This window comes from Salvia splendens, chromosome 5 (assembly GCF_004379255.2).
Source record: "Salvia splendens isolate huo1 chromosome 5, SspV2, whole genome shotgun sequence".
In the NCBI taxonomy this organism is placed as follows: domain Eukaryota; kingdom Viridiplantae; phylum Streptophyta; class Magnoliopsida; order Lamiales; family Lamiaceae; genus Salvia; species Salvia splendens.
In genome coordinates, this window is record NC_056036.1 from 32950540 (window position 1) to 33072923 (window position 122384).

The 122384-nt window shown below is 39.1% G+C and overlaps 11 protein-coding genes, 1 long non-coding RNA gene and 1 pseudogene across 30 annotated transcripts; 6 read left to right on the plus strand and 7 right to left on the minus strand.

Moving 5' to 3' along the window:
* Positions 1-5118: 5118 nt before the first annotated feature.
* On the minus strand, positions 5119-13557 carry LOC121802807 (uridine kinase-like protein 5). The gene is made up of 13 exons (XM_042202511.1): positions 13286-13557; positions 13101-13192; positions 12928-12997; positions 10074-10189; positions 6832-6928; positions 6578-6657; positions 6311-6505; positions 6152-6235; positions 5940-6061; positions 5787-5880; positions 5647-5704; positions 5493-5575; positions 5119-5410 (listed from the first exon to the last, which is right to left on the minus strand). The coding sequence occupies exons 1-13, from the start codon at positions 13455-13457 to the stop codon at positions 5249-5251; spliced, it is 1425 nt and encodes a 474-aa protein (XP_042058445.1). The 5' UTR covers positions 13458-13557; the 3' UTR covers positions 5119-5248.
* A 6518-nt stretch (positions 13558-20075) lies between these two features.
* Positions 20076-23476, minus strand: LOC121805703 (probable methyltransferase PMT9). The gene is made up of 7 exons (XM_042205658.1): positions 22833-23476; positions 22574-22738; positions 22241-22423; positions 21556-22150; positions 21239-21351; positions 20929-21149; positions 20076-20647 (listed from the first exon to the last, which is right to left on the minus strand). The coding sequence occupies exons 1-7, from the start codon at positions 23076-23078 to the stop codon at positions 20335-20337; spliced, it is 1836 nt and encodes a 611-aa protein (XP_042061592.1). The 5' UTR covers positions 23079-23476; the 3' UTR covers positions 20076-20334.
* Positions 23477-24075: 599 nt separating this feature from the next.
* Positions 24076-24732, minus strand: LOC121804145. The gene has a single exon (XM_042203685.1). It carries the CDS (start codon positions 24730-24732, stop codon positions 24076-24078), a length of 657 nt encoding a protein of 218 aa, XP_042059619.1.
* A 3748-nt stretch (positions 24733-28480) lies between these two features.
* On the plus strand, positions 28481-29449 carry LOC121804146. The gene is made up of 2 exons (XM_042203686.1): positions 28481-28981; positions 29108-29449. The coding sequence occupies exons 1-2, from the start codon at positions 28481-28483 to the stop codon at positions 29447-29449; spliced, it is 843 nt and encodes a 280-aa protein (XP_042059620.1).
* Positions 29450-39079: 9630 nt separating this feature from the next.
* Positions 39080-44788, plus strand: LOC121803227 (annotated as a pseudogene).
* A 6195-nt stretch (positions 44789-50983) lies between these two features.
* Positions 50984-53208, plus strand: LOC121805460 (pre-rRNA-processing protein ESF2-like). 2 transcript variants are annotated; one of them, XM_042205312.1, is made up of 8 exons: positions 50984-51153; positions 51300-51590; positions 51760-51823; positions 51973-52040; positions 52316-52405; positions 52489-52619; positions 52763-52876; positions 52956-53208. In XM_042205312.1, exons 2-8 carry the CDS (start codon positions 51338-51340, stop codon positions 52974-52976), a joined length of 741 nt encoding a protein of 246 aa, XP_042061246.1. In that variant the 5' UTR covers positions 50984-51153; positions 51300-51337; the 3' UTR covers positions 52977-53208. The 2 variants fall into 2 exon arrangements, with proteins under 2 accessions (XP_042061246.1, XP_042061245.1); XM_042205311.1 differs by having other exon boundaries at positions 51303-51590.
* Positions 53209-53367: 159 nt separating this feature from the next.
* LOC121805461 (ras-related protein RABB1b) lies at positions 53368-55302 on the minus strand. Its single transcript, XM_042205313.1, has 6 exons — positions 55168-55302; positions 54940-55079; positions 54623-54705; positions 54056-54260; positions 53897-53965; positions 53368-53593 (listed from the first exon to the last, which is right to left on the minus strand). Exons 1-6 carry the CDS (start codon positions 55211-55213, stop codon positions 53501-53503), a joined length of 636 nt encoding a protein of 211 aa, XP_042061247.1. The 5' UTR covers positions 55214-55302; the 3' UTR covers positions 53368-53500.
* Positions 55303-55308: 6 nt separating this feature from the next.
* On the plus strand, positions 55309-59581 carry LOC121805459 (28 kDa ribonucleoprotein, chloroplastic-like). 2 transcript variants are annotated; one of them, XM_042205309.1, is made up of 4 exons: positions 55309-55432; positions 57832-58117; positions 58619-58720; positions 59088-59581. In XM_042205309.1, the coding sequence occupies exons 1-4, from the start codon at positions 55404-55406 to the stop codon at positions 59430-59432; spliced, it is 762 nt and encodes a 253-aa protein (XP_042061243.1). In that variant the 5' UTR covers positions 55309-55403; the 3' UTR covers positions 59433-59581. The 2 variants fall into 2 exon arrangements, with proteins under 2 accessions (XP_042061243.1, XP_042061242.1); XM_042205308.1 differs by lacking the exon at positions 55309-55432 and having other exon boundaries at positions 57722-58117.
* An 865-nt stretch (positions 59582-60446) lies between these two features.
* On the minus strand, positions 60447-68184 carry LOC121805462. Of its 17 annotated transcripts, XM_042205317.1 has the most exons (11): positions 67941-68184; positions 67433-67529; positions 67156-67215; positions 66942-67056; positions 66351-66467; positions 65621-65976; positions 64992-65135; positions 61211-61324; positions 61049-61107; positions 60796-60946; positions 60447-60708 (listed from the first exon to the last, which is right to left on the minus strand). In XM_042205317.1, the coding sequence occupies exons 4-11, from the start codon at positions 66967-66969 to the stop codon at positions 60634-60636; spliced, it is 1044 nt and encodes a 347-aa protein (XP_042061251.1). In that variant the 5' UTR covers positions 66970-67056; positions 67156-67215; positions 67433-67529; positions 67941-68184; the 3' UTR covers positions 60447-60633. The 17 variants fall into 17 exon arrangements, with proteins under 17 accessions (XP_042061251.1, XP_042061249.1, XP_042061252.1 ...); XM_042205315.1 differs by lacking the exon at positions 67156-67215 and having other exon boundaries at positions 67433-67503; XM_042205318.1 differs by lacking the exon at positions 67156-67215 and having other exon boundaries at positions 61049-61101.
* A 6851-nt stretch (positions 68185-75035) lies between these two features.
* Positions 75036-77928, minus strand: LOC121802366 (glycerol-3-phosphate dehydrogenase [NAD(+)]-like). Its single transcript, XM_042202032.1, has 10 exons — positions 77629-77928; positions 76875-76951; positions 76710-76782; positions 76401-76618; positions 76190-76297; positions 76001-76064; positions 75876-75913; positions 75617-75737; positions 75428-75531; positions 75036-75353 (listed from the first exon to the last, which is right to left on the minus strand). Exons 1-10 carry the CDS (start codon positions 77795-77797, stop codon positions 75180-75182), a joined length of 1146 nt encoding a protein of 381 aa, XP_042057966.1. The 5' UTR covers positions 77798-77928; the 3' UTR covers positions 75036-75179.
* A 3729-nt stretch (positions 77929-81657) lies between these two features.
* On the plus strand, positions 81658-83245 carry LOC121804148. The gene is made up of 2 exons (XM_042203687.1): positions 81658-82629; positions 82757-83245. Exons 1-2 carry the CDS (start codon positions 81658-81660, stop codon positions 83243-83245), a joined length of 1461 nt encoding a protein of 486 aa, XP_042059621.1.
* Positions 83246-101106: 17861 nt separating this feature from the next.
* LOC121804149 (transcriptional regulatory protein AlgP-like) lies at positions 101107-101532 on the plus strand. Its single transcript, XM_042203688.1, has one exon. The coding sequence runs from the start codon at positions 101107-101109 to the stop codon at positions 101530-101532; it is 426 nt and encodes a 141-aa protein (XP_042059622.1).
* A 6578-nt stretch (positions 101533-108110) lies between these two features.
* On the minus strand, positions 108111-111318 carry LOC121803554. Its single transcript, XR_006051067.1, has 2 exons — positions 109909-111318; positions 108111-108995 (listed from the first exon to the last, which is right to left on the minus strand). It is a non-coding gene; the product is annotated as an uncharacterized LOC121803554 (long non-coding RNA).
* Positions 111319-122384: the final 11066 nt, after the last annotated feature.

The following is a 122384-nucleotide window of genomic DNA, read 5'->3' on the forward strand; positions in this document are numbered from 1 at the left end:
CTTGCCAATCAAACTGACCGTGTTTCCACCCAGATGAGTTGCTCCAGTAGGTAGACCTTGAGCCTCTGCTCATAAACTGCAAACAAAAGAGAAAGAAAACAGCGGGGAACATTATTCCAAATATAGCAAGTACGGTAAAAAGCTGCAGATAACAGATCAGCTCCAGCTAGCTTCGCATGCAAAGTTCCTAACAGATTCAGAAACGCAAATGCAGAAAACAGAGCATACTTCCAGATTCGAACAGAATATAGAAATTTGGATGCCGGAAACTTGCTACGAATCGGAAATAAACCAGATCTACGTGAACTAGGCGGAATGAAATGAAAACACGTAAGCTAGGCATGAAATTTAAACACTCCTGCTCAGAATCACGTCGGACGCTTAATCCACTCCGGATCCAAGCAATCCAAACTCAACAATCAACCAAATCAACTCCATAACTCCGATTCTAACAGATCTGCTCCGATCACCGCCAAATTCAATTAATCAAGAACAATCTGCAAACAAATCACAAACTCCAGCAAAACCCAACCTCCGATTCATCCAAAAACAGAACCATTCCTCAGATCCAAACGAAAAATATCAGCAAATAATCAGAAACCAACTGCAAAAAAAATAAACAACTCCGACAATCCAACTCGAAATCAAGCGCACTCAGCCAGCAAACCAGAAATGAACACAATAGACATAAGCGAAAGTAAAATCTGGAATAAAACAGGAAATATTGGTTAACAAAAGAAAACCGAGCTTCGAACAGCGAAGCTCGGCGGAATCAGTGTAAATAGCAACGGAAATGTAAATTGTTTCTTCGCCCTTGAACTAGGACGGTGTTACAACCCTCGAACCACTCTCGGAAAGCTAAAACGTGAACCCCAGCCAAGTGCCAACTGGAATCTCTCGCGAATTTGGAGTCAAGTGTGTGGTAAGGTGAACCGAGCACGGGGCTGTTAGTGAGGCCTCCACCGAGAAGGTCCCTCCAGCCTGCATGCTTCTCCCTTTTATAGATGCGGACATAGCCTTCTAGAGTTTTCGTAGAAATCCCTATTCTACCCTTCAACTCCGAGGCTTCCTCCGTCTAGCAATTTTCTTCCAATTGTTCACCCTTTCGCCAGTTTCCTAGGACCATGCAAGCGTCCTCTTCTTTTCCTGGATCTGGCGAAAAACTTCACATACCTGACTTAATTCAATGCGTTAGACCCAGTAATTTCATGAAATGAACCCCTAGACCGATGCATGAAATTAGCCTTATCATCAAGTAACAAACATTTTTAGCTTGATCAAGTAACAGACATTTCTAGCTTGATCAAGTAACAAACAACTTGATGCAGTTGATTTATCAATCCATTCCACAATATCAATACAATTAATGAGGTCGTTGGTTTAATAATATTGTGGTTAAGACCATCTTCAATGGTACTTTAAAATCTAAAAAGAATAGAAAAATAACACTAATAACATTTTAAAATGCATCCCATTTTGTATTTTTAAGTTATAAATACTTTCTCTGGTCCTCATTAAATGTCTTATATTTTCTTATTTGGATGGATCCAATAAATATTTTATTACACTTTTACTAATTTTTTTAGCAAGTGGAGTATCTATTTTGGATTTATATTTTGATAAACTGCATTCAAATTCATAAGTTTTACTATATTTATCTAATAAGGAAGGTAGATGAAAAGAAATAGAGAGACTTGAGTACTGTATTTAATTAGATTTGCTTAATTAATTGGCCTAAGTTAATTTAATTAAATGAGTTTAATTAATTACTTCTTTAATGTAATTAAAAAATAATTAAATAAATTTGACTAATGAAATAAATTACTTAATTTAATTAATTAACTAAATGATCTCATTTACTTATATACTACTATGAAATTTAACGAAGTTATAATTAAATTAACATTAGTAATAAAGATACTATATAAATAAAATATTAGAAACCATAAATGGTATATAAAAAAACAGTCCAAATATACAAATAGAAGACAAATAGTTATATTACAACAACTAAATATTATGTTTATGTAATCGTGGTATTGTAGTTATATTTATTTTATTTAAGTATACGTAATTTAATTGAATCAATATATATTGTGACATTTATATTAAAATAGTCTGAGTTTGGTTATAGTGTAGCTAAATATAAGTTGAAAGTGGTACATGTTAGGTTAGTAATATGTAGGAGTACATGTTAGGTTAGTAACACTACATTTAATGCATTTAATGCACGAGTGATGAAAATCTCAAGTTTGAATCCATGAATTTTAAAAATTACTAACTTCGTCTCTTAATAGGAGTCCCAATTAATGTGGACACAAGTTTTAGAGCATCCGCAATAGTGGCGCTGCTCGCCACCGCCGTCTGCGCCGCTGGCACGGACGCCACCCGCCGCCGCTGCGATCGCGCCGCTGGCACGGCGCGCCCTTATTCGTCAACGGCATAGCCGTTGGGTTTAAATATTTTTTTTTAAAAATCGGTTTTTAATTAAAAAAACCGATAAAAAAAATTCACTTCCCAAAAAAATTATATCTGTTTATAACCGTTTTTTCCCACTTTTTAATTTTTTTTAATTTTTTTACCCCAAAAATACACACTTTCATCTATAAATACTCCCAATTTCACTCCCAAAAATTCACATCAAACTACACAATTCTCATCATCATTCTCTCATCTCCATTCTCATCTTCAATCTCTCATATCCATTTTCATTTTCATTCTCTCATACCCTACAACATCACTATGTCCGGCCAAGGCGATAACCCTACGGGCTCCCACGGTTGGAACCCCGAATGGTTCGGTTCACAACCGTTTCCTAGTCCGGAAACGGAATATTCGGCCCCTCCTCAAACCCAAGATTCGGCCGTTCCAGGTGGCTACCGTCCATACCCAATCGACGACCAAGGTGTCTCCGAAGGACGATACGGGTAGACACCGGAGCCTAGGCCGACCGCCCCCTCCCAACCTTCGCAAGCTCCTACTCGCGGCAGCGGTGTCCGCACACCGTACACGCCGGCGGAGATGGATAAATTGTTCAAGGCGTACTTCGAAATCTCCGAAGATGCGGCGGTTGGCACGAACCAATCGGGCGATCACTTTTGGTGGCGCGTATCTCGCCGGTACAATGCAAACCGGCCGCCGGGAACGAGTAGTTCAACTATGACCCCCACGCAACTTCAAACGCACGAGGGCATGATAGTGGGTCTCCAAAAATAATTGGGGTTGTTGCCGCCGGATGAGTAGTCTTCCTCGGGTAATATTAGCCAATAATTATGTAATTTTTAATTTTTAGTATTTTAATTATGTAATTTTTAATTTTTAGGATTTTAATTATGTCTTTTTTATTTTATTTGTATTTTGTAATATTTATTGTGATTTTTTAATGAATTTTAGTATTATGGAAATGTTTATGTTTAATTGAATATTAAATTAATTGTGCTCGTCCTTGCGGAAGAGCACAGTTGTGGGTGTTGTGCTCTTGCCAGAGAGCAGGCATGAATAGTACCGCCCGGGCCCACAACCGTGCCGCTGGCAAGAGCACGGTTGTGGATGCTCTTAAGAAATATAAAGAATAGTGAGTTAGAAAAGTTAGTGGAATATGAAGTCCACTTTTTTATATTGATTTTATAATAAAATGTGAGTGGACGCAACGCATTCCTAATCGACTGCTATATAAGACCGTGGATTTTTTTTGTGGAGGATGCAACTTGGGAGTTGGACAAATTTCAACATCTTATTCCAGGTGAGGTGGTAAATATTATAGCAACTATTATGCCACCAGGGGAGACGCACGGGGAGGACGAAGCTTGCTGGGCTCCATCATCATCGGGTAAGTTCTCTATTAAATCGGCTTATAATGAGATTGCCGAGGAGAGTCAGACGTCAAGTTTCATGTCGTGGAGGCGAATATGGAGTTGGTATGGACCACAACGTATAAAAATGTTTTTTTGGTTACTCTTAAATAATGACATCTTGATAAATGAAGAAAGGGTTAGGAGACGAATCCCATCATCTGATTCATGCAGTATGCGTGAGGATGGTTCTTAGAGCGGTTTACATATGCTACGTGACTGTCGGACTGCTAAGCATACATGGTCAAGCCTCTTGAGGCATGGCGAAGCTGAGGAATTTTTTAATCGCTCTTGGACTTTGACGGCATGGGTTCTCCAGAACATCAGCTCTAAACTTTGGTTGGCAGTGGCATTAAATGGTGCACGATTTTTGGAGTAGGTTGTTGGTTCATTTGGAAGAGAAGGTGCCAATTTATTTTTTAAAGGGGAAATGGTAAGTCCGGAAGGAATTATGGCCCAAATTATCAACATGACCAAGATAATTGGGGAGCTCAGCTTGACAGATGGTATACACATAGGAGCTGCACGTGCGCCTTTGCTGATTGGATGGCATCCTCCATGAGTGGGTACGATCAAGTTAAATACGGATGCTTCCATTGAAGGGGGCCTGAGAAGAGCCTTTGGTGGAGGGCTTTTTCGAGATGCTCCAGTGGATTGGAGACTTGAGTTTGTTGTTAATATTGGGAGCTGCTCCATCTTGATGGTGGAAATTTAGTGCATTTTCTATGGATTAGAGCTGGCCAAGGCTCGAGGATTTCAAAAGCTAGAGGTAGAGAGTGAAAGCATTGTTGCGGTGTCGATGATTATGGGCAGGTTCGAGATTTCAACTAATTGTCGCTCCTTAGTACAAAAGGTGCGTGACATTCTTCAAGATTTTGACTCGGTCGTGGTTCGGCATGTGCATAGAGAAGATAACTTCGCAGCAGATTTGTTGTTCCATTTTGCTTATAGCTTTTCTAGAGGAGTTCATGTTTTAGAAGCTCCACCTTTGGGGTTACGGAGTTGGTTGATCCATAATACCATATGTGTTTCTTACAATCGTTAATTGTGTTAGTTTTAGGCTTTGTCTGCATTTCTTTATAAAAAAAATGTGAGTGAAATGAGTTAGTGGAACGTGTGACCTACTTATCATTTATGATAAAAATGAAATATGACTCTTATTGTAGTACGGAATAAAATGATAAAATGTGACTTTTATTATGGGACGGAGGTAGTGGTTAGTTTATGAGAGAAAAAAAATGACAGGAAGGGAACATAATTTTACAAGTAGCGGCAAAATAAGAAGTGATGTACTCCTAATTTATTTGGCAATAGAAAAATAAATATCGTATTTAAATAGAATAAAAAAATGTAGTAGTGTATATGAATAATGAAAATAGGATGGATTTATAGATATGTCATGTAGGAGGGCGTTTATTGGCGGTTCCAAAATAACGATCACCGAACTCACCCATGCCTGGTATCACTCGCATCTCTTTATTCAGCCCTCTATCTATCTCTGACGTCACTATCTTCACCTTTGGATATTTCTTGCAAATTGCATGTATTCCTTCTGGAGACTGCACCACCATTTATTCATTTTCTATATATAATCAATTCAATAGAATATAGATAGATACATAGATAACAAAACTAACTCACTGCAATTAAATTAAGGAATATTATGTTGGACTCTGGAACACCCTTGCTCACCAACACAGATATTGCTTTCACTGCTGAATTCCCTGTTTTACAAACACATAACAATATGATTATTTATTTATATATTTATCTGTATTTTTTATTTCAACATTACCTGAGGCCAGAACGGGATCCAGCAATAGGACATGCCGAGTCGAGATGTCTTTTGGTAGCTTTTCATATATCAACTCCTGCAATTTTTATTTTTCAATTTTCTATTCTTTATTCATCCAATATCTTATGTTACCTCCTTACCTGTGTACCGGCGTTGCTATCTCCATGGATTAAGATTTTGCCGATTTTGATGCCTTTACAACACGCCCGCAACGCGTTCTCCATGCTCTCCCCGCTGATGCAATGGATGAATCAAACACAAAATCTAACACAAAATCAAACCTAGTAATGTACCTTCTGATAACTGAGACGCCACACAGTCTTTCGCAGAAGACAACCCCGGTGTACACTGATCCTGTAGGAGTAGTGATCTGTTTTTCACTGAATGGAAGGTGGCCGAGCCCATGTTCCACAACCTTCAACATTAAACAATACGGAGTATATTATTTTTTTTATCAATTTCTAACTAATAGTACTACACTCTTTATAGTAGAACGGAATATTACTAAACGAATGAGGCGATCTGCGTAGAAGACGAAGTCATGCTTAGTAGTTTTTGCATCCCTGACAAGCGTGTGCATCCCTCGTATCTACGCCATAACATGCTTTGTTTATAGGGAGTAATAATCATGTTTACGAGTGAACTCCGGGAATTGGGAACCAACCTGGAAAGTGGAGTATATAACAAAAACATTGGAATAGAATTTGCAGAGATCATGTTGGCCAAGCTTTGTACGAATGTGTTGCACTATCAAGTCGATTGCAACTTCATTGTCTGCCCCACGGGGAATTATAACGTCCGCGTATTTCATCGAAGGGAGTATGAACTCATCAAAGCTTGGCTTTACAAACTTAGCATACTGGCAACAAACAAGTTAAGTTAGCTCTCTTTCTTAACTGGACTTGAATAGAGATGATGTGACAATACTAACTTGGTCGAGGACATTCTCCACGTTTCTGCCCCTCTCGACAGTGTCGCGCCGTAGCCTCCTTCCCAGACGAACATCAGAATCTGCACTGATGAAGGTTTATTCATCAGATAACTGGAAGATCAATATCATTGTCTTGGAGAGAAATAAATAAAATCTAACCTACAAATTTGCCCTTTCATATAAAACTCTCACATCACATGATTTAAACTGTGCCTGTAACTTTAAAGAGTACAAAAAAGGAGAAAGCAAAGAACCTGTATCAACAAAGATCTTCATGTTCATAAGATCACGTACACGAGAATCATGAAGAACAAGAATCCCTTCCAAGATAATGACATCGGCAGGGTTCACCTACGCGATAGTAAAACTCCAATCATGCTGATGCACCACAGGTTTCTCATTCATATATCACTTGGATATACACAAAAAAGGCACGGACACATGACAGCGAATAATATATTCAGAAAATATATTTGATATATAAGCCGGAAATCGTCACTTCTCTGTTGAAGTGCAAGCAAGATGATGTTAAATTGCACAACTTTACCTTCTTAGTTGCTGCAGCAGACTTTTTTTTTGCCTTCGCACCTTTGATTATATACATATATAGACTCCCTCCGTCCACCAATAAGTATTTTATTTAGTTATTTTCGTCTGTCCACCAACAAATGTCAAATTTGTTATTTTACTAATTTTGGTAATGGACCACATATTCCACTAACTTTGTCTCACTCCCATTTTTTTATAAAATTAATATATAAAGGTAGAACTCGCTTCCACTATCTTTTTTCATTTACTTTAAATTACATTTCTTAAAACCTGTCAAATTAAGCCTATTATTCATGGATAAATGGAGTAATTTTATTTACTTTGTTTTTCTAACATGTAACTATAGTTTTTTTTTGTTTTATATAGATAATCAAATTTCTAAATAGTGTTACTTCAATTTATCAAAAAATCAAATTTATTTACATCATAATTTGCAATATTATACTTCATCTGTCATACGGAAATAGGCTGAATATCATTTTTCATCCGTCCCATGGAATAACCCATGTCCATTTGTGGAAACCTTTTCTCCATCCTTTTTACTTTATCATTCATGGGTTCTGCCATCCATTACGCTATTTCAACTATTTTTTCATCTCTTACTTTACTAATTACATACTCCCTCCATCCCACTCAAGATGTCCGCCTTTCCTTTTTAGTTTGTCACACACAAGATGTTTACGTTCTTTATTTGTAAATAAATTCTTCTCTCCTCTCTTCACATTAAAATATTCAACTACTCTTTCTCTATACTTACTTCACCTAACATTTCTTCCTAAAATCCACTGTCTTTCAAGAATGTGGACATCTTGAGTAAGACGGAGGGTTTATTAAAATCGGCATCATCCACAAATGACCTATTTCTATGGGACGAAAAGAGTGGTATTTACAAAAATTCTACATTTATATAACTCCAAAAACTATTCAAAATTTCTACTTACACACTAATATTCCCTTCGTCCGAAGATACATGAGTTGTATTTCATATTGGATTGTCCCAAATTAGTTGACTCATTCCCTTTTTGACCAAAAAATATCAAATTGCTCATATTTTATTCTCACTCATACTTTACTCTTTTTTTTCTCTTACTTTATTCATTCTCCTATTTCATTTTATCTTCTTTTAACCCACTAAACATAACTTTTTTAATCTCTGTGTCCAAAATAAACTCCCCAACTAAGGTGGAACGGATGAAGTATAAGTATATATGATTATTCATTTACATGTATATTTTATTCAGTCAATTATGTCAATTATACTTCATGTGTGTGAGTTGGCCAAACGGTAGAAAGGTTAATTCTGGAGGCCAAAAGTCTCAGGTTCAAGAACCAATTCTCATCCCTTAAAAGCTGACTTAATAAGAAGAAAAGTTCATGTTATACTTATATTTGTTAGCCTTAAGTTCCAAATTAACACGTTAGTGTGTCCCGATTGGGCTGGGATCCCCTGCTGTGGAGGGGGGCACAGTAAGAGGTGTTGTCCTTCACAATCATTATTTTATTAAAGTTTTATTTTATTTTATTAAATGAATAAAATGTTATTAGTAGTATGTTTTTTTCTCTATAATGAGGTGAGTCTTATTTTTCATTAACGCTACTACAAATACTTTTTCTATATATCTATATTACTTTACTAATTTTGCAGTTCACAACCAAGACTTTTTCAATGGATGAAGGTAGTACTCCCTCCGTTCCATGTTAATAGAGTCATTTTTCTATATTGGGAAGTTCTAAATTAATTGAGTCGTTTATACTTTTGGCAAAAAGTAATTCTCCCTTTTACTTTACTTTCTTTTACTTTTTGCACTATCAATTTAACACATTATTCTTAAACTTCGTGCCGAAAAGAAATGTCTCTATTAACAAGGAACGGATGGAGTATTTTTTTAGGTGATTTCAAGGAAATAAGATTTCAATATTAATTATGTTTGAGATATTTTATGGAAAGAGAATTGGAAGGCTTTAGGTTTTTTCGGATTAAAAACTTTTAGCCGCCCCAAGCTCACCCCATGAATATGGCTCGCCCTGGCCACCTCGAGGCGATTCAATTGGCGTCCTGTAACACTATTGTGTCGGAACATCAATCTGCTTCCAAAAGATTGAATCCATGATCCAACCAACACAGGGGTTTCACCAACAAATCCGCTCCATCAAGGCACATGAGCCACAACCATATACTTGCACACTGGATTGGACACCAAAAAAAAGAGGTGGCAGTCGTGATGCGAAGGAAACTGGGAGGAGCAAGATAGTGGGTTGTTGTATGGAGAGCAATTGAGAAAAATCAAGGTAGGTGTGGTTTGCTTAGAACTACGTGTGTCATCGCATTCGCAATTAGGGGTGAGGAAGGGGTGCACGAATGAATCAAGGACGTTACTACAATGACAGGAGTGTGATATGAGACATCAATTCCATATCTTTTATTTAGTTATCTTTTGATTCATACTATCTTTCCATATATTGTTTTCTTGTTAGATAAGTTAAGGTAGTAGTATTATACTATTATAATTAAATAGGATAGATTGTTAGTAGTATCATATTATTCAATCAACAAATACAATATTATTTTGAGCCCTAAACTTGAGTCTCACGTTCTCACATCTGCCGCCTACGGGACGACCCGCGCACAGCAGCCCAGATTATCCCTCTTGTAATTTCCGTTCTGCCGATACTTTAGGGATATATGATCCTTAACAGAGTGTCAATCGACGGTGGCACAGTAACAACTGTTGTTTCCATAGCTTCTAAAATGGATGCCTACTCCTTGCGACCTAGGAGGCTTCCTAAAGCATCAAATTGTTGCATGAATGGGTTGAAATGTGATTTCTGAATGGCTTTGCTTCAATTGCTGCTAGGTGGTTGGCTTGGATATAGGGATGCAACTATATGTCTATATGGTTTCATTTCAATTTCATTGATTCTAGCAATGTGAATCAAAAGAAAGTACCTGTCGCCCTGGTTCAACGCTTTTGTGAGTCTTGAAATCATAATTTGGAATGCTTGCTACACTTCCACGTTTCAACTTTTCCATACACGAAAGCAGAACCTCTGTATCAAACGCATCTGAGCACCAAAAATATTAGTGATTAGCACAAACAGATGGTTGAAAAGTAAAATGTGAAAAATAAAACTGAAGAACTCTTGAAGGCTACATTTTTATTGATTTGAATTGTTGTTATTGATACATACTAGTACATAGGTATTTATAGGACTCTAGATATAAATATACCTAGGAACTATACATATTGGAACTCCACGTTATAAATGTTATTCTCTTCCCAACAAGTTGGGACTCCACACATTCTCTTCCCAACATACTTGGGACACTTCAAGTTATCTTTCCAACACTCTCCCTCAAGTTAAGTATCGAGTTTTTCGACACTTAACTTGCACGATCTTCACTTGATAAATAGTTTATACTCGTATTCAGGAGTCCTTCACTTTTCATTGACAATTTATGCTCGAATCATAGAGCTTCTTCAATTTATCATTGAAAGTTTATACTCATATCAAGGAGTTATTTTTTTTCATTAAATGTTTAGACTCGTTTCAAGGAGCTTCTTCATTTTTCTTCATTGAAAGTTTAGACTCGTTTCAAGGAGCTTCTTCAAATTTCTGTTGACAATTTTAACTCGTGTCATAGAGCTCTTTAATTTTTGGTTGGCAGTTTTAACTCCTGTTAAGGAGCCAATCTAGACAGTTTTTACTCATGTCCAGGAGCCATCTTAGATAGTTTTTACTCGTATCCAGGAGCCATCTTAGACAGTTTTAGCTCGTATCTAGGAGCTAAATCATTTTTTTTTTCTGACTGACAGTTTTTACTCGTGTCGAGGAGCTTTCTTTCTGACTGACAGTTTTTTTTTACTCGTGTCGAGGAGCTTTTTTTCTGACTTACAGTTTTTACTCGTGTCGAGGAGCTCATTCAGACAGTTTTAACTCTTGTCGAGGAGCTCATTCTGACATTTTTGACTCGTGTCGAGGAGCTAATTCTGACAGTTTTGGCTCAAGTCGAGGAGCTAATTCTTCTCGTTCTTCATTGATCTTGTTCTTCTTCAGACTTTTGCAAAAGACATTTAGTCTTATTGCAATTCTTCCGAATGGTGAGAATTCTCCCGTCACTCCTTCAATCCGGTTTTGACTCTTCAACAGCTGACGCTTCGCGGCCATTGTGCGTCCCCCATCTATGTGTGGCGACACTATTGTCTCCCATTGTGCGTTCCTTTAAGAAGGCCTCATCTTCTCTTATTGGCTTTGGCTTTTCCCGCGGTTGTTCCTTTTAACATGAGTTCGCAGCCTCTCACGGCTGCAACCTCTTCGGTAGTAGATTCTCCTTTCTCGGTTGCTTCTTCTTCTCCGGACCATTTCTGCCTGAAGCTATCTTCTCTTCTCTGGCATAGTCGCTACTCCAATCACCTCGAATAATTATCCGGTTGGGGCTAACCTCTCCCCCTCGGCCGGATAATTCTTCGGCTGCTTTGTCTTCCCGGGTTGTCTTGCTACCAATCTTTCCTGGCTCCACCGACATGTGGGTTGCGCCGTTGCAGCTTACTCGCCCTCTCATTATCGGTCATCTTTGGCCTTCACGACCATTATAGATTTGGAGAGGAGTTGTTCGGTCGCATTCTTCCTCTCCCCCTCGGCCGGAAAAACCGTGAATTCAGACTTTATCTCCGAATCTAGGGCTCACTGCCACCTCCAAATCAGCAAGTAATCGCTGAACTCCATGGAGCTTTTGCTCCGTTCCTCCATCGTCGGCTTCTTGCGCCGATCAACGCTTCTCTAGCAGCCTTTGTGGCCTTGCTACTGGCTCCACCTCCTTCACCACAATGCCTCCTTTCTCTCCTCCTCTGTTGTGGTTCTTGGCTGCCATTCTCGGACTTTTCCTTGGTGGTCTATGCATCTTATTTGAAGATTTGAAGGGGAACTGTCTGGCCGGATACCTTCTTCTCCCCCTCGGCCGGACAAACTGTGGAATCATTCTCTGTTTTCTTCTCAGGTTTCAAGCTTTAGTCAATTGAGTGGATTATCAAACACAAGGTCTGCTGATTTTTCATCACCCTCACATCGTTGGGCTTCAGTTTCTGCAACATTGGTATCTCATTCCTTCACTTCATCCTTCTCAACATGATTCTTTGTATCTTCAACAGCTTGTGGAATCTCCTTTTTAGTCTCTTCATTATCATGCTCTCCATCTTTCATAGAGACATCTAGGTTTTCACTCAGCTCTGTGTGGTTATCATTTTGCTTGGTTGAATCTTCAGCAGGGAGGCTCTTCAATGCAAAGCAATGACAAACTTACCATTCCATCTTCATTCGCGCCATTGCTGCTAGATAGAGAGAGAGAGCAGGAGCTTGTTGGTGAGTTAATTGAGAGAGAGGGAGCAGCGGTTTTTCTAGGGTTTTGGCAATTTGGGGTTAATTCATGGCTGTTTTTGAAAGGGTTTAGGCTAGTTTTGGGAAAGGGACGATGATGAGGGCTTGGTTAGGGGTTTTTTTTTTGCTATTGAGGCAGCGATCAATCCTTGTGATGTGGAAAATAAAACTGAAGAATTCTTGAAGACTACATTTTTATTGATTTGAATTGTTGTTATTGATACATACTAGTACATAGGTATTTATAGGACTCTAGATATAAATATACCTATGAACTATACTTGAACTCCACATTATAAATGTTATTCTCTTCCCAACAAGTTGGGACTCCACACATTCTCTTCCCAACATACTTGGGACACTTCAAGTTATCTTTCCAACACAGATCACACACTACAGAAATGATAATTTCTAAATTTTGTATTTACCTGGATGATCGAAGTTATACTCACCCACTTTCTTCAACTGCTCATTATTCAAGGATCGATAAAACGCATCCTAACACATATAATAATAATTAAAACTCAACATCATCCATTTAATAAACAATCCCTAATTCGTGTCGAAACAATCGCAAAAACATCAAACAAATTCGATTTACTTGATTGACGAGAACAACACGCTGATCACGGAGATGCGTGATAATCATATCGCACACAGTCGTTTTGCCCGACGCAGTTCCACCGGCGACGCCTTCAATCGAACCAGAAATATTCAGTTTCTCGCACATCAAAATCAAAACAATAAATCAAATCTGATTAACGACTGCAGCTGAGCAGAACGCACCGATTATGAACGGAACTTTGAGCGGACTCCGATCCGACTCGCTGCTCCGATCAGACTCGAGACCTGACTCGCTGCTCCGATCAGACTCGAGACCTGACTTGCTGCTCGATCGACGAGTGGATCGATTATCGCCCATATTTTTCAACACTTTAGCGAATCCAGATTTCATCATGTTGAATTGGATCGGAGGAAAATCTCGCAAAAAATTGCTATGTCGACGAATTCGTATAATTTGCTCGTTATTGATTCATAATCGCGATTCAACACCTTCGGCTTCGTCGTGGAAACTGAAGAGTGAGGAATTGAGGGTAATTGAATCAGATTTTAAGCTTTTTAATTCTATAGGCTTTGGGTGTGCAGAGAAAGATTCGCGGGAAAATCGCATTATTTCGCACGTGTCTTATCATTTGATTCATGGGCTAACAAATAGCCCAACTATGTCTTTGATTTTCACCTTTTAGGTTTAATATAGTATATTTAGTTATTTCATCTAGTATTTTCGTATTTATTTATGATATTTCATCTGTGTGACGAAATCAATATAATCTAGGTAATTTGATTTGATTATTTTGATAGGATTACTTAAGAGTATAATTTATAGCTTTAACTTTCAACATTTTTAATATATGACCTTAATTTTGCATTGTTACGTAAGCTATAAAAATTGGTTAATAATTTTGCAGCTAAGCTGTTTTAAATGGCGCAACTGGGTTATTTTTACGTTAGGGCATCCACAATGGGGCGCCCTAAGGCACGCCACGTCATCAGTTTTATCCTCCTACCTCCACCTGCAATGGGGCGCCCTAAGGCGCGCCCCATATGTTTTATTACTATTGTTTTGTTAATTAATTTAAATGTTTTTAAATATATAATGCAAACTAATTCAAATATATAATGCAAACTAATTTAAACCAGATGGGGTGGCGTCGGCGGCGTCGGCGGCGTCGGCCTCGGCGGTGGCGCGGGGGGAGGGTGCGACGGGTCGGTTTGGAGACGGCTCCATGTCATCCAAACCGTACGATTCCGTACTGAATTCGGGATCGTACTGCGTGTTGGCGTCGAACGGCCGATATTCGTCGGGTTCTGTACCCGGCCAACGCGCCTCACCAAACATCGGACTATTGGGACTTGAATCTATTTCGTAGTAAATGTGAGTTTCGAGAGTGGAATCGTGAAATAAAATGTTACAAATGAAGGTGGGGTAGGGGTATTTATACAAAAAAAAAACGCGTGTAATCGTCCGCGCCCATCGTCCGCCGAGCCCACAATGGAATATGTTAATTGGGAATGATGCATGTTTAAATGTGTAATTGGTAAAGCAAAATAAAAGAAGAAAAAATAATTGAAATAATATAGCAAATGGTGTGGCTCATAAATGATTAAGTTAAAAATAATGAGAAAATATTTTTATAAATGAAAAAAAAATTAAATAACACACATTTCAAACCTACATCAAAGGTTACAACTTAAAATCCAACGATCGTATAATTACCGCAAAACACATTATTCATTTTGAATTTATATCTCTCGCATGAATTTCATAAATTTTGAGTTTCAACGTTATTTTAGTTGTCTTCAATCACAACATCCTATCATTTTACGATCGAAACTCATAGCAAATACACTCGAGGCGTATTTGTTTAGCGTATTCTGTTACGGAAATTAAATTTCTTAATGATTGTTTTATCTTAACAAGGAAATTAATAAAAATTTGATTCTCAATTTTTGTATTTATTTTTTTTCTAATAAAATATAAACATCTTTAAAATATTGAATTAGTGAAACTGAAAATTCATATTCCCTAACTTTATTCGGATCCATTTTCCTATTTTTAGTATTTTTCCATATATTGGTATTTTATGATTTCCAGAATTAATAGTAATATTCATTACTATTAAGCATAGGACTATTAACTATATGGGTGCGTTATATTCCTAATTTTTAATACATTGTGTTGATGAGTTAGCAAATTAAAAAAAGTTAGCGACGGATCACACTCCATTAACTATAACTATAATATAACTAACTTTAATATTCATATTGTGTTATCGATTAATAATTTGTTAAGCATTTTTAAACTTTTAAAATTATGGATTATACTCCACTTAATTACAATACTAATCTTTTTTTTTTTTTTTATTATTATTATTATTATTATTATTTATTATTATTTATTATTATTATTATTATTTTCTCGGTTAACTACCTATTAACAACATTATTACATTACTTTCTCGATAATCAAATGTCTCTATGAGCATCCACAATAGCGCCTAGCGCACCGCCTAGCCGAGCGCCGGCGCTAGGTGGTGCGCTAGGCGGTCTATTGCAGCCGCCCAGCGATTTTCGCGAAAAAAAACCGCCTAGCGCTCGGCGGTTCCGTGGCGCTAGGCGGTGCGTTAGGCGATCCGCTAGGCGCTATTGCAGCATCCGGATCGCCTAGCGCACCGCCTAGCGCGAATTTTTAATTTTTTTTTATTTCCGAAACACTATATTTACGCGACTTGCCCGACATGTGCCAAACGGAGGCTCATATTCGACTCCAAAACGATTTAATTGAAGAGTTATGGGCGCGGAGGACTGCACGACAATAGTTTTTTTTGTTAATTATGTAATTTTTTTTAATTAATGTACTTTTTAAATTTTAATAATATTATTGAATTTTCTCGTATATGTATCGTAAATTAAATTGCGTATTTTGTGTGATTGTTAATTATTTGTTTTATATAATTTTGAGTGATGTGGATATTGATGTGGCTGGGCTATTTATGATGTGGCTAGGCTATGGCTGGGTTATTTATGATGTGGCAGGAGGATTTTTAGTGTTGATGATGTGGCAGAAGGAGTTTGTGGCTAAGCTATGGCTGGGCTATTGCTGGGCTATTTCTATTGTGGATGGCCTTAGTGCATCCACATATGGTACCTCAAACACTGCGAAAATAGTAGTTCCCCGTCTCGTACGGTGCATGGGTGGGCAGGTGTGTTGTAATTTGAGATTTGAGATTGTATTGTTTTCACTGATATTCTGAATAAATATGACATGCATTCTCCACCCTTATATAAGCTATGGAGTCTCTACAAACGAAAGAATAATATGCCTAACTTACATTAATCTAAGAGCATCCACAGCGGAGAACACCGATGTCCGTCCGTCCGTGCCAGCGGCACGGCACCTCTGTCCGCCGCTGCGCTCTTGCCGCTGGCACGGCGCTGCTCTTAGCTAAGAGCACGTCCGTGCCAGCGAGCAGGGCGATGTGGCGCGTTTCTATTGGCCGTTGGCATTTTCTTTTTTTTCTTTTTTTTTAAAAAATAAAAAATAATACCAAAAATTAAAAAATATATATTTTTTGGATTCCAAAAAATATACAGATTTTATTACCATTTTTTTTAAAAAAATTGAAAATTTTTAAAAAATATTTAATCCCAAAATTATCTGTAAATACACACATTCATCATTCATTTGAGCGAAATTCGGCCATGAGTAGTGGTTTTTTTAATTTTATGAATTTAGTTATGTAATTTTTAATTTTTAGGATTTTAATTATGTAATTTTTAATTTTTTTGTAATTTATAATATTATTTCGGTTATTTTTAATGCATTTTAATACTGTGGAAATGTTTTTATTAAAATGGAATAATAGAATGGTGGGACCCTTAAGCATGTCCTTGCAGAAGAGCATGGATGTGTGTGTTGTGCTCTTGCCTAAGAGCATGGAGTAAAAGTGGGTTCTGGCTCACATCTGTGCTCGTTGGCAAGAGCACGGATGTGGATGCTCTAAATAAATAGTGCATCGAGTTTTTGGTTTATTAGCACTAAAAATACTTGCAAGTTTACAGGTAGATCTAGTATAGCTAAAGGTCAGTACCGGGATATCGAACACAGGGAATAAGATTACAACTGACTATCATATACTAAGCGTCATATACTATTTAAAGACACGGATATTTTTTTTGGTTTGATTTTATTAAACTAGACTGAAAAATAAATAAACAAATAAAAAGAAAGCATATAAACAATGATACAAAGCAGACATAGGAATGTAGAATATTAGGATCCAAAACACAATCGACTTTCTTGAATTACGGTCTCTAGAGTTATTAAGTCGGTCACTTAACTGGATTAAACCCTCTCCCGATGTGAGAAATCCGTAGATTAGGTGTTGAAATCAAAGTCCCCTTTAAATCTCTAACATCTAACTCCTAAAAGATCGTTAAGACCAATGACCTCACGTGAAACCTCAACTCTCCCGAGTTCTATTGAATTAAAGTATGAATTATCCATTTTCAAAGTCAACTATTTCGTCTCCCGAGTACTCTAATCAACTCTAACATGTATTCAAGAGGTAACTAATCAATTGAATATAGAGAGCGCAAGGATAAATCAAATAACTACAAGAGCTAACAAGGAAAATCAATCGAATATCTTCACCAAAAATTTCACAATTGATGTTTAACTCATAGACAAGTAAAAACTACAAATAAAGTACGAGACATGAAAGAAATTGATAAAACCCAAGGCTGAATCTTCAATCTTCAGTCTTCTCTTGCCTGGATCTGCAAAACCCCGCTCCAATGGAAGATGGATGAATTTAAGGGTGGAATATGGAATGGAAGAAGTGTAGAGAGAAAAGGATTGAAGGCTCTAAGATAAAGATTATGAATTAGGTTCAGAGGTATTTATAGGCAGGAAAAAGGTTTATTTTTGATAAATTTCGTGCCCTACAAGAAATAGGAGAGATTTGGCTTGACAATATAATAATTTCTTTTCTTCCGTGAATTTCCGCATAAATTCCCGTCAACTTTGACTGCACTGCGCAACGTTCGTAGAATTGTCATAACTATCTCCACAGAACTCCGATTGAGACATACAAGATATCCACGCGAAGCTCTTTCGAAGACGAAGAGAATGGCATGTAGTAATGACTGGACTTCAAAATCGCTGGAAGAATGGGCTCGAACAGAGGCTGCTGCACTTTGGCCTTTTTCACCTTTTTTTATCTTTTTCTATCATTTATCAACAAATACTTCAAAAATACCAAATGTATAACATATGCAATTTAAGAACAAAATTTGCATGATTGACATTTAAAACAAGTCAAATCTAGTCCTTAAAAATATGCAAAATCTGTGTTTGTCAAATCCGTAAGTCATCACACTTTAGTAATCACACTCTCATCGAATATTTTTCTAATTTTCAAATTTCATTATATAGTACTCCTTCCGTCCGCCATTAGGAGTCTCATTTATGGGCGACACGGGTTTTAAGAAATGTTAAGAAAAGTGGGAGGAAAAAAATTAGTGCAATAGGGGTCCCACTTGTATATATTACTTTTAAATGAAATGTGAGTGGAATGAGTTAGTGGAAGGTGAGACCCTATTACCATTTATGGTAAAAGTAAACCCTGATTTCTATTCGCGGACGGACTAAAATGGAAAAATGGGACTCCTATTCGCGGACAGAGGGAGTATTTAATAAGAAGGATTATTACATGTAATAATTATAGTGGACTAAGATGGGCGGTAGAACCCACATGCGCGCGCCGCCGTGAGCCTCGAGCCCGTCCACGTCAGCGAGCCAAGCGGGATGACACCTCATCAGTATGACGCAGTAAAGCCAACGTGGCTGACACGTGATAAAGTCCACATCGTGAGCGAACCTAGACGCGCAGCGTATCCCGATACGTCCGTCCAGGATCAGCCTCTCCAGTTCCCGTAACGGTTTGTAACGCTCGGCGGTTACAACCCCGCAATGATGACAACCATCAAGGTTGGTAAACTCCTGCAGTGGACTGAGTCTATTGAAGATACCAATTCACAAGCATTCTGCATCATAAGCTCTCTCTCTATCTCTTTTGCATTGTTCTTCTGTCGAAGCTCTGCCCTCTCCTCCATCAAGTTCGCTGGAGATCTGCTGATAGCGGTGCTGCTTCATCAGAGACGTAGCCGTTTTATCTTTGGGGACGAACACGCCAATCCGAGAACACTATCGGGCCGTATCTCGTCTTGCGGAAAGAGGACTCTTCGACTCGGCTAAACTACAATTTACGGTTTATTTTTTCATTTTTTCTGTTGTAATTTCATTTCAGTTATTTCTTCTGTATTCGTTCTTTTGGATTGTATTACGACTGGTTTTATCTCTTGTAACCCAGAAACCAACAATCTGTACCAAGACGGAAGGACGAAGGGGAAGGGGAAGGTTGTGGCGGCTCCTATCACTGAATCCGCCACTGACCCTCAACTCGCCTAATACTTCGATAGAATTGACAAGATTGGAAATGCAATGTTGATAATGAGTACTCAACAATGCTAGCACAAGATACTTCGAGGCAAAGTACTCGAAATTGATTTTCAAATTATGTGGTATTGTTTAATTATTAATTTGTAATTTATAAATTTGAATGAATATAAAACTTTATGAAATTTAATGAAATAATCTTTTTAGTTATTTAATTTTATTTCACAAATAACGAAAATTGATAATTGGGTAATAATTTGAAAAGGATGAGAAAAAATAAGCACGAGTTGTAGGTAAAAAAAAATAAGGATGAGTTGTAGGTGATCTAGTATGATTTGGGATTTGAGTAGAATGACATTTGAAAAAATTAAGTTTTGTATGATGGACGTCCTTAGGAGTATATCATAATTGCAAGAAATTAGTAAATGTATTGTTGATTGCGGCCTTAAAATTCACAAGGTTTACTTTGTTGAAGACAAAAACTTTATTATCATGGAGTATATCTTTTTGCTCAAAGAAGGGAATAAATCAGAAATTGCTAAACAAACATCAATCTGAGAGAGAGAGATGATGAAAAGTAACATTGAGATGTCAACTTGATAGAGAATACAAAATTTCTAGCTCAACCCTTCAGAGTTGGGCTATTCTCGATTCACAACCAAACAGAATATAGGATGAACTAGAACTACATCTACTGCGTTATGCGAAGTTCATGACAAGACAAATGTAAACAAGCTTGGATGACGATCTAAACATTTCATTACAACCATGCAGTTAGTGAAACAGACATCTTTGAAAAGCAAGCCATTTAGGGTTACTCCTTCCTAATCTCCTCCCACAGTCGTTTTCTGGCAATCAGAACACGTTCTTCACCTGTGGACAGAGCATCGCTGCTGGGCTCAACCTCCGAGGACCATTTGTCCCACTTCAGAGAAGCCAGGAATTTATGTACATAATTGATCACAGAAGGTTTGTCCCTGATGATAATGAAGCCGTCAGGCCTTAGTATCCGGTCCATCTCGATCAGCAAATCCTCAAAGCTGCAACCTCTCTCCTGGATCTCTGAGAAGACGGACCAGGCGTGAAGCAAGTCGTAGGTGCGAGGATAAGTTGAAAATGACTCACACCTGCATATAGATGGGGAGACGTAATCAACAACTCGGACCAAAAACAAGGAAGACGTCTCATACAAACTTGAGCAAAACATGTCCAACAGAGTCATAGATATCCAGATTCAAGCACATAATACATTGTAGACATAGATGACTGTACAAGAACGTAAAGGGAAGCAAACATCGTCATCCTCATCTCAAGAAGTAAGCATTTGCTTAACATTTAGAGTTCAGGTTTCATCATCATGGGGTGCGGTTTGAGGAAGCTAGACAGGTTTATGATAGAGAATGTGTACCAGTCATGCACCGATCCAATCAAGCCTCGATCATAGACTATCTTCAACTTGACTGACGCATTTACTGGAGCAACGTTCATGACCCAAGCATCCTTGTCTTTAAGAGCTGCAGCAAAGCCCCCAAGATTCGAGTTCATGTCCATGACATTTCTTACTGAGTTCCGCTGCATAACAGATTTCATCTGTTTCCAATACTCAGTCACTCTGCTATGCCACACATCCTGTATCACATAGTTATAACAAGGTGAGACCAAAATGAAAGAAAAGATTTCCCATCTAAACATAATTGCAAGATGGGAGTAAGCCTTACTGTATCTTTCCGGAATGCATCAGCACTTATACCGATTTCTTCCAATCGAGGAGATGCAGATGTAAGCCTCCGAGGCCAAGGTTCTAGAAAAGTTCCCTTTGTTTGATGCATTTCTGTGCTCCCAAAAGAAGGTTGGATGTCAATTGTGGCGGTAAGTAAATAATACTGTATGCAGGACTATTCAAATTAATTTATAGTTTTCCATGCATGAAGGCGATACTGAATGACCGTGTGAGGAAAATAACCCGCCAAGGCAGCAACTATCAAATAGCATATCCAACATGTCACTGAAAGAGGATTTAAATGATTACACATACTTGCTGAATAGGGAGTGATGCATGCCTTCATAGGCACATTCCATGCTGCATCTGGATCGTCATCTGAACTGCACAGTTGTGGGAGAGTTCCATGACTTCTTCTTGTGTAGCAATTATTACTAGGTGGCTTAGCCCATATCACTGTCTGATCTTTCCTCACAACGACTCTCCAGCACATTCTTCCCAGAAGGTCGTGCATAGAATTCCAAATTCTTCGATTCTCCACATCATGCGCATAAGCTTCAGGTGACGAGTAGACAAAATAGCCTCCCGGCCTCAGCAATCTGTCTAGTTCCAACAAAAGCAGACCATCCCTCTGGAGCCAATCTATCCGGCAACGGGAGCAATGAGCCAGCTCAAAGGACCTACTAGGGTAAGGTAGTCTTTTTGTCCCCAAAACACCTAAAGTTGCAGGAATGCCCCTCTCCAACGCAAACTGTATTTGATTCTCGTGAACATCATTAGGGGCTAGCGACATGGCTATGATATTCAGTGGGAGGAGATACGCGCCAAAACTTGCAACCCCACATCCCACATCAAGAACATTCCGGATATGGCCACTATTATCGAGCCTTTCACCAGGAAACTTCAGCATCTACATAAAAGCAGATGTGCAGTTACATCTACATGGAACAACCAAATTATCAACAGTGAAACAAAATTATTGAACGCTGTAAATGCGCACCCCTGCAATAGCTGCGATGTATTTGTCTGCTCCATAATGAAAATGAGTTCCTCCACCAGGGAACTTGATCTTCTCCCCTTCCACAACCATCCAATTCTGATCCGATTTTTCCTTTGCAAGATGTGTGTGGGGTATGTTGGCCTTCCAAACATGATCCCTACTCATCGGCCATCTAATTGGGATCTGGAGTTCTAACAGAAAATTGTGTTGGAATCAAACTATTGAAAGAAAATTGCTTTGGAATCAAACTAATGCACAAATTTCAACTCACAAGCTGCCTCAATTTTAGAAAAAGAAGATCGAATTTGGGCAAAAGGTGAAACAGTAACAAACCTTGTAGCCAGCTGGCGGAGGAATCCGGCAATTGAAACGGCGCTCCGGCGGCGGACAATGCCTCTCGTAGTGCTCCATCAAGCTCAAATTCACCTTCAGCCGCATCTGGTAGATCAAATTCCTATCTAAACACGGAATCAGCTCCGAGTATCTCAAATCACAGACCTACAACACAAAATTCAAGCTCGCCTCAGAAGCTAATCAACAAACATCGCCGAAGTCAACACTAAAACAGCGCCAATCAACGCCGGCTCCTTACCGGAATGCTCTTCGGAACCTCAGGATTCCGCTCCTCGTCATCGAACAATTCATCGAAATCCTTCTTCACAAATCTCCCCGTGACGGGGTCAACACCGAAGTCGTCGAATGAGTCGTTGCCGCGTGGCAAACCACCGGAGAACCGTGAGCCGTACAGCAGGCAAATTAACCCTAGAAACACTAATAACCCCATGAATGCATACTTCAGCAGCTTACCCGAGCGAATAGGCTCCCCCTTTGGCTTCATTCTATGCTAATTTCTTAACTAAAACAAAAAATTAAACAGAAAAAAAAATTGTCCAGCTATTTGCAGAAATTATTGAGATGCTAAAACCCTAGCGGTGGATCCATTGCCACGGCGTGAAGCGAGAAGATATAAATGAGTGGAGTTGATTCTAGAGAGAGAGAGGTATCTGATTCCTGTGAATGTTGGGGAGAATGAAATATGGTTGGAGAAAGGGAAACGTGGGGCGTTGGAAAAGAGGAGTATTTATAGGTATCTTGGCGACGACGGCGTTGGACGCCGCCGTTTTTCGTGGTCTAACACAAAGGTCTCTCGATGCTTATTACTGTGTCTGTGATTCCATGGAAGTTAGAGTATAGTGAGAGGAAGAGATGAGATTGGATCCGAGGCTACATTGCCTTTTACAAATTATTATTATTACTAGTAATTGTCTATACATTTTCAATAAAATATTACCTCCCACGATAATAGTTATGTTTTGTCATTCCAATCTGCCTGACAATAAGAGATATGCAGTTAGTATTGCAAGTTATATCTCGATATTCAATAGGTAATTTTATTTTATTTGGTTCGTTAGATTGAATTTCATAACTCATTGTGATAGTAATTGATAGAGATTGAGTGCGTCACATAATTATTTTGTGTAGTAAATTGAACACACTTATATATTTTTTTTGATGAATAAATAAATTAAAAACTGAAACTCTGGTTTACATCATACACTCGGGCATACTCGAGGAAAGTACAAGTGAAAAGCCACAAGTCGTTTAGAAAGAAGAAACATGGTGAAAACCAAGAAACAAAAAAAAAACAAGGGGCAAGGCCCCAACAAGAACAACCTCAGTTCAAGTCACCCATCGAAACCCAGAGTGGGCGGGCCTCGTTAAAACCCCTTGGGGAAAAAACCCCATAGGATAAAACTCCCCAAGGGGAAAAAGAGTACCCTGACGAGTGACTCAAAGTGCATCGAAGACAAAACATCCGAAAGAAGTAAACACCATCATCTATCCGGAAGGTGGAGAAGAACCTGCTCGTGTGGGAAATGTGAGTACAAGATGTTGTAGGTAGCTTCTTTGATCTCAAAGATGACCCTAACTGCATCCCATGTCTTCCCACCGAAGATAACCTTGTTTCGCGTTCTCCAAATGATCGCCACTGAAGCCATGAGTGCAATCCTCTTCGCCATCTGAACAATATATGAACCTCTGATCTGCCGTCCTGCCCATTTGATGACACTCCTGATCGTCGTCGATCTCCTCGCAATGCCAAGCCACAGCATGATCTTTCCCCAAACAGCCCAAGTCTTCGGGCGTTTGAAGAAGAGATGGTCTGCTGATTCCTCCTCCCAACGACAAAGCTGACAAGCAGGGTCCAAGTTCTCCAAGAAATGGAGGCGATCCCGTGTGGAAAGGCATCCTTGAAGTGCGAGCCAAGTAATGAACGAGTACTTAGGAGGGACATAGTCCTTCCAAACATACTTAGCCCAGAATCGTCTCTCACCTCTCGGCCTAAACCACTCATATGGCTCATGAACCCCTTTTCCCTCGAACCAAGAACTCCAGAGTGTTGTGATCTCGTCTCGGGTGCATCTGTCCAACATCTCATCCCGGATGGACAAGAGCTTCTTTATAAGCATAGAGTCGCTCTTCTTATGCATCGTCCAATCCCAGATAGAATTATTCCTGATGTATTATGCATGAATCCATCGAATCCAGAGGGAGTCCTTCTTCGAGTGAATGTTCCAGAGGGTCTTGGCATGAAGTGCTGAATTCCAAGCCTTGAGGTTTCTGACTCCCAAGCCCCCTTCCTTCTTCGGCTTGCAAACATCATCCTAAGCAACTTGACCATACTTCTTCCCCCAAAGGAAAGTATGGGCAATCCCAATAAGCTTCTCAATGATTGTCCCAGGTATCGGAAAGGCTTGGAGTAAGTATGCTTCCACTCCCTGCACGACAGATGTAATCAGTTCCAAGCGCCCAGCAAAAGAAAGAGTCTTACTTGGCCATTTTTTTATTTTGTCTGAAAGCTTGTCGATCAATTGACCATAGTCTGAAGAAACAAGTCTCTTCGAAGCGAGTTGAATGCCCAAATACTTGATTGGAAGGGTGCCTTCTGGGAAGCCAAACACTTGCAGCAAAGTCTCATTGGGAACTTTGATGGTGCCTGTGTTAGGGTTTGTATACTAGAAATCACCTTTCGAGTGATTGAATACTGTAAAACTCTAATAATTATTTTTCAATGAATGCAACAGATTATTTTTGTCATAATGTTGTTATGTTTTACATTTAATGGATGTTTATTGCATATTTAAATGTATAAGCGAACATAATATAAGTGTAACACCCGTACTTTTAAGTACTAAAAAAAATGTCGTGATCTAGTAAAAATAATAATAAAAAAATTCTATCGTTATGCCATGTTTCTCGTTTTCTTTATTTCTTTCCTTATGTTGTTGGAATTTGGAACGACGAAATTAATTAAAGTTTTCCGTGAACTTTAATTAATAAAAAAAGAATTTGCGGAAAAAAAAGTAAATAATTGGGATCCTAAATTAAGTCCAATATTCTTATAAGTAAAAAGGGCTTTTGGCCCAAACAAATAAAAAGCCTACAAATAAAGAATTTTACAAACTTGGGCTTGCAATTAAACAAGCCCAAATCAAATTCAAGTTTGGAAGCCCAATTTTAATTCCAAAATGTGGGAACAAGCCCAAGTCTTTCTTCTTCTTCTTCTTTCTTCTTCTTCTTTCCTCCCTCTCGGCCGTTTCTTCTCAATTGGAGACCCTCCATGTTTCCAACTCCTTCACCTTCCATCTCCCCCAATTAACTCTACAAAATTCAAGAGTCACCCAAGATTAAAAGTTATTTATCTTTCCCTCACCCTTCCACTTCAACATCTCAAGCAAAGCAAAAGAAAAAAAAACAGTGAGAGAGAGAGTGAGAGCCGATTTTGAGGAAGAAGAAGGAATTGCTTCCATTTTGTTTTCCCCACCACCAAATTCAATCCTTTTTGAGGTATACTCCCTTCTTAATTCCTAAAGCATGATTGAGATAAGTAGTATAATACATATATGTTGTTCCATATTTCATTTTCATAATCCACTTCCATAGCCATTTCAAGCGAATTAACAACCAACCAATCAAACAATCACCGAACATAATTAAAAATACGAAAGAACTTAACTTTATGTTGAGAACGTGTCTTTCGGGATGAATCGGGGCTGTTCGGGTTGGTTTCGGGGCTAGTTCGGCTGTGTATGGGGCTGCCGAACAGCAGCAATCGTCGACCGTCCTTTGCAGCGATTGGGGCAGCGAGCAGCGGCGGAGCGGCGACCGTCCTCTGCAGTGGCACCCTGGATCGAATAGGGAGGCAGCGGCGGACGAGAAAGGCGGCACCGGCACTAAGCGACGGCGAGGAAGCGGGCAACAGTCACGCCTTCCTGACGCAGCGGCTGCCGGAGAAAGACCGCCGGCCGGACGACAGTAGCGTGGATCGGCGACAGAACCTCCCTCACCGTGACGGCCACTCCGACGAGAGCAAGGAGCCGACGGGACTTGGGAGAAGGAAAAGAGAGAGAAGTTGGGCGGATAGGGGAATGAGGACAACTCCTGAATTTTCTTTTTGAAATGGGTTTTTGAATTTGGGCCACTTTTGTTGTTGTGGAACTTGGGCATTTGTTTTTTTTTAAAGTTGGGCCTCTTTAAATTGTGTTGGGCTTTAAAACTTTAATTGGAGATATAAGGTGGGGGAATAAATCGTTGGGCCGATAGTTAATCGTGGCGAATTATTTAATTAATTCCCGGAAGACTTTTTGAAGAATGAATAATTTTATCGCAAGTATGAATTAATACTTTTTCAACGGTAAATAATTACGAAAATTAAAGTATACGCTTAAATAATTTTTTTAGAAATTATTTTCGACGTCCCGGAAAAGACGAGGAGCCAACGGAGGAAAGAACGAGCATAAGCGGCCGACCGGCGTCGCACGCGACGCCATGGGCAGCCGCCGAATAATCGAAAATGCACGAAAACCAAGAAAACGAATTAAAAGATTTTAATTAGAGTGCATGCTTTCTAAAATGTCTTCGAGATCGATGTGTACTTTATGTATTTACTGAAAAGGTGGTTCGCACGCACGCTAAAGTCGGAACGAGGAACATTTTACGAAAATCCTAAGCTTTTGAGGTGGGCTTTATTACTTAAACTCTTTTATTTGAAATGATATGTTATGGTGAAATAAGGGTGGTTTAAAATAGTATGTAATACCGTATTTTATGTTTTGAATTGCCTATCTGATTGTCTACTGGGATAATATCCTACTAGACTTTAATAGTTAACGAATTCGGGTCTGACTAGGGAGTGAGTCCCTACTCGGACTAGTGCACTGATAGGGATCGTGAGCCATCCCCTAGGTCGGCCGGTCCAGTGATCGAGATTGTGGCCACATTCTCGTTTCACATGATAGCTCAGATATGGTACATGATGGGGGATGATGTTTGCCTGCGCAGGCACTATTTTATTAAAGGAATGATTTAGTGTTTCTCGGCCTTTTTAAAGTAAAACCCGAGATTCACTCGATGATGGCTTGACATGTCTTAAATGATAAATGTATTTCGGGCATGAGTTCACTGAGTGCATCAAGTACTCAGCCCCTGCATATGTTTTCCCTATGTGCAGGTTGAGCGTGGACGGAGGACGGAGGATGTTGAGCATTGGACAGAGACAGTATTCAATAAATGATCTGGTTACTATTGTGTCTTCATACATAGTAGTAGCTAACTCTCAAATGCTTCCGCTATGCCAAGTTATAAGAATTTCCTTGATTTCCTTTGAATTGTCAAACTATGTCATTCACGTTGTGTACCTTCGAGTTTTGAAACCTTGTTGATAAATGAAATTTCATCTTTTGATCGATATGTCGTATTCCTTTTGATTGTTCCCCCTTCTTCCCCGCCTCTTAAATCCCCCACGAGTCACGATTCCCCGTGCTTCCTATCCTTAGGAAGTGCGGTCGTGACAGAATGGTATCAGAGCAATTTTTCCTTCCGCTCTGGACCGAGAGTCTTTTTTTCAGTCGTAGTCTAGACTTATTTCGCTAGACTAAAAGAGTATTCATTGAAGGCTCAACATTCCGTCTCGCCGCGCTCAACAAAAGAGAAGGTAAAATATTTTGAAATGAGAAATGTTTATGCAATCGATGTGGGACGTGATAACGAATGGCGTATAATATTATGAGTTATAGACTTCCAAGGCCTTGGATGCAGGCTAAATGTATACGTGTGGACTATTGTTTCTTTTGAGGCAATATATTTATCAATGGAACGAAAGAGGCTTTAAAAGGAACGAATACTTAAGTGGTGATGAGTAAAAGTTGGGTAATTGTACTAACGTGTATGTTAATCAGAATGCCTCCAAGACGCGCACAAGTTCATAATCAAAACGAGGCCAGCAATGAATCCCAGAATAGTGTGGGACCCGAGGGACAACCACCACCACCTCCACCACCACCACAGCCAGAACGAAATATTGAAAAGGAATTTCGAAAAGAATGCCCTCCGTTGTTTGATGGAATGGGAGATCCGGCCAAGGCTGAAACATGGATACGTGCCATAGAGCGCATATTTAAATTCCTAAGGTGCACCGATCAGGAGTGCCTATCTTGCGTGATCTACCAGCTCTCTGGGTCCGCAGAATATTGGTGGGAAACCAAGCAGCGAACGATGTCGCGTGAACAACTGGACGCACTAACTTGGGAAAACTTCAAGGAAGAGTTATATGATAAGTACATTCCGAGGAGTTACCGTAAAGCTAAAGAGGCCGAATTTTATAATATGAAGCAAGGGCGGATGACAGTGACTGAATATGACCGTGCCCTATGTGATATGTCTCGATATGCACCGGAGCAGGTAAATACCGACGAGAAGATGGCGGAAAAGTTTTGTGCCGGTCTGAGGCACGAAATCAGGATGGCGTTGGCATGCCGTGGAAGGCTCTCGTATGCCGAGTCACTGTCTCGTGCATTGGACGTGGAGGAAGCGATGCCACGGGAAAAGACAGTTACACCTACTACTCCAACACCACCGACGCCACAGCAGAATTTCCGAGACAAGAGAAAGTGGGACGGGAACCGCGAACCCTTTGACAACAAGAGGTTCCAGGGTACCCCAAATTCTGCCCGGGGTAAAGGAAAGCAAGCTACTCTATACCAAAGTGGAGAGTGCCGTCAGAGAGCACCTCTCTGCGCCAACTGCCAAAGGAATCATTTGGGTGAATGCAGAGTTGGGACTAATGTGTGCTACAAATGTGGTGGAGTTGGACATTTTGCCAAAGAGTGCCCGAGCAGCAACAATGCTGGTTATGAGAAGGCTACATGAAAACTCGAGGATGAAAGAAAAATAAAAGTACCCGGAATGTTTGTTAGAGATGAGCAAATTTCGGGATGAAATTTCTTTTAAGGTGGATAGAATGTAACACCTGTACTTTTAAGTACTAAAAAAATGTCGTGATCTAGTAAAAATAATAAAAAAAAAATTCTATCGTTATGCCATGTTTCTCGTTTTCTTTATTTTCTTTCCTTATGTTGTTGGAATTTGGAACGACGAAATTAATTAAAGTTTTCCGTGAACTTTAATTAATAAAAAAAGAATTTGCGGAAAAAAAAAGTAAATAATTGGGATCCTAAATTAAGTCCAATATTCTTATAAGTAAAAAGGGCTTTTGGCCCAAACAAATAAAAAGCCTACAAATAAAGAATTTTACAAACTTGGGCTTGCAATTAAACAAGCCCAAAACAAATTCAAGTTTGGAAGCCCAATTTTAATTCCAAAATGTGGGAACAAGCCCAAGTCTTTCTTCTTCTTCTTTCTTCTTCTTCTTTCCTCCCTCTCGGTCGTTTCTTCTCAATTGGAGACCCTCCATGTTTCCAACTCCTTCACCTTCCATCTCCCCCAATTAACTCTACAAAATTCAAGAGTCACCCAAGATTAAAAGTTATTTATCTTTCCCTCACCCTTCCACTTCAACATCTCAAGCAAAGCAAAAGAAAAAAAAACAGTGAGAGAGAGTGAGAGCCGATTTTGAGGAAGAAGAAGGAATTGCTTCCATTTTGTTTTCCGCACCACCAAATTCAATCCTTTTTGAGGTATACTTCCTTCTTAATTCCTAAAGCATGATTGAGATAAGTAGTAATACATATATGTTGTTCCATATTTCATTTTCATAATCCACTTCCATAGCCATTTCAAGCGAATTAACAACCAACCAATCAAACAATCACCGAACATAATTAAAAATACGAAAGAACTTAACTTTATGTTGAGAACGTGTCTTTCGGGATGAATCGGGGCTGTTCGGGTTGGTTTCGGGGCTGGTTCGGCTATGTATGGGGCTGCCGAACAGCAGCAATCGTCGACCGTCCTTTGCAGCAATTGGGGCAGCGAGCAGCGGCGGAGCGGCGACCGTCCTCTGCAGTGGCACCCTGGATCGAACAGGGAGGCGGCGGCGGACGAGGAAGGCGGCACCGGCACTAAGCGACGGCGAGGAAGTGGGCAACAGTCACGCCTTCCTGACGCAGCGGCTGCCGGAGAAAGACCGCCTGTCGGACGACAGTAGCGTGGATCGGCGACAGAACCTCCCTCACCGTGACGGCCACTCCGACGAGAGCAAGGAGCCGACGGGACTTGGGAGAAGGAAAAGAGAGAGAAGTTGGGCGGATAGGGGAATGAGGACAACTCCTGAATTTTCTTTTTGAAATGGGTTTTTGAATTTGGGCCACTTTTTTTGTTGTGGAACTTGGGCCTTTGTTTTTTTTTAAAAGTTGGGCCTCTTTAAATTGTGTTGGGCTTTAAAACTTTAATTGGAGATATAAGGTGGGGGAATAAATCGTTGGGCCGATAGTTAATCGTGGCGAATTATTTAATTAATTCCCGGAAGACTTTTTGAAGAATGAATAATTTTATCCCAAGTATGAATTAATACTTTTTCAACGGTAAATAATTACGAAAATTAAAGTATACGCTTAAATAATTTTTTTAGAAATTATTTTCGACGTCCCGGAAAAGACGAGGAGCCAACGGAGGAAAGAACGAGCATAAGCGGCCGACCGGCGTCGCACGCGACGCCATGGGCGGCCGCCGAATAATCGAAAATGCATGAAAACCGAGAAAACGAATTAAAAGATTTTAATTAGAGTGCATGCTTTCTAAAATGTCTTCGTTACCGAGATTGATGTGTACTTTATGTATTTACTGAAAAGGTGGTTCGCACGCACGCTAAAGTCGGAACGAGGAACATTTTACGGAAATCCTAAGCTTTTGAGGTGGGCTTTATTACTTAAACTCTTTTATTTGAAATGATATGTTATGGTGAAATAAGGGTAGTTTAAAATAGTATGTCATGCCGTATTTTATGTTTTGAATTGCCTATCTGATTGTCTACTGGGATAATATCCTACTAGACTTTAATAGTTAACGAATTCGGGTCTGACTAGGGAGTGAGTCCCTACTCGGACTAGTGCACTGATAGGGATCGTGAGCCATCCCCTAGGTCGGCCGGTCCAGTGGTCGAGATTGTGGCCACATTCTCGTTTCACATGATAGCTCAGATATGGTACATGATGGAGGATGATGTTTGCCTGCGCAGGCACTATTTTATTAAAGGAATGATTTAGTGTTTCTCGGCCTTTTTAAAGTAAAACCCGAGATTCACTCGATGATGGCTTGACATGTCTTAAATGATAAATGTATTTCGGGCATGAGTTCACTGAGTGCATCAAGTACTCAGCCCCTGCATATGTTTTCCCTATATGCAGGTTGAGCGTGGATGGAGGACGGAGGATGTTGAGCATTGGACAAAGACAGTATTCAATAAATGATCTGGTTACTATTGTGTCTTCATACATAGTAGTAGCTAACTCTCAAATGCTTCCGCTATGCCAAGTTATAAGAATTTCCTTGATTTCCTTTGAATTGTCAAACTATGTCATTCACGTTGTGTACCTTCGAGTTTTGAAACCTTGTTGATAAATGAAATTTCATCTTTTGATCGATATGTCGTATTCCTTTTGATTGTTCCCCCTTCTTCCCCGCCTCTTAAATCCCCCACGAGTCACGATTCCCCGTGCTTCCTATCCTTAGGAAGTGCGGTCGTGACAATAAGTCTAAGTCTTTGTTCTAGTAGACCGGTTGTGGGCTGCGCTCAATTTAAGGTACGCGGTCAGTTCTGAACAAAGAAAAATAAGAATTTCACAACCCAGATAGACCTAGACTACCTATCGTGAAAGGTTGCAATGTCAGTCCGATTATTTCTAAGCCTTATTGAAATATGATGACGTTGGTGTGATATAGCATTGAATGGATCTAACAGCAAGACGAGTCTTTATGCTATCTACTGAAAGACGAGGTCTTGATAATTAATTTCTTAATCAATGTACGTTAGCATTGAACATACGATATTGAGTATCTACTACTTTGACTTACCAAAGGTGCGGGTTTTTCGTCACCCAACGATCCAGGTATATTGGGTAGTGGTGATCATTATCTAGCGGTGCTTAGGGATGTCAATCGGGCCAGCCCACCGGGTTTCGGGCCAACCCTATTCGGGTTGCGGGTCAATCGGGTGCTGGCTAATCGGGTTGTTATTTTTTCGGGTTATAAAAGTTCAGCCCTAACCCTAAAAGCTCGGGTTTCGAGCTAGCCCATCGGGTTAATCGGGTTGCTACCGATAAAATTAACATGCAATCAATCTAATAAATAACGGTGAAAATTAGTTATATTTATAAAATGTAAAATATTTAATTATGATAAATTTGAGATATATGTGTAAACTCAAATATTAACAAGATCAAATACTAATATTTGAGATTTATGCAACATAAAACATAAACATCAAGAAATTTTAAAGCATGTTTAGAAATTTAAATATATTTTTTAGTGAATTTGAAGTTTCTAATTCATTTATCTATTATTATATTAATAAAAACTTAATATATAATTTATATATTTAATATATAAAATGGAAAGTTATTTTTTCAGTAATCTGTATTATAAAATAATCAATGAAGTGTCGAATTAGAGTCAAACAAATAGAACAATATAAATTTTATCGGGTTTCCGGGCCAGCCCATCGGGTTTTCGGGTCTGGCCATAACGGGTTGCGGGTTAATCGGGTGCGGGCTAATCGGGCTGTAATTTTATCGGGCTGGAAATTTTCAGCCCTAACCCTATAAATTTGGCGGGCTATTCGGGTCAGCCCACGGGTTGCGGGCTAAATTGACATCCCTAGCGGTGCTAGAATTGCTATTATGTTGAATCGTGCGCGAGGAGAGTCTCGTTTGATAATATCTACAAGAGGAGCTCGAAACAAGGTTTTATTATTCGTAACCTAGCTAGCTGGAGTTTGATTACTCTATAAATAATAAATAAGAGTTTCTTACTAAGTCCACTCTTAGAGATTAAAATATGTTAATTAATTAATTCCATAGCAGACATTAATTAATTAATTGATGTTTCTATCTTAAGCGCGGAAAATGAATTAAACAAATAAAAGGAAACCCGGAATACTTGTAATTTCGGATTTGGAAAGGCAGTGCAATATTACTTCTGTAGTGGCTGTTTGTAATATTCCAATATAAGCTTATATTAAATTGTGGGTTCAATTTAATTAGTAAAAAGCTAATTGGGTGAGGCCATGTCCAAATTCTTCCTTAGATCCCTGACTGGGCCTAATATGTTACTTAATATAAATAGGAGAATACAGGAGACAGAAATAACAATTATTATTGCTCCCAATTTTCGACCCCTCCCCCCTCTAAAGAGAGAGAGAGTTCGAAAATTACTTCTTCAGTGAGCTGAGTTCTGTCTTCATTATTCGAGTCCTAGTATTCTGGTGAGATTTGCCCACACAAATATCAGTATACACTCCGGGACACCAGTCAGAAGATCCGAGGTCAAGTACTGAATATCTTCATGAGGAGACGGAGCAAGACATCATCAATTCTTGACTGAATCAACGAGGTAAATTGGATAATTCCGTAGTAAGCATGTTTTAGGGATTTTATATGCTAAAGCATGTTTTAACTCAAGTTATGAGCATGATACATGTGATAATTACGCGAATAGATTTTGTCTAGATAATCTGCTAAATATATCAAATTATGTGATCCGTTACAACATGCACGCTTCCGCTGCCAACCCCTTCAGCCTGCAATGAACATGTTAGACTTTCCCTGATTGATCCCTAGTCCTGAGCATGCCGAGAATTCCTCCAAAGTGTTTGCCAAAATCTGCATAGAAATGAAGTCTCCCCTGCCGAACAGAAGGAGATCGTCTGCAAAAGCAAGATGAGTAATGCCCGCTTGCCCGCATCTTTTATGGAAAGAGAATTCCCTAGTAGTGCGGGTAAGGAGCAAACACGATAGATATTCCATGCATAAAATGAACCGAGAAGGGGACATGGGGTCTCCCTACCTAAGACCCCTTTTACCTCTGAAGTAGCCGTGGTGGCTACCGTTCACCGTGATCGTGTATGAAGGTGAAGTAACGCACACGCACTCCATGATCAAGAGGATAAAGAAAGGGTGGAAGTTGAGGCCTTGAAGCACGCCCCTCAAGAAACTCCAGTCAACTGTGTCGTAAGCTTTCCGGAGATCAATCTTGACAGTGCATCTCGGTGGCCCTCTCTTGACTGTGTAACCTCTCATGATCTCCTCCGCAAGGTAAATATTGTCCATGATATTCCTCCCCTTAATGAAAGCCGACTAAGCTGGGCTAACTATCTTAGGGAGGAGCATCTCAAGCCGCTTCGAAAAGATTTTTGTGATCACCTTGTAGACCACATTGCAACAGGCAATCGGTCTAAAGTCACTAACTTTGGGGTTCGTGGAGGTCTTCGGGATAATAGAAATGGCTGTCGTATTTAGGCTTTTCAGAAGCTTTCCTGTGGAGATGCAACTTTACCAATATTATATTTTCATGAATATCTCTAATATATATCCAATATACATCTAATACACATCTGCACTCCTATATCTTTGATATGTATCCAATATACATCCATTATACAAAAAAATCAGTATTGTTAATTGATCTATTGGAAATTGGATAGTGGAAAATTGAAATGGATATAGTACTTTTTTTTACTAGAAAGGGAAAAAATTCAAGGTACTTGGATTTCATTGCAAGAAAGAGAATTATAAAAATAAATATTAGAGGTGAGCATCAGGATTTCACATCAAATTTTGCTCAATTACAAAATTCAAATTCCATCAAAAAAATTCAAAAGTACATAAAAATATAAATTTTCAAAAATCTAATATAAAAAAATCTAACGCCAAAATCTGAAAATCACGTATCGATCAACCACCATTAGAATTGTTCATTTAGTTTTTAGAATTATACTACCCCCGTCTCTGAAAGTTTATCCCATTTTTTCATTTCCATCCGTCCCCCAAAGTTTGTCTCATTTTACTTTTTACCATTTTTTGTAGTGGACCCCAAGTTTGTCCCATTTTTTCATTTCTATCCGTCCCTCAAAGTTTGTCTCATTTCATTTTTTATCATTTTTTGTAGTGAACCTCATATTCCACTAACTTATTCCTCTCACATTTTATTATAAAATTAATATATAAAGGTTAGTGATCAAGATATAACTAATATTAAGTGTATAACTAGAGAACAAATCTCAGCCACACATCTTAATTGAACAAATATTATTTATATTAATAATATAAAATAGGCCAAGGGTATTTTTGGAAAGTACAAATTTAAATCTGGATCAAATTACGCGGTTTCATTATGCGATCCTTCCAAATCTGCGCCTCATTCTCTCCCCCTCTCCTCTCCAATACGAACACGAACGCACGCACGCACATTTGTGTCGCGCAATTTGATCTCGACGCAATGAAGCTGAAGAACCCCTCCAATTCCCCCTCGCAAACCCTGACCTCCTCCGAGATGCGCCTGCTCGTGCGGGAGACTCTCCGCATCAGCGCCAACCTTGCCTCGGCGCCTCCGCCCTCACCCGCCGCTGTGGCGCCTCACGGCCGCCCGCTGCTCCAGGATTCCAGCTTTGGTGGCCTAGTCGACGATCAGTTTCCCAATTCCAGCTTGTGGTTGATCTGTTGCGAGGAGATTGATGGCAGACGCTGGCAATACTTCGCAGATGACAACACCGGCCCTAGGAATGTTTCTACCAAATGATTGAAGAAGATTTACATTCGTGTTGTCTGCTTCACTGTTATGCAGCATGAATTATTGATTTCTCGAGGATGTACAACTGTAACTTAGTTAAGAGGATCATTTAATTAATGGATACTATTTACAATCGAATGTTTTTCATTATTATTAATTCAAGTTATATTCAAAATATGCTAATTTCACTGTGTTAAATTCACTATAAACACGGAACATATATCACTCAATTGTCGTGATATATGTTCTGTGTTTATAGTGAATTCAGTAAAATGTATATACTACCACTTTTTATTCTAAATAATTACGTTATTTAAAATTAAAATTATACACACCAATAATACCTTTTGGTTATTCGTTTTATCCGTTGTAAGAAGAATTTATGAGAAATGCAAAATTTTCGTTGCTTTCAATGAACAACTTTAGTGGTTAGATTTTACTTCACTCTTGTTTACAAAACACTTCACTCTTATTATGATTTTACTTCACTCTTATTTACAAAACACATCACTCTTATCATGATTTTACTTCACTCTTGTTTACAAAACACATCACTCTTAGCAGGATTTTACTTCACTCTTGTTTACAAAACACATCACTCTTAGCATGATTTTACTTCACTCTTGTTTACAAAACACATCACTCTTAGCATAATTTTACTTCACTCTTGTTTACAAAACACATCACTCTTATCATGATTTTACTTCACTCTTGTTTACAAAACACATCACTCTTAGCATGATTTTATTTCAATCTTGTTTACAAAACACATCACTCTTAGCATGATTTTATTTCACTCTTGTTTACAAAACACATCACTCTTAGCATGATTTTACTTCACTCTTGTTTACAAAACACATCACTCTTAGCATGATTTTACTTCACTCTTGTTTACAAAACACATCACTCTTAGCATGATTTTACTTCACTCTTGTTTACAAAACACATCACTCTTATCATGATTTTACTTCACTCTTGTTTACAAAACACATCACTCTTAGCATGATTTTATTTCACTCTTGTTTACAAAACACATCACTCTTAACATGATTTTACTTCACTCTTGTTTACAAAACACATCACTTTACTTCACTCTTAGCATGATTTACCTCACTCTTGATTACAAAACACATCACTCTTAGCATGATTTTACTTCACTCTTGTTTACAAAACACATCACTCTTCTTATGATTTTACTTTACTATTGTTTACAAAACACATCACTCGTTAAATGAATTGGAAATTAAAACTGGAAATTAAAACTCATGATTTACACGGTGATAGTTGGATAAGTGAACTGGAAACTAGTACTAGTACAATTGATTAAATTCGAATTGATAAGTTTGCTCAAATTATGAGATGGTGGTTCATCATACATCATGAGTTGCTATCAATTGATATAGTTGAGTGAGCCGTAAAACAGTGTCTTCGCCCAACTCTCTCTCTCTCAATAACGCACACGGATAGGGAAGATCCCCCATTCGCCATGGCTTCCCTCGCTTCCACGCTCTTCTTCTCCACCTCCTCTGCCCCCTCCATCAGCTCCACCACCCGCTTCTCCACCTCCTCCGCCGACAGGAACCATTACTATTTATGAATTGGAAGTTTAAAAAGCATAATTATGGAATTATTGGAATACGTTGGATTCATTAAAGCGTAATTCCAATTCCCACGTAAATTAGCAATTTCACAAGTTTTGCGGAGCAGCGATCATCATTTTCACACACGGTATGTTTTACTCTCTAAATACTCGCTCGATTCATATGCCTTTCTTCTTAAACTAAATCTGGAAATACACACAGCTTAATTATACAAAATCTGGAAATATACATATCACGAAATCTCGATAAATAGAGCGGTTTGCAGGTTTTACTTTCTAAATTCTCGATTGTTTTCATTGTATGGCTGCCTTTTCTTCTTAAACTGAACATATTCATACAAACATTTTTTACGATTTCTGGAAAAATACATATTACGAAATCTCCCCCTAAGCAATGACCATTATACCCCCGCCTTGTTATTGTGAAGTAAATTAGTGATAGAAGAACTAATTTCTCCTTTAAATTCATAAATTACATGTGTTAACACTAGCCCTTGATTTTCTTGATCTTGTGGCTGTGATTTGTTATCTAGTTATGTGTTTAAGGGGCTCTTTCCCTAGATCACTACTCTAAAAGTAAGACCCACAACCCATTAACTTTTTCAACCCACTTTTTCATTACATTTCTTAAAATCTGTGCCGGGTCAAAATGAGAAAATATTTGGGAGATGGAGATAGTAGTACTTATAATAGTAGTATACATTTTAATTATACATATGTATGTACGCAAATATATTTTGGATTTCGGATTACTTCCGATTTTTAAAATTCCAATCCGATTCGAACCATAAGTTCGATAATCCAAATCAAATATCAAAATTTAAACCGAATTTTCATATTTTTGAATTTCAGACATTTTGTTATAATAGCATGAGCAAGCAGATTTAAAAATTATTACTACCTCCGTCTCCCAAATATTATCCCACTTCAACGCGGCACGAGTTTTAAGAAATGTAATGGAAAGTGAATTGAAAAAGTATGTGGATTGTGTGTCCTACATTTATATATTAGTTTTATAATAAAATATGAGTAGGAATGAGTTAGTGGAATATGTGGTCCACTACCAAAAATTAGGATAAACTTTGGGGGATGGACGGAAATGAAAAAATGGGACAAACTTTGGTAGTAAAATTTTCAGCTAAAGTTGACATGCCTTTTTTTGTACATGAAAATATATTTTGAAAAATGTAGAAAATAATTATGGATATGCACTGATACACAGGTATTCGGTTTCGCACGCCATGTTCATTGCTTTAAATTGCCAGATAATTTCTTCCAGCCATAGGAATCTTAAACGGTGCAGTTGATTTCACGGTAATTTGCTTTTAGTGCAAAAATGGAGATTGATTTTTGACTGAAGCTTTGGTAGTTTTTTTTTCTGGAATTCCAAGTTTTCATTCAACATACGGAACTATTTTCTGATTATTTTAGGTTTTTTCTGTAGTTAACTATGAATTTCCTGCGTTTCCACTTTATTCGTCATTGATTACATACTGTTACATTTATACAGAGAGAGACGTCTCAAAGCGAAGTCGGCGGCCGTCGCTGCGGGTAATGCGAACACGTTATTGATTTTTTATGGCTGTATATACCCACCGATTTGGTGCTATATAACTAATTTGAATAATTGCAATGTGCAAAGTGGCTCTTACTTTTTGCCGTCTGAATTAATTTAATTTTTTAAATTTTGTTCTGCCAACTTGCATTGGGCGTTTCCATTGAATATTCGGTGCGATTCATTTTCCTTCAGGCGTTTGGAGCTCTGAAATTGTTGAGACGAGGTTGTGTTGTTTCTGTGATTATTGAGGATTAGAATTAAAAAATTTACAAGGTCGATTGAGTTGATGGGGAACAGGAGCTCTGGTTCTGGGAATCGGGGGAGTTGGGGACAATCTTCAATGACTCCTCAGAATCATCCTGTGCAGCATCGGTCACCACATCAAAGCTACGCTCCTCAAGGTCAAAATGGGGCTCCATCTCAGTCACGGCCGGAGAAGAGGCTCGATAGGAGGTTTTCGAGGATTGCAGACAATTATAAATCGTTGGAGGAGGTATGCTTGTGAGTTGTATTGACAGGGAACAAGAGTGTGTGCACATTTTTCTGATTATTGGTTTATGTGATATTCATCTTTTATGTTATTGGTAATTGAATATACTATGTGATGAAAAGAACTATGTTAGCCTTTTAGGATCATTATATGGTGTGGATAGAATATTGGAGAAAATTTTGTTAATGAATAATTGTTGCCATAGTGTATTTTATGGACTATGCAAAAGGAATAAAGGGATAAGAGGCTATTCTATTTATCAGAAACATCAATCATAAATATTGGGAGAGTTTTGCTGGAATCTGGAAAAGACCATTGAAGCACCTTTGAGTCATATGCAAAAATTGTCTGTGCATCGACACATTTTTTTGTGGAAATTTGAACATGCCATCTTAGTAATTACTATGATAAAAGTCATTAGACACGATGAACTGTTTTACATAGGAGTGGTGATTGATGATTTGTGTAGGTTTTTCAGAGTGATATTATTGAAACCATGTTAGCCAGAGTTTTGGTTGTCCCAGTGTAACATAAGTTTGTGGAGTTTGCATCTAAAATCGATGCATTATTTTTATTTTTATTAGTATTATTATTATCATGGAGTACAATATTAATGTGGGAAAATTGGCTATAAATGGTAAAAAATCCTAAAAGTTTCAACTGAAAAGAATATTTAGACGATTGACATGCTGATGTTTGTGAAAAATTGAAATAAACAGAAATTATGCTGAAGTAGAATGATACATGTGTTTTAAATTTGAACTTTTTGAGATTTCTGTCTCTCCCTCTCTTTTCAAGTTGTTGATGTATGTCATCAAATATAGGTATTCCTTATCTTTTTTTGCATCATATTCAAAAGATACATAATTTTTGTTGATAAAGATATTGCATGTGTTAGTATTTTTGTTTTTGTATAATTTAATTCTGTTGTTACTTTTCTGAATCCGTTTTAAGTATATTTCTTTCTTAGAAATGCATTAACTATGAAAATTATATTTTTCTAGGTTATTGAAGCTCTAAGACATGAGGGTCTTGAATCTTCCAACCTTATTGTTGGAATAGATTTCACTAAGAACAATGAGTGGACAGGTTCAGTTCTCTCTTTACTCTTTAGGTAGATATTTTAATTAGATGCCGGATCATTTGGAGAAATATCTTGACTTCGACTCGGTCTCTAGGCAGGAAGTCATATAATGGTCGAAGCTTACATCATATTGATGACCGTCTGAATCCTTATCAGCAAGCGATATCAATTATTGGGAAAACCTTGGTGGCTTTTGATGACGACAACATGATTCCATGTTTTGGATTTGGAGATGGTTAGTGCACATTAAACTTGTGGTTACTCATAAGCAGAATATAATTGATTTGATTCACCCAGAAATGTATTAATTGGTTCTTGTAATATTAATGTTGGCAGCATCAACTCATGATCGGCACGTATTTCGTTTCCATCCTGATGGAAGATTCTGCCAGGGATTTGAGGAAGTCTTGAGTTTATACAAAGAAATTGTTCCAACTTTGAGACTTGCAGGTTAGATATCTTCATCCCTATAGAGCCTAGTATTTGAATGCTTGTTAATTTATGGCTTGCTATGTTGCCATACTGCTTCAGGTCCGACATCTTTTGCGCCAGTAATTGAAATGGCTACAACTATTGTTGAGGAGAGTGGAGGCCAGTATCATGTTCTACTGATCATCGCAGATGGACAGGTAATATTTCTGGTACCTTTTTCTCAGAAGCGCTCTTTTCTTGTTATATCGGCTCTGACGAAGCATTTCTTAGCAACCAATCATATTCATATTTGTAGGTTACCAGAAGTGTTGATACTCAGAGTGGGCGTTTAAGTCCACAAGAGCGTCAAACTGTTGATGCAATTGTTAAAGCTAGGTAAGTTTCTGCCAAGACATGCGAAATATGTTTGTGAATCTTCTATGATCTTAGAATAACGTTTCTGTAATTTTTGCAGCAAGGTTCCTCTATCTATTATTTTGGTTGGGTTGGAGATGGCCCCTGGGACATGATGAGGGAATTTGATGACAACATTCCTGCTCGGGATTTCGACAATTTCCAGGTCCATTGCATGCTTGTAATTTGTGATATCTGAATATTACTACCACTTACTAATATTTCTCTTGGCTGACTATATTTTTGTGTGATCCCAGTTTGTCAATTTCACAGAAATCATGTCAAAAAGTACACAGCAATCCCAGAATGAGACAGAATTTGCTCTTTCAGCACTGATGGAAGTTCCAACTCAATATAAAGCAACAATGGAGCTTAGTTTATTAGGGTAATCATTGCTCTGATTTTGTTTACTTGCTCATTCTGATACATTCATGTGCTAGAGTTTTCTATTAGTTTAATCCTTATTCGTGTGATTTAGCCGAAGGAATGGGAATGTGCCCCGACGGATTGCTCTTCCTCCTCCTGGCCATGGTGCTGCTTTTGGTTCAGTCTCAAAGCCCTCAAAGGCAACGAGCTCTCAACATAGCTCAAGTTCATATGTTGCTCACAACGTTGCTGCATATACTACATCTCCTTCTCCTGATGCTGCCACAACCTCTCTAGATGAAAACCAGGTATAAATCTCGCTATAGAATCCCTCAAGTACTACAAAACAATGGGAACAATGCTTTTTCCGATTCACAACTTTACTTCGTTTGGGTTTTACAGACATGTCCAATTTGCCTTACTAACCCGAAAGACATGGCCTTTGGTTGTGGTCACCAGGTATAACCATCTACCCTTGTATTATTACTAACAGAACGAATCCATGCTGCTACACGATTTATTGATGTATGCGATTGCATTTCTTATTCTCAGACGTGCCGTGATTGTGGCCAACCTCTTAGACTATGCCCAATCTGCCGCAAAACAATCAGGACCAGAGTCAAGCTCTACTGAAGTTGATTTTCCCCGTTGCTCGTGTATCGACTTCATAGCATTGAACTTCTTCAGTTTGTTGATGCATGCTAGCTAGTTTGTTCATGTGTTTTTGTGCATAAATTGTGGTTGCCATATCTTTATTCTTTTTCCTGGTAAGTAGTATTTCATATACAGAGATTGGTGAGATCTAGCTTAATCATAGCCTTGGGTTAGGAGTTCAATTACCTTGATATTTTCAGAATTATTTTTAAATTTACTTTTGATAAAAGCTTTGTTTTGTTATTGGAAACTCTTTGGAAACTAGAGTTTTCATGATTAAATTAGATATTATTGATTGAAAGAGAAAAGGACTACTACTTCGTACTTTACTACTGCGGTCTATTTATTCTTCTGTAAATTTAGTTCGGTTATTTAATTCGCAACTTGTGGACTTGTGGTAGTAACGCGGTAGAACTTTTTATAATTTTCCATTTAAAAAAAATACTACTACTCTTGCACCAAAAACACAGCAGCTTGCAATAAATATAAAGCAGATATATTTACGTTTAAGCCCATCGTCTATCTCCTATTCTATTTATTTATTGAGAAAAAACTAACTTGTTAAGCTTTTGCTTAATTATTACTCCATCCTTCCCAAATTCTATATGACGTTTTAAGCTTTTGTTGATTTTGCTTCAAATATTACTCCATCCTTTACAAATATAAGACGTTTGAAGCTTTTGCAGAGGATTGAGAAACATAAATTGACACCAATTTTCAGAATTCACGCATGCATATCTCTGAGATCTGAGTATCTTTACGTGGTCGATTGCAAATCCAAAACTAAGAGTATCCACTATAGGGGCCGCCCTGCCGATATATAGTGGCGAGGACATCCGCCCCGAGGCAGACGGCATTTCCGGGGCGGAAGAGCCTCCGCCGAGAGTTGTGCGAGGACGCGCCGGCTGCCCCGGTTAAAATTTTTATTTTTTTATTTTTTATTTTCAAAAATTCTATTATAAATACCAGTAAGATACTCGGTCGTTTTCTAATTATTTATATTCTGATAATTTTTTAATTGTAATTAATTTAAAATAAACAAAAATTAAATTAAATGAAAAGTGGATACAAAATTTTGGGGCTATTGGAAGTATCCACCTTATAGCTGCAGTCTACAGACAACTTTTTTTGTGGGCACGAATAAATAAACTGGAGCTGTGGAAAAAAAAGGGCGAGGCTATTGGGGCTGTCATAATAAATGCACTCAACAAACCCCAAACCTAATAACCACCTCTTACAATAACAAGCACTAGCAACACACACACACACACTACTTATGTGAATGAACTGTTTGTTAGAAAAGGACATCCCACATTTTTTTTTCTCTCTCTCTATCTTGAATGGCCATGGCCTCCAATGTCAAGGTCTCCTACCAGCGGCTAAGGCACGAGGCTTGGTTTGATGACGACGACGAATACTACGACCTCCGCGAGAAAGTGATCGGCAGGCTGAGAAGCTCAAGACTCAAAAGGATTCACCTCAAGAAAAGATTGAGAGTGAAGATCCCAAATTTGAAGAGATTGTTGAAAGTAAAGGCAAGATTGGTGAAGTTTGCATGGAAAAAAGTGTGCAAGAGATTGAGGGAAAGCCACTCTCATTTTGGTGAACTTTTTGCTGGGAATTATCTCTTCATGCAGGTCAATCCAACTCTCAATTCATCCTACTCAATTCCTAGGATTGCCTGATCTATCTTTAATCTTATAATTCATCTTCCAATTTTTTTTTCCACTTTGCTATGGAACATACACTATTTTAATTGTTCTACCTATTGATTTCTCCTTGCATAGATAGGAATTGACATTAATTATGGAATAAATATGAATATGTAATCCTAGTATGGAGACTTATTAGGATTGTCTGTTACTCCTAATTTAATTAGTCGGTGGTAAGAAAATGTAAGTTGCTATTAATTACCATTTGGTACAAAAGTTATATGGTTACTTTTATGAGTTGAATGACTTTGTTTTTCAAAAATCAAATTACATCCTTTGAGTTACAATTCAATGATAAACGCTTACCGAATACCAATACTCTTAGGCCATGTTTGGTTGCCAGGATTCTGTCTGGGAAAGTAATCTGATTCCTTAAATTTTAAATTCCTGTGTTTGTTTCCGTTTTTAATCAAACTGAGAAAGTAATTAAAATCCTGAAACAAGGAAAGTTAGTACAACTTTCCAGGATTTTGAATCCTAACTTTTCTTAGTTATTCTTTTTCCCGGTTTTAGGATTCTTACATATTTAATGCAATATAGTATAGTTTTATTATTATTATTATTATTATTATTATTATTATTATTATTATTATTATTATTATTATTATTATTATTATTATTTATTACAATATTTTTAAAATAATTTAAAAGTATAAACCATACTTAATTTCAGGAAATAAATAACTATAATTCAAATTATCATAATTATAACTATATTATTAATATTTATATTTAATTTTTATTATCATAATAATAATAATTTATTAAATATTTAAATATAATTATAATTATATAATAATATAATAATTATTACTTTATAAATTAGTAATTAACAATAAAATTGTAGTAAAATTTTAAATTATAACATTTATTCAATTAAAAATTTAGTAAATATAATAATAATAATCTTATTTATTATTATATTATTATATATTATGATGTATAATCCATATTTAAACTATCCATCATAATAATAAATAAAATAATATAATTATTATCATTTGTAATTAATAATTTATTAAATAATATGTATTATTATTTTTTATAAATAAAAAACGATAAGTATATTTTTAGTTTAGTGTTTAAATCAAATATAAACTTTAAAATCTTGATATTTTCCAAACACGGGAAAGTAAAGTTATTAGGAATCATATTCCCGGGATTCATTTTCCCAGGAATCATTTTCCTTGCCAACTTTACTTTCCCACCAACCAAACATGGCCTTAAAAGATTTATAATTAACAATATAATTAGAATAGTGTATAGAGTAGATTGTGAAGTAAGAGAGAGGATGAGAAGGGTAGTTAAAGCCGTGGTAGTGGATAGTGGGATCTACGTTATTATTATTAGTGTTTATTGAATTGTAATGGTGGGCCATAATGGTATAAGTTGAAAAAAGTTGATGAATATGTGTAATGAGTTAGAAACAACTTTCTATAAATAGAAATGCCTATAATTTTTATGGGAAAAAATAAAAAGGGCATATATTTTTTTATGAGACAGGAGGAAGTATTGGGTTATGCCCTAATATACAATAATACAACCAACCAAGTTTGTGATGGTATTGAATATTGAGTATTATCCCAATTCGATTAGTATAGTTTATTTACTTGGTCCACGTCTAGAGTTGAACAAAGGCCCCCCCTCTACTTTATTTTGTTTTCCTTTTCATTAATAGTAGGCTGGTGGGAATTTAAGGCTGTCGAATATTTTTTAATTAATTGGTAAAAATAAGTCGTTATATTTGACAGCGTAAAATCATTCATGAAATAGAATGTGAGAGTGAGACCGTACATCTTCTACATCTCAAATTTTGCATCGATTTTATTGTTTGGGAAGAAAAGGCACACAAGGTCATATGGTTTCCTCCCACTACTAGATTGAGCGTACAAGTCACCTTAAATGTAGGACTAGCCATTTTTGATCCAATTCGATACGAATTAATATGAAATTAATAGATTTGAGTCAAGCCTTATTGGATTTGGGTCCTTATCGATCGACCCAATAAGAACCTACTAATTTTGAGTTGAATTGAGGTTAATCGATAAAAAACAAAATTATTATTTTAATTATATTTATCAATTAAAAAAATATTCAACTTTAATTTTATTATTTAGTTTAAAACGTGATAAAGTTTTAATCATGTTTTAACGATGTAATATCATATTTTATAGTGTAATATCAAGTTTTCATCGTGTAATATCATGTTCTGATCGTTATTGTACCGTGTCAATCTAGTTTGTATAGTAACTTATTAATATTAACGATGAGAGTGACTTTTTGACATGACATGATTATTCGCACGAAGTTAATGGTTGTGATTGATACGAATCCGCTGAATTTGGGGTAGGTTCGAGTTTGGACTTATTGAGTTGGGTCGATATTAAGTTGACCTATAACAACCTAATCTGTATGATTTACCAGCCCTACCTAAGGGCATCCACAATCAGAGTGGAAAAAACCATCCCAAAATCTGCCAAAACTCATTTTCCTCCTATCACGTCAACATTTTAAATTTCAGCCACAACATCGGCAATAAATGCATCCCGAATCGGCCACAACTTATTTCATCATTTTTATTTAAAATTAAATTTTATAAAATATTATATTGATAGTATTTTATAAAAATATCTAATTATCAATATTTTATTAAAATTAACAATTTTAATATATTAGTACATTAATTAGTCACTAGTTTTGGGTTTACAATTTTTGAAGAAAGAGGGAAGAAAATGGAAAATTCCCACATCATCTTTCTCATTTCTGCTATTCATCTTTTCCATCCCCACACTCCATTTCTGCCCTTCTTTCTCTTGTAAATGGGGAAAGATTGAATTGGAACTTTGGAAGTAAGAAGACATTGCTCCTTTCCTTGAAATACCACATCAAATATTAAGGTTTCATCATTTTTGTGTGCAAAACGTAACTGCAACAATGCATATCAATAAAAGGATGCAAGAAAAAAAAAGGAAACTTTATTTAACTCTTGCTAATGTGGAATTAGCAGTCTAGATCTATAGACACCCAAACAGGGCGCAATGAATAAACACATCAATTAGATTCCAATTCATTTCTTTGGTGATTGTTCTATTTTATGTTTTATTCTCGCTGTTATTGAGAGATAGACATCATTTAGTATAAAATAAATCATTCAACAAGTTTATCCATCAAAAAGATAGACATCATCACATCATGCATAAATAAATATTATCTTAAACAAACTTTATATTTTTACCATATTTATATGTATGATAGAAAAGTTAACCTCATACGCTTCCAACTTCGTAAAACAATATTTTTCACTTAGAGTTAATTTCCTTGCGATGGACATTAAAAGATAGTAATCGATTTAACGCAAATAATTAAATAAAAGCGGATGATATGCACCTACGATATATACCCTATCATCTCGTTCTCTCAATCATTAACCATTTCTCTTTAATTAAAACTTGAGATTTGATTGTTGGAAATAAAATAATCAAGAGATTAATCAACTGAGTAAATCCAAGGATTTACTTGAATTGAATTATGTAAGTATATGTAAATTAATTCCAGGAAAATTAATTCAATCCAAGCTTAATAATTAATTAACCTTAACTTAGGAATTAATTAATTATAGTCCAGCAACTTAAATTAGCCTGAGAAATAGTTTAAAAGAACATTTGGGCTTAGCTATTTTAATTTTTAAAGATGGCCCAAAGACCTATTTAATTTTGAAAGATGGCCCATTCAACAGCACATAATGTTCTTTTTCTTGTATTCACAAATCTTGTGTTTTAATGTTTCTATCTAATTGACAAATCTTTATTTTTATGTTTTATTAAATCTTATGCATTTTAAATTTTTTATTCTTTTGTTTTTTAAAATATTCTAATGCACACAATTCACATATATATTATTTATTTTTTTTTTTTCAAATCTTGTAAGGCATTTTTTACATTTTCATCATTTTAGCTTTTTAAAAGTATTCTGATGCATTTGAAACTCACCCAATTCATACATATATTTATATCTTCATCATATTAGCTTTTTTTAAAAAAATATTTTAATAATATTTTAATTTCATATTATTTCGTCATAATATAATTAGTTTTTAGTATTTACCAATTCCCTTCTAATGCACATCTTTATGATGTTTTTAGTGACAAAAATAAAATTATAAATTTTGATTGAGGAAACAAGTTAAAAAATTAAAAAGAATTGGTTAGAATTTGAAGTTTTGAATCACTATAATATCGTGCTCCCAGACAAAAAAATTTTGGATGCTACTGCACCACCGTCCCTCCCTCTTTCCCTCTTTCTCTTTTCCTTTATCTCATTCGTAATTCTTCTCCCTACACTATATGATAGAAATCCATGGGTTCTATTCTAAAACCAATTGGTGATAAGAGGAGAGGCCCATGAGACTTATATAATGGATTAAGCTCTTTGTGTACACCGATGTGAGATATTATTATATTCATTTTTTATGTTTCAATTGCAATACTCTCCCTCAAACCCTTCAAGGTGAATCTTGGAGGGGTTGGACTTTTTTATGATCGATTGGACAATCGGCCCAATTTTTTTTTCGATCGGTTGGACCACTGGCCCAAATTTTCAGCCCAGTTATACTGCTGGGTCAGTCATTTTTTTCAGTTTCAGCCCAGACATACTGCTGGGTCAGTTAAATATAACCCACAGTCGGCGACCCGCTCTGATACCATGATGAATGGTATGATCGACATATTTAGGGAGAGGGGAACACTATGATTTTTATTGAATGAGATGGTTTCTCTATACAAAAGGGCACCCTTTAAATAGGGTTAAGGAGATAATGTACATGGTAAGACATTGATTATACAATATTCTATCAATCTCCTAATTTGTGTGATTGATTCTAATTGCAATCTTTCCTTATCACACAATTGTGTTCGATTAAGATCCAAATCTCCTGCAACTTGCTCCATATCTCCTCTAATGAATTGTTCCCCTGTCTCAGTGTGCTTGCCTTGAACTGGAGATCATATACCTGGATTCTGTCTCCTCCGCTTCCATACGTGACGGCCAACGCATCCCAGATGTGCTTGGCCGTCGGATGTTGCGAAATTCGACCAACTAGTCGAGGTTCAATGTTTTGGGTCAGCCATGTGAACGCACAGTGGTCAGCCTGTTGCCACCGTGTCAAGGCTGGATCGGTTCACAGTGGGGGAGTTGGGACTCTGGTCACGTGAGATATCATTCCCCGACCGCTTATTACCGCCTTCATAAGTATGGACCAGAGAGCGTAATTCTCTCCGTTGAGTTTATCTCCTCCGATGTGGAGGGGCTGCGTGTCAATCTTGTATGACACAACATCAGTTTCTGGTGGGTCGTTTTGGTTTTGATTCATCGCAAAACTATTGCGCATGAAGTTGGCGAATTGCCGGGCAAATTCGTCCGTCATGGACTGGTTGGTAGTTTCTATCAATTTCTGATCTCCTTGGTCTGACATGTTTGTTGTTACAGGTTCGGGGAAAGAAAAAAAAGAATGGAGAAGATACGGGAAAGGGGCGAGAAAGGTTTCAAGGACGATGATGATATCTTTTCTGAGTCCTAACCCGCTCTGATACCATGATAGAAATCCATGAGTTCCATCCTAAAACCAATTGGTGATAAGAGGAGAGGCCCATGAGACTTATATAGTGGATTAAGCTCTTTGTGTACACCGATGTTGGATATTATTATATTCATTTTTTATGTTTCAATTGCCAACACTATACATACTCCCTTATCCATCTGTCTCCTCTCTCTAGCGACTTCCTCTCTGCCGTGACGTCAACTGGTCTCCAATCCGAGCTCGGCCCCGCCCGACTGACCCCCCTCTTCTCCAGCCGTCGCTTGCTTCAGCTTCGTCTTGCGGAGAGTTGAGCTTCTTCTTTTTATTTTTCTTATCAAAACTTGATTTAATTAATTTCATAACTTTTGAAATAATAATATAAAATTAATTTTTCTCAATTGTTCTACGCTACTAAAATTAAATAAAAAAATTAAATTTTCTCAATTGTGCTACGCTACTAAAAATAAAAAAAGATGTGTCAAATGTAGCAACCTCATAAAAATATAATTCCCTCTATCCCAGCTAAATTGAGTCAAAAATTTTAAACATAATAATTAAGAAATTGTATCAAAAAATTGGAAAAATGAATAAAGTAGGAAAAATAAAGCACTTGATGAAATAAAATAAAAGTGATTGAATATTAGTTTTTTTTGTCAAATGGCTCAACTTAATCCTGACATTCCAAAAATAAAAGGGGACCAACTTAATTAGGACGGGAGCATATAATTTTATATTTTAATTTATAATAAAATTAATTAGTAAGTTAACAAAAAAGTACACCATATTAACACCACAATTAATTTTCATCTTATTATATGTAGTTCAATTTAATTGTTAATGAGTATTTAAATCATAAATATATAAACAAACAACCCAAACGCCAAAGCCCTAATTCCTTCTTCCTCGTATTTCCGGGCAACACCACCCCATCACCGCCGGCTTCCACGGTAGAAAACCGCCGAACAGCAGCCGTATTGCACCGTCCGACTCTTAGTTCAGATTTCTCTCTCTGTTTCTTGGTCTCAAGGTAATTAATCAGCTCTAAATTTTCCATAAAGGCACAGCATCCTCTCGATCTTCAGTAATTTTCTGCTAGGTTAAAATTTCCTTGTAGCTTATGGAATTCACCTTGTTGTGCGTCTGTTTTGGTATTTTGTGTTTGTTGCCGTGTAGCAGCGGATTAAGAAAGCCGAAGTTGATTTTTTTTCACGATGGCGGAGGAGGAGACGGTGGCAGAGGTAGAGCGTGTGCAAAGTGGGGATGCCGCGAGCTCTGATGAAGAAGCCCTGATGAGAGAGAGGCGGAGGGAGAGAAAGAGGAAGCGGCTATTGAAGGAAGCTGAGAAAGCAGAGAAGCGCGGCGTTTGCTATTTGAGTCGGGTGCCTCCGCACCTGAATCCGTTGCGGCTTCGCCAAATTCTTTCGCATTATGGAGAAATCGGCCGAGTTTATCTCTCTCCAGAAGGTCAGACATCGCAGCTTTTGTAAAAAAAATTCCATTAGCATTTTTGTTGAGTTATCATGATACAATTCCAAAGCTTCTTATGCCTGTGCATGTGTGTGTGTGTCTTCTTCTTCATCAATTGATGCTGATTTCTTATCTCTCTCTGTATTCTTCCTTCTTCTGATTGCAGATGCTTCTAATCAAATGCGCCGGAAAAAAGCTGGTGGATTCAGGGGGCAAGAGTTTTCAGAGGGGTATGCTTAATGATTTTGCTTGTGTCTTGTGTTTCAAATTCCTTTTTTTGCCAGGGGGGAGGGTGTCGTAGCGTCCCTTCTTCACATTGCTGTGTCTTTGAACATTGCTCGTTCGAAAAATCAATGGCTCCATATAATGTTTCTCGCAGGTGGGTTGAGTTCATTGACAAGAAAGTTGCTAAGAGAGTTGCGCGCTCGTTGAATGGTGAACAAATTGGTATGTCTGTTGATTGCTGTTGTTATTATCTAACTCTTTTAACTCAAGAGGTTATATGATTTTGTATTGTAACTATGCGGCGTTGAATTTTGTAATTTGACATACCACACTTGATAATTTGGGGAAAGGCAGAGATTTTCACCAAATGCAAAGCAAAATTATAGTATTACTGTTTGAACTTCGTTGGATGTAGCGTGAATAGGATTTGTATGTGGCGTATTTGTTAGGATTGCAGTTGCCCATCATGGTTTACGTCTTCCCCTGTTTTGGTTTAGGTGGAAAGAAAAGGTCGTCAATCTACTATGACCTGTGGAATATCAAATATTTGAGTAAATTCAAGTGGGATGATCTCAAAGAGGAAACGGGTAAGTTGACTTAACACTCCTATTATCTTAACGTGCTCTGCCTTCAAGAATGAAATGAAATAACCTGAATAAATGTCATGTAGAAATAAAGAATGCTACCCGGGAGCAGAAGCTGGTGTTGGAACTCTCCGCTGCCAAAAAAGAGCGAGACTTTTATCTTTCCAAAGTCGACCAATCTAAAGCAATTAGTAAGATTGGAGAACGATTGAAGAAGGTAATGACACAATGCATCTCTTTGTTGTATACACATTCATAATGTTTTCACTTTCCCAAAAGGCCATTGGTAATCATCTTTCAGGCTGATTCCTAATCCGCATATCATCAATAGTTAACACTTGCATTTGTTTCTCAATGCAGAAACAGAAGATTGAAATGGTACCAAAAGTAGTCCGCCATTTCCCTCAGAAAAGACCAGCTGAGAACGAAGCCGGAGAGAGCAAGGGCCAACTATCGAGGGACATCTTAGCAGGAGTGAGTGGTGTTTCTTTCTCAGCTATCCTTGATTGTACGTGGTTGATGTTTATTTAGAATTCAAATGTGAATATTTCAGGTGTTTGGTGGCTCATCCTGATAGACTTTAAACAAACCGACCATCTTTTTGCGAGGTATCGTTCCCTCAAGTGCAGTTTTGGAGGTTGCAAGCACTCAAGAGTTATGTTTCATGCTTTGTTTAGTTGGTCTAATCTTTTATTTTATGTAATGTATCAAAAATCTGTGTTACTCATTTATTGCCAAAAAACATAGAACATCTGCAGTGAGGCAATTTTATATAAAGGGATGGCAAATCTTGAGTTTTGGATCAATAACTCTTTGTATCCTCTTTTAGTTTCTCTTGTCAATCAAAAATTATCTAGTAAGATGTGGATAATATTTCTATAAATGCTGCCTCAGTTCAACAAATACCTTAATAATTGACAAACGATATATCTACGAGATTACATATTGATGGAAGCAACATAGAATGAATTTTGTAAGCTGGTTTCATTAGAGTTCATTTACGTGGTGGCTGACTGTACAGTTCTAGAAATATTTTATCAAAGCCTATTACAGAGGCACAATAGTTAAATCCACAATTGCTATGACATATATCCACAATCAGCTGCAGCATCCACCTTGTTGAGCTACAGCTCCATCTCTTCCGCCTGCCGGACCTTGGGTGCGTCCGTACCCAATTTTGATACCTGATGACTGCAATTTTGTCGAACACATCCTTTAGTCAGCTTTCCTATTAAACTAAATTGAGCAGGCTACATATATCAGATTTAGTCAGTCTTGATTCATAGTGGTGCTATAATGGTTGGATGTTTAGTAATCAAACTTAGTCTGCCTATCCGGGTCTTAGCCACGAGCCTACGATGAGAACTCAAAGGGTATTTATTTCTGTACCGTTTTCCTGTTTAAGACAATTTACTCCATAAAAATTGATCACACAGCAGGCAATCAGTCATACCCTACTTGAATGATGCAACACATCATCAATCAGTGACTAACCTCGTTGGATACATCAAAAACACCTTCCTGAATCTTCTGAAGTATCTTGGTTGCCGTGTTAGTGAAAGCCTAGACAGAAATTACAATAAGAAGAAAATGGAACCAGAATCACTATCATGCATATTGCGGAAGTAACATAATACAAGGGTTTTGAAGTACCTCTTCTACATTTTGTGCTGTTCTTGCAGATGCCTCCAAGAACAGAAGTCCATTTTCTTTTGCAAACTGCTCTCCTTCCTCTTTGCTTACTGCTCTCCTATGACCAAGATCACTTTTATTTCCTACAAGTATGATAGTCATATTTGGATTTGCATGCTGCCGAGCATCTTCAAGCCAGCTTGCTAGGTGATTAAAAGTCTCCCTCCTAGGAAGTAGTAGTTTGTATTATATAAGTATTTGAATGGAATACTATAGTAAAGGAAACGGAAAGTATGGTTAGGAAACGGAAAGTATAGTTAGGAAACGGAAATTGAATTTCGAGAATGCATGAAATCAACAGAAGAAGAATTTCAATATAACTCTCAAGTTATCCTCGATAGGCCAAGTAGCATATATCCCTGAAAATGTTAACACACATATGATCTAGTGATTGATCCAGATGAGGAAATTGGAACTACAATGTGTGTGCAGCCAAACATAATTTACTCTTAACCTACTGCACAGTATAAGCTAGCATGAACATGATCGGATATAGTGCTAATAAACAAGATACAGAGCCGGCTCTACCTGGTGATGTCGTAAACCAAAAGTGCACCAGCTGCCCCTCGGTAATACGATCGAGTGATTGACCTGAATGACTCTTGACCAGCCTGAACAAAGACTTACACAAATGAGGAGATTTCTAAGAAAGCCAGAGTCACAAATCAGAAACACACACATCTCTATATTTACATCTCAACAAACACTCGCATGAACCTCTCTGTAATAACACATCAATCAACTCATTCGTGTATATGAAAATGAACTTAATCAAGTTAGGGCACGAACACAAATAAAACGAAATTGAATCAGAAAAGCAAATGTGAGAGGAGGAGAAGTGTTACAGTGTCCCAAATCTGAAGCTTAATCGGGCGGGCGTCGATAGTAACCATCCGAGCACCGAATTCAACTCCGATTGTGAGATCATGCACTGGCTGGAACCTCTTATCAGTGAACTGAAGAAGCAAACACGATTTGCCCACACCTACAGATGCATCAAAATCCAAATTGAGCTAGGGTTAAACGAAATTGGGGGAAAACACAGAAGCAGATGATGGAGTAAAGCTAGCTACCTGTGTCGCCGATGATTATGTATTTGAAGAGGTAGTCGTACGACATTCTTCTACAACGGCGGCGACGCTGCGGATTGTGGAGCGTAGGAGTAGTATTCTTTTCCTTAGCGTCGGATTTATGTGGATTCCGTGAAGCAATCAACAACGACTCTTTTGTTAAGGAAGAAGCTATAAATTTGGAGAAGAAAAAAAAGAAAAGAAATTTAGAGTCGATTTTTGAATATTCAACGCAATGGATGATGAACATCCAAAAATATAAAAATAGGTAATGATTTTCACAGATAAATTGAAATTTTACATTTAATTAGAGCCCAGAGGATTGTAATTTAATATCCATGAAATATATTTAGAGAATGTATGTCCAAGTACATATGGGAATAATTTAGATTTATTATATATGAGCATGAATAATACTATCATTATAATAATATTAAAATTGTAGTCTCTTTATTCTTATTCGATACAAAATTAATGCATAATTAGTAGAAAGAATGAATAGTTAAAGTAGTGTTAATAAATAGTAAGACTCACGTTATTGTTGTTGTTGTTATTAGTATTTAATGGCAAAACTAGATCCTTCACTGCTTTAATGTTAAAAATTTCAAAGACAAGTTTATTTTAGTTAGTAATGAACCAGTGTTTTAAAAATCGGAGCGGACCGGCCGGTCCGACCGGTCTGACCGCGAACCAGTAGATAATCCGGTCCGGTTTACCTATTTAGATCAGTGTGAGGCTGAGCCACCGAGAACCGTTTGAACCGGCCGGTTGGACCGGTCTGGCCGGAAACCGGAAACCGGTTTTTACTTTTTGTGTTCAAAATTTTAAAAACTTGTTGTTGGAAGGGCTTGAACTCATGACATCCACTCCAATTAACAAGAGCTTAACCACTCCACCACAAGCCCCACATGGAAAAATAAGAACATTAAACAATGTTATACATAGAATATTAATATTTTTATTTAAACCAACTAATAATTCATTTATTTTATATTTTTATGTAATTATTTATTATGATACATATAATTATCATCCTTTAAATTTTATCTATACTTTCCTAGTTACTATATTATTACTATAACACTTATTACTATCGTTATATTATACAGTAAGATTCGATTTTTTCAATATATTTATTTATTATAGTTTATTATTTACTAAATATATATTTTTATAGCGTATATTTAATTTATGTAGTCTAACTATTGATATTAAAGTATTCTTTTGTTTAAACTAACTAATAATTTGTATTCGATTATTCCACCACATACATTTTTTTTGAATTAATATAAATTTGGTTTATTTTTATATGTAAAATATTTAATTTTTATTCACACTAACTAACAATTTATATATTTTATTATATTCACTAAATTTTAATGTTTTATATTTGTATATATACTAATTATTTGTAAGATTGAATGTTTTTGTGATACATTATTGATTATATTTTATTATTTATTATATTGAACACTATATTTTACATTATAAATTGAATTATACATATTTGTAACAGTAAAACGGTCCGACCAGTGATTAAACCGGCCCGACCGGTTGAACCATGAACCAATAGCTTCACCGATTCGCTTACCGGTCCGGTTTTAAAACATTGTCGTGAACCAATGTTAGATAGTCATGTTGGTCAATTAAAAATATCAATTTAGGTAGGTGCATCCAACAGTGAATCTTCTATATACAAAATGAATTTAGACCTAAACTTAATCCGTCAATCGTGACTACTATTATACTACGTTATTAATCTATCCTAAATTTTCTTTTACTTCGGAGTACTATGTCCTCTCTTAATAATTTGATCACCTACTTCTAACTTTTTCTTTTATTTTATTATTAATTTCAAAAGACTCAATTCTTTAATTAAATAGTACTAGTATTTTTTAAGAATAATCTGTATTTCTCCTGCTTTATCCTTTATTTATTTTATTATATACTTTATTAGTATGTGATTTAAAAATTTTATTTGACTTAGAGCATCTCCAGAACTCCATTTCTACTAAACACAAACTCATTTTAGTATAACTATCACATCAATTTTACTTCAACCATTTATACTAAACTCAAACTTTAAAAAATATGCTTATATTATGCCATTTTTGTTCACAAAATTTGTAAAAGTTTTTTGTTTTGGTTTAGTGTAAACCTAAAATTAGGCATTTTTCACTCAAAAATAAAAAAAAAAGAGATTGATTTTGAAGTACTATTGGAGCTAATTACATATCTCATTTTAGATTTTAGTGTACCATTGGAGATGGTCTGAGTACAAATTTTGAGAAATTATTATACATAGGCAGAAAAAATTAGATGAAATATTAATCTCACTTTCGGGGTGTTCGGTTGGCAAAATCATATGCATAATTAAATTTGTCTTATGTTTGGTTTATAAAATTGAATCTATTAACTTAATCCTAAATGAATAGTTCTCGTACTAAATAATCTCACGCCTTAATCATAGATTATATCTTATTATTATTTTATGTATTATATGGAGTAAAATATTTACTTAAATAGAAAAGAAAAAAACAAAGAAGAATATCTGGTGTGAGGTTTGTTATCAAGCGCAAACCAATTTGTGCCATGGTTTGAAATTCTTATCTTCAACATCTCTCTCTCTAAGTTTGAAATGAGTTGTGCAACTGCTATCCACCTCAGATTGCTGGAATGCTGTTGCGCAGCAACTATCCCCATAGCTTCCATTTCTAAACCTCGGTGGCAAATCCAATTCCCTCAGCTCAAATCGAAGAATTCGCGTATCAGAATCGTCCCATTAGTCGCTGAGACCTCCGATTGTGATGAAGGCCTAGCTGCTAGTGCTACCGCCGTCGAATCGGAAATTGAGGAGGCGGCCAAGCTCTTCGTCGGAAATCTTCCTTACGACATTGACAGTGAGAAATTGGCTCAGCTTTTTGATCAAGCTGGAGTGGTCGAGATTTCTGAGGTATGTATTATTTTGCCTTTTTTCATTCAATCACTCAATTCGTTTTTTACCCGACTTGCATTTATGTTTGAAAAAACTTATCCAAATTTGATGGAAAAACATTACTCCTATCCTATTAGTGTAAAATTGAGCTGAATTCACTATTCGTAAGGGAAAAAAATGAAATGGAAAGAATTCAACCTTTCTTCTCACTCAAGACGTCCATATTCTTGAGTGACGAGAGATTTTAGGAGAGGTTGATAGATGAATAACTATTCAGAGAAAAGGTAGTTAAATATTTTAACGAGAGATAGATTTATTTTCAAATATAAAAAGTGTACATCTTGAATGAGACAACCTATAAAGGAAATTCAGACATCTTGAATTGGACGAGGGAGTACAACTCTAATGTGGTACTCCATATGTAGGTCATTCTTATTATAGGTAATTCACATTGTGTTAATTCCATCAAAATAGGGGATTTGGGGTGTGAATGCATCTAATCAGGTGTTGCTAGTGTAGGTGATTTACAATAGGCAAACTGATCAAAGCCGGGGATTTGGATTTGTGACGATGAGCACGGTGGAACAAGCCGAGAAAGCTGTCGAGATGTTCAATGGCTATGTGAGTTCATTCATACCTAACTTCTACTTGCTATACTACTTACTCACTGCAGGCGAGAATCAAATGTTTTCATGGAGTCCAAATGTTCATTTAAGCTTGGCAAAACATCATATTCTCACTTACTTTTCTTTGAGATTTCAGAATCAATTTCTATGTCGCTTACGAATTAGTATGTCTAACTAAATTAACCATTTTGGTATGGTATGGTATTGTATTTACTGATTTATCAAGAAATTCGTGAAGGTTTCGTACGTAGGGACTGTCGATGCCATGAAAATGTTGCCTCGGTCATGATTTGAGGATTTATTTGTTATTGTCAACAGATATGAAAATAGTTGTCTTGCCTCTGATAACACATTTTGTTCAGGATATAAACGGAAGACTATTGACCGTGAACAAGGCGGCTCCAAGAGGTTCTCAGCCGGAAAGGGTGGTCAGAACATACGAGCCTTCCTTCCGGATGTATGTTGGTAACTTGCCATGGCAGGTGGATAATGCTCGCCTGATGCAGCTCTTCAGCGAGCATGGCAAAGTCGTTGATGCCAGAGTGGTATTCGACAGGGAGACGGGAAGGTCCCGTGGATTCGGGTTTGTGACGATGTCGAGCGAGGAGGAACTGAATGATGCTATAGCTGCTCTTGATGGACAGAATTTGGATGGGCGTGCAATTAGAGTTAATGTTGCTGAGGAGAGACCGAGACGCACCTTCTAATCCTAATCCACTATTTATTTATGTATTTTTTTGTATTAGTAACATTGCCTTTTCACACATTTTCTCCATCTTCACCTCCAATTTTTGTTTTCAACTCTCATCATATTCTTGTCAGCTTACTTAATACAGATTGATTTATTTATTTCCCATATCTAATCTTACAATAAAATGGGATTTAATGAGTTAGTAGTAGTTTCTAGGGTTGTCGTTGTTTTCACAATCACAAGTGTAGGAGGTAGGGTTGGAACGTAGTTGGCAGCGTGGAGTTGTGGTGACCTTAAGGTCACGGGTTCACAACCCCTTCCGTCAAAGGCGTGTTCGGTACATCTATGGGCTGTGGTCAAACAAAAAAAAATACGTAATTGGGAATAACAGAATTGACGGGACTCATTTTCCTTTCCCATCGAACAAGCCCTTAGAATTTTCTCAAGTTATGGATGGAATTCATTCTTCATATTGTGAATTGTGGATAAAGGATTTAAATCTTTAGAATGATATCAATTCACAAACTGAATGCTCTACGCCTGTACTTTAGTATTCGTATGCCTACGTTATCTGGTAAAATCAAGTTACATTTTTACCAAGTTGTATAACCACAAACATAATCATGTAATTTTCAGATGAGTGGTGCATGTGTTAGGTTTGTGTGTATACGTATTCATGTCATTAAGCTTTAATCGTATCGACGTAATAACAATCCAATCCCCATATGCATATATCATACTATTACTCCCTCCATCTCCAATTAAGTGTCCTATTTAATTTTGGTATGGATTTTAAGAAATGTAAAGAAAAATAAATTGAATAAGTTACTGAGCCTTACTTTCGAATTTTATAATAAAATGTAAGTAAAATAAATTAGTAGTAAAACATAAGACCTAAGTACCTTTAGAAATAGAACAGAAATGGCAAAATAGGACAGAGATGGAAGGAGTATATACTATCTCCGTCCAAAAGAAATTTATATTTTTCCATTTTTAAATCTACTTTGCAACCAAAGAAAACACACGCTCATAAGTGATATGCGCATGTATAGAAAACACAAAAGATGAGCTTCAATGTTTTCAGCACTAGAACCCAACATGAGCTGTACATTATCACACAAAATTCTATACAACTATGACAACACCAACTCCACAAAATGGTGAGGGATTACTAAAAATGCTCAACCTCAAAGACTTTCGGCATCAGCCTTTCAGCCTCATTGGAGGACTTGTAGGCTTGCAGCTTCGACAGTCGCAACATAAAAGTATAGTCTCCACAGCGTGACATTGTCCTACATTATTGACCACGAAATCACTGATGAGGGGTAAATGAAGTACAATTCAAGTATGGAAAATAGTAAGTATTTCACTTCTAATACCAATACGCTGAGATCAACATTCAATATGCTTCCCGAGTACTTCTGTGAAGGATTGTCCTGTTCAAGGATTTCCACAACACGGTCAAGACTCGTGGCTGGTAACTTCTGAATCCGTCTACGAAGCTCTTGCTTCTCAGCAAGTGTCATCACCCTGTTGGAGAAAATTATGATTTTCTTTATCTTCAAATAGAAGTACTAGCAAAGATAATGATAACCAACTTGAGCAATTAGATTTTAAGATTTAATGATATACCTGCATGTGGTCATTACACTATTCAAAATTTCTTCAAGCTTCGTCTCCATGTGCTGCAGCTATCAGACATTAATAAAATGACCATAAGCAATACAATACTGATGGTTCTGCTAATTCAGAAGTCTGTAAATAGGGAGAAGTGAGAACTTCATGTTCAAGTACCGTGGTGGAAATTTCAGTAGTATAGCTCTCCATGAGCTCCTTCACCTTAGAGCTATCATGCTCTAAAATAAACCGCAAATCATCATCGAGCTGGATCTGTTCACTTTCCAAATCCTGTTTGCCACAAGGACAAAAACAGAAGAAGCTACATATGAACTTTTTGAAACAAGATCTCGATATTTAAATTTGTAAATGAATGGAATAGACATGTATGACCAGAACAGTTTTTCTACATACGGACAAAATTGAGAGGTTTTCGGGAAACTGTATGTTTTGAGATACCAATCAAGAATGGCGCAAAACTAAGACAAGAAAACTGATAAATATATAAGATAGAGAGTTCTAACTTAATCCAACACCATGGTCAATGGTAGGCAGAGAGTTGGCTCTCCCTTATATGCTATGAAAAACTTTCATGCGTAACCAATGTGGGATTCGTATTAATCCATACCATTTCTGAACCTAATGGTACACGCCGGGTGGCACACCCAAATACAAGCCACAAAAACCATTTGTTTCCCTATGGGCCTACATTTTTAGTGCCATCCCTTTGGTCACACCATCATGTAGCCCCTTGTAAATTAGGGAGCCCTAACCTAGCCCAAAACCATGATTGAAGTAAATGAAAGACTCCCACTTATATGCTACTCCACACTTCATTTGGAAAACAGATGTAAGATCGGTATCAATCCATTCCTTTAAAACCAAAAATCCACAGATGACACACGCTGGGTGGCAAACCTAAATATAAGGCCCACTATCCATTTGTTATCCCCTTGGGCCCACATCTTCGGTGCATCCCTTGGTAGGAAGTCCTTTGTTCCGGTGTCCTTTCCTCGATTATTTTCGGTATGAAAAAAGAGGGATTCCAGACGGAAAATATAGCATGCATCTACAATTTTTAGGAGGTATATTCTGAGCAATACAATAGATTGATAATTTGTTTATGATCAAGTAATTGAAGCAATAGAAAAGATTAGTAACTTTTTACTTTTATTTGACATTAACCACTCTATCACACAATGAGCATTAACTGAGTGATGGAATATATTTATAAAACTGAAAATATGAAAGATAAGATAGTTAAAAAACTCAATTTCAATCAATTCATCAAAATCCTTTAAAGTAAATAGTGGATTAGCTTTAATTATTTTTATCGATCCATATCACTCAAAGTAATAGCGCCAGAAAGTAAACAACCCCTTAGAGCATCTCCAAGGGGGAAAGGTAAATTCAGAAGGTATATTTCCAATTTACCTTCTAAAAAAAAGGTAACTATACCTTCCTAAAAAAAGTAATGAACTCTAAGAGAAAGAAGATAATTTTAAAAGGAAAATAAAAATAACTAACTTTTTACGTTTTGTGTGAAGAAGAGGTAAATATATGTTTTCAAAGAAGCTACTAATATCTTCCCATTGAAGACGAATTTTTATGAAGAAAAGGTAATATGCTAGTTACTCCCTCCATCCCTTAAATTTTGTCACAATTTGACCGGGCACGGGTTTTAAGAAATGTAATTAGAAAATAGGTTGAAAAAGTTAGAAGGTATGGGTCATACTTTTAAAGTATAAGTTTTATAATAAAATGTGAGTGAGAATGAGTTAGTGGAATGTGGGGTCCATTACCAAAAATAGTAAAAAGTGAAATGTGACAGAATTTCTGGGACGGACGAAAATGGAAAAATGTGACAAATTTTCAGGGACAGAGGGAGTATTTATTTTATCTCTCCATTTACCCTTTCACTTGGAGATGCTCTTAGCGCATCTCCAATAGAAAGAGGAGGTAAATTGAGAAGATACATTTCCCATTTACCTCTTCAAAAAGATAAATATACCTTCTTAAAAAGTAAAATGAAAAAGCTATACAAAAATAAATACCAAATTTACCTTTTGTGTGGAAAAAAGGTAAAGATCCTTTTTAAAACTAAAGAAGGTATAATACCTTCTCAAATACCATTCCCATTGGAGAATGAGTTTCTTTAAAACTGAAGAAGGTATAATGCTTTCTCAAATACCATTCCCATTGGAGAGTGAATTTTATGAAAAAGAGGTAAATATGATAGTTATTTCTCTTTGCCTCTTTGTTACCTCCGCCCTTGGAAATGCTCTTAGAGTGGAGATCAATGTTGTTAGGAGCGCGGGGAGGGGCGGCAGGTTAAAAATTCGGGGCATGGGACAACAAGGCGCACGCCCCATGAATCGGGGCGCACTAACAACTGATTTCAAATTTTGTTTATATCCTATGCCTTGCATCTTTATTTTATTTTATATTTTTAAAAATAAAAAAATAATTATAATAAAGATAAGATAAAGCCTAAGTAGCCGTAGGGCATCTCCAAGGGAGGAGGTAAATAGAGGAGGTAAATAAAGAGGTAAAGAGAAATAACTACCTTATATACCTCTTCTACGTAAAAACAGCTCCTCCAATGGGAATGGTATTTAAAAAGATATTATGCCTTCTTCAATATTGAAGAGGTATGTTTATTCATTCTCCACACAAAAAAGTAAATATGGTAGTTATTTTTGTATATCTTTTTCAAATTCACCATTTTATAAGAAGGTATATATACTTTTTTGAAAAGTACATGAGAAATATACTTTCTCAATTAACTCTCTTTCCCTTGGACTCTCACTTAAACTTATTCCCACCGTTCTATTAGTGTTGGAATCATATATTCCTTTTGGAGATGTTCCATTAGAGTTGGATCATTTCCTTTTTTTGGAAAAATACAGCACGCTTATCTATCTTACTTTACTTTCTCCTACTTTATTCTCACCCCTCTTAACTTATAAAATATGAATTTTTTAAACTCGATGTCCAAAAGAAATGCTCCAACATTAATGAAAAAGAGGGAGTATAATTTTAAAATTGCAAATTTAACATACAAGTAACAATATATCTTGAATTAATAACTTTAACATAAAATTACGATATAAAATCACCTAGGAAATATACAAAGATATAAAGTCATCTAGAAAAAAAATCAAAATTAATAATTTTAAAATAAAATTGAAGGAGGGAGAGACACCTAGTGAATATAAAAGATATAAAAAATCATCTAGGGAGAAGTCTAACTTAATAATTTAAAAATCAAACTGAGAGATATAAAGGCACCTAGAAAATATAAAAAGTACCACCCTAGATGATACGTTTTTCCTTTATAGTCTGTCACAGATAAGATGAGAAGTCTATCTTCACTAATAACAAAGCAATAATCTCCCTAATTAATACACCCAACCGATTTTTTTCTCTCCAATTAAAATATTCAACTCTCTTTCTCTGTCTATTTAATACTTACACGCTTCTTTTCTCTCTCTAATTAAATATAATAACCAACAACTCCTAAATTCTTTTCTCTCTCTAATTAAATATAATGACCAACAACTCCTAAAATCTCATGTCAATCATTTGTCATTTTAGCTGGGATGGAAGGATTATCTAAAATTACCTAGGGAAAATAAAAGTCCATGAATGTAAAGACATCCGTGTCTCTATTCTTAAAAGGAAAGGAAAAGCCTACACGGTCTTCATATTGAACAAGTTGGCAAACGCACGAACCAGCCCGCCCAACCCTTGCCCCTATATTTGGCTCGACTTAGCCACCTCAAGGGAATCCACCTTGGGCGATTCCGATGGAGCCTCGAGTGGCCCGTGCCCCGGGCACGCTTTTGATAACACTTGCTCAAATACATGGAAAGAGCAATTATGGTATAGCTTACGGAATACAACATGAAACCAAAACAAATTCATGCTACAAGGTGATATCCAAGGAGACGCTCACCGCACATGGAGGAATAGCTTTGGCCTTCTTTTTAGGATGCTGCGGTTGATCTGTCGTATGTGTTGACGCTTCCAAGCTTAGAAGTTTTTCTTTGTGGCTTAAGCATGAACGAATCCGACATACAGAAAGGACAGGATTCTCCATCTGATTTTGAAAAGGCAAAACACAATTTGGAAACAAGCCAGGGAATGGAACAGGGCAATAGAGAAGATTAAAGACTGATTACTAAAGGATATAACACACTTCCTCTTAGCGTTCATTTTCATGTACAAAATGAAAATGAAACTGTTGTCAAACAACAAATTTAACAGGAGTGGTCTTTATCATTAACAATAGAGTTGAATAAGTATTTTTGGGATCTAGTGAGTCGTATCTTTTGGTGAGAACTATGAACTATGGACAAACACATAAAATACATGAACAACATATAGTTAAATTATGAAGAGCTAAACACTCTGCCAATCCAAGAAAATAGTGTACATTTGGTTATTTTGGAATAGTCCACAAAATACTGCACAGTTCTTACTTTTAGTTTTTTTGGACATCTTTTCTTTATTTGGGACAGAGTGTATAACATATGTACAGGATTAAAAATAAAGTAATTTATTGGGCATTATTATAATTATTACCTCATCTATCTCTTGCGTGAGAGTAGAAGCACTCTGGTTGATCAACAACTGTAATCTTTCCCTTTTGAAATCCGAAAGTAGAGCTCCTATTCCATTAGAAAACAATGGAGCAGAACCAGTAGTAGTGTTGTTTCCTTCAGTTTGGCAACTCTTCTTCATAGAGCCTTTTTCTCTAACCACCCTTTTAACGTCTCCAGATAATTGAGAAACTGGAGGGAGATGGGGCAGAAGATTATCATCTTGAGACAGTAATGCATCAATCTCACCCTTATACAACCCAAAAAAGTCAGGTCCTGATTTAGTATTGTCCCCAAAAGCAGCCGGATTCACAGAATTTTCTGGCATGTCAGCAAACTCTGTTGAAGAAATGCTCTCATATCAACACGAAAAAAGAGAGAAGATAGGAGAAAAATCAAGCTTGAGAAAAAATTAGACTAGATACAAGCACACAAATTGGAGTGAACATCATGCGTGTACAAAAGAAAGCAATTCTTCAAATGGGACTTTATTCTAGAAAAACTGAAGCAGCATCACACCAGAAGGAAAACTAAAGTGAGGGTTGAGCCAAAAAGTTTGTCAAATGATCAGACATAAATACTTCTTTCACGCCTCAATATTGCAAATAAAATAAGTTATAGGTCATTTACTTAATTAATTTTGAGAATTAGCCTACATAGATATTGATAATAAGACCAATCCATTGTTTATTAAGATGGAAAGTTTGGCATACCCCAAAGTTTTAAAATAGATTTTAGCCCAGGGCGTTTTCCAGTAGCCCCTTGCACGCCACAAGGCAGCCCGAGGCGTAAGACCAAGGTGTAAATCATAAACACCCATAAAATCATACCTAATACAATAAAAGTAAATAAAAGAATAGGAAAAGGAGTATATTAAAGCACATCAAATATAAGTTCATAAGTCATAAGTTCATAAGTCATAACTACTTAATACTTATGTGAGAAGCTGCTGGTGGGAGAAGGAGAGGGAAACTTAGAGAGAGAGTGAGTATAGGACAATGAAAGGGCAAAATTTTGGCATTAGCATTTTTTTGGTCTTTCCTTTGTTAGTGGCCCATATCAATTTGATGTTAAGTATCTAAAATCAGAAAGATCTCTAGCCTATAATGCCCAAAAACAGCAAAAAAATCAAAATCCTAGAAGCTAAGAGCCTCAACTACAAAGGAGAGAGAGAGAGAGAGAGAGAGAGAGAGAGAGAGAGAGAGCATACTACTCTAGAACACAAGATTCGGCACAAATATGGTGCCTGCATCCGGAAATTGCAAAAGATTATTATGACTGCAAAGGAGAAGTGTACTACTCACATGGTACCTTTGAATCAAATCTTTGCATCTTCTAACACCATTTTCCAGGAAACGTAAAAAAAAAGTCTACCTATGCTGAATCAATTGTTGTCAACATTGAGCAATCTTCCCATCCCTGACAGGTAGCATTGAAAGGTAATATTCAAGTGATATTTTAGGAGCATGAAATCGTTAGTCAGAAATACATTTAACAATGATCAAGCTTGTGCCATACAACATAGGGAAGCTACTTCAGCTTGTTCTATGGCCATTCAACACTAGTCGAGAAGTTTAACTGGAGATGGAAGAAATCCATTGTTACTGGGTGCAACAAAAATGAATCCAGAGCTCTCAGACTCAAGAACTTTAAATGAGACAAGAAATTAGGACTCAGGGCCAATCAGGTCAGCACTCAACAACCAGTGTGAACTATACAGTTTGACTACTATAGAATAGGAATATGTTTTTACAGTAATTTATTTCATGCTTGAGACAGGTAAGTGTTCGGGTACCTCTCTGTGTGTTTTCAAGGAAGCAAGAGCCACGGAAGCTCTAAATAGCAGTTAATCTCCAGCCAAGACAGCTAAATGCAATTTAACAAACATGACACTACTCAGAAGACAAATAAAAGCTATCAGGTTAAAATACCATTAAGAAGAAGGTGAAACAATTAATATGTAAACATAAGAATAAATCCACCCGAAGAAAAATGTCAGCTAGCCATATTTACTCAAACAAATGAGAAGAAAAATAAGTATATGAAAACATAATCTCTAATCTCTAATATCTATATGCCAAATATAAGCTTGCGAGTATTTATTTGTTTTTGGTTCCAGAAACAAATTTTAATAAGATTTGATTAGCTCACATGAAGTATTTCATAAACGCGAGAGACAACCACGCTCACTCACACATAAATATATATATATTAATACAGCCAAAACAATAGAGAAACACGAAATTTCAACAATGATCTAAAACATGCAGTGATTGAGCAAAACAAGAAAACTAGACAACGACCTTAGCTCCTCGGTATGTTGGGCAGAATGAGATGTGAGTGATGGTGGCCGGCGAAGACCGATTTACTGCGGCGGTAACAAACGACGGTGGAGAGAGAGATAGTGATAGAGATAAAAGGTGGGAGGGATTGCAATTTGTGATATCGTCGGAGAAGAAGGGAAGGTGGAATCTGGAGATTTCGAGATACGAATCAGTGAAAGAATCCTAGGGTTTCAAAAGTATTTTTTGTGATTGTATTTTGTAGAATAAGATGATCATCCAGTGTATAGTACTAATATTTTCATTTTAATTATTTTTTATCAATAATATTTTAATTATTTTTTATTTTCTATTTCTATTATTTTACCAATTATATACTATTAAAACTTACTAGTATATCACAATTTTAGTTGGAGATGGAGATTTTATTTGGCAACCAAGTCCATTTAGCAATTTTTATTGTTTTCATAACAAATAATTGTATAATTAATTATATACTATTAAAACTTACTAGTATATCACAATTTTAGTTGGAGATGGAGATTTTATTTGGCAACCAAGTCCATTTAGCAATTTTTATTGTTTTCATAACAAATAATTGTACAATTAATCAAATAATAATATTCATGAACTTCCATAAGATTTATGCTCTTCTATAAACATTATTAATTGTGCTAAGTAGGATTAGTAAAAAGGCATGCAAGTTAGTCGGATATGGTGATTAATCTCCTTGAAAAATACCATTGCGCCTTAATAAAATATTAAAAAAAGTGAAGTGTTATGGTGTGCCGCCGATCAATCACACAAACACTCGAAAGCAAGAAAATGAGCACACAAGGAAGTAACGTGGTTCGGCAAAGGATGCCTACTCAATTCACTGCCTAAGGCCTTTAAGCAATTCAAAGATGCCATACTCCTTCGCCGAGACTCCAAGGTGACTTATGAGGAGGTTCATTCAGCATTAAAAATGAAGGAGTTTCATAAAATTGTTGAGAAATCCCGTGATCCAACTAATGAAAGTTTGAATGTGAGAGAAGATGGAAAGAAATCTAGGAAGAAAAAGTTCCAAAAGAAGCATAAAGGATGGAAGGAGAAACCAATAGAAGAGAAGGAGACAAGGTCAAGTCACTACTGCAAGAAGCCTGGGCATTTGAAAAAGAATTGCTATGCTTGGAAGAAGAAGCAGGCTGAGGGTGAAAAAGCACCAGACACTGTTGATATCACTCAAGAAATGGAATTGGCTCAAGCAATGAATGTGACAGATGAAAAGACTACGGACATTTGGATGATGGACTCAGGTTGCAGTTTTCACATGACCTCAAGAAGAAGCTGGATCAATGATCTCCAAGACTGCAGTGGAACAGTCTTATTGGGGAATAATCAAGTCTGCCATGTCAAGGGAATTGGAAATGTCAGAATGATATTGGAGGATGGTTCACATAGGGTGCTCTCAGAGGTGAGATACATTCCATCAATCAAGAGGAACCTCATTTCTCTGGAAATGTTGGAGAAAAAGGGCTTCATCTATTTTAGCTGCATGATTTATGAGGGTTATGAAAGGTAAATAGACCATGATGACTGCTGAAAGAGTCAACAATCTTTACTATCTCAGAGCTAGAGTTGTTGATGCATCACAAGTCAATACAGTGCAAAAATTGAGTGTTGTTGATTGGCATCACAGATTGGGACATCTGGGTGAGGCAGGATTGAAAGAGCTTGCCAACAGAAAACTGATAATCTTTGAAGGGAATCTAGAAGCTGAGGACGTGAAATCTTGTGAAGAATGTATTTTAGGAAATAACAAGAAGTTGCCCTATGGGACTGGGAAACACACATCAGCAAGGCCTCTAGAGTATGCACATTCTGATATTTGGGGACCATCACCAGTGCAAAGTCTGGGTGGAGGCAGGTACTTTCTCTCAATCATAGATGATTTCAGTAGAAAGATATGGCTATATGTGATGAGGGAAAAATCAGAGGCATTTACACAGTTTCAAGAATGGTGCATAGAGGCAGAGCATGAGAAAAGCTGTGTTTTGAAATGCCTCCGGACTGATAATGGATTGGAGTTTCTCTCATCTGATTTTGATGCATACTGTAAGAAGAAAGGAATTAAGAGGTATAGAACCGTGCCACACAACCCCCAACAGAATGGAGTAGCAGGAAGGGCCAACAGAACCATTCTTGAAAGGCTCAGATGTATGTTGATTTCATCAGGTATGCCTAAACGTTTCTGGGCTGAGGCTGCTTCAACTGCTGTGATTTTGATAAATAAATGTCCATCTTCTTCCATTGATAATGAAACACATGATATGAGATGGTATGGATCTGCTGGTGATTACACTAGATTGAAAAGTTTTGGTTGTAGAGCTTTTGCACATGCTAAGAAAACCAAGTTGGATCCCAGGGCTCTCAAATATGTGATGTTGATGTTGGGTTATCAAAAGGGGGTGAAGGGATATGGACTCTGGTGCACAGAGAAAGGTATGGAAAAGGTTGTGATTAGCAGAGATGTTGTTTTCAAAGAGGATGAAATGCCATTTTTGAGACAAAAGTCAGAGGACACTTAGTTTGAGATGGAGCTGGGTGAAAATGAAGAAGCAGTGCTCAAGATGAGGTATTCACTGATAATACACCAGGGACTTCTCATGGTGAAGAGAGCAGTGAGAAGCAGAGGACTTCTCATGGTGAAAAGAGCAGTGAGAAGCAGAAAAGTCATATTATAGCAAGAGATAAGCTAAGAAGAAATATTAAACTTCCATCCAAATACAGTGACTATGATATGTTATATTATGCACTCACAGTAGCTGAAGAAATTGAATATCATGAGACCTAAACTTATAAGGAAGCGGTGAGGAGTCATGAAAATGATAGATGGCTAAGGGCTATGCAAGAAGAAATAGATTCACTATACAAGAATCATACTTGGATTCTGGTTCAAAGATCAAATCACCAAAAGCCCATAGGTTGTAAATGGGTATTCAAGAAGAAGATTGAGGCATTCAGAAATAATGAAGTGAGGTTCAAGGCAAGGCTTGTGGCAAAGGGTTTCACACAGAAAGAAGGGATTGATTATAATGAGATTTTTTCCCCGGTTGTGAAGCATAGTTCTATAAGGATCTTGTTGGCAATTGTAGCTCGAAGGGATTGGGAGTTACAACAAATGGATGTAAAAGCCGTATTCTTGAATGGAGAGTTAGAAGAGAAAATATTGATGGAGCAGCCTGACGGTTTTGTTAAGAAGGAGATGAAGATAAGGCCTGCCTATTGAAACGAAGTCTATATGGATTGAAGCAAAGTTCCGGACAATGGTACATCAGATTTGATGAGTTCATACAGAGAATAGGCTTTGAAAAATCATGCTATGATAACTGTGTTTTCATCAAGAAGAAGAAAGGAATTGTTGTTGGTTATCTACTCTTCTATGTAGATGATATGCTTATTGCAGCAGCAACATTGACAAAGGTGCAAGAGATTAAGAAGTAACTGGAATCTGAGTTTGATATGAAGGACTTGGGGAATGCAAAAAGGATATTAGGAATTGATATTATCAAGAATAGAAAGGAGAAAAGGTTATGGCTCACACAAAAGGAGTACATAAACAAACTCTTGAAGAGATTCCAGATGGACAATAGCAGGTAAGTGTCAGTCCCTTTGTCGCAGCAACTCAAGCTATTTGTTGCACAAAGCCCCAAGACTGATAAGCAGAGGGAAAAGATGATGAAAATACCCTATGCTAGCATAGTAGGGAGCATTATATACACAATGGTTTGCTCAAGACCAGATAATAGTCATGCAATCAGTGTCACTAGCAGGTTTATGGCAGATCCGGGGTTAGAACACTGGCATGGTTTCAAGTGGATAGTGAAGTATCTCAGAGGATCAACTGATTATGGTATATTGTTTGATGGTAATAAGATGGTCGATGGAGAAGCTTTGATGGGATATTGTGACTCAGACTTTGTTGTAAGTCAGGATACAAGAAAATCTCAATCATGGTACATTTTCTATCTCTATGGTTCTGCAGTGAGCTGGAAGTCCAATTTACAGTCAGTTGTGGCATTATCTACTACCGAAGCCGAGTACATAGCCATGACAAAGGCTGTGAAAGAGAGTTTTTGGTTAAAGGGGATATTGTCAGACTTCTGAGTAAATCAAGAGGCAGTGACAGTAAGGCGTGACAGCAGTAGCGCAATATGCTTGTCTAAGCATCAAACTTTCCATGAAAGATCTAAACATGTGGATGTGAAGTTGCGCTTTATCAGGGATGCGTAAGCAAGGGGAAGGTGAGAATTGAGAAAGTATCTACTGAGGAAAATGCTACAGACATGTTGTTAAGGACGAAGTTCCTTAACTCGTAGATTTTGCGTCAAACGTCGCGGGAGCTTTTGCCCGTCGATCAATCCGGCGTCAAAATTAGGGTTTTGTGCGTTTTGCACGTTTAAATGGAAAAAGAGTAAGAGAAAATAAAATAGAAGGATAATTGATATTTCTTGAATGATCAAAATGGCTAACAATGTCCACTATTTATAATAGTGGATGCTAACTTAATGAGCAAGACAAAATATATGAAAAAGATATGCAAATCCATAATTAACTAACTAAATAATAATAATAATAATAATCGTATCAACTCCCCCACGATTGAAATCCACCTTGTCCTCAAGGTGGGCACCATGAAGCAACGATGAGTGTCGAGGAATCCTCCTGGATCAAACATACACCGAATAGTTGAGCGTCTCCCTGCATCAATGCGTCCATGAATGCTCAAGCATAGAGTGTCATTTTGCGGAGGAATCAACCGGGCATCGGCGTCGAGCGATGTTGATCGATGATTCATACTTGCGACAACCCTGACATGAGAAGAATCACTCAATAATTTCAGCGATGCGTTGTCCACAATGGAACTACCCAAACCAATCTGGACTTGGGGAATCTTGAATCGAGAAGCATTCAATTGTCGCGCGCACTGAATCTCGATGCAACCGTGAACCGGTTTGTCTTTACGTGCGGAATCCGGACTGGACTTCTCTATCTTCTCAACCTTTTCAACTCCACCAAAACGAGAAGAAGAATTTAGAATCTTCTTCGAAGAATAATCAAATCCTTCCTCGACTCGATCACAGTCAAGAATCACAATCTCTTTCTTATTGCACTCCAAAACATTCCCAGCCGAAGTCTTGGACAGAGCATAAGCCAACGAGCGATATTCCACTTGCCAAGGAAGAAGTTCTGGCCGCGGCGGCGGCTCGAGGGTGGTATCGGGAAGCAGCGCAAAGGGTGGTGGTGTTGTACTCGACTGTTGCGGCGGAGCCAATGAGTCGTAGGGGACTAAACCCGACGGCCCCGGCGAAGCCTTGCTATTTCCTGATGGAGGAAGGTGCTGAACGAGGTCCCCAAACCAGAAAAATTGGGAGCTGTAGGGCTGCGCAGGTTCAGGCAGCTCGGGAGGAAGCATGTTGTCGATTTGTCGGTCGGCTGCAACAAGGTGAGACTCCATCCTGTAGCACGCTTCCAACAATTGTTGAAGTTGTGCGAGAGTCGGATGTGCCGTGGTGGTGGCTGGACAAGGTGGTTGTGGCGCGGGTTGATTCCATCCTGAGTTATGGTTGGGGGGCAGCGGATGATCATATGCCGAGACCTCGTGGAAGGGGCGTTGTCCCGTTGTCTCCCAGTAGGCAGGTGGATCCCAGCTAGTGGGTTGTCTGAGCGCGGTGTGGTGTGGCTGCTGAGGCGGTTGATAAGGCTGAGAGTATCCCTGCTGCGTGCACAACCTTGGCGGGTTCCAACAAGAGGGCGGTGGTGGCGAGTACAAATCTATCTCGTAGGACGATGGTTGCTGACACGCAGTTTCATGGCGCAGCCATGGCGGGTCCCAGGAAGTGGGTTGACGGGCTTGGTAGGGATGGTGTTGTGGGTAGAGTCTCCCATCCTGTGGATATGAATATGATGGTTGCTGATCTAACGCTCTGATCGGATGGAGCAGGGGTTGAGGTACGGGCTGCCATGGATGGTAATCCACATGCCGGAGTTGATATCCGGTGTAGCCGTACGACATGTAGATAGCGATTCGGAGGAAGAGCTCACGATGAAAGTACCAATTGTTAAGGACGAAGTTCCTTAACTCGTAGATTTTGCGTCGAACGTCGCGGGAGCTTTTGCCCGTCAATCAATCCGGCGTCAAAATTAGAGTTTTGTGCGTTTTGTACGTTTAAATGGAAAGAGAGTAAGAGAAAATAAAATAGAATGATAATTGATATTTCTTGAATGATCAAAATGACTAACAACGTCCACTATTTATAATAGTGGATACTAACTTAATGAGCAAGACAAAATATATGAAAAAGATATGCAAATCCATAATTAACTAACTAAATAATAATAATAATAATAATAATAATCGTATCACATGTTAACTAAGACCATTCCTAGTTCCAAACTTTTATATTGTTTGTAGCTGGTGAATTTGGTCCAGTACTGAGATTGCAGCAGAAGAAGTGGAGAAGATGATCTGATTATCCAAGGTGGAGATTTATTAGTACATGTGGATAAGTATGATTTTCTTACTATGACAAATGAAAATAAATGAATAACTCCAAGTAAATAAACTTATTCGATATTTTATGCTCGTATAAAATTTAAAATTATAACCAAAGTAATACCATAAAGTATTTGGCTCAAAACCATATATTTTTTGTCCAATAAACCCATTTTTATTTACAACATAAAAAATTTAGATTGACGAGTTTAATTAATTATGGTGAAATAAATCCATTTTTATCAAATGCGTGACACATTTAACATAGTGTTTCGTGGCATACACTGCCAAAACAATTAATTGTCCATCGATAATAGTAGTATATAAGTTGCAAAAATATTTTATTGTTCATTTCTTATTATATAAATCGTTAGACAAAATAGTTTCTCTTTTTTATACGTAGTGTTTACTGAATAATTTAATTAATCAATACAGGCTAAAATTTTTATTAATATTTTAAAATATATGATGAGTAATCGACTAATCTGTTTAGAATCATGATATTAATAGGAGTCACATTCTCTCTGATTCCATAAAATAAAACCAGCCTTAATAAAATCGATTTAAAAATAATTAAATCATAGTTTTCATTGTCAGTTTTAAAAAAATTGGTAAAAGTTGAGTAGAATAAGCACAAGCATATAGTGTGAGTTATTGATAAAGTCTGGCAAAGCATACGTACAAAACTGAAAGCTTTGTTTATTTTTCAGCCTATTCCATAATCAAATTCTTGATTCACCCCTGGACTGATCTGGAGCGAGCTCACTGAATACAACAATGGCGGTTGGCGGAAGACGGCCACAACAGATCTCGTGGACAGTCGAGAAGAGAGGGAAATTCTCTAACCATCCTCGATGGCTCAAAACCTCGTGCACCTCTTTTGCAGTCGATACGCCCTGTAAACGTTTTCAAAACCATAATTTTTGGGACCCGTGAAAACTGAAATGTGCGAGTGTACGAAAATATCAACCTGTAGTTTTTGGCCCTGCAACATCTCAGCTTCGAGCTCATCGAATGACCTCTTCCCACCGTTCTTAGCAAAAGCCTCAGCACATCTCCTATTTCTCCCTCCCACTAGTGATCCACACGCTTGTTTTGTTACTAATAATCGGGGAATAATTGGTGCCGTTTAGGACATTTATATATTGGTTATACTTACAGCACGTCGTGATGAGATCTGCTACGCCACAGCTCTCGAAGAAGGTAGTATCCTTGACCGAAGGGAAGAGTAGCTTTGAGAAGGCCTTCATCTCCCTCAAACCAATTCTCATTATTGCAGCCTGGTACAAACATAGTATGATCAATTTCGAGCCACTGATGAATCTTGTTACAATTTTGAAAAAAAGGTTCAAATTATGGTTTTTAACCACCTCAAAAACCTAGATTAAATAATGTATTTGTAAGCAATTAACAGTTACCTTTGTGTTGTTCCCCATCTCCAACCCATCCACGAATCCTGTATATAGAAGAGCTATCGTCATTACAACACGACAGAAAAACAAAAAAGACGATATCAGTAAGATGGCAAAGGATTAGTGTGTGCCTGCTGCAATAGCCACAACATTTTTTAGCGTTCCACAGAGTTCAACTCCTTCCACATCTTGGACCTATTCGTATATGTTCAACATTCACAAATCATAAGTATATGTCATTACCCCACAGTGCCTTAGATGTATTCTCTTTTAAAACTAACAAAAAAAGATTGACGAAAGACTAGATATCTTGTACTCACACACGAGACCATGAAATATGAAGTGTGGAATAGCTTAACCCATTTATCCGCAATCTCTTTATTTTTCCTGTATCCGACGGTAGCCTCACTAAACTGCTCCAACGCAATCTGCACAAGGCAACTATCACATTTAGCCACTTTCAATAGATCAATGAGTGCTAGTTGGATATAAACGACCATGCTTGAGCATTTGATAATTGAGCCAACTAACCTCGTTTGCAATGTTTGCACCCATCAAAACACAGCAGCTGATTCCAAGATGCTCGGATATGAGGGACGAGATCATGCACGGACCATCCCTCTTGACTTCCATTCCTTTGATTAGGGAGATTGCTTCCGCGTCGCTCCTTATCTTCCCCATCAGCCTTTTGCAAATGCCCTCCATGAACTGATGGGGAGTCACAAATACTAGCATGGTGGCATCCCTCACTACTCGATTCCACATTCGGTCGAATCAGAAGTAGTTACACGAGTACATGACTATCATCTCAAGAACCTACTAAAATTTGAACCTATGTACCTGCGTTTTCAATATCAGGATCCGCAACAACATTTTTGCCGAGCTTTATTCCAGGGAGATACTTGACGTTCTCCTGTCGAAGGACACCAAAATGGTCGAGATTAATATTATGACTCAACATGTCAAGCGATGAAGGGGAAGCCATGAATAACAACAACACATTACATTAGTATTGTTGATGACTTCAGTGAGCTTTTCACCAGTCGGGAGGGTCTCCTCAAACACCCACATTCTCACTTCATCTATTCAAATAAATACAAAAATGAAACACCCTACTCAACTACTACAAAATATACAGAAAAAAAAAAAAAATTGAAGTAACTGAAGAGAGTAAATTATAAAGATATGACCTCAATAGTTTATGGCAGAATATTTATTTTTTATTTTTATTTTAGTTTTGTAGCCGAAACTTTTGACTTCCTATATCCTTGGAGTTCTTCTTAGAATATTGTCAACATTTATTTATTTACAAACTAATTGCGCACTACAGTACAATGAAGCTTTTAAATGAACAAAAATTTAATGAAGCTTTTAAATGAACAAAAATTTAAAGGCAGCGTCACGATAAACCTGAATTTAAACTTAAATTTTGGCATCGGACATTAACAACACTAACCCTAGGCCAACACACCGCACACTTTTAAGCTGCTTAATTCCTAGGCCACAACCCACTAGTAGCGGTTTGACCCGAAGCCCGTTTCAGTATTAAAATTCCCAAAATTGTTGGCCCATTCAATCCAAAGAATGACTGGCCCGAAACCACTACGATCGGCCCGTTTAACATCTCTCGTTTGATCGATCTGAATTTTATTTTCTTAAAAACAAAACGACTACGGAAGCTCAATCTCTCACAAATTCAAATTGCTGTAACAAATGTGAGGAGTGAAATTGAATTGAGAGTAATAGAAAATGAAATTACCGTGGAAAGAGGAGAGTTTAAGTGTGTTGGAGGCGATGAGCTTGGCGGCGACACTGCCCCAATTTCCGCTGCCGACGATGGTGACCTTGATTGGCGGCATTTGAGGTAGAGGAGGGGCGGCGGCGGAGATGGAATCATCAATGGGATCATCGTGGAGGGAAGGGGCCATGAAGAATCGGAGGGAGGAGAGAAGGGAGCGGATGAGAGGGAAAATCGGAAAGGGGAGAGAGAGGAATTAAATTGCATTGGGGGCGGAGTTGAAAGACACGTTGTCGTCAGTGTCAATGTGTGTGGCGATCTACTCTATCTATATTCATACATCCTTCATTTTCCCCTTTTTGCCTATTTTCCATTTTTCATATTCATATTAATTAAATTTAATGATTTTTTTCATATTAATTAAATTCAAAAAGTAATCGCCTATATGCAAGAGTGCATGTGTGAAATGTTCTCTTTCTATAATTACATTACACGTAGTGTCTCCAAAATCTCTATATATGCAGAGTGCAATTTAAAATAATGATATCTCAATCACAAATGTACATGAATGAAATATAATCCATATAGTTTTAATACTGTTTTACTATGGGATAACTTTTCTTCAGACTTTAATATATTTTCATTATTCTCTAATAATAGAGACTTTTAAGTTTAACTTAAGGTTGAGACACGTTTTATGAAATTGGTAAAGTGTGAGTGAGAAAAGGAGATAATAATGAAAAATGGTATTTGTGGATAATAGATTCATATTATTAGTAGTTTTATTTAGTCGTGAATAGGTTTTAAAAATTTATGTGGACTAATCTGTCGAAAATAATTAAAAAAATTATTTTTCAGAAACATAAAAATTGCGTTCAAGAAATTATTAGCAATATTTGGTTTCAATATGCTAAGAAGAAGAAAATAATATTTTATTTATCCACCATTTAAAGAATCATTTTATTATAGTAGGTTTTCCACGATTTATAGAACCATTTACTTATTTCACTTTTAAGTATGCAGATCATATATTCAACCAACTTTTTACACTCATAATCCAATATAAAACTAATACTTTAAATGCGTATCATATTCCATTCATTTTCTTCTTTTACTTTTCTTCACAAAATTAACAATTTTTTAAAAATCTATGTCCAAGTTAAAAGGATTTTTAAATGGTGGAGGAGGGAGTACATGAAATAAGTCAAGAGGCCAAACAAATTTACCAAACTAATTTGGTCTTTGACGAAAATAAATCCCAACTAATCCGTTGGGATTTATTAATCATTGATTTTATTACGGGTTTTTTTGGATTAATTAGAAAATAAATTAATTGTGCAGCAGTTTATAATGTCTACACCCTACAGGCTTTAGCCTTTAAATTTTTAAAAAAATGTAAGGTTATAGGTGTCTGGGTTAATTAAAGAATTCCACCCTTTAGTAGTAGTAGTACTACTAGTATACTTTCTTTATTATAATTATTTCCAAAATAATTATCATATTATTGATTTTGCAATTTCTGTAATGAGTCTTCATCATTAGTAAAAGAGTGAACTGCATCAAAAGGCCCTAACTTTTCGCCTTGTAACATCAGAGGCCCCTAACTTTTAAAAATACCACCACAGGGATCTGACAAAACATATAATCACAAATCGTGTTTTTTCGGACCATTAGACCCTCAGGGCCTGTAAGGGTAAAATCGGGCTTTTGCATGGCCGTCACTGCTGTGTCAGCTGCAGCACTGTTGACGGGACATCGAATTGCAATAGATGTGACAGGATATCATGCGTGTTGTCCCCTAATATTTTCACACGCGTGAAAATAGTTTTCGGACCTGCATTGAAATTTCACAAATTTTGCCTTTCCAAAACATTTAGCCGGTTCAACTCTATATTTTTTCCCTCCAATTCCACTTTCACTTCATCATTTTGCCATTTCGCCAAAATAATTAGCCTCTGCCTATCGCATCTGCCTTGCACGCCATTTTCATCATTTTCATCAATGCCTCCAAAATGGAGACGAAGTGCCGCTGGAGCGTCCTCCGCTCGTAGTTCTTCAAGGCGCAAAAAGAAGCCGGCAACGCCATCGCCATCGTCTTCGTCACAATCACCTCCGGCATCACCTAGACACAGTAGAAGGGGTCGAGGGCCGGAGATAATTGACGTAGACCCAGAAACGTGGAGCATTCGCGATCCTCTGCTTGATTTCTTCTATCCGGAAGAAGAATATAGTACGTTCAAATTTAAAATTCCTAGCAAGGTTTTTGATTGTTATTTAGGGCTCCGAAAATTGGTTGTTTTGTGAAATTGTTTTGACTGTGTTGTAGGACTTTATATGTGAAATAAGTTTGGTTTAAATTTGGATGTTTTTTAACTCTATACAAACCCTAACAGGGGACCATCTCGGGATGTTTTCCGTCGGTTTTCATCACGGAGGGTCAATCTTCGAAATCAATGGACAGAAGAAGTATGTTGGGGGGTAATTGACATTCTTTGACTATTGCTGGATTCGTCAGTCCGAGCTCGTAGATCTTTCCAGCATGGTATTGCGGTTGGGTTACAATAGGCAACTCATATGTGAGTTCTATTATGTTCATCCAACGTACAGTGATGGTTGTAGGGGCGTGGAAATAGGAGGCCCATTGCTGCCCATAACTGACGATGTACATCTGGGTCCTTTTCTCAAAGTCGCGGCTAATACCACAAAGCTAGTTCACATTTATGTTGTGGAGATAACACAGACGGCCGCCTTGCTGAAGAAGCGAAAGGAAGAAGCGGAGGAGTTGCTAAAATTTGTGAATGCTAGTAAAAAACCCACTGTGGTCATTGAAGAACTTGACGAACCGAACCCAATTGTGCCAAAGAGTAAACCGAAAAGGAAGAAACAACAGCACGAGGAGCAGAGGAAACCATCGGCACCATTATTGTTGCTTGAGTGGTACCCTAGGGATGTTGAGTTTGAAGAGTATTTGACCAAAAGTTTAGAAGACAAACATCACGAATGGAAGAGGGAAGAGGAGGCTGCCCGTAAGAATTTGATGGATGCATTTGCATCATGTAGCGCAGAGCAAGCAGAAGCTGTTGTGGTAGATGTTGAAGAGAATGAAGCAGTCGTTGGTGTTGTTGGACAAGGAGATGTCCATGCATGCGAATGTGGAGTTGAGGTTGAACACGGTATACAACCTGAGGTTGAGGTTGAAGCAGTTATAGACCATGCAGAGGTTAGTACACCACTGTGGTATATGTTTGTGATTTATTGTTTATTGTTTGGTATTCATATGTGATTCATCCTTTGTTCAGATTGGGCATCATGAAAACGAAGCAATTGTAGACCCTGTTGATAGCGTGGCAGAGGTTAGTGCACACCTTTTGTAATAGAGTTGTGATTTATGATTGTATGCATGGTGTTAATTTGTGATTTTATGTTAAAGCAGATGGGACAATCTTCTCATAGTGAAGATGTTCAACATGTTGACGATAATGTGTACAAACCGACCCTAGATTTTTCAGCCGAACCTCAACATCAAGTGCAGTCGGAAGTACCCATTATCGAGGAGATTCCGGATGAATTGCTAATGTCTGGACTTGAACCTCCGTCCATGGAACACGCTGGACAGGAAGTGCATGATGTGCTTGAAGTGCATGGTGGACCGGAAGTACCATCTGGACCCGAAGTACAAGGTGGTCTGGAAATACATGATGGTCCTGGAGTAGAACCTCAGGAGCCGGTTTGCATTCCATCATTTGAGTACGTTTCGGATGGCTGCCATCTGCATAATGAGGGACCGCTGACTGATAATGAAGATGATGAGGTGGACCATTTTATCTCGTTGGCACACATGTGCCGAGATGAACAGCTTTTCAACTCATATTACGAATCCATTTTCCAACAACAAGATGCGAGACAGGAACTAGAGAATGTACAGCAGCCGGGTGATGGGGAAGTCGATCCTGAAGGCGAAACCCAGCCGGGTGAGCCTGGTCAGGGGGGTCAGCGGGGTCAAGGGATAAACGGCGGAGGAAGTATTCGCCTTATGTGGACAATAGGAACATGACAAACAACCCACTTTTCGAGGAAGAAGTTGTGGACGAGCTACAAGATGTTGATGACCTTGAGGATTTGGAGGGTTTGGAGGCATTGAAGAAGAGTGGCATAAAGTTTACCCCGTTCAAGTTCGTCAGAAATGAGCTTCCGTTGTGGAAGCCTGGTGATGTTTTTAAGCATAGAGATTTCTTCTATGACGTGTTGAGTCAATACGCAATAATGTCGAGAAGGCGGGTGCACGTGAAAAGAAACGACGGCGACAAACTTCGTGTGATTTGTAAAGGGCAAGGATGTGAGTGGTATGTGTACTTGAGGAAGCACGAAATACACAATGGTCATGATTATATGGTGATGAATATGCAACGCGATCACGCGCACACATGCTCTCAAGTATTAGATTCGAAGTGGCTGACGACCAAGTGGCTAGGGGAGCGTTATATGGAGAAGATCAAAGCTAACTCTCACATTCCACTTGCAGCTATACGGCAGTGTGTCGATGAAGATTTTGGCCTGAAGATAGGTAGGATGAAGGCATATCGGGCCAGAGAACACGCACTGGACGACATTTTCGGCTCTGCGGCGACCCAATACAGAAACTTGTTCTACTATAAAGCCGAATTGGAGCGGACGCACCCTGAATCCAGCATTCATATACATTATGAGAGTATGAGTGATTCTGGCGCCGTTGGTCCGAGATTCATGAGGTTCTACTGCTGTCTAGGGCCATTGAAAAAGGGATGGATGGAGTTATGTCGCCCGATTATCTTCTTCGACGCTTGTTTCTTGCGAGGGATGTACAAAGGCCAGCTAATGACAACAATGGGGATTGATCCCAACAATGGCTGGTGGCCGATTGCTTGGGCGGTGACTGAGGCCGAGAGTTATGTCCAGTGGAAGTGGTTCGTGGAGTACTTGTCTAATGACCTAAACTTGCATGCAAATGGCCCACGTTATGTGTTTATGTCTGACCAACAAAAGGTAGGCCATCCGTTATTTCAATATTTTATCATGTACGTGATATGTGATTTAATTTTATTTGTGATTTGATTAATATATTATGTATTGAACTGTGATTTTGTGGTAATGTTTTGTTGTGTCGCATCAGGGCCTTGCAAAGTTGCTTGCTGAGGAATTCCCACAGAGCGAGCATCGCTTTTGTGTTCAGCACATATACAACAATTTCAAGAAGAGATTTGTTGGTGAAGATTTCAAAGACCGGTTGCGGGAGATTGCCTCGAGTACCACCGTCGAACAGTACGTGGCTTTGATGGATGCTTTGCAGACCGAGTATCCCAGTGCACACCAGTGGCTTTCTGGAGTAGCTCCCAAAGAAAAGTGGGTCAAGGCATTTTTCGCTCCACACACTTGTTGTGATGTGATCCTGAACAACATCTGTGAGACATTCAATTCGAAGATTGCATTGGCTCGAGAGAAAGCAATTATCAGCATGTTGGAGGACATTCGAACAAGTCAAATGGAAAGAATTCAGATCAGAGGCCAGTGGATCAAAAGCTACGATCACGCAGTCCCTCCTGTTATCAAGGAGCTTGTTGATAAGTGGTACGCGAGGGCTTCATCGTGGAGGGCTACATAGAACGGACAGTCTTCGTACCAAGTGTCTGGGCCATCTGGCCAATATGTTGTCAACATGCGCGATTTTACTTGTTCCTGCAGATTGTGGCAGCTAACCGGAATCCCGTGCACGCATGCTATCGCAACAATCAACAAGAATGGCGACTACGTGACTCGATTCATTTCCCGATATTATTTGAAGTCAACAATGATCATGCTGTACGAGAATGTCCTCTACCCCATCAATGGGGTAGCCAGTTGGCCGAAGAGTACTGCGGATGGTTTAGTGGAATTGGCGCCCCCGAGGTCAAAGCGACAGCGTGGTAGGCCGAAAAAACTGAGACGTGAGGAGCCCCAAATTCGTCTTCATGCAGATGGAGGTGAGTCATTGCGTCGCACCTTCGTGATGAAATGTCGTCGGTGCGGTCAAGAAGGTCATAATAGGAGGACATGCAGTAATGATCCTTGGACAAATGCCCGTTCTCAGGTTGGGGAGACTTCGCGTGAACATGGTGACAGTACTTTACCTGAATCGTCAAACAATCCCCAACGCCAAGAGGTACTATGCAATAAGCATATGTAACTATATTATGTAATTGTACACAGTGCTTAAGCATGTATACTTACTACACTATTAATTGTTGCAGCCTAATGTTTCGAATCCGAGACCAAGCACTCGGAAAAGGACTCAGCCTCAGAGATGCGGCCGCCGCGGTGATCAAGATTGATGGCCTTTACTTAATCTTAAAACGTTGTGTTTGTTTGGGATGGGCGAACAATTTGTGCCAGTGATGATGATATGATATGTATGTTTTGTATGGTACAGACTATTTTGTAACAGACTAGTATTTTGGTGGAAGTATATTTCGGTGGAAAAATATTAGGAAAAATTTTGGTGGTATTTTTGTGGATAGCGTACTTCGTCGGTTTGTGATTTTAATCATATTTCAGTAAATTCATTCGTGTTTTCAGGCATAGATAAAAACAAAACGCTTTCATTCAATCAACATCAGGCGTTTGTGATTTCAGTCATAGTCGGGTAGTAATCATTTGTGTACATGGTTTGTGATTTCAGTCATAGCTGTGTAACCTCATGCGTGATTTCAGACATAAATGAAAAAGTTTGGTGGTATTTTTGTGGATAGCGTACTTCGTCGGTTTGTGATTTCAATCATATTTGAGTAACTTCATTCGTGTTTTCAGGCAGATAAAAACAAAACGCTTTCATTCAATCAACATCAGGCGTTTGTGATTTCAGTCATAGTCGGGTAGTATTCATTTGTGTACATGGTTTGTGATTTCATTCATAGTTGTGTAACCTCATGCGTGATTTCAGTCATAAATGAAAAACAACAAAGCAAAGCGTAGTCGACCAGGATCAGAAATGAACGACGGAGCAAACACGACATAGCATTGTTATAACAGTAGAAAAATTACAATACATAACAACAAGATTGTGATTTTTAAGCGTCGGAGAGTTGTTGCCATCTGACCAATTTTCACCGCCAATGCGTCACACTCTTCAGTTTTCATACCCAGTTGTAGCTTCAAGTCTTCAAACTCCACGGTTTTCAAGCACAATTTCTCGTGCAGCACACCTTCGAGTAGAGATTTGCTTCGAAGTTCAGCTTCGAATTGGTCTCGCTCAAGTTTCACTCTCTGAAAATAACTGTCTTGACTTGGGGATAGACTCGCATCAAACCATCGAAAAAACTTGCAGTCATCGTCCTGCATAATAATTTCTCATTAATCTTTATGCTAACAAAATTAATGGACAACACAATCAAAATACATGGTTTTAACCTTCCATATAGGGCAGCGATAGTAACTTCTACCCGGGTTAGCAGCCATCCTAGATGTCACGAGCTCAGCCTCAAGATCGTGATTACACTTCACAATTTCGGGACGAGGCCAATTCCAATTGAAGCTTGAGCCGAACGATTGAGAAGAAGAAGAAGACATTGCGTAACGACCTGAATTCAATTCGACACTACAAAATTCAAATCAACAATGCAATTTCGCCGAAATATAGCAGATAGAACCTAGCACATTGCACAAAAACTAAAATCATTCTTCCGCCCAAATGCATACTTCAACCAAGTAGGCGCAAAATTTTCCACACTTAAAATTCCAGCTGAAATCGACCAATAATTGCAAAATACTTTTTCAGATGTCCGACAGTAGCCATACAACAAAAAAAATCAACCAACAATTGCAAAATCCTCGTTGATGCCCTAAATTCAGCAAAATCCAGATGAAATCCCCTAAATTCCAGATCCCGAACAGCTGGCGAAGATATGAAATCCCCTAAATTGCCCGATGACGAAGAAGTCAAAATCGCCTATTATGTTTTGAGAGGGAAATATGAATCCAGTAGAAATTGAAAACGGTAGATGAAACGGAAATGGAGGGAAGAAATAATGAAAAGGAACTGAAAACTATAAATGGAATTATGATTACAATTCTGCTTGACAAGACAGCACCTGCAAATGCAGGCATAGGGGTGCAGCCTAATGCAATCAAAAGGTCTAAACTGCCCTTCAGCCCATTTGGGCATTTTCGTCCGAAAAAGGCAAAATCTACACGATTTGTGATTATATGTTTTGTCAGATCCCTGTGGTGGTATTTTTAAAAGTTAGGGGCCTCTGATGTTACAAGGCGAAAAGTTAGAGTCCTTTGGTGCAGTTCAATCTTAGTAAAAATATAATACTAGTAGAGTAAGTATCACATATGATTACATTGACACATTTTAGTTTTTAAGTTAAAAGCCAGACTATCCAAATTTAAATAGATAACAATATACTATTGGATACGAATAACGTTCACACGTAATATTATATGACGAACATTTACTGAACTAGATTTAATTTTACTAGTAGTGGTTGTTCATAGTATATCATAAAATTAAAATTTATTACTACTGGCTTTACTAATTAAAGTTGGAGGAAATAGTAGTATCAAATTAGAAAAGAATGACTATGATTAACACTTTAACAGTACGTTATTGCAATTAACCCTATATATATCTATACTCCTTTACAGCTCCCGAAATTAAATACAGCAATAAATGCCAACAATTAATCTAAATCAAAACCATATAGTCACAACTCACAACAAGTACAGCTTTACTTCTACTATTTCATTGGATGAAACTTGAAAGTGGGCCTCATAGTAATTAATAATGAAGCCCACGCTACTCAACTTGGGCTCATCCCATTCATACACACACGAAATACATGATGATTGAATAAAAAACAATCCTCAACACTAATTTAGAATTAACCCTTTGATATGTGCTGATCTTCGATTGTTAATTTGTTTTTATATTGAATTTATTCATATTTTTGTAGAAGAAACTTTATACTCGTCCCCAATGTTTTAAAATTCGGTCCGGTAGGTAAACCGATGTTATTATCGGTTCATGGTTTAATCGGTCGATATTTGAGCAATTGGTTGGACTGAAATATGTAGCATGTATATATAATTAAAGTATGTATTATGTAAAAATATTATTATAATTTAATGAATCGTATACATTAAATGTCAACAAGTTTACAAATCGGTAAATAACTTTTTAAAACATTAATAAACGCCATCAGAAAGAACCAATTTATATTAACAAGTTTACTGAATATATATTGTAGCTAGATGACATTCCAGTACAAATTGAAATGATCCAATTTATCAGAAAGAAAAAATGTGATATTATTGAAAAATAATAGAGCAATAAGTCGTGACAATTTTGATTTTATCCTTAGGCCATCCGCAACGCGTCTCGTTGCTGTCTCTATCTCGTCCCGGAGAGACGAGACGGCAGCGAGACGGCTTTGCAGCCCTCCATCTCGGTCTCGTCTCGGCGGGCGTCTCGTCCCGAAGGGTGGGCTGGCGAGACGTCTCACCACGTGGCGCGCGCTGGCGCTAGGCGTGACGCCCACTCGCCGGCCCGCGAGTGGGCATCGTTACGCTGACGCAATAAATCATTTTTTTTAAAATTCGATTTTAATAAAAAAAATAAAACTGTAATGTTACCGTTTTTACCGTTCAACGGTATTTTTTTTATTTTTATTTTATTTTTCTTTTTTTACTCTATAAATACTCCTCTTTCTTCCTCATTATACACACAAACACACATCTATTCTTCTCAAATCATCTCACCTCTCCAATTTTCATCTCAAAATGTCCGACGACGGAACCTCTGGCGGCTCCGGCGGCTATGACTTGAACACGTTTGGCGACTAGGGGGGCATGTACAATGTGTTGGGTGGTTCCGGTTCGTCGACGCCGGCGGCGTACCAACCACCCCATTTTGATGTGGATGCATAAGCTCGTCCCTCCCCCCCGAGGTATTCGTAGGGATTATTCTAAATTAGGGAGAATTTTCTGGATGAACCCACTCCGGAAGGAGCACGAGGCAGTGGAAGCTCCGGGGGTCGCGCATTCGACGACGCGGAGGAAGAGGAGGAGGAGAACGCGGAGGAGGAGGATATCAGCCGTCATCCATACAGCCGCAAGGAGACGATGACTCTATTCAACGCTTGGGTCAGCGTCTCGTACGATTCCATCGTCGGGAATCAACAAACCCGCAAGTGTTTTTGGGAAATGGTCACCGACGCCTACAACGAGAACAAGCCGAAGGGGGCCTGCCGCCGCACCATGAAGATGCTCCGCAGTCATTTTGACCGAGTCGACAGAGATGTCAAAAAATTTTGCGGAAGCTACAAGAATGAAGCTGCGAATTACCAAAGCGGAGCCAGTGGAGCCGACATTCTGAGAGCGGCTTTACGAGTCTTTTTTGACGACAACTGCAAAGAATTCAAACATGTCGATGTTTGGGAGGCGGTCAGAGACGTTGAAAGTTGGGCTGGCGGTGTCCAGTCCAGCACGGGCTCGAGCTCGAAATGCACGAAGCACACAATGGGTGGCTAATACTCGTCTAGTGAGAGCGGGTCAGACAACACCTCACAAGAGTTTGCCTGACAAGAGGTTGAGGGCACGACCACCGATGCGGGGGTCCTCCCGTGAGTGCCGTCGGCCGCAAGAGACCAAGGCGGCGAAGGCGGCTAGAGGGAGGAGGGGCCGAGGCGAATCAAGCCAGGTGGGCTCGGGCTCGAACACCCTATTGTCCATGTACTTGAACGCCACGATGGCTGACACTTCCCGCATGACGCCTCCCCAATATCAAGCCCATCTTGCGGAATTGAGTTTATGACAAGTTAAATTGGTATTCCGCCTCCAGGTAGCTTGAGTGCACCGCCACCGCCTTCGGAGGATGATTCGCCGGCGGAGTAGTTTTTATAATTTCTATAAAATTGTATTTTAAATTATGTAATTTTTATTTTTTTTGGATTTTAATTATGTGTTTTTTTATTTTTAAGTTGTAATTTTATGTTATTTAATGAAGTGTGTTTTTATTAATTGAATTTGTTGGAAATAAAAATAAAAAATAAAATTGAATGAATAGTTAAGGGATGAGATGGTTAAGAGATGGTTGAGAGATGAAGGGTTGCAATGAAAAGTACAGCGGGGCCCATAAATAGTGAAGAGAAGAGACGGTTAAAAGACGGATAAGAGACGGATGGCCTTAAAATTAAGGAAATTAATGTAATGAAATTTTATTTCATACAGGAAGAATTCTGGAGATTTATATGCTTAATTAAAGTCTTTATTTTCATTATTAATGTATCTTGCATTGCGAAGTACTTCCAAGAAATATGCTTGCATAGGAGTAGTAAGAAACAGTGATTGAGCTTGACTTTTGGCTCTAAGAGCATCCACAATAGCGCCTAGCGCACCGCCTAGCCGAGCGCCGGCGCTAGGCGATGCGCTAGGCGAACTATTGCAGCCGCCTAGCTGATTTCGCGGAAAAAAATCGCCTAGCGCTCGGTGGTTCCGCGGCGCTAGGCGATCCGCTAGGTGCTATTGCAGCGTCCGGATCGCCTAGCGCACCGCCTAGCGCGAATTTTTAATTTTTTTTAATTCAGAAACACTATATATACGCGACTTGCCTGTCATTTTCATTCGCACCACTTGTATTAACGAGTACTCTCTCTATCTAAATTTCTGTACAAGATCAACAACGGTAAATGGATCTCAACAACGAGCCTACTTCAGGGAGTAGCGGATCTCAAACTTCCCCGATCCCCGTGGGAGGTGGATGGAGTCAGATGCACCCGAGTCAGATGCACCCATACTACAACATGTACCTGTGGCAGCAGATGATGCCCGGGATACCAGCGGGGGGGAGTCCGCCGGGGGCGTTTCCGGCGATGTCGGGGTGGGCACCCAGTGTCCAGATGCCGGGGTGGGCACCCGGAATGCAGATGATGCCCGGGGGGGTACCGACGACACAGGGGACGCCGAGGGACGTCTATCGCCCCAGTGTTGATTTTTCGACTGGTTCGTCGCACACATCGATGCCAACGGAGGCTGCGTGTTAAGGGCACCAATTGTTAAAGGTGCACTCCCTTAACAAGATTCCGGCGACGACGAGAGGTCGACGTCGAGAAAATAAAAGTGGACGTCACGGGCTTTCCCCGGGAACAGCTCCAAAACTAGGATTTTCTATGGAAAGCAAGTAATTTGCGTGAAAGTAAAAGGCATAAACTAAAATAATATAATGTTCTTCTTCATTGATTGATTAAAGAGAATTACAATAGCCCTATTTATAATAAGCAAAAGATATGAAAGGATAATGCTAAATCAATGCTAAACTAACTAAGAGAGATTTGGGGATATTCTTGGAGATATTCACGTATCAACTCCCCCACGGTTGAAATCCACCTTGTCCTCAAGGTGGGAACCACGACACAACGACGAGCGTCACGAACAGAAGCTCGAGCGAGATACTCCCTCCTGGATCAAACTTGAGCCGTCGCTGTTGATAACGGATCGAACTTTGCAAACTTGACCGGCACCATGATTCAATTACGCCTGTGAACATAATATATGATCTTGAACTCTTGGAGTTGATCTGTGTTGCTCCAATATTTCTATCAAACAGGCTAGTAATTAGGACAGCGAAATCCTCATAGCAGACAACATTCTCCTCAACAAAAGTCTTTACATCATCTTGTATTGCCAATTCCCGATGCTCTGGAACAATAAGATCACCAAACTTCCCATCATATGCCCCGACGAGCACATGCGGCTGCATATTGTCCGTTTTGACGATCACTTCCAGGGACTCGTCGTTTGGCTTGACGATCACTTCCAGGGACTCGTCGTTTGGCTTGACGATCACTTCTAGGGACTCGTCGTTTGGCTTGACGATCACTTGCGGCGGCATATTGTCCGCGACTGTTGTGGCTGCTGTCAACAGCGGGCGCTGATAATGCTCGTCGACTCTCCCCCACTGCCAATCTCGATACGGCGGTTCTGGTCTCTCCCTCGCCCAATCAGAAAAGGGCGGCTTCGGATCGGGCCTGGGCTGTGGAGGCGCATGGTGCGAACGTGACGCGGCTGGCAGATCCCACGATGAGTGCTGACCTCGCGACGTGGGTGGAAGGTCCCACGAGGACTGCTGCTGCGAGAAACCAGCCCGAAGCGAGCCCGACGCAGAATTAGGGTTTGGGCGAAAGCCCTCAAATCGCCCAGAACATGTCGTGGTCGCCGGCAGAGGCGGTGTGACGACGGATGCGGCTGAGAACGGTGGAGTGAACGGCAAGGGGGCCTTCAGCGAGCGAGGAGGCTCACGACTGTGCGGCGGCTCCGGCTCCGGCCGAAGCGTGTGACGCGAGGGCGGGCGGCGATAGTACTCGTCCATGCGTGTCTCCAATCTCGCCATGCCCGCCATCACGTGCTCGAACATGACCCTAATCGGATCCAGGGAGGACGACTCCACCGTCGGTGACAGCACCGGGTCCGTGACAACCGGCAGGGAACACATCTGTTCCGGCCGACCTCCGAACGACTGAGACTCCGACATGAGTTCAACAATGGAAGCACCAATTGTTAAGGGCACCAATTGTTAAGGGTGCACTCCCTTAACAAGATTCCGGCGACGACGAGAGGTCGACGGCGAGAAAATAAAAGTGGACGTCACGGGCTTTCCCCGGGAACAGCTCCAAAACTAGGATTTTCTATGGAAAGCAAGTAATTTGCGTGAAAGTAAAAGGCATAAACTAAAATAATATAATGTTCTTCTTCATTGATTGATTAAAGAGAATTACAATAGCCCTATTTATAATAAGCAAAAGATATGAAAGGATAATGTTAAATAAATGCTAAACTAACTAAGAGAGATTTGGGGATATTCTTGGAGATATTCACGTATCAACTCCCCCACGGTTGAAATCCACCTTGTCCTCAAGGTGGGAACCACAACACAACGACGAGCGTCACGAACAGAAGCTCGAGCGAGATACTCCCTCCTGGATCAAACTTGAGCCGTCGCTGTTGATAACGGATCGAACTTTGCAAACTTGACCGGCACCATGATTCAATTACGCCTGTGAACATAATATATGATCTTGAACTCTTGGAGTTGATCTGTGTTGCTCCAATATTTCTATCAAACAGGTTAGTAATTAGGACAGCGAAATCCTCATAGCAGACAACATTCTCCTCAACAAAAGTCTTTACATCATCTTGTATTGCCAATTCCCGATGCTCTGGAACAATAAGATCACCAAACTTCCCATCATATGCCCCGACGAGCACTTGCGGCTGCATATTGTCCGTTTTGACGATCACTTCCAGGGACTCGTCGTTTGGCTTGACGATCACTTCCAGGGACTCGTCGTTTGGCTTGACGATCACTTCTAGGGACTCGTCGTTTGGCTTGACGATCACTTGCGGCGGCATATTGTCCGCGACTGTTGTGGCTGCTGTCAACAGCGGGCGCTGATAATGCTCGTCGACTCTCCCCCACTGCCAATCTCGATACGACGGTTCTGGTCTCTCCCTCGCCCAATCAGAAAAGGGCGGCTTCGGATCGGGCCTGGGCTGTGGAGGCGCATGGTGCGAACGCGACGCGGCTGGCAGATCCCACGATGAGTGCTGACCTCGCGACGTGGGTGGAAGGTCCCACGAGGACTGCTGCTGCGAGAAACCAGCCCGAAGCGAGCCCGACGCAGAATTAGGGTTTGGGCGAAAGCCCTCAAATCGCCCAGAACATGTCGTGGTCGCCGGCAGAGGCGGTGTGACGACGGATGCGGCTGAGAACGGTGGAGTGAACGGCAAGGGGGCCTTCAGCGAGCGAGGAGGCTCACGACTGTGCGGCGGCTCCGGCTCCGGCCGAAGCGTGTGACGCGAGGGCGGGCGGCGATAGTACTCGTCCATGCGTGTCTCCAATCTCGCCATGCCCGCCATCACGTGCTCGAACATGACCCTAATCGGATCCAGGGAGGACGACTCCACCGTCGGTGACAGCACCGGGTCCGTGACAACCGGCAGGGAACACATCTGTTCCGGCCGACCTCCGAACGACTGAGACTCCGACATGAGTTCAACAATGGAAGCACCAATTGTTAAGGGCACCAATTGTTAAGGGTGCACTCCCTTAACAAGATTCCGGCGACGACGAGAGGTCGACGGCGAGAAAATAAAAGTGGACGTCACGGGCTTTCCCCGGGAACAGCTCCAAACTAGGATTTTCTATGGAAAGCAAGTAATTTGCGTGAAAGTAAAAGGCATAAACTAAAATAATATAATGTTCTTCTTCATTGATTGATTAAAGAGAATTACAATAGCCCTATTTATAATAAGCAAAAGATATGAAAGGATAATGTTAAATAAATGCTAAACTAACTAAGAGAGATTTGGGGATATTCTTGGAGATATTCACGTATCAACTCCCCCACGGTTGAAATCCACCTTGTCCTCAAGGTGGGAACCACGACACAACGACGAGCGTCACGAACAGAAGCTCGAGCGAGATACTCCCTCCTGGATCAAACTTGAGCCGTCGCTGTTGATAACGGATCGAACTTTGCAAACTTGACCGGCACCATGATTCAATTACGCCTGTGAACATAATATATGATCTTGAACTCTTGGAGTTGATCTGTGTTGCTCCAATATTTCTATCAAACAGGCTAGTAATTAGGACAGCGAAATCCTCATAGCAGACAACATTCTCCTCAACAAAAGTCTTTACATCATCTTGTATTGCCAATTCCCGATGCTCTGGAACAATAAGATCACCAAACTTCCTATCATATGCCCCGACGAGCACTTGCGGCTGCATATTGTCCGTTTTGACGATCACTTCCAGGGACTCGTCGTTTGGCTTGACGATCACTTCCAGGGACTCGTCGTTTGGCTTGACGATCACTTGCGGCGGCATATTGTCCGCGACTGTTGTGGCTGCTGTCAACAGCGGGCGCTGATAATGCTCGTCGACTCTCCCCCACTGCCAATCTCGATACGGCGGTTCTGGTCTCTCCCTCGCCCAATCAGAAAAGGGCGGCTTCGGATCGGGCCTGGGCTGTGGAGGCGCATGGTGCGAACGCGACGCGGCTGGCAGATCCCACGATGAGTGCTGACCTCGCGACGTGGGTGGAAGGTCCCACGAGGACTGCTGCTGCGAGAAACCAGGCCGAAGCGAGCCCGACGCAGAATTAGGGTTTGGGCGAAAGCCCTTAAATCGCCCAGAACATGTCGTGGTCGCCGGCAGAGGCGGTGTGACGACGGATGCGGCTGAGAACGGTGGAGTGAACGGCAAGGGGGCCTCCAGCGAGCGAGGAGGCTCACGACTGTGCGGCGGCTCCGGCTCCGGCCGAAGCGTGTGACGCGAGGGCGGGCGGCGATAGTACTCGTCCATGCGTGTCTCCAATCTCGCCATGCCCGCCATCACGTGCTCGAACATGACCCTAATCGGATCCAGGGAGGACGACTCCACCGTCGGTGACAGCACCGGGTCTGTGACAACCGGCAGGGAACACATCTGTTCCGGCCGACCTCCGAACGACTGAGACTCCGACATGAGTTCAACAATGGAAGCACCAATTGTTAAGGGCACCAATTGTTAAGGGTGCACTCCCTTAACAAGATTCCGGCGACGACGAGAGGTCGACGGCGAGAAAATAAAAGTGGACGTCACGGGCTTTCCCCGGGAACAGCTCCAAAACTAGGATTTTCTATGGAAAGCAAGTAATTTGCGTGAAAGTAAAAGGCATAAACTAAAATAATATAATTTTCTTCTTCATTGATTGATTAAAGAGAATTACAATAGCCCTATTTATAATAAGCAAAAGATATGAAAGGATAATGCTAAATCAATGCTAAACTAACTAAGAGAGATTTGGGGATATTCTTGGAGATATTCACGTATCAACTCCCCCACGGTTGAAATCCACCTTGTCCTCAAGGTGGGAACCACGACACAACGACGAGCGTCACGAACAGAAGCTCGAGCGAGATACTCCCTCCTGGATCAAACTTGAGCCGTCGCTGTTGATAACGGATCGAACTTTGCAAACTTGACCGGCACCATGATTCAATTACGCCTGTGAACATAATATATGATCTTGAACTCTTGGAGTTGATCTGTGTTGCTCCAATATTTCTATCAAACAGGCTAGTAATTAGGACAGCGAAATCCTCATAGCAGACAACATTCTCCTCAACAAAAGTCTTTACATCATCTTGTATTGCCAATTCCCGATGCTCTGGAACAATAAGATCACCAAACTTCCCTTCATATGCCCCGATGAGCACATGCGGCTGCATATTGTCCGTTTTGACGATCATTTCCAGGGACTCGTCGTTTGGCTTGACGATCACTTCCAGGGACTCGTCGTTTGGCTTGACGATCACTTCCAGGGACTCGTCGTTTGGCTTGACGATCACTTGCGGCGGCATATTGTCCGCGACTGTTGTGGCTGCTGTCAACAGCGGGCACTGATAATGCTCGTCGACTCTCCCCCACTGCCAATCTCGATACGGCGGTTCTGGTCTCTCCCTCGCCCAATCAGAAAAGGGCGGCTTCGGATCGGGCCTGGGCTGTGGAGGCGCATGGTGCGAACGCGACGCGGCTGGCAGATCCCACGATGAGTGCTGACCTCGCGACGTGGGTGGAAGGTCCCACGAGGACTGCTGCTGCGAGAAACCAGGCCGAAGCGAGCCCGACGCAGAATTAGGGTTTGGGCGAAAGCCCTCAAATCGCCCAGAACATGTCGTGGTCGCCGGCAGAGGCGGTGTGACGACGGATGCGGCTGAGAACGGTGGAGTGAACGGCAAGGGGGCCTTCAGCGAGCGAGGAGGCTCACGACTGTGCGGCGGCTCCGGCTCCGGCCGAAGCGTGTGACGCGTGGGCGGGCGGCGATAGTACTCGTCCATGCGTGTCTCCAATCTCGCCATGCCCGCCATCACGTGCTCGAACATGACCCTAATCGGATTCAGGGAGGACGACTCCACCGTCGGTGACAGCACCGGGTCCGTGACAACCGGCAGGGAACACATCTGTTCCGGCCGACCTCCGAACGACTGAGACTCCGACATGAGTTCAACAATGGAAGCACCAATTGTTAAGGGCACCAATTGTTAAGGGTGCACTCCCTTAACAAGATTCCGGCGACGACGAGAGGTCGACGGCGAGAAAATAAAAGTGGACGTCACGGGCTTTCCCCGGGAACAGCTCCAAAACTAGGATTTTCTATGGAAAGCAAGTAATTTGCGTGAAAGTAAAAGGCATAAACTAAAATAATATAATGTTCTTCTTCATTGATTGATTAAAGAGAATTACAATAGCCCTATTTATAATAAGCAAAAGATATGAAAGGATAATGTTAAATCAATGCTAAACTAACTAAGAGAGATTTGGGGATATTCTTGGAGATATTCACGTATCAACTCCCCCACGGTTGAAATCCACCTTGTCCTCAAGGTGGGAACCACGACACAACGACGAGCGTCACGAACAGAAGCTCGAGCGAGATACTCCCTCCTGGATCAAACTTGAGCCGTCGCTGTTGATAACGGATCGAACTTTGCAAACTTGACCGGCACCATGATTCAATTACGCCTGTGAACATAATATATGATCTTGAACTCTTGGAGTTGATCTGTGTTGCTCTAATATTTCTATCAAACAGGCTAGTAATTAGGACAGCGAAATCCTCATAGCAGACAACATTCTCCTCAACAAAAGTCTTTACATCATCTTGTATTGCCAATTCCCGATGCTCTGGAACAATAAGATCACCAAACTTCCTATCATATGCCCCGACGAGCACTTGCGGCTGCATATTGTCCGTTTTGACGATCACTTCCAGGGACTCGTCGTTTGGCTTGACGATCACTTCCAGGGACTCGTCGTTTGGCTTGACGATCACTTGCGGCGGCATATTGTCCGCGACTGTTGTGGCTGCTGTCAACAGCGGGCGCTGATAATGCTCGTCGACTCTCCCCCACTGCCAATCTCGATACGGCGGTTCTGGTCTCTCCCTCGCCCAATCAGAAAAGGGCGGCTTCGGATCGGGCCTGGGCTGTGGAGGCGCATGGTGCGAACGCGACGCGGCTGGCAGATCCCACGATGAGTGCTGACCTCGCGACGTGGGTGGAAGGTCCCACGAGGACTGCTGCTGCGAGAAACCAGGCCGAAGCGAGCCCGACGCAGAATTAGGGTTTGGGCGAAAGCCCTCAAATCGCCCAGAACATGTCGTGGTCGCCGGCAGAGGCGGTGTGACGACGGATGCGGCTGAGAACGGTGGAGTGAACGGCAAGGGGGCCTCCAGCGAGCGAGGAGGCTCACGACTGTGCGGCGGCTCCGGCTCCGGCCGAAGCGTGTGACGCGAGGGCGGGCGGCGATAGTACTCGTCCATGCGTGTCTCCAATCTCGCCATGCCCGCCATCACGTGCTCGAACATGACCCTAATCGGATCCAGGGAGGACGACTCCACCGTCGGTGACAGCACCGGGTCTGTGACAACCGGCAGGGAACACATCTGTTCCGGCCGACCTCCGAACGACTGAGACTCCGACATGAGTTCAACAATGGAAGCACCAATTGTTAAGGGCACCAATTGTTAAGGGTGCACTCCCTTAACAAGATTCCGGCGACGACGAGAGGTCGACGGCGAGAAAATAAAAGTGGACGTCACGGGCTTTCCCCGGGAACAGCTCCAAAACTAGGATTTTCTATGGAAAGCAAGTAATTTGCGTGAAAGTAAAAGGCATAAACTAAAATAATATAATGTTCTTCTTCATTGATTGATTAAAGAGAATTACAATAGCCCTATTTATAATAAGCAAAAGATATGAAAGGATAATGCTAAATCAATGCTAAACTAACTAAGAGAGATTTGGGGATATTCTTGGAGATATTCACGTATCACTGCGCCTCCGGTCCAGTTTGACACTTTCTCCTTCAATGACTTGGGGATAGATCTTTCCGGTATTCCGGATGCTCCCGTTCAAACGGGGGGCGCAGGGCGGGGTCGGGGCGCCCCAAAGAAGAAAGGCAAGGGGAAAAGGGTCGGCGAGTCCTCGCAGCCGGGTGAGGACGACAACGCGGTACAGAGGAGGTGGACGGACGCGGAGAACGTCGCGCTGTCCAAGGCGTGGGTGAGTGTTTGCGACGATCCTCTCGTTTCGAACAACCAGAGGATCGTTAACTTGCGGGGCAAGATAGCAGCAGCCTACAAGAGGTTTTGCCCGGAGGGGAGGCCACGCAATGGGGAGGATTGCCGGAAGGCGTGGGACCGAATCAGGGTTGCGGTCTCCCGATTTTCGGGCTTGTACACCAACGCCCTCCGCATGATGAGCAGTGGGCAAACTGAGGACGACTGCAGGAGGATAGCGGAGAAAGCCTTCCCCCTGAAGGGGGTGTACAAGGACTTCACCTACTGGAACTGCTATCTTGTGCTGAACGAATCCGAGAAGTTCCGAGTAGGTGTCGACTCTGGCTGGCCGAAGAAGCAACGACTGAACTATTCCGGTGATTTCAGCGGCAGTAGCGGTGGTTCCCACGACCTCCCTGAGACGGCCCAGGAGGTCCCGACCCCTCGTTCGTTTGCTCGCCATACTCGCCCGGTTGGGCACAGGCGGGCTCAACGGGAGGCGATGGGGGTCGCCGGGAGGATTTTTAGTGCTGATGATGTGGCAGTGGCTAGGCTATGGCTGGGCTATTACTGGGCTATTCCTATTGTGGATGGCCTAAAGCACTTATCATTATCTCTAGCTTGTTTGAAATTTTGACGAAGATAAAACTTTGATACTAGAAGAAAGTTTATTAAAGCGATTCATTTATCTAAAAATAAGAATATATATTCAAAATCATTCAATTTCTAATCAGTCCCTCGATCCAACACATATATATCAAAGTAATATTTTTATGATTTTTCATTAAAGAATGTTTGACTTTGACTAAGATTTACACCATATGCAAAAACTATGTCTTAGAGTGTCCACTATAAGGCGAACACCCCCAATAGCCCCACCTCATTTTTTGTCCATAGCCCCAGTTTTGTTATCCATAGCCCCAAAACTTTGTTTCCGCCACTATAATGGACACCTCCGATAGCCCCCAAATTTTATAATCAATTTTCATTTTATAATGTTTCAAGTAATTATGAATAAATTTACCGGGCTATACGTAATTAGAAGAAGACGACTATACGAATTAAAATTAAAATTATAATTAAAATTAAATTTAAAATTAAATTTACACACTAAATTAAAATTTAAATTAAAATTAAAATTACACACTAAATTTAATCTAGTACAAATCACTAAGATGTTTACACTGCGCCACCACCTCCCCTACGTTCCCACACTTCTTCAATCAAATCGGCCTGAAGTGTGTTATGTGATGTGGTCCTGCGCATATCAGTGAAGCGTTGGATCAAATATTCAGTGGTACGCCCATCTGGATCGGCACGGAGGCAACACCGTGACTTGTACTTGCGCCCTCTTCCAGCGCCCATCGCTCTGCCGCAAATCCTTCATCTTCTATTATCATATTATGCAATATGATACATGCTAACATAATATTCGCGACATCATCTTCGTGCCAAACTCGTGCCGAACACCGTATAATAGCCCACCGCAATTGGAGGACACCAAAAGCCCGCTCAACATCCTTCCTAGCACTCTCTTGTTTGCGCACAAAATATTGTTTCATCGGTCCAACCGGTTGGCGGACAGTCTTCACGAATACGGGCCACCGCGGATATATCCCATCTGCCAAATAGTAGCCCCTACTGTACTGCGTGCCGTTGGCTACGAAGCTGATTTCTGGACCCTCCCCCCGACACTCCTCGTTGAAGAGCGGCGACGACTGAAGAACATTGATGTCGTTGTTCGAACCTGCCACACCGAAATACGCATGCCAGATCCGCAGACGGTAGTCCGCAACGGCTTCCAGAATCATTGTTGGATGTTTGCTTTTGAATCCAGTTGTGAACTGGCCTTTCCATGCCACGGGGCGTTCCTCCACTCCCAATGCATGCAATCGATGCTTCCTAACATTCCTGGGAACCCGTGCATCGAACCGTGCATATCCAGTAGGCGCTGACACTCATCCGGGGTGGGCTTCCGTAGAAACTCCCCACCGAAAATTTCCCGGATCCCCTTACAGAACTTCCTAAGCACCGTGAGGCCAGTCGTCTCACCCATCTGTAGGTATTCATCGAACATGTTCGCTAGTCCGGCGTAGGCAAGCTGCCGGATTGCATCGGTGCACTTCTGTTGCATAGACAGCCCGATCCGGCCAGCCGCATCACGCCGGAGGGTGAAGCACCGGTAACGCTCTACCAAATTCGTCGCTATATAGTTGAACAGCCGTTGCGACATCCTGAATCTCCGCCGGAATATCTCGGGTGGATAACGGAGGTTATCCACAAAGTAATCATCCAATAGACGCTGGTGCGCACCGACGTGGTCTCGTGGGATTGTCCGCCGATGAGTAATGGCACGAGGGATCGCATCCTCCGCCTCCTCCGCCAAACGGGCCGCATCCTCCTGGGCGGCCTGGTGTTGCACCTGTTGAATCAGAGCATTCCAGCTGTCTCTCCACAAATTGTTCATTTCTGACCACAAATTGTAGTGAGAGAAATTTTTAGTGATGTCGAGTTGGAATGGTGTGAAAATAACGAATGGAGTGGGGTGTATTTATAGGTGAATTAAAATGAAAAAAAATGAAAATCGTCAACCGGCGCGGCGGACAGTGCCGCCACTACAGGCGCCGCGCCTATCGCCACGTCTGCCCCGGAGGAGCCGCGACCTTGCCCCGGAGTCGGCTGAAGCCCGTCCGCCGCCTACCGCCCCCATTTCGGTGTCCGCCCCGCGGGCGGACACCAACTCCACTATAACCGCCCCCGCTTCCGCCCCCAACCGCGGCTATAACCGCCCCCAACCGCGGCTATAGCCGCGGATATCCATAGTGGAGCAAATACACTGGAATGCATAATATATACTCAAAATTTTGAATTTTAAGCTACATGTTATAAATTTGTCTTTGATCTCATTTTTCACATCATAATACTACTTATGTTTGTTTGGAAAGTGGAAACATCCGAGATTTCCAAAGTTCATAATCTTACAAACACTCGATCAATTTTAAAACATTACACAAAATACCTAAATTAATAAACGTGCCCACAACAAAATATTAGAACCAATTACTCAACAATTATCAAACTTACCACAAATAGTAGAACCAATTACTCGACAATTATCAAAATAGACAACTCCACCTTAACTTTCTCTCATTAAGTGGATACCAAAAATCAACAATTTTAAATTGCATGAAATATTCACCGCATCTCCCGCCTCCTCCGCCGTATAAAAACCCCGCCACCTCCCGCCGTGAAAATCATTCTTGAGCGCTTGCAATCTCTTCTCTAATTATTCTCAAACATAATTAGAGAAAACATTGCTTCAAGATAATCTCCAAGAATCAATAATAAAGCCATAACAAAAAAAAACACAATTAAATAGAAAATGGCCCGCCAATTGATCGTTCTTGCCCTCCTCTTCTCCGCCGCCTTCGCCGCCGCGGTTTCCGCCCAATCCCCATCCGCCGCTCCCTCGGCCTTGCCCGCGGCAGCGCCTTCAAAGGCCGCCGCCACCACCCCTGCCGCGGCCCCCAAAGCCGCAGCAGTTCCCGCCGCGGCTCCGAGCAAGATCGCCGCCACTCCCACGGCCGCCGTTCCGGCCGCCGCGGAGGAGGAGGCTGTAACTCCAGCCAGCGAAGCCTCTCCCGCCGCCGCCCCCGGAGACGCTCCGGCTGAGGCACCGCTTGCCGATGGGCCTGAGGTGGCTGACGAAGCTATGCCGGCAGCTGATGCTGCCACTGGCGCCGCCGCTGGTTTGGAGTTGTCAGCCGTCGTGGGAACCGCCGCCGCCGCCGGAGTGTTCTTCTTCTAAATGTGTTACGAAAATCATTGATTAGTTTAATTTGTGCTTTTAATCAGATCAAAAGATCAACGGGTAGATTTGCATATTTACATTACTCCATTTGGTATGTATGAATAAAAAGAGCAAGAACATTTTCACATTTTGAGCGTTAACATTTTGCAATTCACTATACTTTTTTACAAGAATTCCACGTAAGAATTTAAGTAACACTATCTTTTGTAGGGCACCATAGTTGATTCCTACTAGTATCTATATTTTGAAAACGAATCAGAATTCATTTATTATAAATAGTAGTAGTGAACATTTTCCTCTCATTGTACACCACCAAGATATCGTTCGACTATCCTAGTCGTCTCTCATCCTATTTCACAACTCTAACTTGACAAACTTCATTTGCGGAAAACACCCGTTCAACTGATGCAGTCCCTACAGGCAAAAGTATGACCAATTTAATCAACCGATAAACCAGTGGAAAGATTCCATCTTTCATCATTTTAACCATCTTATTTGAAAGAGTTCCTAAGTCTTCAATATTAGAGAAACGTTTATCTCTTCTTGCATCAATCACAAAAGATTGAAGCTGGTGAGGTAAAACCGTTTTATCTTTTCTTGCATCAATCTTCAACATTAGAGAAACGTTTATCTCTTCTTATATAATGAGATCCCCATCGAGCATCACCAGGTCTATGCAATGAAGTTTCTTGATTTAGACCTGTACCAGAATTGATTTGCTCTTTTCAATCATTTCAACCATTCTATTGTTAGAGTTTTATATACTTTAAATCAACTTTCGAGGGAAAAATAAGCAAATTGCGTCCAAGAAGAGGCGAATGATAACAAGTTATTCATGGCGGTTGTAGACGCCGTGGATGTGCCGAATGATGTGTGGTTAGTGGATAGTGGTTGCTCAAATCACATGTGTTCCAAGAAGGAGATATTCATAGAGCTTGATGAATCTCGCAAGATTCAAGTCAGGCTAGGTGATGACAAATCTATTCAAGTAGATGGGAAAGGTACTGTTGCAGTAAAGGATGGTCATGGTAACACCAAACTCATTTATGATGTCTATTTTATTCCACACTTGGCACATAATTTATTGACTGTCGGGCAATTGATATCTACTGGATATATGGTGGTGTTTGATGATCGTTTCTGTGTCATCAAAGAAAAGAAATCTGGGCAAATCATTGCAAAGGTTTGCATGATGGAGAATAGAATGTTTCCGCTACGAATGTCAAATGTGGAGAAATACGTTCTTGTTTCTGGCACGCAAGAGGCGTCGAGGCTGTGGCATTTACGATATGGGCATCTCAACACCAATAGATTAAAACTCCTACGGGAGAAAGGTATGGTTCATGGGCTGCCTAAAATTGATGATTTTGATTTATGTGAAGGATGTATCTATGGGAAACAGACGAGGAAATCCTTTCCTAGTGGTGTATCGTGGAGAACTTCTAACTGTCTTGAGCTCATTCACGCTGATTTGTGTGGACCTATAAATACGGAGTCGATTGGTGGAAGTCGGTATTTCTTTCTAATTACCGATGATTATAGTCGCATGAGTTGGGTTTATTTTATGAAAAATAAATCCGAAGCCTTTGAGAACTTCAAAAATTTAAAGGTAATGGTGGAGAAGTAAAGTGAGAAGAGCATCAAGGTTCTTCGTACAGATAGGGGTGGTGAGTTTTGTTCAAATGATTTTAATCATTTTTGCGAGACTAATGGAATACGCAGGGAATTGACAGCCCCATATACGCCGGAGCATAATGGTTTGGCGGAGAGGAAAAATCGCACCATTGTAGAGATGGCGAGAAGCATGTTGAAGGCGAAGCATCTCCCAAACTCTTTGTGGGCAGAAGTTGTTGCTACTGCCGTGTTCTTGCTGAATATATCGCCTACGAAAGCTGTCCAAAATCGCACTCCATACGAAGCTTGTGGAGGTACGAAGCCGACTGTGAGCCATCTAAAGGTTTTTGGATGCGTAGCTTATGCTTTGGTGAGCTCTCAACATCGTCGAAAGCTTGACGAGAAATCTGAAAAGTGTATCTTCATTGTGACATCTCATAATAACTTTTCCACAAAGCAGAGAGCTCACCAAAGCATAATCTGCTGGTTGGGAAAGTTACATTTCATGAAGATGCTGGTTGGGATTGGGAGAGCAAGCAGGATGATTCATATATGCTCTTCCCACTGGATTCGAGTGATGCAGATTCTGGTGTGAATTCGCCGCACAGCAGCCCTCCGAATTCACCACAAAACAACCTCATAAACTCACCAAATATTACTCCAAACACTACTCTTCCAAATACGCCTCATACCAGCCCTATAAATCCTCCAAACTTAAATACACCACCTTCATCAAGTAGTTGTTCATCTCTCGAAACACCACCTCCATGGGGCTATAGGTCTCTAATTGAACTTTATGAGAGATGTACTTTAGCTCTTATGGTTGCAGATCCAACTCGGTTCCATGATGCGGCTGGAGAAGAGAAATGGCAGAATGCAATGAATGAGGAGATTGGAGCAATTGAAAAAAAATGGAACTTGGATTCTTGAAGACTTTCCCGAAAAAAAGTGCAATTGGCTTGAAGTGGGTGTTCAAGACGAAGTATAATGCAGATGGGAGTGTGCAGAAACACAAGGCTCATTTGGTTGTCAAGGGCTATGTGCAGAAGCAGGGCATCGACTATGAGGAAACATTCTCTCCGGTTGTTCGCTTCGAAACCGTGAGAATGTTTTTGGCGTTGGCTGCTTATCTTAAGTGGCCTATCTATCAACTTGATATCAAGTCTACGTTTCTGAACGGAGACTTGGAGGAGGAAGTCTATGTCGTGCAGCCGGAAGGATTCGTTGTTGAAGGCATGGAGGATAAGGTCTATAGGTTGAAGAAAGCTTTATACGCCTTGAAGCAGGCTCCAAGGGCGTGGTACAGCAAGCTGGATTCATTTTTCCAGCAAGATTGATTTGAACGAAGTGCTAACGAGCCTACATTGTATGCAAAGAAGGGAAGTAATGGTAGCTTGCTCCTTGTTTGTGTATATGTTGATGATATAATATATATGGGATCTTCTAACTCTCTTGTTATTGAGTTCAAAGAGAGTATGATGAATATGTTTGAGATGACAGACTTGGATTTGCTTAATTATTTTCTTTGATTGGAAATTAAGCAAGGAGAAGATGGAGTGTTCGTCTTCCAAAAAAAGTATGCCGAGGATCTTCTCAAACGCTTCAACATGACGAATTGCAAAGCTGCAATTACTCCCATGAATATCAATGAAAAGTTGCAGCTCAAAGATGGTACGAAGGGAGCTGATGCAGTAAGCTTTCAGAGTCTAGTTGGAGGTTTGATTTATTTAACGCATATGAGGCCCGATATTGCCTTCGCCGTTGGTATGGTTTCCAGATTTATGCACAATCCAACACGACAACATTTTGGAGCTGCGAAAAGGATTCTTCGCTACGTAGCTGGAACTCAAAGTTTTGGTATTTGGTACTCAAATGTTGCTGATTTTGAGTTGGTTGGGTTCACAGACAGTGATTGGGCAGGTTCGGTGGATGATAGGCGAAGTACTTCAGGCTTCGTGTTCAATCTCGGGTCAGGAACTGTAACATGGAGCTCGAAGAAGCAAGGAGTAACAATGCTTTCGACGGCAGAAACAGAGTATGTGGCTGCTACTTCTTCAGCTTGTCAAGGAGTGTGGTTGAGAAGGTTATTGGCTGATTTCGAGCAGGAGCAGAAGGAGGCTACTGGAATTTTCTGTGATAATCGATCAGCTATTGCGATTGCAAAGAATCCGGTTATGCACGGGAGAACGAAGCACATTGATATTAAGTATCACTTCATAAGAGATTTGATTAATGGAGGGGTCATCTCTTTGAAGTTTTGCAGCAGCCTTGAGAACTTGGTTGTTATTTTCACCAAGTCGTTGTCTTCGGAGAAGCTTGTCAAGTTCAGAAATATGCTCGGAGTGCTTGCGCATTCTCCACGATGATCTTCAATACTACACCACAGATCTTCTAACTGATTCCCGAACTGTATTCTGAAATTAGTGTGGGTTGATCTTATCAAAATACTAGGACTCAAATAAAGAAGACAGAAAAATCTCACAGAGGAGTGCTGGAAAAAAAAAATCGTCTCCTTCAATAATTAGAGAGGGACAAAAATTTCATGTTCAAAATAATTGTATTTTCTGTCTAATTTATTCTCCTATTTATATTAAGTTCATATTGAACCCAGTCAGGGATCTATGGAAGGATTTGTATATGGCCTCACCCAATTAGCTCTTTACTAATTAAATTGAACCCAGAATTTAATATAAGATTATATTGGAATATTACGAGTAGCCACTACAGAAGTAATATTGCATTGCCCGTCCAAATCCGAAATTACAAGTAATCCGTATTTCCGTTATGTTTATTGTTTATTTCTCGCGCTTAAGATATAAATGTCTATTAATTAATTAATATCTGGTATGAACTTAATTAATCAACTTCTTATTTATTCCAAGAGTGGACTTAGCAAGAAACACTTATTTATTATTCATAGAGTAATAAAACTCTAACTGACCAGTTTTCCGAATAATAAAACCTTGTTCTAGCTCCTCTTGAGAACATTATCAAACCAGACTCACCTCGCGCACGATTCAACATAATAGCAATCCTAGCACCGCTAGATATTAATCACCACTACCCAATATATCAGGATTATTGGGTTGCGAAAAACCCGCACCATTTGATAAGTCAAAGTAATGCATAGTCAATACCGTATGCTCAATGCTAACGTATGTAGATTAAGAAATAGTTATTTATCAAGACCTAGTCTTTCAGTAGATAGCATAAAGACACGTCTGTTTGATCCATTCAGTGCTATACTACACCAACATCATCTTATTTCAATAAGGCTTAGAAATAATCGGACTGACATTGCAACCTTTCACGATAGTTAGTCTAAGCCTATCTGAGTTGTGAAATTCTTCTTTTTTTTTGCAAAGCATTAAATAGAACCGACTGTGTTACCTTAAAGTGGATGTCGCCCACAACCAGTCTACTAAGCAAAAGACTTAGACTTTGTTTGCTTCTTATAGATTTAAATATTTGAACAACATCTTATAAATTCACAAGCAAACACAATGTAATAATATATTGATTTTATTCGTGCAAACTGCTCGATTAATACTGAATTGGGTTAAAAGTGGATTGTAGAATTTTTTCGTATACAAGCAAGATTCTATTCGTGCTCGAAACATGCTTTTCAGTATACCAAACCTAACATTCTCCCCAATTATTCTCAATTAGCTAACACCGAACATGCCCTTAAGATTGGAATATAGGCCATCAATGCAATCATCGCTGACTACTTGTCTAGTAAAATACAAATTTCATTTACTTGGACAACATTGAATTAGAAAATTTCACAATTTAACATTAATTACGTACTATCTCTCTATTCTCTCTCAAATAGTATTGTAGACTGCAACCTTCAATCTGTGGGAGGTCACAAAGCTTCGAAAGCGCCGAAAGTTGCCAGAATTTAGTTTCGAATTACAGAAGGGGGAAGAGATCGGATTGGAAGACAAAGTGGAGAGCCAGAGATTAAATAGAGTAAAGACTGTCTCCCTCCTAACTCCTCTAAGTTCTAGGTAAGGAAATCCCCTCCAAGTTCTAGGCAAAGAAATTGGAGAAAGATATGAAAATTGTAATTTTTTCCTTGTGTGTTGATTTGGGCTATACAACTTTTCAATTATTGCCTTGTGCATATTGACTTGGGCAAAGACCGTCCCCGTCCTCTAAGTTTTTGGCCTTTTTCTTTATTCCGGCCCAAAACCAAAATATGTTCGTGGGCGGGGTCAGGGTTGATGTATCATTTATGGGGTTGACGGCATGTCGAAAGTTCGAATGTAGTACTCCCTCCGTCCCAACTAAGTTGAGACATAACTTTTGAGCACAGAGATTAAGGAAGTGTGTTGAAAAGTAGGAAAGATAAAGAGAGAGTAAAGTAGATAGTGGAATAAAGTAAGAATGAGTGAATGTTTTGTTTTTTGTTAAAAAGGGAAATGACTCAACTTAGTTGGGACATCCCAAAGAGTAATATGACTCAATTTAGTTAGGACGGAGGAAGTATAAATTTTTGGTATTATGGGATCGGGCAACCCCGCACAATCCCTCCTCCGTCTGTCATTGGTTCAACCTATCTCACAACTTATTCCACAACTATCTCATTTCCACATCAACATTAATTTGTTTAAATTTTTTGTACTTTGATATTTAATATGTTATCAAATAAATTAAATTAAACTACCAAATTAATATACTCCCTCTGTCCCGCTTTAGAAGTATCAGTTGAGTCTGGCACATGTTTTAAGAAAGTGTTTGAGTGTGTAATAAATAAATATTGTAGTGGATGTTGGGACCCACTTTTAATTGAGTGTATAATAAATAAACGTTGTAGTGGATGTTGAGATCCACTTTTAACACTTGTTTACTTACTTTGTAGGCACTTTTTTATTAGTTTATCCCAACCGGGACTCCTAAAGTGGGACGCCCGAAATTGATCAATCGGGACTCCTAAAGCGGGACGGAGGGAGTAATTAGCAAATTTTCATTGTATTACAATATTGGAAAAAAGAATACAACGAGAAGCAAACTTGAATAAAATTAAAATACGCATCAGTGGTTACGAGTCCAGACTTCTTAAATCATATCATGCTGGAGTCGAAGATGGGCGCATGTCAACATATGCCCAAAGAATTTCAGCTTAACCGTGCGGACACCCTGACGGTGGGACTCGTGGAAAACATCGTGGCTTGGTCTAGCAGTGTCTTCATCGCCGATTTTGGTGACTCCTTCACCCTCATTGTCCACTATCACGTTATGCAAGATGATGGCGGCATAGATGATATCAGTGATATCACCTTCGTACAAGAAATGTGTCGGGCCTTTGACCAATACCCAACGCGCTAGGAGCACACCAAAAGCACGCTCCACATCCTTTCGCGCAACCTCTTGCCATTGCACAAAAAATATCCTCTTTGGCTCAGTTGGACAAACATGAAAAACTACTCCCAATCCCTATAATTCATACAGTGACATGAATCTTCAAGTATTCTTTCTTCTTTTTGTCTTGCTTCAATCTCTAGTGGTGGATGGACATTGAGCAAGGATGGGAGTGAAAATAAGTGGGTTCTAAACTCATGTAATGGTGCACTATATGGAGTATCTATAGACTTGGATGCTCATTCTCTAATTAGATAACAATTCCAGCTTGTAAAGGCAAGATTTGGCTCGAATTAGGGTTGATATCATTCGCCGCACAAACTCAACGTATTGTTGACTGCTCTTAGGATTTTCCGTGGCGATCTCGGCGGACTGTTGGGCGAGAGGTCTTTGCTCAGGCATTTCCGCAACAAACCGTTGAATCCTCCTTGACCACTGACTTGGTCCGATTTCTTCGTTCTTTGGATCCGACCTTTTCTCTGCATTTTTCTAAGTCTATTTTATACATTTCTCACAAAACACTTAAAATGCCAAATTGCATAGATTATGCAACTAAAGAACATATTTCACATACATAACATTCAAAACGAGCTAAATCTAGGCCTTAAAAGTACGCAAAATCCATGTTTATCACCAATGAATGCTTTAATCAAAGATATAACTGACATCTACTTGTATTTAGCCCCAATCAACTTTTCCAACTTCATTGATTTTCTTTTCTTTTCAACCTTCTTCATTTTTTTCTTCTTTTCTTTTCTCGTGCATCCTCTTTTTTTTCTATGCACAGATATAATTTTATTTTAAATGTCTATGCATTCTTCAACTTAAGAACACCACTTTCTCATTATTTTAAATGTCCCCATTATTTTAGCTATGGAAATTTTGAGTGAGGTCATAATTCTAGGTATAAAAGTGACCTAAGTTCCTCTTTTCTCAACTTAATCACTATGTAGTTTTAGGAAGATTTGGAGCAAGTTCTGGAAACAATTACATGAATGTAGACAACTCGCATTAGAAAGAATTTAAAGCTCAATTTTCACAAAATATAAGCATGATTTAAGGTAAACAAGCAATTCACTAATTATGCACATCTTGACTAAACTTTCACGTCAATAATGCATTAAATTATACTCAATTAAAAATGAACTTTTTCATTAATCTAGACAACTCGTTATGATGTCCATAAATATGTGTATTCTAAGTTCTCTATATTAAGCTCTTCAAGATTCTGTTTTCGGGTTTGTTAAAACAAAAATAAAAACAACTAAAAATATAAGTAAAAACAAATCATAATCCCATAATCCATCACGTCAACCTCCAAACTTATTTAAACCTATGTTAAGATTAAGCTTGAAAAGTTGAGTGAGAACACTACGAAAGCAATAAAGATACCTTCAGACGTCACGTGGGACAGAAGGGACTGCTAGGCTACTTCGATTAGTTGTTGACTTAGGGTCGGCAGGCGCTAGGCTACATTCTGGCACGACGATGAAAACCCGGCGTAACACTGACTCAAGTTTGATTCTATGATGATTGTAGTAATTTTTAAGACCAGAATTAAATATTACTGCAAATATCTGATTTTGCCTATAATTCATGATATTTTCTGAGTAATGTGCCATAGTTATGATTTAAACTTCAAACATAACAATGTGAGTAGTTTATAATATTGTTATTTTCTATGACGAGCAATATATGATGATAAATAGGCGAATCATTAAATATCTAAAAACAAAAAATGAAACTTCCTTGAAAATATAATTAAAAATTACTAAGTCTGGTTGACTTGAAAACGACTATTCATCCATTGGATTTTAATTTTTGTCAATAAAGTCATAGTGATTTTTTTTTGTTATTAGACAAAGGGTATCTATCGACAGACTTAGTAACTATTCCTCGTGCTGATTTGTAAGCACCTCGAAAGATGAGACAACTAGCCCAATGATTTTAAACTATTCCATATTTAAAGGTAGGAATCAATCCACTATCATTTGGTTAAGGAACGAGTCCATTTCACTCAACCACATCTCTTGGATTAAAGTGATAGTGATTTTGATTGAATAATTATTCTTCAATTTTAGCTATGATTGCAAAGAAAAGAAAAAAAATCGCTGAAAATAAGTAATAAAAGTATTTGAAAATTTGTATAAAAAACACTAGCTGTTCAACGATTCAACCTATATAAGTTATGAGAAGTAATAAACTCACTTGAAACATTAAAATAATACTATAAAAAGTAATGGGAACTAATAAATTCGTTTTGATCAATGAACTAGGGTTTCTAAAATCGGAAACTTTTCCCTATTTCCCAAGAGGTTTAGAAGCTGCAGATAATAGGGTTTTACGAAAACCCCCAAATATCTTCATATGGAAAAAAATTAATACTATCAAAAGAAAAAAGAAAGAAAACTTACCTCGATCAATTCCGTCGAAGATAAATCAGGTAAAAATGCCAAAAATTGGCTGACAGAAGATTAGAGAGCACAAATCTAATCATACACAAACATCTTAAAATAATACTATTTTTTTTTCAATTGATATTTATATTGTGCATACTTAGTTGTGCTCTCTATCTTCTGTCAACGACTTCAAGAATAACAGCATCCAAATAGGGCCTTAAGTATTCATGCTTGCAAAAGGAAAAATATGAACACAAAATTGATGTTCTAAAATTTTCACCATAAAAAACGTTGATCTCTTGTGAAGAATTAAAAGGATTTGAAAAATTCTTGAATGAACGTGTTGGGAAAGTGGTCCCTTTTATTGGTAGAGATAATTATGATGGAAATAAATAAAAGAAGAATGAAGGAAATACAAAATTTGTAAAGTAGGGTTAGTTTGTTGGTGCCCTCAACTTATTCACGATTTCCACGGATGAGAGGAGAGGGTTTTCTAAGTGGGACCCAAATCTCATGGTTAAATTGCAACAATTTTCAATTTTGATTTTGGCACTTATATTTTAGATATCACCGATAACTTATGTAGTTATGTTTATCTACAAAACATAATTTGTTTAGCATAGGAGAAAAAACAACGAAATTTGAACCCGTTTTTCATTAAGCTTATTAAAATATATATGCTTTAAATAAAAAAATATACAATTCGAGTGACAAACAAAAAAATATGAAGAGAAATTGGAGAAATATTAGATGTAAAATTAATATTTTAAGTGTGAATTTAGAGATAAGAATTTAGAAATAACATTAAATACAAAAATCAAAATTCACATCGATCTTTCATGTGGTATGCTACAATTGGCTGCTTCCATTGATTATACCAACGTGCTAATGTTTGTGCAAGCGTGACTTGCACCGATTCTCTTCCATCAGCAACGTCGTACTCAGCACAATGAGCACTGACCTGACCATGTGCCGTAAACCCTAAACCCTAAACTCTAAACCGACTCTCTTAGAAAATGGAGTATTTACATAGTTTCATAAAAATCTCATCTTAGAAGTCGTTGGTGGAGCCGAGAACGAAACAAGTGGTGGTAAAATTTTGATGATTAAAATAGAGACAGATAATTAATGAATTGGAATACAAATGGATATGATTCAATCTTTTCATTGTATCGTCTTCATAGATGATTCACTGTCGGCTCATTACGCGTTTCGATTTTGCATTGGTCCAAATCATTTTCTCTCCCTCTCTCTAAAATATCCCTATTTAAAAAAAGAGCTTAACAAGAATTGAAATTTGAAGACTTGTACATTCAGTGACGGAACCAAGACTCAAAATGAGCCGGTGCTGAAATTTAACGACAAATACAGTAGGATGCACGATGCTCCTAGAATATCCGGTAGAAGCTTGCCTTCTCTAGTGGTCCGTATTTGTGTATCTAAGATTTTCGATTTGCGAATTCAAAGAAAATATTAGTATACACATGTATATTAATATTTTCATATATTATAGTGTATCGTGATATCCTAAGAGATCGCAAATTCAGTTGTTAAAATATTAATTTGACCTAAATATGATACTCTAACCATTCGCGATTACTTGTCCTACTTTGACTCATTTCAAATATTAAAAACACAAATTTAAAATGATAAATAATGTTAGTAGACAGCGAATCGTTTTATATATTAATTTTATAATAAAATATGAGTAGAATGTGGGTTTATCAATAAATAAATACTTATTGGGAGGAAGACCGAAAATAAAATATGAGACTAATAATCATGGATAAAAAAAATTAATAAATAAATTGATTAATACAATATATTATAATACTAATAAAATATTAGGATTTTTAATAGTAGAGTTAGTGGATTGTGGGGTCCATGTCCTAAAATAGAAAGATTCTAAAATTTCTATTTTTAAGGAACGGTCAAAATGGAAATAGTTGTTATTTTTAAAAAACAGATGTATTATTCTATAACGAAAATTTTAAGTAATATGGAGTATTATTTGATATGACAGACCTAAAATTATATATGGACATTATCGCAAGTGAGTTAACAATGTCTTATTTATTAATAAAACATCATTTTTTAACTATTGTAAATATATTGCATGTTGGCGATAGTGTTTTTGTTATGAGGTGATTGAGAAGAAATCCACGTTTCATAAATTTTTTTCAGTTAGTTTTAAATTTGTGTAATGGATTAGAATTTGACTAATTTCATATTTTTTCAACAATTTGCTTTATTAATGACTTGGGTTCATATGCTGATCTTAAAATCTATAAAAGTGATTAGATATATCATAATTATTTACTCGCTCTATTCACCGATAAATTTCTAATTTTACTATTTCGTCCGTTTACCAGTATATTTCCTATTTACTTTTTATTACTTTTGGTAATTGACCACACATTCCACTAATTTAATCTCACTCACATTTTATTATAAAACTAATACTACCTCCGTATTTAAAAAATAGAAACATTTGAAACGACACAGGTTTTAATACACAATTGGTAAGGTAAAATAGAGGAAGAGAAAAAGTAATTGAAGTAATGTTAGTGGATTGTGGGGTTCATTTCCTAAAACAGAAAGTTTAGAAAGTTTCTATTTTTTTAAAGAACGAACCAAAATGAAAATAGTTTCTATTTTTAGGAGATGGGTATAGTAAATAAATGTAGGACTCATCTTTCACTAACATTTTCAACCAATATAGTACTATATTTCTATAATTCATGGCGGATCAAAACTCTTCTTATATTGGTGTATGGGGAGTATTTCTATTATCAGTATACATTAATGGGAAAGATTAGACTATATCAGTTTGGTTTTGGGAGGGTCAGTTCACCTACTTTTGAATTTGCATTGGCCAAATCATTTGTTTCTCTTCCTAATATCTTTTCCTTTTCTAATTTTGTTAGAATTAAGAGTGAACTATATAAATAGTATTTGGACAATTATATTTGCATTTTTAGATATCCCATAACTTTTATTAACATCAATAATATGTGGACAATGAGGATAATCACGTTTTGTGTCCTTCTGCATACTTTTAAGATATTATCACTACCCTTGCTACCTTTTTTTCAATTTTTTTTGCTTTAAAGGCATATATGTCTATTATAGGAGTACATTACTATCACAATGCAATTTTCCGTTTGCATAGTGATTAACAAATTTGGTACTAGAGAAGCACACCAAACTCTTTTATTTATGCTTTTTATCTGAAGATGAGAGCTGACTGTTGTGTAGTTTCTTTCTCTTTCTTTAAAATACGTATGATTTTTTTATTGTTATACAGACTATCCTGACCTTAGTATTGAACAAAATTTTGTAGCTTCCCATGAGCTAGGCAGTGCGATTTTTTCTTGTCATTCAATGCTTTGAGGCAATTTTTCTAAGCCAACAACCTTTAATATTTGTTATATACTGATTATTTGCAACAAAAAGGAAATCATGAATTTTTTATATGGATAAATGTTTAGAGCATAAAAAACCTCAAGTTTTTAACTATCTTCCTGATCCTCAAACTTACTACCCCCATCTAGTTTATTGGTTAAAGCAAGCACTCCAATTAGTGACCCTCTCAATATTCCATGATATTGGAAAATGGAGAGGCAACGATGAAATATGGGAAATGAGTCCATGAAAAATGTTATCGATAACTCTCTCCCAATGTCCCTTTTTTTACTGATAGGGCATAATTAAGATGTCCCTTTTTTTATTGATAGGGCATAATTAATTTAGAAATAAGTTTTGGAGATATCTGAATGCTGTCACCTTGGCTTATTTCATTTAAACAGAGTACAAGGCTACAGCTCACACAAATACTTATCTGCATTTGTTTTTTTCAAATGCATAACGCAATGTAATATTTGTCAAGAAAGGAAAAGAGAATAAACTACACAATAAGAATGGAAAGAGGAATAAACCATTCTATTTTAGGTAGAAGAATCAAGATTAATAGGAAATTGATACAATTAGAATAGATTGATTTTTCCTTAGTTATCTCATATCTTTACCTATAAAAGAGGATATATTGTACACAAATTGTAACAAGAAAAAGAAATACAATACAATGTCTTCTACTACCAATCTCTCCTCTCTCGATTACCATCTTCAAGATGGTATCAGAGCAGGTTATCTCCTTTCTTTTCAGCTACTAACCCCTGCAAAACCAAATCACCATGTCAGATTCCAAAAACTCTGACACGAAGTCACCCCACAACACACCAAAAGCCAATTCAACCAACTCAAACTTCCCAATGGAATTTGCTGCCCAATTCGCAGAATTCCTCAAACAAAGTCTCAGAAATCCCGAAAAATCGGACTCATCATCGACCTCCCAACCACCAAACTCAAACCAACCTGAATCCTTTGGAGAAATCTCCATCAAAACCAAACTCAATGGGGATAATTACCCCCTATGGGTCAATCTCATGGAACGAGCAATTGGGGGAAGGGATTGACCTCTCGCATCGCTGGAGTTTCAAAACCTCCCCTAATCGAGATCCCGGATACACGAAATGGCAGCAACGGGATCACTGTGTATTCAACTGGATCATCAACAACCTCGAGACGGAACTTGTAAACGAGGTATCAAGATACGCGACAGCCAGGGACCTTTGGGAAGGTCTGGCGGTCACCTTCGGAAATGGGTCTGATCCATTTCAGATCTACGATCTGCACAGACAAGCTATGACAATAAAACAGGGAAACTCGACCTTGGAAGGCCTATGGAACAAGATGCAAGATTTGTGGATATCAATCGATACCCGAGACCCCAGCCCAACCGACGTGGAGAACTATAACAAGCGAGAACAACGTCATCGCTTATACCAATTTCTGAGTGCTCTAGATGACAGATACACAAACATCAAGAGGGAAATCATGGATAAGGACCCATTACCATCAGTCCGGAAAGCTTACGGAATGGTACGAAGGCAAGCAATTAACGACGGCGTTCTCGGAGCCACAGAACCACCAAACAACGGAATAGGCTCTGGACTCGCTGCCATCGACAGAAGCCGACCATCACCGCAGCCCAACCACCCGCCACACACATCCAATCGATCTTGGAACGGCCGAAAACCAGAGGAAGACAAAAGCAAGCTTACCTTCTCCCATTGTGGGTGAAAGAGACACACCCGAGAAGGATGCTTCCTCCGAATAGGCTATCTCGAGTGGTGGGATGAGATGAAGAAGGCGAGGGCCGCTCGAAATCGGAGCCAAGGGGGACAGGCTGCCGTCGCCACCACTGACCACCCGTGGAGTCACGGCAGCCAGGCGGCGACGCAAGGAGGACCGGCCACCGGCGTCTGGACAGCCGCCAATCAGGGACTATCGCCGGCAGCGACTGGGGGCTGGGGAGGCGAGAACCGCGCCACCAGCGCCGGCACGACTGGTGCGACACCGGCAAGCAGCAGCGGCGCACCACCAGCGGGGAGTCACCCCGGAGAAGAAGGAGCGGTGATGTAAATTAGGGCGTCTGGAGGTAAAGAGGGGTTAGTCGATTTTAACCCCTCAGATTTTCAAATATCTTCCTTCTCACCCCATAATTTTTTCCTATTCAGTTTCAGCCCCCACAATGTTCCACATTTATATAATCAGCCCCACTCTACCCACTTATTGTTCCACAACCCCAAAAAATTCAAAAAACTCCAAATTAACCAAAAAAACCCACATGTTGAAATCTAAGGCCCAGGACAATGCACACTTTGATATTGAGCCCAATATAACATGTACAAATTCCTTCCAAGCCTTAGCTCTCTCATCCACCTTCACCGAAACCCAAGAAAAAGACTACCATTGGATTTTTGATTGTGGGGCCACGGATACCATGTCATTTGATATCTCTGATTTTAAGAAAATTTCTAGTACTCGAAAAAAATACATTCGAACTGCTAGTGGGGAAATTGCACATGCTCAAGGGGCAGGAACTATTGACATCTCACCTAAATTGAGCCTTTCCAATTGTTTATACGTCCCTTCCTTGTCTCATAAGTTGGTGTCTGTTAGTCAAGCAACAAGGGACATTCACTGTAGCTTACTAATGCAACCTGGATTTTGCATTTTACAGGATACGAGGACGGGGGAGATAGTTGGGCGTGGCACTGAACACCGAAGACTCTACTACGTGGACATGATGGCTCAACAGGGTACCGCGATGCTGACTCAAGGGCTGACTGACAGACAGGCCTGGCTTTGGCATCGTCGGTTAGGACATCCATCCATAGGATATTTACGTTTGCTTATTCCAAATTTAGCCACTACACATCCTTTGAATTGTGAGACATATTTTTTGGCCAAAAGCCATCGACATTCATATAAACTCAATAATACTCGTGCGAAATCTATTTTTTCCTTAATCCACTCTGATGTCTGGGGTCCCGCACCTGTTACTAGTGATAATGACTTTCGATATTTCTTGCTTTTTGTTGATGATTGTTCTAGAATGACATGGGTATATTTTTTAAACTCTAAATCCGAAGTTTTTAACAAATTTACCCAATTCTATAGCCTCATACAAACTCAATACAAACAGAATATCCAAATCCTTAGATCAGATAATGGTGGAGAGTATGTAAACACCAAAATGAAAAAATTCTTCACCGAAAAAGGCCTTGTCCACCAAACCACTTGTGCTTATACACCTAAACAAAATGGGGTAGCAGAAAGGAAAAATAGGATACTCTTAGAAATGACTCGGGCCCTAATCATCGAATCCCATATCCCAAACTCCTTTTGGCCCGAAGCCGTAGCCACTGCAGTTTACCTCCTCAATCGACTCTCGACCCATGCCTTACACTTAAAAACTCCCTTAGACTATCTCTCAGCCTATACAAGTATACCATCATCTCTTACCCTCGAACCAAAAGTGTTTGGGTGCTTAGTGTTCGTCCATATTTCGAAACAAAACCCGTCCAAATTCTCCCCAAATGCTGTAAAATGCGTGTTTTTAGGGTATGGAAAAAACCAAAAGGGATACCGATGCTATGACCCCAAAACACAACATCTCCATACCACCTTGAATTGTAACTTTGTCGAGTCCGAATACTTTTACCACCAACTTAGCAGTCAGGGGGAGAATAAGAACACAGACTCGCTAAGTTGTCTCCATACACCATCATCCCTACCTATCCCGAACCCAAACCAAGTCCCAAACCAAGCCCTTACTCCTCCCAGTCCAATGCCAGAATCTGCACTAGATGTCGGCCCGCCAGAGGAGGTTAGCATACCCGCCGAGCCGACCTCATCCCATGTAGAGCCCGAGAGGTTCAATGCTTCTACCCCACCATCATCTCCGTCTTCAAATCCTGAGGTAAGCTCCAGTACCCATAACAGTTCCCAAGTTAGCACTGACAGTGTGAGACAGGAAAACAGTGAGGCTCCACAGGAGGATCCAAGCGCAAGTAGATCGAGTGGATACTTACCACCCAGGAGTACCCGGGGTGTACCACCAAAACGGTACTCTCCAGATTGGCAGGGGTGGAAATCTAGATACTCAATAGCAAACACTGTTCGGGAGCAATACACGGAGATGGCCCGGGCTTTCGAAGCAGCGCTATACGAAGAAGTTCATATTCCTCAGTCTTGGGAAGAGGCGATGAAGCATAAGCACTGGAGAGAGGCCATGAAGAAAGAAATGGATGCTCTAATGAAAAATGATACATGGGAAAAATGTAACTTGCCAAAGGGAAAGAAACCTGTAGGTTGCAAATGGGTGTTCACTATCAAACGACGGGCAGATGGATCAATCGAGAGATACAAAGCGAGATTGGTAGCAAAAGGATACACCCAGACCTATGGGATAGACTACGATGAAACTTTCTCCCCAGTAGCTAAAATGAGTACAGTTCGGACCTTGTTGGCCGTAGCAGCCTGTAAAGATTGGCCATTACATCAGTTTGATGTAACTAACGCCTTTCTACATGGAGAGTTGAAGAAGAATGAGGAAGTGTATATGGAAGCTCCCCCAGGATTCTCGAAAGAGTTTGGAAAAGGACAAGTCTGCAGGCTAAGGAAGACGTTGTACGAGTTAAAACAGTCACCCAGAGTGTGGTTTTGGGGATTTTGCCAAGCCATGACAAAATATGGCTATAAACAGAGTAATGCAGATCATACTCTGTTCTTGAAGAAAAGGGAAGGGAAGATAACATGTCTAATCATCTATGTTGACGACATGATAATCACGGGTGACGACATCGAAGAAATTGAAGGACTGAAGAAGAGTTTGTCACAGGAATTCGAGATGAAAAACCTTGGGACAATGAAGTACTTTCTGGGTATCGAAGTCCTGAGATCGAAAAGGGGAATCTTCCTGAGACAGAAAAAATATGTCATGGACTTATTAGCAGAAACTGGACTACTCGAATGTAAACCTGCTGAGACTTCGATCATGATGAATCACAGACTGAAAATCACTGAAGGGGCTACAATGACTGATCGAGAAAGGTATCAACGCCTTGTAGGGAAACTGATCTACCTCGCCCATACAAGGCCGGACATTGCATATGCTGTAGGAGTGGTGAGTCAGTTCATGCACAAACCGCAGGAAGAACACATGGAAGCTGCCCTCAAAATTGTACGGTACCTAAAGGGGACAACAGGTTATGGCATACTGCTCGAAAGGAAAGAGAACTTGGAAGTAGAGGGGTACACGGATGCTGATTGGGCCAGTAACCCGAACGACAGAAGATCTACAGCGGGATATTTCACCTTCGTTGGTGGAAACTTAGTCACTTGGAGAAGTAAGAAGCAGAAAGTGGTGGCATTATCTAGTGCAGAAGCAGAGTTTCGTGGAGTAAAGAGTTGAATCACCGAGATCTTATGGTTGCGAAGATTACTCACAGAGATTGGGTTCCCTCCGAAAGAGAAAAGTCAACTTTTTTGTGACAACAAAGCGGCCATTAGTATCTCGGAAAATCCAGTCCAACATGATAGGACCAAGCACGTGGAAGTCGACCGTCACTTCATCAAAGAAATGTTAGATGGGGGCATCATCGAACTTCCATTCGTTAGGTCCGAAGAACAACTGGCGGATATTCTAACTAAGGCGGTACATGCCAAGGTCATCAAGGAAGTTCTGACCAAGTTAAGTATCGGAGATGCCATTACTCAACTTGAGGGGGACTGTCAAGAAAGGAAAAGAGAATAAACTACACACTAAGAAAGGAAAGAGGAATAAATCATTCTATTTTAGGTAGAAGAATCAAGATTAATAGGAAATTGATACAATTAGAATAGATTGATCTTTTCCTTAGTTATCTCATATCTTTACCTATAAAAGGGGATGTATTGTACACAAATTGTAACAAGAAAAAGAAATACAATGTCTTCTACTACCAATCTCTCCTCTCTCGATTACCATCTTTAAGAATATTGTACTCCCTCCGTTCGCGAATAGGAGTTTCGTTTTTCCATTTTAGTTCGTCCGTAAATAGGAGTCCCAGTTCACTTTTACCATAAATGATAATAGGGTCCCACCTTCCACTAACTCATTTCACTCACATTTCATTTAAAACTAATATATACAAGTGGGACACTTATTCCACTATCTTCTTTTCACCCATTTTTCTTAACACTTCTTAAAACTCGTGCCGCCCATAAATAGGACTCCTAATCGCAGACGGAGGGAGTACTCATTTTGTCCCACTAAAGATGTCTACATTTTTTATTGGCACGAGATTTTAGGAGGAGTTGTTAGGTGGAGTAAATAGAGAAAAAAATGACAAAATGTAATTGAATATTTTAACGAGAAAAAATGAGAGAAAGATTTATTTCTAAATATAGAAAGTAGACATCTTGAATGAGACAAACTAAAAAGGAAATATGGACATCTTGAGTGAGACGGAGGGAGAGATAGTTTTTGTTAGGAGTCCCGGTTTACCATTTTTTGGTGTCCCACTTTAAGAGTTTCGGTTTGAATATTCCATAAATAGTAATAGGCCCAATATTTCACTAATCTTTTTCCAATCACATTTTATTATAAAAATAATATTTCAAAGTATGACCTAGATTCTAATATCTTTTTTCACCAATTTTCATTTACATTTTTTAAAACTCGTGCCGAACTCGGACTCCTAAACTGGGACGGAGGGAGCAGTATAGATTCACAAATTCAGGCCATTGCCCATCGTGGGCCTAGCCCTACAAAGCCCAAAATATATTTGTGCCCTAAATGTCAAGTACACACTAGTACTACTACATATCTTGCACAGCATATCTCTCTCCTTGTTTATACCACAATTTTATTTCTGCCCTAAATCTCATACTCTTTATTTATCGCAACAGAAGCTTTTGACATTGATAGGTGTTTGAGAGCATCCACTACGCGGCGCACCACCGTCCCGCGTTCCGACGCGGAGGGACGGAACGCTCGCGCGACGCGTTGCGACACGCGCCCGTCCTGATCCCGTCCCGCGGCCCGTGCCTGCGAGACACGGGACAGGCTGTCACGCCACGCGCCGTGGCGACGTGGCGCGCCCCTACGCAATGCGTGACGCCCACTCGCCGGCCCGCGAGTGGGCGTCGTCACGCTGACGCAATAAATCAATTTTTTTTTAAATCGAATTTTAAAAAAATAGTTTTTATTTATAAAAATTGTTTTTATATTTAAAAACAATTTTTAAAAATAAATAAATACAAGAAATTCGTAATAGCCCACATATATTTGATGGGCTTGCGAATTTATGAAACTCATTCTTGGTTGCTTCTCTTTTATAGAGACAACCTTGAATGTTTTATGTTCCACTTTGGATGTGGGACAAAATCATTCTTGGTTGTTTCTCTTTTATAGAGACAACCTTGAATATTTTATGTTTCACTTTCGATGTGGGATAAAATCATTCTTGGTTGTTCTTCTTTTATAGAGACATCCTTGAATGCTTTATGTTACACTTTCGATGTGGGACAAAATCATTCTTGGTTGTTTCTCTTTTATAGAGATATCCAAGAATGATTTTGTCCCACATCGAAAGTGAAACATAAAACATTCAAGGATGTCCATATAAAATTGTATTTTAAATTATGTCATTTTTATTTTTTTAAGATTTAAATTATGTTTTTTTTTAAAATTTTAAGTTGTATTTTTGTTTTAATTGAATTGTGTTGGAAATATAAATAAAAAATGAAATTGAATGAATAGTAATTTAAGGGACGGTTTAAGGGACGGTTAAGGGATGGAGCGTTGCAGGTTAAGTCCCTTAATTAAGGGATGGAGTAAAAAAGTACAATGGGGACTTTAAATAGTCGTTTAAGGGATGGTATGGAGACAACGTAGTGGATGCTCTGATGCTCATTTGATTTGGGAGATGGGGATGTGATTGTTGCCGGATTTTGATTGAGAGGGTCGGAAAAGGTATTGTACGATGATGATATTAAAATCTGAGTTCAAATTTTGAATCTAGTTTCGTATTCATCCTATTGCCGAAATATGCATGCCAAATCAATAGGCGGTAGTCT

Coding starts and splice junctions, on each gene's coding strand:
- LOC121802807 (XM_042202511.1), bottom strand. CDS start 13,457: ATGATGAAATCTGGATTCGCTAAAGTGTTGAAAAATATGGGCGATAAT. Junction 13,193..13,285: donor CAAAGTTCCGTTCATAATCG/GTGCGTTCTGCT, acceptor GTTCGATTGAAG/GCGTCGCCGGTGGAACTGCG. Junction 5,576..5,646: donor GGATCCCGTTCTGGCCTCAG/GTAATGTTGAAA, acceptor TTTGTAAAACAG/GGAATTCAGCAGTGAAAGCA.
- LOC121805703 (XM_042205658.1), bottom strand. CDS start 23,078: ATGAAGCCAAAGGGGGAGCCTATTCGCTCGGGTAAGCTGCTGAAGTAT. Junction 21,352..21,555: donor CATCACTCCCTATTCAGCAA/GTATGTGTAATC, acceptor TTGGGAGCACAG/AAATGCATCAAACAAAGGGA. Junction 20,648..20,928: donor ATTGGATCGGTGCATGACTG/GTACACATTCTC, acceptor ATCTATATGCAG/GTGTGAGTCATTTTCAACTT.
- LOC121804145 (XM_042203685.1), bottom strand. CDS start 24,732: ATGCATAAGAAGAGCGACTCTATGCTTATAAAGAAGCTCTTGTCCATC.
- LOC121804146 (XM_042203686.1), top strand. CDS start 28,481: ATGCCTCCAAGACGCGCACAAGTTCATAATCAAAACGAGGCCAGCAAT. Junction 28,982..29,107: donor CTCGATATGCACCGGAGCAG/GTAAATACCGAC, acceptor TTGGACGTGGAG/GAAGCGATGCCACGGGAAAA.
- LOC121805460 (XM_042205312.1), top strand. CDS start 51,338: ATGGCGGAGGAGGAGACGGTGGCAGAGGTAGAGCGTGTGCAAAGTGGG. Junction 51,824..51,972: donor GGGCAAGAGTTTTCAGAGGG/GTATGCTTAATG, acceptor TGTTTCTCGCAG/GTGGGTTGAGTTCATTGACA. Junction 52,620..52,762: donor TTGGAGAACGATTGAAGAAG/GTAATGACACAA, acceptor TTCTCAATGCAG/AAACAGAAGATTGAAATGGT.
- LOC121805461 (XM_042205313.1), bottom strand. CDS start 55,213: ATGTCGTACGACTACCTCTTCAAATACATAATCATCGGCGACACAG. Junction 54,706..54,939: donor AGCTTCAGATTTGGGACACT/GTAACACTTCTC, acceptor GTCTTTGTTCAG/GCTGGTCAAGAGTCATTCAG. Junction 54,261..54,622: donor TTGGTTTACGACATCACCAG/GTAGAGCCGGCT, acceptor ACTACTTCCTAG/GAGGGAGACTTTTAATCACC.
- LOC121805459 (XM_042205309.1), top strand. CDS start 55,404: ATGATGAACATCCAAAAATATAAAAATAG. Junction 55,433..57,831: donor ATCCAAAAATATAAAAATAG/GTAATGATTTTC, acceptor TATCCACCTCAG/ATTGCTGGAATGCTGTTGCG. Junction 58,721..59,087: donor TCGAGATGTTCAATGGCTAT/GTGAGTTCATTC, acceptor CATTTTGTTCAG/GATATAAACGGAAGACTATT.
- LOC121805462 (XM_042205316.1), bottom strand. CDS start 66,969: ATGCAAAGATTTGATTCAAAGGTACCAT. Junction 66,468..66,941: donor ATTTGATTCAAAGGTACCAT/GTGAGTAGTACA, acceptor TTATTGTATTAG/GTATGATTTTATGGGTGTTT. Junction 61,108..61,210: donor CTACTGAAATTTCCACCACG/GTACTTGAACAT, acceptor AATGTCTGATAG/CTGCAGCACATGGAGACGAA.
- LOC121802366 (XM_042202032.1), bottom strand. CDS start 77,797: ATGGCCCCTTCCCTCCACGATGATCCCATTGATGATTCCATCTCCGCC. Junction 75,738..75,875: donor AGATGGGGAACAACACAAAG/GTAACTGTTAAT, acceptor TGTTTGTACCAG/GCTGCAATAATGAGAATTGG. Junction 75,354..75,427: donor TGCAGGGCCAAAAACTACAG/GTTGATATTTTC, acceptor AAACGTTTACAG/GGCGTATCGACTGCAAAAGA.
- LOC121804148 (XM_042203687.1), top strand. CDS start 81,658: ATGACAAACAACCCACTTTTCGAGGAAGAAGTTGTGGACGAGCTACAA. Junction 82,630..82,756: donor TTATGTCTGACCAACAAAAG/GTAGGCCATCCG, acceptor GTGTCGCATCAG/GGCCTTGCAAAGTTGCTTGC.
- LOC121804149 (XM_042203688.1), top strand. CDS start 101,107: ATGGCCCGCCAATTGATCGTTCTTGCCCTCCTCTTCTCCGCCGCCTTC.